Here is a 122,256-nt window from a genome sequence, read left to right as displayed (position 1 = left end):
GAAAATTGAATTTCATGTAACTTTCATGTGTTATGAATTTCTTTAATCATTTAAAACTGTAAAAACCCTTAGCTTGAAGGCCGTACAAAACAGGCAGCAGGTCACAGCTTGTGGACTCCTGCACTAGCTTCGTGAGGGAGGCCAGCCAGCACCCAACACAGAACCTAACAAAAGAGACAATGCTCAGTAAATGATTATTGAAGGAGTGGAATGGAGATTACCACCTAAATTCTGCAATGCCTCAGATGTAAAAACATGTAGAAAAACAAACACCCCACAAAGAACGTTTACAATGCAGCTCCCACCTTCTTCTTTCATTAACATACTTAATGTTTTAAAACATTTACATTTGTTCTCATTTATTTTCTAACAGCTTTGGCACTTTTATAGAGCAAAATGGATTTCCCCAGTGAAACCCTGCTTTATAAATCCCTGCATGCACAAGGAGTTCCCATGTGGGTCAGTGGTTAAGGAACCTGGCTGGGACTCGTGAGGACTCAGGTTCGATCCCTGGCCTCGATCAGTGGGTTAAGGATCTGGTGTTGCTTTGAGCTGTGGTATAGGTTGCAGATGTGGCTTGGATCCTGCGTTGCTGTGGCTGTGGCGTAGGCCAGCAGCTACAGCTCCAATTCAATCCTTAGCCTGGGAACTTCCATATGCCACAGGTGTGGCCCCAAAAAGACATAATAATAATAATAATAATGGTTTAATTTGTGATTATTTCCTGGGAATCAGGCCCAAGGTCAGACCTCACACAGAGAGGGACCTGGGGGAGTTGACAACAAATACTAATAAGCTCATTAATGTGACATTTTATCTTCACATGCAGGCATTCACATGATTTTGGTTTTCTTTTTGCTCATTTTCTACATCACTTACATGAACACACACACCCTCCAATGGCTCCCACGCACACAGAATGAAAGCTAAGTTTTCCCACATGATGTTGACGGCCCATGGTCCAGCTCTACCTAATTCTCTGGTATCTTCCTATCTACAGCATCAATGCTAAATTACCTTACAACTAGCTTTGGCTTCTTTCCTCATTTGTCAATGGGGATGATAGGTGTTTATTTAAATTACAGGGCTGTCAAAGTACCAAATGTGGTTATGTGCACACACTCTGGAAACAAAAATACGGCAGCAAACACAATGTTAGCTGTGACATTTAGTCACAGAGGTGTTGTAACTATTTTAATTTTTCTATACCTGGCCTTTCCTTCTGAACTAGAAGCTTCTGGAGGGTACATGCTATGCCTTACTCATCTGTCATCAACTCCACAGCTCAGTTCCTCGTCTATAGTGGTGACAGGGGATGCTTCCTTACTGTACTGAAGAAACTGAACAGAATGTTTACAAATAACAAACAAGTGAGGACATTAAAAATCTTAGATTAGGAGGATAGGAATGGAACTCATAATTATTCTCACTTTTCTCTATTTGTAATGTTTTTTTATTCTTGAATCTTCAAAAATTAGCTAAATTCTAGTAAGAAGCTGAATGTTAATAGAAAGTTTTGGAGTTCCCGTCCTGGCTCAGTGGTTAACGAATCTGACTAGGAACCATGATGTTGTGGGTTCAATCCCTGGCCTTGCTCAGTGGGTTGGGGATCCAGCTTGCTGTGAGCTGTGGTGTTGGTCGCAGATGCAGCTCAGATCCCGCGTTGCTATGGCTGTGGTGTAGTCCGGCGGCAACAGCTCCGATTAGACCCCTAGCCTGGGAACCTCCATATGCCACAGGTGCAGCCCTAAAAAAGACAAAAAAAAATTTTTTTTACGAGGAGTGACACACACAGATAAAGTTCACTATAAATTTTAATCCATGATATAAAATATTATCAAAAGACACAATTGAACACCTTGCATTAGAAAATAAAATGATCAAATTCAATTTTGTTAATTCTTCTATGGCACAAAGAGATTTCCCTCAGATTCAACTCAATAATTTTGTTTTGTTTCCTTTCTGAAAACTACATCATAGTAGTAAACCATGAAGACGACAAGTAAAGCTTGTTAAAATGATTGTCATAGGTGTACTGCTTACTAATTCAAAGAACAATGAATTTGTTTTATTAATAAATTCCCTTATGTAGAATGAAATGCAATACTCCATGCTTATCATGAAATAGTTGTTTCTTCTTCCAGTATACTCAGGAAACTAATACTTAGTACATGAAAAAACTTTCATTTTAATCACATCAACATAGTTACTTCTTAGGTTCTGATGTTATCAACGTAGAAAAAGTACATTTTCTTGAGGCATCAGCAAATTACAAGCACTGATGTGAAATATGGCAAATTCAGTGGCTGTTGGCATTGATTTAGGGATTTTGAGACATTTAGGTGAATAAAAACTATAACCAAATTAAAAAAAAAATGGTTATGTCCTCTTTTCAGAAGAGTGACGGGCTCTTAAGGTTTCTTGATATTCTGCAAGATAGCAAGAACATCTAAGCGTTCTTCAAATGTTTTAAAAAGGTTGAAAATTATAGTTATGTTGATAATTTTGGATTGTAGCCTCAATGAATGAAATTTCAAAACTATTTAAATGACTGATAAAAAGCTGTAAAATTTGGCTAGGAATTATAAACTTTCTAAAGATAATTTTTAGGATATATACCTTCAGACAAAAGTGTAAAATTCATTTTTACATCTTTCTTGATAATACCTGGCAGTTCATGCCTTGCTTTCCAAAGTATTCACAGAGACAAATATGTGAACAATGAAAACAGAAGTTTTCATGTTCAAAAGATGGGGTTTCTTCCCTTTTTCAAATTCATCAGGCTCTCATGTGCCAAAAATGTTGAAAACTGCACACATTCAAACACAGTCTCATCCCAGAGGAACACATATTCCTAAACTTTAATATCTTTGAAGACAGAGGAGATGGGAAATATAAATGTTTCCTCCTTGCCATGTGAGTAACTACTTCTGTAAATGTGTGTGTGCCAAGTTTGCTTTATGAAATTATCAGGATAAAATAAGGGATTAGATTTTCACCTTCTATTATACTAGCTGGCAAAATGAGACCAGATGTAGGTAGAATACTACCAAGCGATTACACAGTGATTGGTAAACTGGCCTAAAATAATTAGGCTTTTTATTTATAATTCCCTTTTAAAAGCTGTCATTTGACAATAGCTTCAATTTATAACAGCAGATAAAAAAACGAGGTGCCATGCTGTATTAATTAAAATATTCCAAGATAAAAGTACAAAAACATGAAAATAACTTCAGTGCTCTAGACATTTAGAAAGTTACAATTATTAAAACTCTTGAGAACAGGTACATCTCAAAACAGTATTTTACAAACTTTGGAAAAAAATAGGCAGATTCAAATAACTTGAAGTATGATTTACAGATTTCATGTAGCCTGAGTTTTTTCCCCCCTGCAATCCTGCTTTGCTTTAAAGTTTACCAGTAATTGCTTCTTTATGCTGAAATAAAACTCTGTTTGTTCATTAATTTCCTGTATATCCCATCTGGTTTTGAGAGCAGCTCTTCATGTTTCCCACATTCAGTGATTCTTCCCTGGTCAAGAACAGCTACCATATTTGCATTCTTGATGGTGGACAGACGATGGGCGATAATCAACACTGTTCTTCCCTCCATCAGTCGATCCAGAGCTTGCTGTACAAGGTACTCATTTTCAGCATCCAGTGCACTGAAACCGTAAAACCCACAGGAAAGCAAAGATGTCAGTGCCATGCATGCTGTTCACACGTGTACTTCCTGGTGCATGTACAGTAGTAATCACAAGTAACAGCGATTTTTCACTGTGATCAAAACTACAACTTCTTGGGTCAACTATGTATATTTTGTATTATAAAGCTTCTATATAAAAAAGAAGCTTTGGACCCTTGATCTCCATAGAACGACTGCCATATAAGTAAAAAACCATTTTGCACAGTTGCCGACTAGAATCATCAGGGATTAACTATAAATGTCTGAATTGGAACCAGAATCCTCTCTATTCATGATTCATTCAGCCTGTTCACTGCCTCACCACTGTCATCATCAATTCAGACTCCATCACTTTAAAGAGTAAGCCCTTCTCAGCTGTATTGCTTGAAGTAACAGAATAATAGGTTTGAGGTAAAGGAAGGATTGGGTTTAATACAAATACACATAAGGATATCCTCACCTGGTTGCTTCATCTAGCAGAAGAATTTTGGGATTCTGAAGAAGGAAAAACATTCAAAAGAAAAGAAAAACAATTTTGTTAGAAAAACACAAAGTCGCAGTAATAAAAATAAAGTACTGATACATAATACAACATGGATGGCCCTTAAAAATATTGTGCTGAATGAAAGGAGCCAGACACAAAATGCCAACTAGTGAGTCCACTGATAATGAGATGTCCACAACAGTCCCCTCTGTCCACGGGGAAGGTAGATGCGTGGTTACCTGGGCCTGGGGTCAATGATCGAGCAACTGGATACTCTCTACGGTGCAATTTTATCCTGCTGGTGAATCAACTAACTGTGAAGTGGGATCTAAAGTCTCGTAAGATGGAGTCTAGACTCTTGTGGTCCTGCTTATAGTTTAGTTAAAAGTAGTACACACAGAACAGGAGTTCCCGTCGTGGTGCAGTGGTTAAGGAATCCGACTAGGAACCATGAGGTTGCGGCTTCGGTCCCTGCCCTTGCTCAGTGGGTTGACGATCCGGCGTTGCCGTGAGCTGTGGTGTAGGTTGCAGACCCGGCTCGGATCCCGTGTTGCTGTGGCTCTGGCGTAGGCCGGTGGCTACAGCTCCGATTCAACCCCTAGCCTGGGAAACTCCATATGCCGAGGGAGCGGCCCAATAAATAGCAACAACAACAATAACAACAACAACAAAAAAGACAAAAAAAAAAGTAGTACACACAGAACAGAAAAAATAAAAGTAAGCCAATGTATCCAACACACTGATTTCTAGAAATCTGTGCCTAGAAATCTGTCCACAAGAAATGGAAACATACCCACACAAAAACCTACACACTATTCACTCAGAGTATTGCTATTCACAACAGCCCCAAACCAGAAACAACTCAAACCAAAAAAGTCATCCACTGGTAAACAAATTGTGGTCTATCCACACAAAAGAGGAAAGTACGGATACTTCCTACAACACGGAGGAACCTCACGACTATGCTACTAAGATGATAGATGCAGAAGAACACATCTTGTCAGATTCCATTTATCTGAAATGTCCAGAAAGCCAACTCCAGACAACAGAAAGCAGATGAGTGGCGGGCTGGGAATGGGGAAAGGTTGTAAATGGAGATCAAGGTGATAGGCATGCTCTGAAACTGGATTGTACGATGGTTGTGCAACTCTGTAAATATACTAAAAGTCACTAAAAAGTAGTTTAAAACTGGTGGATTTTATGATATGTAAATTATGCTTCAATAAAGCTGCTTAGGAGTTCCCGTCGTGGCTCAGCGGTTAACAAACCCGACTAGGAACCATGAGGTTGTGGGTTCGATCCCTGGCCTCAGTGGGTTAAGGATCTGGCATTGCCGTGAGCTGTGGTGTAGGCCAGCGGCTATAGCTCCAATTCAACCCGTAGCCTGGGAACCTCCATATGCTATGGGTGCGGCCCTAGAAAATACAAAAAAAAAAAAAAAAGCTGCTTAAATTATCACTTCTATGTCGGAGGAGAATAGTTTTATAATAAAGGGGAAGCTTATCATTTCCTAAACAATACAATGTCTATGGCTTTCAGTTTCTCCCTTTCCTCTTAGGCATCTTCCTTAAGTATTTCAAGTTCGTACTATTCAGTTCAGTAACTGCTTTTAGCTTATACAAGTAAGCTTACTTGTATTGTTCTGATATTTTTATATAATCACTGTTTCACCAGCTAGACTGACTGCTTCTTTTCTTTTTCATCTTTTTTTTTTTTTTTTTTTTCTTTTTAGGGCTGCACCTGCGGCATTTGGAGGTTCCCACTAGGGGCTGAATCAGAGCTGCAGCTGCTGGCCTATGCCACAGCTACGACACCACCATATCTGAGCTGCATCCCTGTGGCAACAAAGGATCCTTAACCCACTGACAGGACCAGGGATCGAACCCACATCCTCATGGATGCTAGTCGGGTTCTTAACCTGCAGAGCCAGAACAGGAACTCCTACAGTGACTTCTGCTTCCTTTTTTTTATTATTATTACTCAATTAATTTTATTACATTTATAGTTGTACAATGGTCATCACAACCCAATTTTATAGCATTTCTATCCCAAACCCCCAGCGCACCCCTGCACCCCCAACCAGTCTCTTTACTGATTTGACTGCTTCTTGATCAAAGACCCATGTGTTAAATTTTCCTCCCTCTGATAACCCTAGCACAGTACAGGGCTGCCAATACCCAAGAAATACTTGTCAAGTTTAGACAACAGGTACTCAGTGAAACTTACAATCCAACAGAACTGTCAGCTGTATCCCTGCCTGCCCTCCAAAAAAAAAAAAAAAAAAGGGAAAGAGTACAAACAGCAGGTCTCATTAAAAACAAGCCAAAAGCCCAGCCAAGTGGCTTCAAGCTTACCTTAAGCAGAGCACGGGCAATTGCAATTCGCTGTTTCTGCCCACCTGACAAAGATAATATATATTTTTTAATTGAAAACCTTAACAGAAATTCTTGGTAATAAGCTTTCCTAAGCCATGTAGCAATCTGAAGGTAGCTTCTCTCAGTTAATCATAGTTGAGATAGACAGAGAACAGAAGCCTGTGTTTTAAATACGTTCTTTCCTCATCAATCTCGAGATTAATAGTAACAATACTTATTATAGTTTTCATTGAGGAATTCCTATGTTCCAGGCATTTCCTAAATGCATTTCACGTATTACGTCAATCTCAAAAACAAGCCTATGAAGTAGATCCCATAATGATTCCCATTTTACAGGTGAAAAACTGAGGCACAGATAATCTGGGCAAGGCCTTGCAGCTGGTCAGCAGCAGAGCCAAGGTCTGAACTACACAGTGGGCTGCGGCTGTGCTTTTAACCACATGCGTACTGTCTCCCTAACAGCGTATCTTATGTGGCAGAAAATAGGACACTCAAAAGACAGTTTCAGAGCAGTACTGAAATGGACAGCAGCGGAAGCCATCAGGGAGCTGGGATGTGTGATTCTGCTGCTCTGCCTCAGATGCTACTCGATGCTTCCATCCTCATGTTAGTCTCTTTTCCTTTCCTGCCCCCACGAACAGATGGCATGGGCAGTAGTTGCTGTGTGTGTATATAAAACTGGGGGCAATGAGTAGAGTAAGCCACTCGAATCCCCCCTTTCTAAAACTTAAATTCTACTAAACAAGGGAAAAAACTGGGGAGGGGTGCAAATGCGAGGATGCAGGAGGACAAGTGATAATTCCCTTCCCCACTTCTGTCCACATCACCCTCCTCTCCTCCAGGTTACACTGGTAAGTCTCAGGGAACAGCAACCAGAACTCATTCCTCCCAACCCATTTAATGTTAGAATACTCAATCCCATTTTTGGTGAAGAAAACGTTCCCTTTGATTGATTTTGTTGACTAAACATACTTATTGTAGCAGTTGATGGATATTACCTTATTTCATCTAAAAGAAGTTAGTCATTTAAACTGAAGTGTGTGGTGCTGCTCAAAGCTGCCCTCAAACAGGCAGCCCCATCAGGACCCAGACAGGGAAGCCTTTTCCTCCTGAACCTCTTTGACGGGTGAGGGTCTGAGCACTCGGGGTGGCTGGGTAGAGCAGTGGGCAGCGGGCCCGGCCAGCTCAGAAAACCCTCAGGGGTGCCCACGAGCACATGGGGGTCACTGTGAGATGTCTGCTCTTCCTCCCAGGGAGGAGGTGATGTGTCATAGAGCTGGCAGCTCCCAACCCAGCTCCTGGCCTGGTCATTTCAGCACTGGCAGCTCAAACTGGTGCCCTGCCTGATGCAAGAGCAGTTCTATTTGCGGACCTTCCTCATCTATGAGAAACATTTTCCAGCTACTGCTATAGTTTAAACAAATCATACACAATCAACTCAAAGCTCTTTTGTGTCAAGCTGTCTGTGGCCTGAGTTGAACCAAGAACTTGAGAGCTGGAAGGGCTACAGCTACTGTCCAACCTGGCAGCCTTCCCACTGACATGGAGACATCAGTCTCTGCTCACACACTGCTAGGGACAGAAAGCACATCGTGAAAGGAAGCACATTTTAGCATCAGCAATTCAAAAATCTGTTTCACCACAAATTTACTTCTCTATCCACTGGTCCCACTTCAGCACTCAAAGGCAACTTTCCCTCCTGGAAATATGGCCCTGGAACACAATCTGACTGTGGAGAGAGCTTCGACCCCACAGGCATCAGTGATGGTACGGCTCCCTGATCCCTGTTCATCCAAGACAGGGCGCTTCTACCTGTGCCAGGCCTGGCCCGCCTGTGCACCTCCTCAAGCTAAGAATGGGTTTAGTTTTAAGAGGGTTGTTAAAAGAGGACTATGTGGTAGAGACCACATGTGGCCCATAAAAACTGAAACCTCTCTGGACCTTTACAGAGCAGCCTGTCACTCTAGGGCTGCATATACATAACCTCTGGGGTAGGGAGTAAAAAACTGCTCCTGGTTCAGTCTCCGCCTCCCTGGAAAAACTACCTGTCATACGGTGTCTGTCTCATTTCCTACAATAACACATATTTTCTCAGATGAGAAAAGGTTGCAGTGGCTGAATTCTACTCAGTGGGACATCCAGGGGGAATCTGGAAACGCCTTTGGGGTAGAAAGGAAACTGGGGCGCTGTCTACATACGAGAGAGAATCTAGAAATGAAAAAGGTTAATATCACAAACTCTAAGCACAGATGCTAAATTAGAAAATGATACTGTGATATGAAATGACTGTTTGGTCTTTTGGAACAGATAATTTTTGCTACAAAGTGGTAACAAAAAGGTACCTGAAAGGAGAACCCCTTTTTCTCCGACCACAGTGTTGAATCCTTGAGGGAAATTGTGGATGAAAGCAGCTGCGTTGGCTACACTAGCCACTTTCTCTACCTGCTCAGCCGTCACCAAGGAAGGGTCATCTGCACCATAAGCAATGTTCTCCGCAATTGAGCAAGAAAACAAAATTGGTTCCTACAAATTGGAAATAAAACATAATTTACCGCAAATTTCAAAACAGATTTCAAACGTCTAGAAAATATAGCACAGTACTCATATCTAAGAAATCGTTAAACTGCTCCCAAAGAACATACACTATTTTGTTGGTTCTATGACCTCATTCTCCATAAATTCACTCGGTTGGCAGTTAAACAATTCATGTGTTGCCACAAGCAGGAGACCCCACACTGCAGGAGCCTGCCTGGTGCCTGGCATACAGCAGGTGCTCCATAAATGCAAGCCCTCCTTCTTGAGGAAGACCCCCGGCCTGTCTACAATTTCCAGCTACCTGCTGCCAAGAACAATGGGAGAATCCATCCCTATTACAGAGCAGAGGGAACATGGCCTCGGACAGAATTACTCTGTGGGATGGTCCCTAAAAGCAAACAAACTTCCAGCTTCTTTTCTCCTACCCTAATAAGGATACTGCCGCCCTACCATTATCTTCCAATCACCGAGCCAAGCCCATCACTGCCCCATCTGCCCCTCAACTGGGGCGGTGGATCTGCAGGGAAGCTCATTGGGGAGTGGCTCAGAAGTGGGGGAAGGTCTCCCTTTGTCTGCTGTGCACAGCCTAGCAGTAAAAATATAAACAGCTGTGTCAAAATTCCCCTGCACCAAGTGGACTTCTGAAAACAGCCTCAGCAAAGAGACCATATATCACTTTGCTGTACAACAGAAATTATCACAACACTATAAATCAACTAGACTTCAATAAAACTTTAAAAAATGAAAAAGACCACATTACATTCATATTCTTGAAATCTCCAGCTTCTTGGCAAGGGGACCCTAGCTCTTGCCATCATCCTTGCTTGCTTATCCCTGAAACCCTTTATGTAAAACAGCAGACCAGTTAGTAATGAAAATGGGAACTGGGTGAGAGTCAGTAGAAGCTAAAAAGTTGTATCATTTTCTCCCCAGTCTTCTAGACTATCTGTATTACAAAGTAATGTCAGTTCTCAGCATGTGATAAAAGTCAATGTTTCAAGTGGTTAAAATGTTTCAAGTTTACTTCAGGAAACAGCACTATTTACAAACCTAAATGACCTGCCCTGTAAGATAGTTTAATATATCTGGAAAGCTTCCATTCCTCTCTTTTGAGAGGCTCAAGACCAAGAGAAAAGCAAATGACAAAAGCAACCTTAAAGAAAATGTAATAAAATGGAGCCCTCTCCTTCTACCTGACTCACTGTCCCAATCTTGGACCTCAGCCAGACTGGATTCAGCTGACGGATGTCCTGGCCATCGAGACTGATAGTTCCTTGTAGAGAGAGAAAGGGAGAGAATCACTGGGTGTCATGGGGCCAATGATGGATGTAAACACAGAAAAGATCTTGTGGGAAAATCCCAGACTCAGTTTTCTATAGATTAGAAGTATACTCAAAATCTCTAAACAGAATCTATTTCAAGAATTTCAGAGGAAAAAGGAACATTCTGGATGGTTCACGCCTACCATTCCCCTGCAGTGGTCAGACCACTAGCCCACCTGCTTCCCGTCCTGTGTAAACCCAGCTGGAGGAGAGTCTGTTACCTGCAACCTAGAATCTGACTGATGCTGTGGCAGAGCTTTTCATGGTCAGATGTAACTGAGACCTTCACTAAGAGAATTAATGCCACACCTTGAGGAAATTCAATAATGCTTTGTGATTATGATGAGAGGAATGAATGTAAGAAACCCCATTCCTTCTCAGTTAGTTAGGTGTATGCAGCTTTCTACTTACATAAAAACTGTGAAAACCTGAGCCTTTTTTTTTTTTTTGTCTTTTGTCTTTTTAGGGCTGCACCCACGGCATATGGAGGTTCCCAGGCTAGGGGTCAAATTAGAGACACAGCTGCTGGCTTATGCCACAGTCACAGCCAATTTGGGATTCGAGCCACATCTGTGACCTACACCACAGATCATGGCAATGCCGGATCCTTAACCCACTGAGCGAAGCCAGGGATCGAACCCAAGTTCTCGTGGATACTAGTTGGTTTCGTTAACCACTGAGCCACGACAGGAACTCAAGAGTTCCTGACTTAAAAAGTGTAAGTGACCCAATAAAACAAACAAACAAACAGAAAAGAAAAAAAATCATGGACTTGGAGAATAGACTTTGTGGTTGCCGAGGGGGAGGGAGTGGGATGGACTGGGAGCTTGGGGTTAATAGATGAAGACTATTGCCTTTGGAATGGATAAGCAATGAGAGCCTGCTGTGTCGCACTGAGAACTATGTCTAGCCACTTATGATGGAGGATGATAATGTGAGAAAAAAGAATTTATATATGTATGTGTAACTGGGTCACCATGCTGTACAGTAGAAGATTGACAGAACATTGTAAACCAGCTATAAGGGAAAAAAACAAAAATCATTTTTTAAAAAGTATAAGTGACCTATAGGCTACACAGGCATGAATTTAAGTGAAATTGCTTTTTCCTTGATTTATTCACTGTGATATAGAAACAGAGATAATATTTTGACTTGATTTGCATCCCCTTCACTGGGATTTTTCTAAACTCAGAATTTTATAGCAAGTAGAGGGTGAACCAAGGCAGTGATTCAGAGACAAATACTGTAGTAATACCCATTTTAACATGCTTGGAAATTCTGTAGATCAAGATCTGCAAGTCAAATAATTATCTGGCACATAACTGGCTCTCATCGTTTTAACCAAAAAGACCTTAAGACATACTCTTTAAATTCATGATTTTATTTTTACCAAAAGTTGTTTTCTTGCTGAGAAACATCACTATTTTCTTAATTCAAAAGTAAATCAATACATGTAGACTCTCTTCTCCAAGCTCTGATATAAAGAAGGATATCAAGGAGTTCCCTGGTGGCACATTGGGTTAAGGATCCAGTGTTGTCACTGCAGCGTCCTGGGTCGCTGCTGTGGTGCAGGTTTGATCCCTGGCCCGGGAATTGCTGCATGCCTCAGGCATGGCCAAAAAAAAGAAAAAAAGAAAAACAAAGAGAAAAAAGAGAGAAAGATATCAACTTTGTAACTATGTGTGGTGGTAGATACTAACGAGACACACTGGTCATTTTGCAACATATACATGTATTGAGTCATTATGTTGTACACCTGAAATTAGTATGTTACATGTCAATTATCTCAATTTTAAAAAGATAGAGGTAAAATAATGTTTTCTTTGCTTTAAAAGATACCATTGTCCGGTTAAAAATAAAATAAAAAGGAAAATGAGAAAATCGGTAAGAAAATCTTTACTACTTCGTACAGCTACAATGGAGTGGTGGCACAAGTACGAATCACTGCCAAGCTCCCCATGTGTACTAGAGTCGCAGGCAGAAGGGGTCAGAGGGCTGCCTGGGAGCCCAGGAGCCGACCTGGGAGCTCCTGCTCTGTGCTGCTGCTATGGGCCAGGGTGCCCAGCAACACCCAAGGCATCAGGAGATACCAGCACAGGGTGAAGGTGTGTGTGGGGAAGGGGGTGGAATGCAGGGACTCACTGGACTTGAAGGGGTCAGACAACACATATACAACGGGCCTGCCAGGCCTTCTGCACCAGCTGTCATAGCCCAAAAAGTGAAACATCTGCCTAAGGGATTTCCTTCTTGGGAACAAACCCTCTGGCGTTCAGAACGCTCACACCACAAGGTCCTGCCAGAATCCAGTCCTTTCTCAGGCTCAGGAATCCTCCCATCCTACACTGTGGTGAACACTTACCAGAAATGGGGTCATACAACCTCAGCAGGAGGGAAATCACTGTTGATTTGCCAGAACCACTTGGGCCAACTAGCGCCGTGACTGATCCTGAAGGGATTGAAAGGCTGAAGTCCTGGAATATGGGCACCTCTGGGCGAGCTGGGTAGGCGAAATGCACGTTCTTGAACTCCAAAGCACCCTGGAAGCTTTTCTCATTTAAAACAATCCCGTCTGAAACACAAGATGGAACACTAATTATTCAGCACACTACGCTCTCACACAGCTGAGCTTGGATGGCCTGTTGCCTGTACTCTCGCTGGGCAAGTCAGAGGAGGCCTCCGCCAGCTTCCCTGAGCCTGCTTTTACAGAGACAAGGTGCCATACACCTGCCATCTTGTTCGAGTCTCACAGCCTTCAGAGGCAAAGTTCGAGTCTCACAGCCTTCAGAGGCAAAGTCTCTGTCTTAATGACAGGACACTGAGGCTCAGAGACCCCACCCTACCTGCTTACAAGCCATGCACAGAGCTCTTGGCCTTGCAGCAGTCCGGGTTTAACCTGTGCCACTGCTTCTGTGTCCCTTAGGTCTACACTTCATCTTACTGACTCTAAATAGTCGTTTTGCAAGAATAATGGTGAGTAGGTGGGTGCTGCCCAACAATGAGAGGGATCAGAAGTCTGTTCTGTCCTGGCACCACTTTGCTGCTGACCTAGGAGAAGATGCTCAATCTCTCACAGCTGGGCTTATTTCTCCTAGCCTGTCACACTAGAGAATATTGGACACTCACTTCCTGACCCAGGGCTAACCAACAATGTCCCAGGAGTCAGTGAGTCGTTGGGAGGAGTGACTATTCACAGCCACTTTCCCCAAGCCTCGGCTAGTTGGCCCAGGCCACACAGCTCCCCAGGGGAGCTTCCAGGGGAGCAGCTGCAGAAGCAGTTTACTCCAGCCAGTTAACCAGCATCCTCCAGCCCACCCCTAAACCAAGGACTTGAGATGCTTTTATGTTTGATCCCTCTTCCCTTCCTCCTGCCACCCCCCACCCCCAAGTCAAAATCACTAAGGAAGACAAAGCTGGTGGACTGGCCTGGGACCTTTCTATTTGTACCCCTGAGCTGCACTCACTTCTGTCCTGCTGTTTGTAACAAATTACCTGCTGGGGGGTCAACAGTGGCTGCACACTGTGTGGTTAGTCCCCATAGCAGCTGTCTTCCCTCACCACCCGCCCCTCTGATGGCCCTTTCCCTGTCATGTGGAAAGGGCAACGTCCTGATCATGCTCATCCTTCACAGGTAGGGCAGGAAGCTGGTCTAACTGTCCAAAACCACATATGTTTAATCCCAAGGACAAAAAGCAAACCCCTTTGAGACTCACCATTGAAAGGAAGCTTAGGTTCTCTCTCAAGGAGCTCCCAGAGGCGTCCCCCAGCACCCAGTCCTTTCATCAGCTCTGAATAGAAAGAGCTCAGACCTGAGGATGAGAAGCAAAGCCACACTCATCTGTCACTGATACCAGGAAACGGCCCTCTGGGAATAGTAAAAATAACCTGCTTTTAATATAAAATCTCTTACTTTCAAAAAAGGATTTCAAGCAACTACCTGGGAATCCATCAGAATCCCCTCTGTCTCATACCCTTGTTTTCCTTTGGCTTCTCCTCCTCCAATTTCATTACTTCTAATAAGGATTTAATGTTGATCATATCAGGGAATTTATAAATACACAGTCATACTAATCAACCCCTGAATTAAAATCACAAGGTTACACAGAAAGTCTACCTAGTCAAAAAACAGCAATACAAATAACACTTACCCCATACTTATTAAAAGGAATATAAAGTACCCTAATAGTCATTTTAAAGACACAGCCACAAAATCAAACCCTCATAAAACCCTTTCAGACACTCAACAAGGCCAGAAATTGAAAAGAAATTTGGTAATAATATTTCAACAATCTCTTTTTTTCTTTTTTTTTGGCCACTCCATGGCATATTGAGTTCCCAGGCCAGGGATCAGATCTGAGCTGCAGTTGCAGCCTAAACTATAGCTTTGGCAATGCTGGATCCTTAATCCACTGTTAGGCTGGGGATCGAACCTGTATCCTAGCACTCCCAAGATGCTGCCAATACTGTTGCAGCACAGTGGGAACTCCCAATAATCTCCCTCTCTCTCCCCCTCTTTTTTTTTTTTTTTTTTTTTTTTTGCTTTTCAGGGCCACACCTGTGACACATGGAGGTTCCCAATCCAGGGGTCAAATGCAAGTTACAGCCCACTGGCCTCCACCACAGCCACAGCAACACAGGATCCAAGCCATGGCTGCAACCTTCATGGCAGCTTGTGGCAATACGGGATCCTTAACCCACTGAGTGAGATCAGGGATCAAACCTGAACCCTCACAGAGACTATATCAGGTTCTTAACCCACTGAGCCACAACAGGAACTCCTCAGTGATGTTTTTTTAAGTATAATATCAAAAGTACAATCCATGAAAAAAAATTGAGTTAGCATTCATTAAAATTAAAATTTTCAGGAATTTCCGTCGTGGCACAGTGGTTAACGAATCCAACTAGGAACCATGAGGTTGCGGGTTCGCTCCCTGGCTTTGCTCAGTGGGTTAAGGATCCGGCGTTCCCGTGAGCTGTGGTGTAGGTCGCAGTCCCAGCTCAGATCCCAAGTTGCTGTGGCTGTGTCGCAGGCCAGCGGCTATAGCTCTGGTTAGACCCCTAGCCTGGGAACCTCCATATGCTGCAAGAAGCGGCCCTAGAAAAGGCAAAAATACAAAAAAATAAATAAAATTAAAATTTTCTGCTCTGTGAAAGACATTGTCAAGATAATGGGAAGACAAGTCACAGCCTGGGAGAAAACATTTGCAAAAGACACATCTGACAAAGGACTAACATCTAAAACACCGTAGCTCCCCCTTATCCACATTCCAAAATCCTCAAGATAGTTCTGAATCCTACACATACTACAGCTGACCCTTGAGCAACACAGGGCCTAGGGGCACCAACCCCTGTATGTTTGAAATCCATGTGTAACTTTGTAGTATGCCCTCTGTATGTGTGTCTGTGGATTATGTAGTTCTATAGCATGTATTTATTGAAAATAATCCGTGTATAAGTGGACCTGCACAGTTAAAACTCATGTTGTTCAAGGATTAACCATTATTTTTATCCTACACATACATACCTAAGAGTTTAACTTATAAATTAAAGAGTGCTAATAATAATGAATAATAAAGCAGAATTATAAGAATATACTGTAATAAATTAGGTGAACATGGTCTCTCTCACAGAATCTTACTGTACAAAGTTAGTCTTTTCCATCCCAACTAAGCACTGAATCAGGCACTCTGGCCATAACTTCTGTGGTTTGAGGTGCAACAGCAAAACTAGCATAAATTTCTTCTTTCTTCTTCACAGTTTCACAGGTAGAAGACTTGTTCTTATTGTAGATTTTAGCAACCTGAGCATATATAATGTTTTTTCCTTCTTTATTAAAGAACTTTCACCCTTTCACTTAAAGGAAGCATTCTTATGGCTTCTCTTGGGCAGATCTGCATTATCAGCATCATGACTCTTGTGCTTTGGGGCCATTATTAAGAAAAATATGGGTCACGTGAACGCGAGGTCACATGCACACATGTCTGAGATACTGAGACAGTCAATCTGATAACCCAGACAGCTACTATGTAACAACAGGTGGGATATGCTTGGCAAAGGGATGATTCATGTCCCAGACAGGACAACATGGATTTCATCACATTACTCACAATGGTGTGCAATTTAAAACCTATGACTTGTTTATTTCTGGAACTTCCCATTTAATGTTTTTGGACTAGAGTCAACCAGGGTAACTAAACTGCAGAGAATGAAACTGTGGATAAGGGGAGATCACTGCATACAAAGAATTCTCAAAATTCAACAATAAGAAAACAAATAGACAACTAAAACATGGATAAACAGATGTCTTACCAAGGAAGATATACCAATAGCAAGTACATAAAAGGATGCCCCACCTCATGTCATCAGTGAAAAGCAAAATACAACAAAGAGATACCACCAGAAACCTATTAGAACAACAACAATCCAAAATTACGATGACACGAAATGCTGACGAGGACGCAGAATGCCGGGAACTCTCAGCCATTGCTGGTAGGAATGGAAAATGTATGGCCACTTTGGAAGAATGGCAGTACAATACTAAACATACTCTTACACACAACCTAGCAATTGTGCTCCTTTGTCTTTACTCAAAGGAGTTGAAAACTTAAGTCCACATGAAAACTGCATATGAATGTTTATAACAGCTTTATTTATAACTGCTGAAACTTGGAAGCAAAAAGATGTTCCACAAAGGGCTAAACTGTGGCCCATCTAGACTATGGACTATTACTCAACATTAAAAAGAAATGACCTATCAGGAGCTCCCGTTGTTGCTGAACGGGACAAACCCAACTAGTACTGATAAGGAGATGGGTTTGATCTCTGGCCTTGCTCAGCGGGTTAAGGATCTGGCATTGCCATGAGCTGTGGTGTAGGTCCCAGATGCGGCTCGGATCCTGCATTGCCATGGCTGTGGCATAGGCCGGCAGCTGCAGCTTCAATTTGACACCGAACTTGAGAACTTCCATACACCTCAGGTGTAGCCCTAAAAAACAAAAAAAGGAAATAAAAGAAATGAGCTACCAAGACATGAAAAGAGACAGAGTAAACTCCAATGCATATTACCAAGTGAAAAAAGCTAATGTGAAAAGGCTACATGCTATGTGATTTCAACAATACGATATCTGAAAAAGGCAAAGCCACGGAGACAGTAAAAAGATCAGAAGCTGTCAGGGGTTGGGGGAGGGAGGGATGAACAGGAAGAGCACAGAGGATTCTTAGGGCAGTGAGACTGCTCTGTATGATACCACAATGGTGGATACATGTCATTATACCTTTGTCCAAACTCACAGAACATACAACACTTACAGTAATGTAACGTAAACGCTGGACCATGGGTGACGGACGACGTGTCAGGGTAGGTTCATCGATTATAACAAATGTACCATTCTGGCGGGGGATGCTGATAATGAGGGAGGCTGTACTTGAGTAGGGGCAAAGGGAACTCTCTGCACTTTCTGGTCAAATTTGTAAACCTAAAAGTGCTCTTTAAAAGTCTATTAATAGAAAGGAAGGAAGGAAAAAAAAGAAGAGAAAGAGCCACAATAAAGTAGTTTCACAATGAAGAGTTCAAACTCTGGGAGTTCCCGTTGTGGTGCAGAGGAAACGAACCCGACTAGGAACCATGAGGTTGCGGGTTCGATCCCTGGCCTTACTCAGTGGGTTAAGGATCTGGTGTTGCCATGAGCTGTGGTGTAGGTCGCAGACACGACTTGGTTCTGGTATTGCTGTGGTTCTGGCGTAGGCCGGCAGCTACAGCTCCAACTGGACCCCTAGCCTGGGAACCTCCATGTGCCGTAGGTGTGGCCCCTCCAAAAAAAGAAAGAGTTTAGACTCTGGAAAACAGCAACAAAAACAAAATGGCCCTGGATAAACAGAATGTGGTCTAGTCACACAATGGAGTATTATTCAACCATAAAAGGGATTGAAGTATATGCTACAATGTGGGTGAACTTTGAAAACATACTAAGTCAAAGCAGCCAAACACACAAGGCCACAAAATATATAATTCCACTTATATAAAATACCTGGAATAAGTAAATACACAGAGATAGAAAGCACACTGCGGTTGCTAGAGGCTGGGGAGGGAGGGGTATGGAGATAGACTGCTTAACGAGTATGGGGCTTTCTTTGAGGTGGAACTAAACAGACTGTGAATGTACTAAATACCACTGAGTTGTAAGTTTAAAAATGATTAATTTTATGTCTGTGAATTTCACCTTAATAAACAACTACGAAAAAAAGACACTGGGGTTCAACAGGAAGATGTAAGAGCATTCTCTGGTATAAAATAAACAAGAATGTTTTTCTTCAAATAGCATTTCTGACCCTCTCTCAATAGAGAACAGATGCAAAATTTATTGTGTGGGGGGTTTCAGCAGAACCTGTTCTAAGCAGAAACCAACATAAAATAATTCTTACTTTATTTAATTAGATTTCTTGCTTGCAGACTCATTACAGAATTACTCCAAACAGCTTCACAAAAACTTAAAATCCAAGTCAACTTGTTGAATTAAATTCCCACAGCCTTAGGTAGCTGCCTAGATTGTAAAGCCGTGGAACCGCTCTATCCACTTCTACCTCCCTGTCACTGGGGGGCAGGCACCTACAGGAGGGTGGAGCAGGCTGTGGATGGAATACTGAGCACAGACAAAGCCTAAGCTGCACCTCTGTGACTGTGTGTGTGTAACTGACTCCCAGAGACTGGAACTGTTTCCAACCTATTTCTGTGCAAGACACAGCTGCAAACTCAGTCAGGAGAAAGGGTAGGGGCAGTAGAGCACCCAAACCAGAAGTAGCTTCCGTGAGGCCAAGCAGTTTGGACAAATGGAGGAATTAGTGAGAGACTGAGAAAGATGGAGTCAAATGTGGCAGAAAACACAAGACCAGAGAGGCCAGGAGAAAAGCTGACAATGGTCAAGTGTGGAATGTGTCCAGAAAGGCCACAGAGAGGGACAGTGGCAGCAGGCACATGCTCTCTGAGGTGGGACAGAAGGCTGCAGGAACACAGCCACGTGGGTGTGGGACCCTCGAACCCAAAAGGCTCCAACCAGGGACAAAGAGAAGACAGTGCACAGGCATAGCCCTATCCCCCAAGCTTCCCAACCACTCAGTCCCCAGAAACCCCTCAACCAGGCTTTTCTTCAAGACCAGCCAGAAGAACTGAAATGCTACTGCTAGGGGTGTCTGGAAACCTCAGCTTGGAAGATGCCCTCACTTGCCTCAGACGTCTGAGGAAGAGCCTCCACCTTTGACCAAAAGAAACCCTGACACCCTGAAAATAAAAATTTCAGGCTGAGGTGCACCGTGGGATCCATCCCGGAGCTCCTTTAACCAGACCTCTGGGTGTTTACTTAACCTTTCCAACTGGGGTTTCAAAGAGATGGAGGAAAACAAAAAGGAGGAAATAGTTTGCCCCCTGCTGGCTGGGGCCACAGGAAAGTTACATAAAGAAAAGCTCACGCAGACTTCACACAGCTTTGCCTCTATGGATCTTGCTTCCCTTCACTCAGGAGTGGACAATAAAAGCTGAGCTCTGAGAGATTCTTGATAAAAGCAAGCAGCTGTGTTTCATGTACTTTATGATTTATACTTTTTGACTGTTCACTACTTCTGAACGTGGCTGACTTTGTACAAACAGAATTTTACTCCCCAGTGATCTGCCAATCATGGAATCATCACTCCCACGGGTGGGTTTCTGTACACACCTGTTCAGAACCATTCTTCCTCCTGCCACACTCATCCTAAGATGAAAGGGAACAAGCTGCGCTAACCTGAGGCCTGGAAAATAGTTCCAGTGGGACTTTGAGCACTGATTGCCACAGCAGGCCTGCAAAGACCCAATAATCCCCAACCCAGGACAGATCACACTCACATCTCTATTCTTTCTTTCAAAGTCAAGTTGGAGTAACATTCTACGAAATGTTTTTGCAGTTGAAGTTATCGATGAGAGGTGGAGTCATAGGAAACTTAAGTTTTTGACTTAAAAACTATAACCTGATTTTTGGAGTTCCCATCGTGGCGTAGTGGTTAACGAATCTGACTAGGAACCATGAGGTTGCAGGTTCGGTCCCTGCCCTTGCTCAGTGGGTTAACGATCTGGCGTTGCCGTGAGCTGTGGTGTAAGTTGCAGACGCGGCTCAGATCCTGCGTTGCTGTGGCTCTGGCGTAGGCTGGTGGCTGCGGCTCCGACTGGACCCCTAGCCTGGGAACCTCCATATGCCGCGGGAGTGGCCCAAGAAATAGCAAAAAAAAAAAACAAAAAAAAACTATAACCTGATTTTTAATTTGTAATTCCCCAAGCCTATTTAAATTATATACCTCCAATGCTTAATCCAACCCAGAAAGCATACATTAGGAAGGAAGAGAGTTCACCCACTGTCATGTGGGCACTGCCCATCAGCAGGCCGCCTTTGTACAGGACAGAAAGCACAATCAGGTTCCCAGAGAGCCCGGTCTGTCAAGGGAAGAAAACACAGAAGTCAGGTGGGAACCAAAGACTCCATATGCAAAAAGCATTCACATGGCTTATTATTCCTTTTACCCATTTAACCATCACAGATTTTCTAAGACATTAAGTTTTAATCTGAATTTTAAAATATTTTTGAAATATCACAACACTGAAAGAAATAATCTCATCAACATGGAAACCTGGAAGCTAAATCACTGGTCAGACTCCCATTTTATCTAATCTACTCAATTTACGAAGGAAAAACATGTTAAGGATTCCCTCCCCAACTGGAGGACTGCGATGGATGGGCTGAATGCACTGACAAACTGGAGCCCTGCAGCATGCTCATCTGCCCTGACCTCTGCTAGGGGCACGCTCTCTGAAGCGCTGCCTCCTCTGGGCTTCCTTCTCCGGTAAGTCACAGCCATTTCTAAATCACCTCTTTCCAGCCTAAACATAGTATGAATGTGCAATCATGGTGATTTTCTAGTTCCATGTCCTAAGTTCATTGTGATGGACATGATCAATTTTCTCACACTTCCTTCTTGAAATACAAAGAAGTTACTTTGGTTAATCCTCAATGGGTCTCAAACTGCCTACAAGAGAATGACCTGGAGCTAAAGCACAGACTGCTGGCCGCACCCCAAGAGTCTCCGGCTCACAGGGTCAGAGTAGAGCTGAGACTCTGCACGTCTCACCGGTTCCCTGGTGAGTCTGACACGACTGGTCTGCACCACATTCTAAGAATCAGTGCCTGATCCCATGCTGTTTTGGTCTCACCACCTTTTCTTTAATTACATTCACTTTTTTTCCTCCTCCATCATAAAAATATTTTAAGGATGGTGATTCTTAGTCTTGAGGGAAAACAGAAGCATTTTCTATGCATGGCAAGAATCACAGAATAAAAGTCTCTCCCCATCTAACACCTACCCCTTTCCACTCTTTGTGAAGTGATCTACTTACTGCTCCAAAGAAGCCAGCCCGAGCAAATGCCTCTTTCTTTGCTAACTGCATCACATGGTCCACTTTGCTGGTATATTTCTCTATTTCAGTCATTTCTTTCCCAAAAGCTCTAACAGTTCTTATATTTCCAATACGTTCTTCAGCTAGCTGGGAGAATAATACATATATTTCAGAGGAGGCAAAATTAAAATATGGTTCTCATTTTCAAGATACTATCAAGAGAAAGCAGCTCATGAAACACAACAAAGTCAAAAATGGATTACAAAGAAAATAATATTGTTTGAGGGAACAAATATATATCTATACACACATCACATATACAGGTAGATAGAAAAATACATGGAAAGGTAGATAAATACAGAAATATATTTTTACACAGTGCAAAAGGTAAAAAGGATAGACTCTAAAATGATAATAACATTCATTCAGAGAGGTAGGATCGCCTATGTTATTTTTTCTCTGTATATTCTCATGTTCCATAAATATACCTTTTTTTTTTTTTTTTTTGCTTTTTATGGCCGTGCCTACAGCAAATGGAGGTTCCCAGGCTAAGGGGCCAATCAGAGCTATAGCTGCCAGCCTACGCTACAGCCATGGCAACACAGAATCCAAGCCACATCTGCAACCTACATCACAGCTCACAGCAATGCCAGATCCTTAACCCACTGAGCGAGGCCAGGGATCAAACCTGCAACCTCATGGTTCCTAGTCAGATTCGTTTCCGCTGCGCCACGACAGGAACTCCATCATATACATTTTTTTAACATAAAACTACAGCAGTTTTTTTTTAAAGACAATATTGGGAGTTCCCTGGTGGCTTGGTGAGTTCAGGATCTGGTGTTGTCACTGCTGTGGCTTGGGTCGCTGCCGTGATGCAGGTTTGATCCCTGGCTCGGGAACTTCCACATGCCATAGTTGTGGCCCTAAAAAAAAAAAAAAAAAAAAAGACAATATTGGCTAGCATTACAAAGCCACCTGTATCAACTAATAAAAGACAGAGATCATTTAGAAACTATTTTCAGAATAGGATTAGCTTTTTCGTCCTTTAAGAAGTTACAGTTAGAAGTTCATACAACAGACAGTCAAGTGGGATCTACACTGAGGCGTGGGTATTAATCTTGTCTAGAAGTCAGAGTAGTTTAGGTTTCTAGAATCTGGGGGCTAAAGTAAGGAAAAATAAGTATGTTTTTGAATTGTGTAAGCACATCCCTTAGGCCCTGCCTACCACTACCTTGCCTTTGAGTTCATTCTAGTGAACTAGGGAGGGGCCTTTACCTGAGTGGCTTGTGCCAGGGAATCCTGAGTGACTCTGGTCAGTTTCCGTAGATATCGTCCATAAACCACGGCAAGGAGGGATATTGGAGGCACCACACTCAAAACAAAAGTGGCCAGACTAGGTGAGACAAAAAACTGCCAAAAATAAAAGCCAAAAGGTATTGTGTTACACAGAGTGGCAAGATACCTTACTGCCTACTGCAAGCAAGAGTGTGTATGTGTTAAAACTGGCAGGCAGGCTTAAATGTGCTGTCTCAAAATCACCCATCCTGCCTTGGAGGAACTTTTCAGACATCATCACTCTTCACAAAGCCCTGAGAACATTCAGCGTGCACACTGGGTAACGTGGCAGGGAGCTGCTCAAGAGACGATGGAGGTATTGACCCTCCAGTTTTGTCCTGTTCCTGGCACAGTGCTATGTAAATCAGACCATGCTGTTCCACAGGGGAGGGGGGGCAGGTCAGGGGCAAAGGAGGCCCGTTCTGCTCCACACTGGCCAGACCACACCAGAAATCCCATCTTCTAGCCTGGATCAATGGCTTTGAGCAACCAGAGCAAAGTGTCACTGAAATTGACTCAGATGGCAGCAAGACCAAAACCCCTGCAGCATACGACAAAGAGCTGAAAGAAGACTCAGCAGGGGGTGTAACAAACAAGTAGAGAGTTAGAACTGTTTTTGTGGCTCAAAGGACTGAAATCGCAGTCAGATGAGTCTGGACACAACAAAAAGCAGAGTTTCCCAACAACTGGAATTGCTCAAAGAGGAACTAATACAGTGGGGTTTTCCCCATTGCAATTAGGTGATTATATTTTAAATGGTACTAGCATCTCTTCAACTAATGATTAAAATCTGCTAAATCTTATTTGCACATAAAACAGTATAATCAGTACAAGGCTCCCCTAAAATGCTGAGGAAAAGCCACAGACTGAAATATAAGGAATGGGCAGGTCAAACAACCATTCATTTATTTACTCATCCAACAACGGCCACTTAAGCCTGTGTGCAGCAAATACTGTTCTAGGCACCTGGGAGATAAGTGATCTGAGTGGAGTTTCCTCCAAGAGGAGAGAGGAGGGGGAGTCAGACAGGAAACAGGTAAAAGAGAGCCTTCAGCGTAATGTGGTCTTGGAAGAGTGAGTGCACCCAGGCCCCGAGGCAGCAATGAGCTTGGCGCTCCAGGCAGACCAGTAGCAGTCCAGCAGCCCTGGGATGACGGTGGCCGCCAGGACACACGCAGGGGCAGTATGGCAATCAGCAAGCCTGAACACACACAGCTCAGAAACCACCTGCACAGAGTGTCCTCTGTGGAGGGGCAAGAACACCGAGCGGTGCCCCCGGGCCCTGTGGACAGTCTCAGAACCAGTCCTTCCCTGTGCTCTGGTTCCACACTTAGAAGCAACCTCCTGAAGAACAATGCAGGGTGCTGTCACCAGAAAGGAGGGCTGGAATATCAGGGACACACGTCTTAATGTGTGGGAGGAAGACCCCACCACATCCACCACTGAACTGGCAGCATGGCACAGGCATCATTAGGTTCCTGGGAGTAGGCTTGCTCTGAGTCAGGTCCAGAGGACATGTGAGAAACAAAGAACACTTCTATTCCTCCAGAGCTAAAGACCAGGTCCCAGCGGATGGCCCTTCAGAAGGCCCTGTCATCAGTATTTGTGTACAACCCTCCCCTCAAATTCAGGTACTCCAGTGTGGCTGGATTTGGAGATGGAGCCTCAAAGGAAGTAATAAGGTCAAGTGAGGTTGTAAGGGTGGGGCCCTGATCTGATCAGATCAGTGTCCTTACAAGAAGAGACACCAGAAAGCCAGCTCTTTCCGCACAAGCATGGAGGAAAGGCCATGCAAGAGGGTGGCTGCATATAAGCAAGAGAAGAGCCTCGGGACGAACTGACTTTGTCAGCACCTTGATCCTGACTTTTAGGCTCCAGAATGGTGGTAAATAAACTTTTGTTGTCTGAGCACCCGCTGTGGTACTTTGTTATGCAGCCCATAGTGTCTACAACAGGCCCCTCTGGTGGTTAGCCATCAGACCTAAACAGGAACTCTCCTCCACTGCTACCCAAAGAGGTTCCCAGCTCCTCCCTAGCCTGGGCTTTAGTGCAGGAGGAGCCTTCTCCGGAGCTCAGCTCCTCTCTGGGCTGGGAGCAGTGTTCCGTTCTGTAAGTCAGACCTTACGAGCTCACTCTGGAACACGTCCTTCTGCTCTAGACTAAACGCTGTGTGTGTGGAACACAGGAGAAACCCCAAGCTCTTCTACTGTGAGAATGATTGGTTTCAGTCCTCGTTCTAAGGGTCTAGAAGTGCACTAAGATGATAGCCTCACAGGCCTATGCAGCCTTAAAATGAGGTTAGCCTGTTGGGGAGCTACATTTTAAATTTTGTTTAGTTTAATTAACTGAAATTTAAATTTAAAAATTGAATACTCCATTTCTATTCAGTTACTGGTAAATTTTTAAGTATGTCTGGGAAACATGGTATGTCAATCTACTTTTCCAACGGCAAATGTTATGAAATCTAATTAGATAAAGTATTTCCAATGAAAATTTAGCATACAGATTTAGATGTTCCATAAGTAAGCATAAAACACACATTGTAGGAGTTCCCGTCGTGGCACAGCAGAAACGAATCTGACTAGGAACCACGAGGTTGCAGGTTTGATCCCTGGCCTTACTCAGTGGGTTAAGGTTCCAGTGTTGCTGTGAGCTGTGGTGTAGGTCACAGACACAGCTCAGAACCGGTGTTGCTATGGCTGTAGCGTAGGCCAGCAGCTGTAATTCTGACTGGACCCCTGGCCTGGGAACCTCCCCATGCCACAGGTGCGACCCTAAAAAGCGAAAAAAAAAAAAAAAACCCACATTGTATTTTTAAATATGAAAAAATAAATCTCTTATTAATAATAATTTCACATTAATTACATGTAACATAATATTTTGTTTATATTGAGTAAACTATATTATCAAGCTTAATCTCACTTCACCTTTCTTTTTGCTTTGTAAAATGTGGCTACTAAAAAAATATAATTTGCACGTGTGGCCTGTGTCACATTTCTACTGGCCAGCAGCATAGGTCTGAAGAGAAACCTGGTGTGAAGAAGTAAGGCAGACAGACATGGCAATGTTCAAGCCAGCAGCTCAGGAAGGAACAAAGGCTGTGGGAATGGAAAGCACTCACCTCAAAGCAGTGCAGACCTACCCATGTGCGCAGGAGGGGACCTCACTCCTCCTTATGAGAGGAGGGGAGGAGAGGGTCTCGTCAAGACCGCAGTGGTAGGGGAGTTCCCTGGTGGTCTAGTGGTTAGAACTTGGCGCATTCATTGCTGTGGCCCCGTCTTGATCCTTGGTCCGGGGAATCTAAGATTCTATATCAAGCCAATATACACCATGGCAAAAAAAAAGATAGCAGTGGCAGCTTCCTGCCTTTTGGTGGGATATAACTGACATCGTTCCTATGACCCGCTGCCCAGCACCCAAGGGCTCCTTCCACCACCACACATTCTCAGAAAACTCAGGCTAAGAATCCACTCCAGAGAAGTGATAGGGCAGAAGACCACCAGGGAAGCAGCAACTCTGTGTCCCTGCAGCCTCTGTGACAGTGATGAGAACAGCTCACCTGGAGCTCATGGACACCTCATGGCGGTGCAGGCCAACCCTGGCCAGAGGGTACCCATGGAAGCCGGGCCAACATACCATCATGCCAATGCCAACGGAAGCCTGGGCCCCAGCCCTGAGCCCGTCCGAGAGGTTCTCAGTCACCGAGCGCCCCAGGAGTGCAGTGTCCAAGGAGAGGCGGTTGATCAACTCTCCTGTGCGAGTCTTGTCAAAGAAAGCAACCTCCTGCCTCAGAATGGAGGAAAAGAGTGACGCTCTCAACCTATTCACGATGCGCTGACCTGCAAAGCAGACAGGAATGGCATCAGCTTGGGAACGGCCACTAATGGGTGCCTGGGCCTAGGTCAGAGCCTCTCCTGAGGGCCGAAGCCTGCGGTGTATTTGTGCCCACACTTGTCTGAGTTCTATTAGCGACTCCAGACGAACTATTAGTGACTCCCTAAGGACTGAACACCTTCATCAACGTAATACGACCAAGAGATTTTTCTCAGCATTATTTACACACAAGTGGGAGCTCCCCTTGTGACTCAGGGGTAACGAACCCGACTAGCACCCATGAGGACGGGGGTTTGATCCCTCACCTTGCTCAGTGGGTTAAGGATCCAGCGTTGCAGTAAGCTGTGACGTAGGTCGCAGAAATGGCTCAGATCCTGTGTTGCCGCGGCTGTGGTACAGGCCAGCAGCTGTAGCTCTGATTTGACCCCTAGTCTGGGAAATTCCATATACTGCGGATATGGCCTTAAAAAAAGAAACAAGTTTTACTATATTAGCTTCTCAAAAGCTAATTTTGCTCCTCCTTGACAATCATTTCCCGGATTGAACTTTCGAATGGTAAGAACTGGTTAATTACCTAGAGAGTGTTTTATCAGTTAAACCTAGAATCAGGTGTCCTGCACTCTATGGCCATTGTGGTGGTCACTGCAGGCCTCAGAGAAACACTGAAAACTACCATCCAGCTCCTACTGAAGGGGAGAGGAGCACAGGGAGAGGAGCAGCTTCTGCAGCTCCCTCAAGAAGGCCCAGACCTCAAACCCCCAGAAAACACACAGGCTCTTTCCCTTTAAGGCATGTGCAGGAAGAGCTAAGAAGATATGATTTAACACAGTTCCCAGCCCCAGCACTGGGTCAGACCAACACAGTGCCCAGGCGGCACGGGAAGAGAGGAAGAGACCAGGGGCTAGAGGACAAGAAGCCCAAGGCCTGGGCTGCCAGGGAACACCCCCTGAGCATTCTCTAGGATGCCCCACACCCAGGCGGAGGGCGTCTCACCTGAAGTCTGCATGAGGTAGACACGAATGGCATTGGCAGCAGCACCACAGAAGAACACACCACTGAGTGCCAGGCAGAAGCGGGTCAGGCTGCAGCTGTAGTCTGCAGCCGGGTTTGTGTAAATGACATCGATTATCTTCCCCAGGAAGAAGGGGGCGGACATGGTGACGACGCTGGACACCGCTAGGAACCCAACTGCAGCTGGAAAACACAAGCAACTCTCGTTCATCAGTGTTTCAAGCAAGGGTGTTTCAAGGGTGTTGAGTCCCTTGTGCTTTTTTCGAGAACAAACTTTTCATAGTAAGCCGTGCTCTCAGATGCCGGAGCTTTGCCCTTTAGCTCCTGGACCTCTCACTGAAGGGAAGACCAAGATGGCTCTTGGGCCAAACTCTGGCAGGGGACTGACCCTACCCTAGGACCCAGATGAGACAACGTTGCTTTACCTTGGTCCACTCCTCTCTTCTTCACCAGGAATCACTCAGAACTCGCCCCCTCCCTGCCTCTCGATCTGGAGATTCAACTCAGACAGTATTTTCCCCATACTTATGCTACATATGGTTATTTCTTGGGATCTAACTACATCTTAGGTTGAAAACCAACCTATTCCAGCAAAGCTCTTGATTGCCTAATATTTCAAAACACTTTAAACTTTGGAAAGCAGTTATGTGCATCCATACATGTGTGATACATTCCTTAATATTATTGCTTTGGAAAATAAAGTACTAGAAGGTAGAACACAATTCTTCAAACATCTGAAAAAAGGATGAACAGGACAGAGTTTTATCAGAAAAGAAAATATTGAGAAAATCCAATTAAGAACAACACATGGAGTTTCCGTCATGGCACAGTGGTTAACGAATCCGACTAGGAACCATGAGGTTGCAGGTTCGATCCCTGCCCTTGCTCAGTGGGTTAACGATCCGGTGTTGCCGTGAGCTGTGGTGTAGGTTGCAGACGCGGCTCGGATCCTGCGTTGCTGTGGCTCTGGTGTAGGCCGGTGGCTATAGCTCCGATTGGACCCCTAGCCTGGGAACCTCCATATGCCGCAGGAGCGGCCCAAGAAATGGCAAAAAGACCAAAAAAAAAAAAAACCAACAATATATCACAGATAACTGCACTCATAAGAGGAATGCAAATTTACATCACAAAGATGGATCAACTTTCATCTATTGGACTGGCAAAGACTGAAGAGTTTGCAAACATTGTGCTGCTGAAACTATGGGAAAAGAAGCATTTAAACTGCTACAATTGAAATGGAGAACAATGTGACCTTATCAGTCAAAATGTAAATGCACACTCCCTTTCACCCACCAATTCTAAGATCTTAATTTACAGATACACTCCCATATGTGTATGAAAAAAATGTACACTCAAGGATGTTCATTACAGCATTGCTCATACCAGCAAAAGATGCAAAATATCCTAAACATTCATTAATGGATTATGGAGTTTTTATTTTATAAATATTATGCAGTTGTTAAAAAGACTGAGGCAACACTATAAGAACCAACATGAAGCAATCTACCAAGAGACACTTAGTTTTTTGTTTTTTGCTTTTTGAGGGCTGCACCTGCAGCATATGGAAGTTCCTAGGCTAGGAGTCGAATCAGAGCTGCAGCTGCCGGCCTACGCCACAGCCACAGCAACATGGGATCTAGGCCAAATCTACAACCTACACCACAGCTCATAGCAACACCGGATCCTTAACCCACTGAGCGAGGCCAGGGATCAAACCCAGATTCTCAAGGATACTAGTCAGGTTCATTTCTGCTGAGCCACAATGGGAATCCCAAGATACAATGTTAGTTTAAAAAAAAAAGCAAAACAAAAAAAGAATTCCAAGACACTAATGTTAACATTTGCAGGTTTGTTTTGTTTTTTGCTTTGGTTTTCAAGTTCGATATGTACAGAATATCTCCAAGAAGGTAACAAGATACAAGTAATAGAAGTTCCTTCTGAAGAGTGGCACCTCCTGAGTTTGGTCTTGTTAGAGCCCCAGCTAGAGCCATCAGTAGAGTCCATGTCGAGAATCCTAGGTGGACACAACATGGACTGAGACCCTGGAGATAGGTACTCCCAAACCCTCAAACAGTAGCTGCTTCTCTAGTTGTGTCTTGGCCTAATGCTAACACTTCTGTTAAGGATTTAGTTTATATAACCTTAATAAAAAGAGTAAAGAACAAATTCAGTGCCAACTGGTTATTCAATTAGTAAACAGAGCTCCAGGAGAAATGTGAGCCTATGAAGTCAGGAATGTTTCACACTAGTCTCCCCTCCTTGGGCCGCTCTGCCCCCGGCTTAGGATACAGATGCCCAACACGACCCTTGCTCCCTCCACACTCTCCTCTTGGCACCTCCCACCTCCTGGCACTCCAAACATTTCATTTGTTTACTCTATCTACCCATTAGGACAAAAGATTTTTGTCTGTCTTGCTCACTGTTAAATCCCCACTGGCTACAGGGACAAGCATATAGTAAAAGCTCAATAAATATTTGTTGGATAAATGAACAAATAAATAGAACTTTGGCAAAGGAGGCATAAAAGTGTATCGGCCAAAGCCTAACTAGAAATGTTAGGTCTGCCAGCCCAGGAAGTCCCTGTAGAAATGACCCCTTACACAGAGCCAGAAGCCCTGGCTTAAAACCCCATCATAACGATTTAACTGAATAATGTGAACTTGGCCAAGACCTGAGGTCGTCTCTCAAAATGCCGTGTTCCTGAAGATAGTGCCAAAAGGACTGAAAGCCCAAAGGCCTGGGAAAGCATGGAGCTTGGGGTCAGCCACAGTGAACTGGCATGCTCCAGAAACCAGGGTCCTGGTGAGCCAGAGATCAATCCTAAAAGCCTCTCTGTTTCATTTTTCATCAGTATCTACTTCCTCTAGTCTGTTGTATTGCTCTGGCAAATACTTCCAAAAGTGTCAAGTATGTGAAGTGATAGAAAAGTCCATCTCTCCCTCCCACCTCTGGTTTTTAAATTCAAAGTTATGATTCCAAAATAAGAATCTGTGTTTCATGAATGCACACTAGTTCTTACACAGTAATGTTAACAATTACCAAGAGGAAAGAATTTAGCTGAATCAAAATTCATCCCAGGATCTCCTTCTTTTTCTTTTTAGTTAAAAAACAAAAACAAAAACAAAAAACAGAGCTCCCACTATGGCTCACTGGGTTAAGAACCCTACTAGTATCCATGAGGATTCAGGTTCAGTGGCCTTGCTCAGTGGATTAAGGATCCAGCACTGCCACAAGTTGTGGCATAGGTTGAAGATGTGGCGCTCGGATCTAGCATTGCTGTGGCTGTGCTGTGGCTGTAGCTGCAGCTCTGATTGGACCCTTAGCCTGGGAACATCCATATGCCATGGGTGTGGCCCTAAAAAGACAAAAACAAACAAACAAAAAAGATTAACAGCTCATTTTATTGCCACTTGCCCTTTTCTTCTTATAAGCTGAATGTATAGAAAAGTAAAACAAAATTTTTTTCAGGTTTTGGTTAACTGGATTCCTGTTCATTAAGGTTTTACTATATAGCACTGTCTTTGATATTAATGAAAAACTTAGACCTGCACCACAACGGTCATTTCCAATTCCTCCCTAAAGCTGACAAGCCAAGGATACCAGTTTCTCCACCTCTTCTCCATGGTGAATCATTTTGCTTGCTCCCACTCTTGCCTGATGGGACACCAACAACTGTCTCTGTCTCTCAACAGATATCTTCAAGTATTTTTCTGTTACCCTTATTCTACTGAATCATGGCCCTCAAAGAATGGAAGAAATCTCCTTCAAAAGAAAGAGGATAGAAAATCTAAGATGCAGACTGTGGGTGGAGAGCTGTGGTTGGTAGACAGCTCGTGGAAGGACAGGTTTGGGTGGAGGGAGGAGGCTGTAAAGCCTGTCTTCCACCAGCTGGATATGGGACAGATCTTTGATGATTCCTCTGACCGCTGTATGAGGTGGGAACAGCTGTCTCCACTGTCACTCAAAGACTAAAGGTACCTCATTGACCACCCACCACTATCTGAAACATTTGATATGCACTGTCTCTTCCAACAACACGGTTATCCTCAATTTTCTTTCTTTCTTTTTTTTTTTAACCCAGAGAGGAATCTCAAGTACAGAGAGGTGAGGCAGCTTGCCCATGGTCACCCAGACCATAAACTCAGAACTATGTTCTGAGATAAAACCAGTCTTCCTCATCTTCCCACATTCCAAGCAGAGAAAATGGCCGGGCCTTGCCTGGGGGTTAGAGCAGATCAGGGAGCAGAGCAGAAAGCCCACAGGATAAAGCTGGAGCAGGGACCTCTGATACAGGGGATAAAGAACTAAGAAGTAAATAGAGGATTTCCTGTTGTGGCTCAGCAGTAACGAATCTGACTAGTATCCAGGAGGATGCGGGTATGATCCCTGGCCTTGCCCAGTGGGTTAAGGATCTGGTGTTGCCGTGAGCTGTGGTGTAGGTTGCAGACATGGTTTGGATCAAGCGTTGCTATGGCTGTGGCATAGGCGGGGAGCTGCAGCTCCAATTCAACCCCTAGCCTGGGAACTTCCATATGCCATGGGTGCAGACCTTAAAAACAAAAACAAAAACAAAGAAAAAAGAGAGAGAGAGAAAGAGAAGAGAATGGAGAGGTGCTAGGCTCTAGGTTCTAAAGCAGAATAGGGACTCAGGAGCAAGGCAGGCTCAAAAGGGCTTCAGGCTTGGGGGGTTTGGGATGGGGATGAGACAGTCAGACTTGCATTTTAAATGAACCACTCTGACTACCGAGTAAAAGGAAAGGATCAGCTCAAGTCACAGCAGAGGCAGGATGACAGAATACAATCTCCAGCTCTAGACAAGAGGGGAACTGGGCAAACTGGGGAGGGGCAGGGGAGATAATGAGGGTTACAAGAATTGCAGACACTTTTAAGAACTGGACTCTACAGGACCTGATGACTTCTGGATTTGGGGAACATGTGAAGAAGGTCAGTTCTGAAGTTGAGACTGATGGGGCCAGTATCATAGCTCTGCCATCTAGCTGTCTGACCTTGAGTGAGGCACTCAAACTTTTCTGTGCCTCAGTTTCTTCATCTGTAAAATGGCAATGAAAAGAACCCCCCCTCATGAAAGTGCTGTGAGGAAAAATTAAATACATACATGTAAAGCATCTGGCCCAGTGCCCAGTATCTAGTAAACAATAAGTATCTATTATCTGTATTACTGCTGTTATCACAAGGAGTCATGGATGACTTGTGTCTCTTGAGTTCACACAGCAGCTCCACTCTGAGGGACGGGATAGAGGAGAAAGGCAGCTGCAGAGAGAAAGGCACTGGTTTTTAGACATGCTGGGTTTTCAGGGGTCTACAGGGAACACAGGAGTGAGAATGTGGGCAGACTGGAGGCTGAGGGTAAGGAGCCTGGCATCTAAGCTGGACAGGGCAGGAGGTGATGAGGGCTGACAGACCAAAAGGAAGCAGAGTTAAGGAAACTTCTCAGGCTTGTACAGTAATCTGTAGAATAAAGACTGGCCAAAGCCAGAGTGGCCAAGTGCATTGCAGAGTTTGCATCTGTGCGGTAGTACCAACTCAGAGCTCCTGTCCAGCAGACACAGGACAGGAGCCACCCACGTCACTTAAAATCTCCTAGTTGCCACATTAAAAAGAGTAAAAAGAAACAGTGAAATTAATCCTGGTAATATTTTATTTAACCCAATATATCCAAAACATTAATCAATATGCAATGAATATTAAAAAAAAAACTAATGAAAATTCACTTTTTTTCCTACTGAGGTCCCTTCAAAATTTGGTGCCTATTTTACTCTTGAATCACCCCAACTAGTACATCTCACAGCACAGCTACAAAATGTTAACGTTTTCTCTGAAATATGATATTTCTGTAGCAAACACACATCTCTGGCTTGTTGGAGCACTCTCAATTTTGAAAGTCTCATTGTCCCATCAGTACTGTCCCTGTCAGAACTCCTGTCCCGACTTGGGCTTCAGAAAACAGCCATTCTAAACAAGACTCACCCTCTCCTTGCATACCGCTCCCACTGGCTTTATCACTCTATTCATTTTGGTCTATCTTCATAAAATACAACCACAAACTCAGCAAAAGCTCCTGGCAGGCATCAGGTTCCTAGAATCGTCCTAATCTCAAACCACACCAGCCCTTATCCGTGTTTAAGTAAGTCCCCAACTGAACACAGGGGTGGAGGGCTGAATGCACACCTTCCACATTTGACCAGGGACCTGCCCGGGAAGAGTGAGCAAGGCAAGGACCGCCAACATTCTAATCTCACAGCACCACAACTCGGCTACTCCTAACTCCTAACTTCACGCTCCCGATCCCTGCCTCTAATTCACTGGGACGGTCAGAGCTCTCAGCAGCTGCTTCTATCTGCCCGGAGCAGCAAGATGGCTCCAACCCATCACCTCTTATCCCGTCAGTCCACGGGGGCTCCTCAATGAGCTCCTCCATTCTTTAAGACTCCTGTGACCAAGGTGATAAGATGGAGAATTATCAGTAAAAAAAGACTGGACAGCTACTCCGTAGGCCACAGCTGTTGGAAGATATCTGCAAACTCCTACACAAAGTGAGACACAGGGAGGAGCGGCAAAGGGGAGGTTCGAGGACTCTGGCTCCTTTAGAAGAGAAATGGAAATAACTATTCCCAGCAGCTATCTATAAGCATTTCAAATGGGAGGCCTTGTTCTTAAAGTTTCTGATACAAATCACTTAAGATCAAAGGTTTACAGTCACAAAGTTCAGGTGGCATACTCAGCAAATTGCTGAGCACAGATGAAAATACTGTTATTCAAATGTATAGCTCAATTCTTGAAAAAGGATTTTTGTATTCATTTTTCTAAAAATTAACAAATTAACATTACAATTCCTTCAACCCAACTATTTTGGTCTCTTGATTTAAAAATACACACATACACTCTTGCTCTTTATTTCTAGCATTTCAAAAAGATGTGCCAACATCTGAGGCTGCTCTGACAGTAAGTTACAGGTTAACAATGACTCCCCCTTTCTCATCTTACCAAAGCCAACATCTGCAGTGGCTGCAATTTATTATCTATAATGACTTTTGATAAAACCATATGTCCTAATAAGGAGTTTTTGTCAGATTTCCTTATAACTTACCATATATATTCATCTGTGTTTTTTTTGTTTTGTTTTTTGTGTTTTGCTTTTTAGGGCCACAGGTGTGGCATATGGAAGTTCCCAGGCTAAGGATCAAGTCAGAGCTGCAGCTGCCAGCCTATGCCACAGCCACAGCAACGCTGGATCCTTAACCCACTGAGAGCGACCAGGGATCAAACACACATCCTTAAGGTTACTAGTCGGGTTTGTTCTCTCTGAGCCACAATAGGAACTCCACATTTATCTGTTTAAAAGGTGGAAGAAATTGGTATACCAACCCTACACTTTTTTCCTCAAATTATATACTCACAACTATTCAATGCAGCAGATCTAAACAGTTCCCCTTCTTAAGTAAAAGGAGGTACAGCTCCTGCCTTGTTCCAGGCTGTCTTCTCAGCATATTAGCCTGGCAGGGCATGCTGGAATGGGACAGGAACGAGCAGGAGCATACAGGGATGATGACCATGGGAGAGGCACAGTTGTGCTACTCGACATAGCAGAGGACCAGCAAAGTCTGAACCTAAAAAACCTCCGGGAGTTCCCTGGTGGCTCAGTGGGTTAAGGATCCAGCATTGTCACTGCTGTGGCTTGGATCCCTGCTGTGACACAGGTTTGATCCCTGCCACATTTTTTACACATGCCAAAAAAAAAAAAAACACCAAAAAAACGGAAACAAAAAGAAAGAAACTTCTTGACATCTAAAATTTCAGAAGTGAAACAAAACTGGATTTCCTTACACTTTCTGTGGTATTCGGAAGATCCCAGGCTAGGGGTCAAATCAGAGCTGTAATGCTCTGCTACAGCAACCCTGGATCCAAGCCACATCTGTGACCTACACAGCAGCTTACAGCAACACTGGATCCTTAACCCACTGAGCAAAGCCAGGGATTGAACCCACATCCTCACAGAGACAATGTTGGGTCCTTAACCTGCTTAGCCACAATGGGAACTCCTTGTTACAGTTTTAATTATGTACAAGAAGGATGGACACTCCCCAAAGTACTCAGGATTTCTAAATTCAGGTCTCAATCTGGGCCTGATCGTACCATCATTTATTCCTTCTTTTAAGGTACCCTGAGCCCTGCTGTGTCCCACATGTGCGAAAAACTAGACATAGAAAGATGAATCAGACACAGTCCCTTTCTCAAGCAGCTCAGTCCAGTGAAAACAACTAGTCTCAAATATTTCTTTTAAAAGAAGAAAAAAAATGCTATTCCCATCAAAATATGCACACAACTGAGTGATAATTCTCTTTATATATCAATGATACCAAGAATCCTCCTAAACTTTAATAATCGTAAAAGGCAAAATGTTCCCATTCTAACTGCCCTCCTCCATGGCACCAACCTGCCCTCAATCGCGAATCACTCTCTAGGACTATCCTTTCTAAGCAATGAATTTTTAGCAAAGAATGTGGGATTCTTCCCTGTTCCAAGTATTGCATCTGAAAAACGCACAGGCCCTCTTTCCAAGCCCTCATTACAGCTACAGTTTATCTCTAGTCATAAGATCTTTTCATTAATGAGTCTCCCCCACTAAGCTGCAGGCCCCACCAGGATGTTTCCATGTAACCCAAGGGCCCAGCACACAAGGAGGCTCAATAAATATTAAAGAAATGAAGATGTGGAGAAATCTCAAAGCCTTTTAGCTCTTACAAGGCCCTTGCATTTAAACATTTCTCCATTTATAGCTAAAAATGAGCAGCTATAGAAAAATCTTTTTATCTGGATTTTCTTTCTAAAAATATTCATTTTGAAAGGATTATGATCTAATTTCTCAAAGCTCCTGGAGTTTACAGATCACTGATCATGGCCAGTGCTGACTCTTCTGAAAAGAGCTTAAGTAACTTTCTGCCTACCCCTCAAGTAGGCAAAATTATGAGACAAATCTGAAAGACTCAGATTGTTCTGCCTCACACAGTAAAAACATTGTTGACTACTTAACAAACTTACCTAAAGTAAATAACATCTTGGTTTGTTTCTTAAGTGCAAGTTCATATGACAAAACAGGTTTATCTGGTGCTAGGATTAATTTTACAAAGCGGGTGGGGGCGGGGGGGAAGACCCAGGTCATTCTGTGAATGCTGGCAAAGTGAAAGCGGAACAGACCCAAACACTAGAATATTGAGATACGATCCCCTTGTATAACTCGTGTCAAGCTAAGAAAACAAACACCCGACAGTTCTGTGAACTGATGACCAACTGGCCGGAATGGCTTGACAACGCTACTGCGAGGCACGCTCTGCCCCACACGTCCCAGTAGAAATGCCCAGGTGAAAGGCCACCCCGTCCCTCTGCACCGTTTCGAGTGGCCCAGGGTCCCTCCGCCGCAGTGTTCCCCCTCTCCCGTGGCCCCAACACCTCGCCCTCGCGAGGCCGCGGGGTGACGGAGGCCGGAGGCGGGGCGGCCCTACCTGCCAGCCTCCGGCGCTCTGGGTGCGCCAGCCTCAGGAGCTTCTGGGCCTCCGAGCGCCCGGCAGCAGCGGGCTGCAGCGGCGGGTCGTGTCCGGGGGTTGCCGCGGCCGCGCGCAAGTCCGGCCGCCGCTTGGCCTCGCCCCCTGCCCGCGCGCCCACGGCTGGGCCGCTCGGGAACCCGGTGCGCAGAAGTCTTGAGGCGCTGGGCCCGGCGGACGCCCCCCAGTTGGAGGGGCCCGGGGGCCGCGCCCACAGCGCCAGGAGCCGCGAGAGGCCCGCTCCGCCCGCAGGGCCGCCGGCACCCCCGCCCGGGCAGCCGCCAGCCCAGCCGTGTGGACCTCGCGCGGTCCCGCCACCTGCCAGGAGCCCCGGCCCCACGCCCCAAGGTGGCGCCGACCCCAGGCGCGTCGGCGGCAGCCGGGCCCAGGGGACGCGGGAGGCCGGTCCCCGCCTCACGAGCAGCCGAAGCGGCCAGGCAGGGGGGCCGCGCATGGCGCCGCGTCTGACCCGCGCGCCTCAGACCGCCGCCTTGCCAGCGGCCGCGGCCGCCGCTCGCCGCCCGGGACCGGCGCGCCCGCCCCATCCCCGCCCCCAAGGAGGTGAGCCGAGCCCGGACCACCCCCGGGAGTCCCCGCCCGCCTCCGGCGCCCGCCCGCAGCGCCCCCAATCGGGCTGCCGAGCACGGTCACGCCTCCGGAGCGACCGCGGACCAGGCCGAGGACAGCACCGTGCGCCGCTGCGCCTGCGCACCACTGCGCGGGGAAGCCTTTTCGCGCTCTTCATCCCCTCCGGAAGAAGCTGAGGCTCCTTTCTCACGCCGACTCGCTCCGCGGAGCGCGCACACGCTGTCGCGTGAGGTTGGCACCCTGACGCGGCTGTCAGTGAGGGCCAGGACGGGGCGGTGTCCCCGGGTCCTGTGCTGGGCGTCACCGGACCGGACGCCCCCGCAGGTCGGCGCGGACTTGGAGGGCGTTGTGCAGGACAGAAATGCTGGAGTGGACGTGGCCGAGGCGCGCCGACTGCTCCCAGCAAGAAGACTCGTCAGAACTCAGTGCACGTGCACGGAAGGCGGGAGGAGAGGGTCTGAAGCCCACCGGGACATGGAGACTTAGCGGTGGGACCTCTGTACGCTGAGGCCTAGGTCTAATCTTAGAATCGTGCTTGAATGAGGTGGATAGCTTTATTTTAACTTAGTGTTTTTACAGGCTGAGACTCGAATGAGGCTGCTACTGAGAGACAATTGCCTCAGTTGCAATATTTATTGATTGGGGGGGCGAGTCACTGATCAGACATTTTAGTTCAAATTTTTAAAAAAAAATCAAAGTTAGGAGTTCCCATCGTGGCTCAGCGGAAATGAATCTGACTAGCATCCATGAGGATGCAGGTTGGATCCCTGGCCTCGCTTAGTGGGTTAAGGATTCTGCATTGCTGTGAGCTGTAGTGTAGGTCGCAGGTGCTGCTCGGATCTAAAGTTGCTGTGAATGTGGTGGAGGCCAGCAGCTACATCTCCAATTCAACCCCTAGCTTGGGAACCTCCATATGCTGTGGGTGTGGCCCTAAAAAAGATCCCCCAAAATTAAAATTAATGCCAAAAACCATGATGAACAATATAGCAAAAGTTTCAAAGGCAGTATCTGCCCCTGCACTTACTTGCAGGATCCTGCCTCTCTGTTCTCACCCTGATCGAGCCCTGAAAACCTATTTTAAAAATCAAGCATTTAGCAACGTTGTTTGCCAGTTTGGTTTTTAATTTTTTTTTTTCTTTTTACAGTCACTCCTGTGGCATATGGAAGTTCTCCAGCCAGGGGTGGAATCAGAGCTGTAGCTGTGACCTACACCACATCTTGCTGTAGTGCCTGATTTTTAGCTGTGTGAACCAGAGCAGGGATTGAGCCCACATTCTCAGAGACAACATCGGGTCCTTAACCCCCTGAGCCACAATGGGAACTCTGGTTTTTTAAAGTTTTTTCCATTAAAATATCACTTATCTTGATTACTGGGACTGTTTCGAGTTTCTGTAAATTTTGCCCCCAGGACAGTGCCTCACCTCACCCTACTTAGGCCCTGGTAGGTAAAGAATGTAGGTCTTTTGAGGGGAAGTACCAATAATGGAAAGAAGGTGTGGGATTAAATCACACCCTAAATGCCCCTGTGGAAAGGAAGCATACCATCCTCTAAGCCTCACCTTCTAAGACCCGAAGGGCAGCATGGAATTCCCCAAGGTTAACATAGGTCAGCCTTTCACTGGTGTCTGCATTCTGGAATGCAAAGTATGATGGAACTTTAACTTTCTGATTCATGAGTAGGCATGTGCTACTGGAAAGATTTTGTTAGGTGACTGACTTCTGGAAACAAGGGAGATACAGGAGTTCCCGCTGTGGCTCAGCAGTAATGAGCCTGACTAGTGTCCATGAGGACTCAGGTTTGATCCCTGGTCTCTCTCAGTGGGCTAAGGATCCCTCTTGCTGTGAGCTGTGGTGTGGGCTAGCAGCTGTGGCTCTGATTTGACCCCTAGCCTTGGAACTTTGTGTGCTGAAGATGTGGCCCTGAAAAGACAAATAAATAAAACGAGAGATACAGTACCTCATAATATCCCACATCATGTCAGCCTTCTCCCAGTTGGAGAGAAAGTGACAATTTTAACTCTAATCTTCCTTTTCTTTTTCTTACTTTCCAGAGAACTTGCTGCTATAAGGGCTGATAAAGGCAGGACTGGCCTTTGCTTTCTGCCTTCCCCAGAATGAAGTCCACCAGGCTTTTTCAGCCAGCGCTCTCCTCTCTGGGGCCTAGAGTCAAAGGAAGAATAGCTCGGTAGTGTAGCTGATTAAAAAAACCAAAACTCTGGAGTTCCTGCTGTGGCGTAGCAGGTTGAGGATCCAGCATTGCCACACCTGCGGCTCAAATTCAATCCCTGGCCCAGGAATTTCCATATGCCGTGAGTGTGACCATAACAAAACAAATGTTCTATGTTGCTTCCATTTCTGTAAATCAGATGATAATCTGAAAATAATCATCCCTGACAAAATTTTCATGCTTTTAAGTAAAAACCCACCCAGCTATCATATAACATACAAGGCAAGAATTTGTCTGTGTGTGGCCACAACTGTGGCATATGGAAATTCCTGAGCCAGGGATCAAATCTGAGCCGTGGCTTTGGCAATGCTGGATCCTTTAACCCACTGTACCAGTCTGGGAATCAAACCCAAGCCGCCCCAGCGACCCAAGCCACTGCAATCCGATTCTTAACCCACTGTGCCATGGTGAAAACTCCAAAAAATTATTTATTAGCATTGACTCTGAAGAAAACATCCATTGCTCTTTTTAAAAAATACAATGGGGGAAAAGTTACCAGGTGGTCTAGCAGTTAAGGATCTGGTGTTTTCACTGCTGTGGCTCTGGTTACAGCTCTGCCATGGGTTCAATCCCTGGCCTGAGAACTTCCTCATGCTTTGGGTGTGGCCAAAAAAAAAAAAAAATACAATGGAGGAATGAAGTAGGGAATAAATATTAGCTGAAGGATCATCCGAACTTATATAGTCATCACACCAAAAAAAAAAGAAAAAGCACGGCCTGCTCTAAATGTGTGTGTGTGTGTGTGTTAAATATAAAGGGAGAAGAAGGTCATAGTAATGCAAGGCAATTACATGTTTTTTCCCCATTTTAAAATAAGGATAATTTGGGAGTTCCCATCGTGGCACAGTGGTTAACGAATCCGACTAGGAACCATGAGGTTGCAGGTTCGGTCCCTGCCCTTGCTCAGTGGGTTAACGATCCAGCGTTGCCGTGAGCTGTGGTGTAGGTTGCAGACGCAGCTCGGATCCCGCGTTGCTGTGGCTCTGGCATAGGCTGGTGGCTACAGCTCCAATTTGAGCCCTAGCCTGGGAACCTCCATATGCCGCAGGAGCGGCCCAAGAAATAGCAAAAAGACAAAAATAAAATACAATAAAATAAGGATAATTTCTCACTGCCTTTTTAGAAACTAGGATAAAATGTGTTGCCACTGAAAAGGGCAAGAAATGCTCTTAAGTTATGTTTGGGAAAGAAGGAAACAAACCACTTAGATGTGACTGGATTGAGAGAACAGAATACCTCAGGAAAGCAAGGAAAGGCTGCACATTAATTCTGAGACAACAAGCAGAAGTTAAAATCCAGCCCACAGAGAGACACAGCACTCTTGGTGGAGGGGTGACTGAACCAAGTAGTAAAATCTGAACCTCAGTGAATAGACTCTCAATAGGTTAGGTGGCCAACAGGTGTCAAGTTCAAAAAGGACATCTTCTGATGGAAACTTGAGAGCAGTCGGGATTCCTTCATGAACAGATCCACCTGTGGGTTTGTGGCTCTCAAAGAGCGACCAGGTATACAGCAGGAGAGGCCCACGGAACACAGGAAGCAGACAACAGCTTCCCTGGCCTACAGTCTGAGGTGGGATAGGGCACTATCTGACTCTTCCTAGTACATTTCTTTTCTCTTAACTCGATCCTGCAGTTCATCCTATCCAGGGCAGGGTGGCAGGGAGACAGTTGAAGGTGGAGCATGCAGTTCAGTAAAGCACAAACCGTGAAAGAGGGAGGGTCCACGTAGGAGAGAAGTGCTTTGTAGGTTCCTCTGAACTCTGGAGCTAAGCTTTTGGTAACTCACCCTTCCTGTGTGCTTACAGGGAATGGTGAGCCTGTAACTCTGGCCCAGGCTTGCTGAATGCAGTGAATATAGGAGGTGTCAGCACATTTTACCTCCTCTCTGTAGAAGAGATTCCAGAAAAAGGTTGTTATGGGTTAAGTTGTGTCCTTCCAAAAAGGTGGGTTGAAATCCTAAACCCCGGGACTTCAGAGTGGGACATCACTGAGAAATCGAGTTGTAGAAGATCAAGTTCAGGTGAGGTCATATTGGCAGAGGATGAAGGTATTATGAGATGGCCACGTGAAGGCAGAGACAGGGAAAAATGCATGGTGACAAAAGCAGAGATGGCAGTCGTACAGCTGCAAGCCAGGGGATGCCAAAGATTGCCAGTACATCACCAGATGCTGCCAAGAGGCGAGGAAGGATTTTCCTACAAGGCTCAGGGAGAGCCTGACCTTCCTAAGCCTTATCTCAGACTCCCAGCCTCCAGAACCAGGAGACATAAATATCTTAATTTAACCCACCTAGTTGGTGGCATTTTATTAGGGTCACTCTAGGAAAGTAATCCAAAAGCCCGACATCAGTGTCTGGGGTAATACTGCAGGCTTGGTGTCTGTCCACTTATGCATGTTTGGCCAAAAAAGCAACTGAGCTGTTCAGACTTGTCTAAACCGTCAGTTTGCAAATCATATAGGCTGCAATCTTGGCTTTATTTTGTCAAAATTACATTCAGCAGGTGTCCAGATTTTAGGCTACACAAAGAGTCTTGCGTGGTCTAATGAAATGTAGCTCAAGATGTCCCACAAAAAACAACATAAATGAAGCTAGACAGTATAATTCTATTCTCTTTATAATGTTTAGGTACAGTATTTTCTCTTCTGTTAAGAGGCTGAGATTAGACCCAGACATACAGAAAAATTACCCAGGCCCTATCAGTTTTCTCCTGTTCTCCTGTTCACTTCATGTTTAAAGATGCAAGACTGACTGCAGGGTATGTAATAGCTAAATTTCTCAACCCAAAATATGCAGTCTCAACATCATCATTCTCATTCCAATCTGTGAATTTCTAACTATAAAATTAGGTGCAGACCTAATAGAAAAAAATATGCCAAGAAAATGAACAGGCACTTCACACAAAAGGAAATTCAAATGGCTCAAACATATTAAAAGGAGAAAAAAGAGATGTTCTAATTTGAGACATGAAAATTAAAATGAGGAGTTCCCGTTGTGGCCCAGTGGTTAACGAATCCGACTAGGAACCATGAGGTTGAGGGTTCGGTCCCTGCCCTTGCTCAGTGGGTTAACGATCCGGCGTTGCCATGAGCTGTGGTGTAGGTTGCAGACGCAGCTCGGATCCCGCGTTGCTGTGGCTCTGGCGTAGGCCGGTGGCTACAGCTCCGATTCAACCCCTAGCCTGGGAACCTCCATATGCCACGGGAGCGGCCCAAGAAATAGCAACAACAACAACAACAACAAAGACAAAAGACAAAAAAAAAAAAAGAAAATTAAAATGACCAGCAGATACCCTATTCCTTGACCAGTTTAGCTAAGATCAAATAATTCAACTAAATCATATTGATGAAGGTGAGGTGCAAAAATAGGCTATGCTGTGGTAAATTGCCACAGTAGTTCTGGAAACTTTTGTTATATCTATTAAATTTTACTTGCATATGTTCTTTGAGTCTGCAATATCACCCCTAGGATGGTAAAAACTTGACATCTTTCTAGAGCAGTTTCAAGTTTGCAGCAAAACTGAGTGGAAAGTACAGAGATTTCCATATACCCCCTGCCTCTACACAGGCATAGCCCTCCTACCACTCCCCCCACCCCACCCCACCCCCTGCCAGCGGTTCATTTGTTACAATGGATGGACCTACATTGTCATCATCACCCAAAGTGCAGAGTTTGCCTTAGCATCACTCTGGTGTTGGACATTTTATAGATTTTAACAAATGTATATTATAAGGACATGGATTTACCATCTAGTATCATAGTGCGTATTTTCACTACCCTAAAAATTTCTTGTGCTTTGCCTATTTAGCCCTCCCTCCCCCAACCTCCAGCAACTACTGATCTTTTTACTGTTTCCACAGTTTTGCCTCTTCCAGAATGTCATATAATACAGTTGGAATCATACAATATGTAGCCTTTCAGATCAGCTTCTTTCACTTATACATTTAAGTTTCCTCCATGTTTTTTCATGGCTTGATAATTCATTTCTTTTTATTTTTGACTGATATTCCATTGCCTGGATGTACCACAGTTCATTTATCCACTTATCTAGTGAAGAACATCTTGGTTGCTTCCATATTTTGGCAACTGTGAATAAAGCTGCTATAAACATCTGTGTGCATGTTTTTGTGTACACATAGTTTTCAACTCCTTTGGGTCAACACAAAGAAGCAAGATTAATGGAAAATATAGTAGGAGTATGTTTAGTTTTTTTGTTTTTTGTTTTTGTTTTGTTTTGTCTTGTTTTTTGTCTATTCTAGGGCTGCTTCCACGGCACATGGAGGTTCCCAGGCTAAGGGTTGAATCGGAGCTGTAGCTGCTGGCCTATGCCAGACCCACAGCAATGTGGGATCTGAGCCGTGTCTGCCACCCACAGCATAGCTCACAGCAACACCGGATCCTTAACCCACTGAGCAAGGGCAAGGATCGAACCTGCAACCTCATGGTTCCTAGTCAGATTCGTTAACCACTGAGCCATGGCAGGAACTCCGGAGTATGTTTAGTTTTATAAGAAACTGCCAAACTACCTTCCAAAGTGGCTGCACCATCTTTCCCTCCCACCAGCAGTGAATGAGAGTTCCTGTTGCTCCATGTCCTCATCAGCATTTGGTGTTGTCAGTGTTCTGGATGTTAGCCATTCTGATAGATGTGTCACTTACAGGAATTTAGGCCATATATATATATACTCCTACATGCGTGAAATGATAAATATATACAAGGATATTTATTGAAGTATTGTTTATAATAGCAAGACTGGAAATTACAGACCAGCATCAGGGCATTAGTTAAATAAATTGGGGTACATTCAGGCAGTGGAAGACCATACAGTCCAGAAAGAATGAGGCAACTCTACATGCACCAATTTAGAGCCATACCCTAAGATGTACAAGGGAAAAAGCAAGGTGCAGGACTGCATGTATAATATGGTATGTTTGTGTAAAAAGTAAAAAAGTGCACAACATGCTCTTAATTTATTTACCCAATATATTTGGAAGGATACATAAGGAAGAATATTTGCCTCTGGGGAAAAGGGAATGTGGTATAAGGGTAGGTATCCTTTTGTAACTTCCGGATTTTTCGCCATTATTCAAAAATCAATTAAATTATTGACTATAAATTAAGAAAATAAAGGTAACCTATGTATCAAGAAAAGGAAGAAGAGGGGAGTTCCCATCATGGCTCAGCGGTTAGTGAATCTGACTAGCATCCACGAGGACTGGGGTTTGATCCCTGTCCTCACTCAGTGTGTTAAGGATCCAGTGTTGCTGTGGGCTGTGGTGTAGGCTGGCAGCTGTAGCTCTGATTCAGCCCCTAACCTGGGGAACCTCCATATGCCTCAGGTGCGGCCCTAAAAGGCAAAAAGACAAAAAAAAAAAAAAGGAAGAAGAAAAATTTTAATATAGCAAAGGAAAATGTGGTAGGCAGATTCTTTCAAATTTTTAAAGAATAAATAAATCCCATTGTATATAAACTGATTCAAAGCATAGAAAGATAGACTTTTTTTTTTTTTTTTTGACTTGTCTTTTCTAGGGTCGCTTCCATGGCACATGGAGGTTTCCAGGCTAGGGGTCTAATGGGAGCTGTAGCCACCAGCTTATGCCACAGCCACAGCAACACGGGATCCGGGCCGCATCTGCAACCTACACCACAGCTCACAGCAACGCCGGATCCTTAACCCACTGAGCAAGGCCAGGGATCGAACCCACAACCTCATGGTTCCTAGTCAGATTTGTTAACCACTGAGCCACGATGGGAACTCCAAGATAGACTTCTTAGCTACAGTAGTCAAAACAGTATGGTACTGGGATTTCCTGTTGTGGCTCAGCAGGTTAAGGACCTGACATTTTCTCTGTGAGGATGTGGGTTCGTTCCCTGGCCTTGCTCGGTAAGTTAAGGATCCAGTGTTGCTGCAGCTGTGGTGCAGGTTGCAGATACAGCTGGGATTCAGTCCCTGGCCCAGGAACTTCTATATGCCTCAGGTGCAGCTGTAACAGAACAAAACAAAAAAAGACCAAGAACAGGAAAGGATGCCCCATTATCTACATTACTATTTAACAATGTACTAGCAGTACAGCCAATGGGAATTAGAAAAGAAAATTAGAAGCAAGAGAATTGGTTAAAAAAAAAAGTAAAATGTCTCTATTGCAGTTGATATGATGGTATCCTATGAAGTCTCAGAGAATCAATAAGGTTAATCAACAAAAAGTTTCATTAAGATAGCAAAATACGGACTTCCCGTCGTGGCGCAGTGGTTAATGAATCCGACCAGGAACCATGAGGTTTCGTGTTGGATCCCTGGCCTTGCTCAATGGGTTAAGGATCAGGCATTGCCATGAGCTATGGTGTAGGTTGCAGATGCAGGTCGGATCCCGAGTTGCTGTGGCTGTGGTATAGGCCGGCGGCTACAGCTCCGATTAGACCCGGCCTGGGAACCTCCATGTGCCACGGGAGCGGCCCAAGAAATGGCAAAAAGACCAAAAAAAAAGATAGCAAAATACAGTATCAGCCTACAGAAATTGAGAGCCTTCGGATATGAAATTGCCATTTAGATAGTATAACATAGAACATATATTTAGGAATAAACTTAAATATGCAAAATTTATATGAGGATACTTTAAAACACTTCTAAAACGCACAGAAATAAATTTTAAACAAATGGAAATACATCCAGTTTTCTTGGCTAGAATATTTCAGTGTCATCAATACATTAGTGCTATGTAAGTTAATTTATGAATTGAACACAACCTCAATAAGAATATCAATAATCTTTTCTAAGACCTAATCAATTTGATGCTAAAGTTCATAGGGAAAAATAAACACACAACTAGGAAACCAGGGCCAAAATATATGAAAAAGTATTGACCTTGCTAGTAATTAAGTGCTAATTAATGCCATGAGATACCAGCCTCCCTCTATTAAATTAACCAGTTACAGTAACAAATAAATGAACAAAAATATTTAAAGCAACAAAGACATACTGTATAGCACAGGGAACTGTATTTGATGTCTCGTAATAACCTGTAATGGAAAAGAACCTGAAAATACAACAAAGTGATACAGTTATATATAAAAATCAGGGGATTTTTTTGTCTTTTGCTTTGTTAGGGCTGCACCTGAAGCATATAAAAGTTCCCAGGCTAGGGCTCCAATCGTAGCTACAGCTGCTGGCCTATGCCACAGCAACTCGGAATCTGAGCCACATCTTCGACCTACACCACAGCTCACGGCAACACCGGGATACTTATAGTCGGTCGGTTAACCGCTGAGCCACAATGGGAACTACTAAAATTCAGTTATATGTATAACTGTATCACTTTATTGTACACTGGAACCCTAACACGTTATCTTAAATCAACTATAGTTAATTAAAAAAAAACAATGCAGCAAAATATTTAAAAGTGCAATACCCAGTATTGTGGAGAATATAAGAAAATAGCACATTCATACACCCATTGGTGGGATTCCTTTTTGTTTTTTGACCACACTCACAGCATGTGGAAGTTCCTGGGATCAAACCTGAGCCACAGCAGTGACAATGCCAGATACTTAACCCACTGAGTCACCAGGGAGCTCTATTTGTATGTGTGTGTGGAATTCTTAATTGTACAATCCTTCTAGAAGACTAATTGCTAATGTTTTTTAAACCTTGACACATATATTTCCTTTTAATGTCCCACTTCAGACTCAGTATGAGGAAAGTGTTAGGGAGATACATCAACCTGAATGGCCCACAGTTAAAGCTTGAGAAAATGAATTATGGTACCTCCCTACAGTGGGCTCTGTTGGGACCATTAAAAATCATGCAGAAGAATATTTAATGAAAAGAGAAAATATTCATGACATGTTGTTGAAGAAAGATGACATTGGGAGATCCATCCCATCCTGGCTCAGTGTTTGACGAGTCTGACTAGGGTTCATGGGGACGCAGGTTTGATCCCTTGGCCTCACTCATTTGGTTGGGGATCCGGCCAATGCAGCTCTAAAAAGACAAAAGACAAAAAAAAAGAGAAAGAAAAGAAAGATGACAATAGCATCTTTGGAATGATTCTGACTTTGCAAATGAAAACAATGGTTAAACACTACAGTTTCCTTCTAGGTGGTGTAGTTACCTATAATTCTAATATTTCTCTTTGTGCCTTCAATAAAAAGAACGCCCCCCCCACCTTTTTTTTTTTTTTGTCTTTTTAGGGCCACACGCACGGCATATGGAGGTTCCCAGGCTAGGGGTCTAATCGGAGCTGCAGCTTCCAGCCACAGCCCAGCCACAGCAACACCAGATCTGAGCTGAGTCTGCGACCTACACCACAGCTCACGGCAACACTGGATCCTTAACCCACTGAGCAAGGCCAGGGATTGAACCCGCAACCTCAACGTTCCTAGTCTGATTCGTTAACCACGGAGCCATGACAGGAACTCCAAAAGAACCCTCTTTTAATTAAAGAAGACAACCTCCCTAATCAAATATTTGACATTAGGAGGCATCTGCTGGTTGCATTTTCCTAAGCAGCAGTGTTTCACTCCACCCTCAGCGGTGCTTGGGGGGTGAGTGGAATATGCAAACTGGGGTGCTGTCTTTTTTGGACAGCTTAGAATTTTCCTTAGGCTTAATCAGTAAGGGTCATAATACCTATTTACAAACCAGGCACTTCCTTTGTTCTCCTGGCTATCAGCCTGCATTGGCAGCAGTTTCCAAATAGGTTCCTTGTATATGGTTCCAAAGGATGTTGGTGGACTTGATGAAATTGGGGAAAAAAGCAAGTAGTGTTTCAGCAGCTAAGTATGTTTTCGGAAGTAGCTGTTAAAGTTTAATTTTCAAAAAGCTACAAAGCATGACTATCTCATATAAATGTAAAATCAATATGTGTACAAGATTGATTAACTAAGTCATTAATGAGGGGACAAGCAGGATGGTAAATTTGGTCCAAGGAGCATTTGAGGAAGAAGAGTCCTTATGTTAATCAGGAAAGACTTTTTTTCCTTTCTTGGCCACCCCAAGACATGTGGTGTTCCATGGCATTTATGACCTACATGGCAGTTGTGGCAATGCTGAATCCTTTAACCCACTGGGCAGGGCCGGGATTGAACCTGCATACTGGCTATGCAGAGATGCCGCCTTCCTGCTATGCTACAGCAGGAACTCCAATAAAAACATTTTTTAATGTAGAATGAAATTACTCCATTAGTACAAATAGGCTAATTTCCCACAGAACAATAAATGATACTTGGGGAGTTATTTCTAAGACAAATATCATTTGCTGTGCTATTAGCTTTCTTCAAGTTAATCTCCTTTAAAGTTGTAAGATATCCTAATCAATACTAGGTAGCCAGTAGAGCAAAAGATTTTCTAGCAAGCTTTCTAGAAACTTTAATCTGGACACTGAAACCACACCTGGTAATCCTTTTTGTCTCTTTCCAAATTTTGCATAACTTTTCTTTCTTTTTTGGAGGTTCCCAGACTAGGGGTCGAATTGGAGCTACAGCTGCCAGTCTACGTCACAGCCACGGCCACGCCAGATCCAGGCCAAGTCTGAGACCTACACCACAGCTCACGGCAACACCCAATCCTTAACCCACTGATCGAGGCCAGGGATCAAACTCTTGACCTCACGGATGCTAGTCAGATTCATTTCAGCTCAGCCATGACAGGAACACCCATGGATAGCTTTACTTAATAAGCAGCTTCAGCCAAGGTTAAGCATGTCCCCTTCCCACTGGGTGTCTTCAGTTAACACCTTAATATGTGGATAACTTGGTATGTTAAACAAGCAGGATTTGTCGCACTCGAAACTCAATTTTATTTTTGTCCCCCCAGCCCTTATAATGTTTATTGAACAGAGATAGCCTTCCTTTATCCCTGAAATAAAAATCAGACAGGCACAATGATTTCCTACTTTTCTTAGGCAGCCCGCAGTTCTTTGGTACCCAAACTCCTTCCCTCCCCTGCTGGGTCAGGGCGGGAGAGTGGCTTGCTCACTATTTCCTGGTCTTGCTGTCTGCCTCTTCTTCTCTCCCAGTCTTCCTGCACCTGCATAATCCCCTCCCTCTGGGACCTCTGACGGGCCCCCCATGTAAGCTGAGCAGAAAGACCCCACCCCATTGGCCTGGAGAATGGTGGCTGGCAGGCCATACCCACTTCTGCCCTTTGGTTCTTGGACCCTTGCATCCTTTCTGTCAGAGATGCTGCCGTTAAGAGGGCTTGGTCTCAGTGCACGTGACCTGGAGGACGGCATCTCATCCTTGCAGAGGATTGTTTCCAGATGGACCCCTCAGCTGCGCCAGGGCCAAGGCCTTCTAGTACAGTATCATACATGCTTGGGGTGGGGCAGGATGCCCAAGAGGGTCTCCAGGTTGAATGCTAGGTGGATTGGGCACTTCAGAAGCCCCCACATGCAGTGCTGGCCGAGACTCTGTGAGAACCAAAGGCAATTCTGCCCGGAATCAGTGTGTATTCCTATAAGGACAAATTCTAGAACTTTCCAGGATACTATAAACTTGTCACTAAGTGGTTGGTTGGTTTTTTCAGAAAACAGTGCCACAGTAGGAGCTTGAGGATGTTTCAGTTGCTGGTGACCGGACATTCAGAGGCAGGGGAAGCTAGATCAGCCTTGGGGAGGGGGAGTCCTGCAATTGGGCCACCTGTCAGCCGGCCAGCTATTTTTGTGTCCATCTTCCCAGCTCTGGGGTGGCTGATGACAAAGGCTGGCTAACATGAGCAGGCTGAGTTGTTCTGTCTAGGCTTCCTGCTGGGCATGGCATGCCCACTCTGTGCCCATGCCCCAACATCCACCACGTAGGGTTCCTCCACCCTAGTCCTGTCCTTGGTCTTCCAGGTCCCATCCATGTCACTCACCACTGCCCATGACCCCATATATATTTCTATCTTGAGCTGCTTTTCCTTTCACACAATACACACAACCAGGTACATGGCCCATTGGGAAGATCTCCACTTTCCACTGTCTTTTAAGGTCATTCCTGAGTGTGCCTACAGTGTAGCTACCATCTATTTTTTTGCTTCAGCCAACCCCTCATAAAGTGAGTTTGGGCAGATTTTTTCCTGCTTCAACTGGTTGTATGAGACCCCCCCTCCCCTGCCCCCATGAAAACTAAGGGAGGGTAGGAGTGCAGCCTTGGTTGGTGGCAGGGAATCTGGCTATCTGCTCACACTGCTCATGTGTGCTGCCCTGTTCTGCTTGGGCTCAATTTGGATGTAACATCTTGCAGTGGAGGGTCTCTGGGCTCACTGGATCCTACGAGTTGATGAGTCTGATAGATGCTCACTGCCCAGGTCTTTTTCTTTCTTTCTTTCTTTCCTTTTTTTTTTTTTTTTTGTCTTTTTAGGTCCCACCTATGGCATATGGAGGTTCCCAGGCTAAGGGTGGAATCAGAGCTGTGTAGCCACAGCTACAGCAACGTCAGATCTGAGCCACATATGCAACCTACACCACAGCTCACGGTGATGCCGGATCCCCAACCCCCTGAGTGAGGCCAGGGCTAGAACCTGCGTCTTCATGGATACTAGTCAGATTCATTTCCACTGAGCCATGATGGGAGCTCCTGCCCAGGTCTTGATGGCAGTGCTGATGGAGGGCCACTTGGGGTCTATGGTCAGAACTTCAACGCCCTCCAGGGCCCTGTACCATAATCAGGAGCTATTTTTCAAGCAACAGGTAGGACGGGTTTGTTCTGGAGCCTGGGCCTACATGGTCCTCCTCGTCGAGCTGGCCATTAGAGCATCTTGGTTTCAGGTCCACTAGTTTTGGTCCTGTTAGATCGTGTGGCCCAAGCCGAATGCCTTTGCCTACAGCCTGGCCTGCTGAAGGGCTCTGTCCTGCTCCAGGACCCATTTGAAGTGGTGCCTTTTGTGTTACCTGGTGTAGGGACTAGAGGGGTTGTCCTAAAGGTAAAATGTGTCACCTTCAGGATCAAAAGAGTCTCTCTCTTTGTGGAGAACGATGCCTAGCATGAGCATCCCAACATGCCCCTGACCACCACACCTCTAGGCACCAGCCTGGTGGAGGATGAGCCTCTGAATCTTTGCCTGGATTATCTCCATGTCTTCCCAAGCCTCCAGCTTGCTGGCCACTGCTTGCTTACCCATGTGAACTGGAGATGGGCAATTGCCATCAGCCTCTACATGGACGGAATCATGAGCCAGTGCAGCTGCTGACCCTCAACGCCCCCAGAAAGAGCTCAGGGTGAAGATCAGGAGTGAGGCTCTGGGTAAACTGGCAGCACAGGACTTCAGGTATTTAGATATTTTCAGGAGAAGATTTTATGAGCCCAATCTTGGCATGTCCTCATATCAAGAAAAGCACTAAAATCCTTCATGGTGATGTCTGCTCCTCATGACTAGCAGTGACCTTCATGAGACCAGCAGCAACTTTCTATAAAATGTGTGCTTGGTTGCATGTCCCTCTTCCTTCACCACAATCATAAATATTCTGACGTTCCCCCTTGCCTTTTTGGAGTGGTTGCTCAGAACTCTCTGAATGCTGCCTCCCAGGCTCTGGTCCTCATTTTCCCCCAAATAAAACTGATCTCTCAACTTTTAGGTTGTGCATTTTTTTTTTAGTCAACACCAGCTGGACCAGCTTGATGTCAGCACTGTATGGAATTTACCTGGAAAGGTCGGCCACCTTCTCAAGGGTTGGGTCAGGCATGTAAAATGGTAGAAAAACATGACATATGTCACCAACATCAAATTACGTGGTCTTAAAGCAGTACAAGAATGATTAAGGAAAATATTTTGCCAACTTTCTGCTTTTGTCTGGGACCAAATCATCAGATCAGGTAACATATAACATGACAAAAATGAGCTAAGTTTTAGATGAAGTGTTGAAATTTGCCATTAAACTTGATTTTGAGCATTGTTTTAAATCAACTGTAAGAAAGAACTTAGTTTTTCCTTAATAGACTAGATCTAGGGCATTGATGTTCACAGGAATTTCTTGAATGCTTGGGCACATTTATCAAGAAAAAAACCGGAGTTCCCGTCGTGGCGCAGTGGTTAACAAATCCAAATAGGAACCATGAGGTTGTGGGTTCGATCCCTGCCCTTGCTCAGTGGGTTAAAGATCTGGCGTTGCCGTGAACTGTGGTGTAGGTCGCAGACGTGGCTCGGATCCTGTGTTGCTGCGGCTCTGGTGTAGGCCGGCGTTTACAGCTTCGATTAGACCCCTAGCCTGGGAACCTCCATGTGCCACGGGAGCGGCCCAAGAAATGGCAAAAGAAAAAAAGAAAAAAACCCAATTTACTGTGCAGGCTTAGCAAACGTTAGTATTCAACCTACCTGCAAACATTTCCAATACCTGAGTACCTCTAGTCATAAGGCTGACCTCTCTGTTAACTGACAAAATGGAGATATCAGTTGAAATCTGAAAGTGCAAAAATATTCCACCCTACATCAAACAGTCCTAATAAATTCTTCTAGATGTGGGCGCCACCTATGAATATTTAAAAGGCTTAGCTGACGTAGCACTGAGTGTAATACATCTCTTTACACTATCTTAAAATTCCTGGACACACTAAACATGATACCCTTTGCATGTGCAGGATTCTGCATCAGTAGACAGGGCTGCATCACTCCGGCTGACCTGTGGGAAGTATTGTAGGTATTTGTTTTTCATTAATAGGCTAGATCTACAGTATCACAGTTCATAGGAGTGTCTTGAGGTGCTGTACACACTTGCAAGGAACAGGTAGATCTGAAGAGAACACCACCAACATTCAACCTATAAGCAAATGTTTCAGTTTAATGATGTCTGAGTACCTGCTAGGACTTACGCTTCTCTCACACCTGAAAATTGGAGGGACCAGTTGGGTACCAGCAACATTTGGTTTATCACAGCATCTCTGGCATCCAGCAGTGTAAGTGGTGGCTTTTATTATGATCCTCTGTTCCCTTCTTTTATCAACTCCCTTCCTTTCCTCCCCAGCCCCAAATGTCGCAGATACAAAAAGAAGGATATTTCTCAAAAAGTCTCTTTGTATTTACCATAGCTTTGTTTTGGCTTAACACTGATTTTAACCTAAAAGCCAGTCAGTCCTGCTGCTACACTGTGGGACCCCGTAGAGAAGAAACGCCTTCCATCTCCTCAAGGGGTTCATCCCTCAGGGTTTCCCAAGAAGGTAAAAGGATGGAGGGAGAGAGGGAAGGTCTGGGACATTCTTTCCAAAGGGCATGTTCTACCCACTGGCTCTAAGAACTATGTAATCATAACATAAGCCCAAAAATAGAGAAAAGGAGAAGGGACATGAACTCCTGGCCAGCCTCCATTATTTCAGTGTCGCTCCCAGCGCAGTAGAGCTGATGAGACAGAGCGGGGATGTGCGGCGGCTGAAGGGAATCGCAGGGGTCCTGCAAAGGCGTGGCTTCGGATGGCGGCTGGGAGGGGCTCTGCACGCAGCAGAGGGAAGTTTCCGGCCTCCTCGCTGCAGCCAGCTGGCCCCCACCACCACGCCACCTCCACACACTTCGTGAGCGCCGCCCGCCACAGCTGGAAGGAAGCCCGGCTGGGTCCTGATTGTAGGGTCCCGGGGGTGGAGGGGGGTGGTGGTAGAGTTGCGTTCAGAGTCCACGCTCCGATGCTCTGCGCGCAGGTGGGTGGACCCCACCCCTCACACAGTCGTATGTTGGATGTTCATAAGCTTTGTCATGTTTGGGGACTTCTTAGCAAGGACTGAAAAGGCGGGAGGCTTCGAAACAAAGTGGGGACTGGCTAAGAGAACAAGATAGGAAATGAAGGGGGTTCTCCAAGGAGTGGGCTAAACTTTGGGACGGCAGATCCTCAACAGGACTGGAATCTAGGGAACTCATTCTTTTCTGAGGATTAAAAGGGTTAAAATTAAAGAGAAGTATTTATTTTCTTATTTTTGCTTTTTAGGGCCGCATGTGCGGCATATGGAAGTTCCCAGGCTAGGAATCAGATATGGGCCTATGCCACAGCCCCAGCAACCCCTGATCAGAGCTGCGTCTTCGACCTACATCACAGCTCCCGGCACTGCTGGATACCCGGTCCATCGATCGAGGCCAGGGATCAAACCTGTGTCCTCATGGATATTGTCAAACTCGTTTCTACTCTGCCACAACTGGAAACCTATGGTTCCTTATTTTTAAAGCCACTTGGAGTCATATTTCTGTCGCCAGTAGCAGAAAGCGCCCTAGTGAATACAACTCTGGAATCCACATGATGGGGCCCTGCCTGCCTATCCCTCTAGAGTCCTATCTGATGTCTTCACTTGGTTCTCTCATTAAGCACATTGTTACCGCTGAGCCGCGAGGGGAACTCCCTCCTCTAGTATTTTCATCACCGTAAATGGTGACCCTACCCACCACACTGCTCAGTGTTAGCAACCTGGGGGTCATCAGGGTTTCTTTCTTCTTTTCTCCCCATCCACCGGGGACAGAGTCTAGACAAATCCACCTCTGAGATACTCACGGGATAGTCCCCTTTTCTCCACATGCACTGTGGCTCCTCTGGTCCGTGTCATCCTCCTCTCCCCTCCGCACAACTGCAATGATCTTAACTGCCCTGCTCCCATGCCCTCAATCTATGTTCCTTACAGCTGCCGGGGATTTTTTTTTTTTTTTTTAATCTGTCACTATTGCATCTTCTATAGTGTAGCAGTTAAAAGAGTGGACCACGGAGTAGGACAGATGGGCTGGCTCTTGATTGCAACACAAGACATTACCTCGAAGCCTGTGCAAGCTCTGGATCCGGGCACTTAGCTGAATGCCTGTCTCAAGGTCGGTGAGGAGTAGGTTCATCTGAAGGCTTGGCCAATAGCCCAGCCTTCTGGCTGTTGGCAGAATTAGGTCCTCACCAGCCTTTGGTTGGAGATCACTCTGTAGGCCAGCTGTCTTCATGGCAGCTGGCTTTCACCCCTCAGCTGTATCCTGGTGTTTGGCAGCCTGGGCTCAGTAAATGTTGCTTAGTTATCCTGATGTCAAATTCTAGTTTTGCACATGGTGTCTATATGTGCTCCTGGTGCCAGTGATATTAAGGTGGGAAATGGGCTGCTTCCCTTCCCTGTTCTACATCCTCCATTGGCTTCCATCCCACTTGGGGTAAAAGCCAAACTCCTTATGGTGCCCAGAACCTGGCCAGTCAACCGTACTCAGTTATGCCGTGGTCCTTACACACGCTGCCTCAGCCCCGTGGGCTTCTCTGAGTGCACCCCTTCTCTTCTGAACTCTGCCTGGCTAACTCCTACTTACCCTCCAGGTCTCAGCTTAATTACTGCTTCTTCAGGGAGGCCTTCCTTGAATGCTTGACCTAGATTAGACCCCTGGGTCTGTTCTTCCATAGCATCCAATATAGCATTCACTACAGACTGAAATTATATCCACATATGTACAGTATTATTTGATTAATATATGCCTCCCTTTCTAAACCCAAAACTCCAGCCAAGGACTAAATCACTTATTATGCTCACCAGTGTCTGTGCACCGACTAGTACAAGCTCCCATCAGAACAGACACTCACATATTATATATATATGTGTGTATATATATATGTATATATATATATATATTTTTTTAGGAGTTTTGGTCAATCATGGGAGGGAGTTCTTCAGTGGGTAAAACTCACAAGGAAGATTTGCATTCCTTAAGCACCATAGTGAAGATTTTCTGTGACCACAAAGCAGTTTGAGTCATCTGGCTGCTCTGCAGGTGTCACTAACAATGCAGTTTTGTTGTGGGTTAGGTAGAGACATAAGGGACACTTTTCTACAACCTGCAACTGAAGGACAAGTTGAAGAACAGACTAATCTTTTAATCTATGTACTTAAATATCAACCTGGCAATATCAAATTAGAAGCCTACATACACATTTTTTTTATATATCACCAAAACACTTAATTTTTGTCTTTTTGTCTTTTCTAGGGCTGGGGCTGCACTCCCAGCACATGGAGGTTCCCAGGCTAGGGGTCCAACTGGAGCTGTAGCTGCCCCCCTATGCCAGAGCCACAGCAATGCTAGATCCGAGCTACATCTGTGATCTACACCATAGCTCATGGAAACGCCGGATCCTTAACCCACTGAGCAAGGCCAGGGATGGAACCTGCAACCTCATGGTTCCTAGTTGGATTCGTTAACCACTGAGCCACGACGGGAACTTCTATCCAAGACATTTTTTTTTTTTGTCTTTTTGCCTTTCTAGGGCTGCACCCTCGGCATGTGGAGGTTCCCAGGCTAGGGGTCTAATTGGAGCCATTGCCACCGGCCTACACCACAGCCACAGCAACGCAGGATCCGAGCTGCGTCTGCAATCTACACCACAGCTCACGGCAACGCCAGATCCCCAACCCACTGAGCAAGCCAAGGATTGAACCTGCAACCTCATGGTTTCTAGTTGGATTCATTAACCACTGCACCACGACGGGAACTCCTGCAAGACGTTTTTAATACAGGAACAAAACAAATGAAAAACTAGTACTCATGGATATCCTTAGAAGCTGGATCTTGAATATAAAAACTTTAAATTTTTCCTGTTTTGTCTCTATTCATTACTTTCCTTGATCCTAATTTTGTCTCTCTTTTGGCTAGTCTGTTGCTAAATTAGAGCCAGATTTTCTGAGCCTGTCAGCCTAAGAAATCTCAGCTATCCCCCCCCATCTTAAACACACTGCAAAGGCTTATTATCATTGTGCTTCAAAATAAAGGAATATTCTCTTAGCTATGTATTAAGGTTTTTCTTACTGCCAGTTCTTGACGCTGCTTGTTGCTGATGATGATTTAGCCAAGAGAAGCATGAGCCTTGTAACTATTGCCAGGAACATTGTTATCACTAACCTCAGGTCACCCTTTACCAGGTTCTACGGGAATGAAGGAAGACAATGGTTTGACACAAGTGCGGACCCTGGAGCCAAACTCCTCTGGCTCAAATCCTGGGTTTGTCAGATGCTAGCTCTAATTGATGACCCTTTGGCAAGTGACTTAGTCCATCAGTGCCTCGGATTCCTCATCTGTAAACTGGGGATAAAAATGGCACTTAACTCATAGGGTTGTTGTGGAGATAAAATCATCTTCATAAAGCTCTTAGAGTGGTTTCTGGCTGATAGTAAGCACTATATATATGCTTATTAAATAACCCATGTATATTCATATTTCCTTCTTGAAGAGTTCTTTAAAAAAGCTTTTCTATCTTCAGGGCTAGACCCTTGAGCTAGAACTTGAGAATACTGAATAGAGATGTTGTATATAACACACGAGACATGTGACCATTCCATATTGGGTATAGATAGATAGATGATACAGTTTTTTTCTGGGTAATTTAGGTATCTCACCTCAAAATGATAATATCTCTAGTCCTGTCTGCCCCACAAGATTGCTCTGAAGATAAAACAATGCCAGAAAGCAACCAGAGAGGGTAAGTAACCATGTTCTTACAAACCCTTGTGGACACAGACACACACACATACCCTCATATTTCTAAGATGCTGGGGGAATTGTGAAGGACATTCTACAAAGTTAAAATTACCCGACATTAAAATTAGCTTGGAGGTCCCGTTGTGGCTCAGTGGTTAACGAATCCGACTAGGAACCATGAGGTTGCGGGTTCGGTCCCTGGCCTTGCTCAGTGGGTTAAGGATCCGGTGTTGCCGTGAGCTGTGGTGTAGGTTGCAGATGCGACTCGGATCCCGAGTTGCTGTGGCTGTGGCCGGCGGCTACAGCTCCAATTTGACCCCTAGCCTGGGAACCTCCATATGCCACAGGAGCAGCCCAAGAAATAGCAAAAAAAAAAAAAAAAAAGAAATTAGCTCAGGAGTTCCCGTTGTGGCTCAGGGGAAATGAACCTGACTAGTAATCAAGAGGATGCAGGTTTAATCGCTGGCTTTGCTCAGTGGGTTAGGGATCCAGCGTTGCTGTGAACTGTGGTGTAGGCTAGCAGCAGAAGCTTTGATTTGCCTGGGAACCTCCATATGCTGTGGAGGTTCCTCCATACTCGGACCTAAAAAATAAAATAAAATTAGTTCAGGGGAGTTCCCGTTGTGGCGCAGTGGTTAACGAATCTGACTAGGAACCATGAGGTTGCGGCTTCGGTCCCTGCCCTCGCTCAGTGGGTTAACGATCCGGCGTTGCCGTGAGCTGTGGTGTAGGTTGCAGACACGGCTCGGATCCCTCGTTGCTGTGGCTCTGGCGTAGGCCAGTGGCTACAGCTCCGATTCGACCCCTAGCCTGGGAACCTCCATATGCCGAGGGAGCGGCCCAAGAAATAGCAACAACAACAACAACAACAAAGACCAAAAAAAAAATTAGTTCAGGGAGTTCCTGGAGTGGCTCAGCAGTTAACAAACCCAACTAACAACCATGAGTTCTCGGGCTCGATCCCTGGCCTTGCTCAGTGGGTTAAGGATCCAGCGTTGCTCAGCTGTGGTGTAGGTCGCAGATGCGGCTCAGATCCTGCATTGCTGTGGCTGTGGTGTAGGCCTGTGGCTACAGCTCTGATTCGACCCCTAGCCTGGGAACCTCCATATGCCGCGGGTGCAGCCTAGAAAAGAAAAAAAAAAAAAAAAAGTTCACAAAAGAAAAAGGCCAAATATGCAGATCATTAAAGAACATGAACTGAAATCACAAAGTATATATATGATCGCAAGTGTGAAGACTGATCTACCTAATGCATTTCCGTGTGTAATCAAAGAAATTCTGCACTGGATTAGGGCATGGGGTCTAACACCCAGTGGGGAGACGGACCTTGTTCCTGGACAGTGACAACCTGGGGGCAGGACTGCAGACTCAGGAGGGTGAAATAGGGAGAAAATTCCATTAAAAAAAAAAAAAAAAAAGAGCAAGTTCTTTTGTGGCTTCAGTGGATTAAGAACCCAATTAATATTCTTGAGGATATGGGTTTGATCCCTGGCCCCACTCAGTGGCTTAAGGATCTGGTGTTGCTATGGTTGTGTGTAGGCCTGCAGCTGCAGCTCTGATTCCACCCCTAGCCTGGGAGCCTTCTATATGCTGCAGGTGTGGACCTTAAGAGAAAAAAAAAAATCCCTGTATTAAAAAAACATCTCACAAAGCCTTTCCAAATCATCCTAAATCAGTGATATTTTCATTTCTGAGAATGATTCAGCCCAATTAAGGGTTTTCGCTGTTTCTAGCACTACATCATGCAACCTAACTTAAGCTCACTTATTACTTGAATTCTAGGCTTTACCAGCAGACCATGTGAACGGTGATACTGTCTGGCTAGGTTGCCAAAGATTCTATTTACAATGTCTCAAATATATGGACTTTTATGAAAAAGAAACATTTCCTGTTAATTGACATCTCAGACTCAAGTAAAAAAAAATTAGATTCTTATCTTCCTTTTTAATTTCCTGATACATCTTGGTGTCCTTGCCAGAAAATTGTTTTGTTTTTGTTTTTTTTCTTTTTTGGCTGCCCTGTGGCATATGGAATTCCAGGGCCAGGGATCAGATCTGAGCTGCAGTTGCAACCTATGCCACAGCTGTGGCAGATCTTTTAACCTGCTGTGCTGGGCCGGGATGGGACCTGTGTCCTGGTGCTGCAGCGACGCCACAGGACCTGTTGCACCACAGAAAATTAGGAGTCCTTTACCTGGAATGGTTCCATAAATGGTTTGAGTCAATGACTCCATTCTCATGCACCTTAGAGATTTTATAATAGGGTCTTTAAAGAAAACTGAAGTAGGAGCTCAGCAGATGACTCTAGATAGAAACACATGCTGTCTCTGGTCAGCACTGGCAATCTTGGAGGCATAGAAAGTATGAAATGCTGTTGAAAACCCATGTGACTGCCAAGCAGAATCATGAAGCAAACTGAACGGAACAGCAGGATGTAACTGTGCACCTCTGAGGAGGCTGGCCTCCACAGCACTGTTGTCTTGAAGAGGTGGCCGAGTGCCTCCCTGGGACGGCCACACACTCTCCTGCCCTCAGTTTAAAAGAGAGACCAACACCTTTTTTTTTTTTTTTTTTTGAAACTAAATACGTTTTAATAGAAAACAAAATACAAAATAACTCTTTTCAGAAAACAGAAATATTTAATCCTTTTCCCACAAATTATAAGCTGCTTTATCCTCAGAGCATAGTTTTATATGCGTGTGTTCATATTTAGCATTTGTTTCACAGAGTGTTCATTAAACTGCAATTGCAAAGCAGGAGGTGGGAGGGATGACCTCGGGAGAAAAAGACGCTGGAAGAGCCACACCTCTGAATCACTTGGAAATTCAACATTTTCTAATTCTATCTTTTGACTTATCACTTCAAATTATTTTCATTTCTTTACTACAATCTGTCCTTTCAGGGGAGAGAACTGTTAAAAGAAGTGCAGCCATGAAGACTTTCTTTCCCACCATCGCTGCAGGAGCCCAACTTTTCCAATCAAATCCACCCACCATTTCTGGAAACATGTCAGCTCAGTGATCAGTCTGTCACCCAGAAATGTTCCCTTTCTCCCAATACACTGTGTTATACCAAATTCTCTGAGTTCCCTGAACCTCAAAATTCCAAGTATCACAGCCAGTGCCAGGAGTAAAACCTGAAAGATGAGAGCAGAGAAGGGCCTCTCTGCCAGTGCTAGGTTTCCTCTTCTCAATAATAATAATAATTATAATTATAATAACAATAATAAAAATCCTGGTTCTCTATAACCACGGAAAAGGAAAGACATTTGCCAGGATGGCCCCGCCCCCTTTCCTAGACCCCCGCCCACGTTCCTACCCAGATAGAGTTCCCTCCGCCCAGTGACCCTGCAGCACTGCTGCTGGTGGCCGGGCAAACACCCTCGGACCAAGCACAGCCCCAGCAGGTGAGCGGCATCTTGGCTCCACAGACAGAAAATGAGCAGACACTGGTGGGGGGCAGGGGTGGTGGGGGTGGTGGTGGCAGTGGCACATGTGGACATAGGGTGATCTTCGTGATTCTTGACCCCATGCTCTCGATCACCACCCTTCCTCCCCCTGACCTCTGACACTTGGGGGCTGAGCGAAGGGTGTGTGGTGAGCTTGGGAAATCTGCAGGAGCAGGGAAGTGGGGAGCCTTTCACAGTCAGCCAGTGATTCCATCAGTCTGTTCTAAGATTCCGTCTGGAGCCCTAGCCTCGCCCCAGTCCGTTCCATCAGCTACAAAATCAATGTTCCTGATTTTCTTGTGTGATTCCGGTCACCAGCAGGAGGTTGCAGGCCATGAACTGCACGCTCAGCACGTTGCTCATCTGGCCGGTGTAGACGCCCACCAGCTCGCTGGAGGAGCCATCGGTGGGCGCGCTGCAGTGCGTGTTCCGGATGTCCCAGACACGCACTGAATTGTCCATGGACGCTGACGCGATCAAGCTGCTGTCAGGGCTAAAGGTGAGGCTGGTGATGTTGTCTGTGTGGCCTCGCAGCTCTTTGAAGAGGGTCCCAGATGCCAGGTCCCACAGCTTCAGCCGCTGGTCCTCGCCTGCCGACGCCAAGTACTTACCATTGGGGGAGAAGGCCAGAGAGAGCACGGGGCCGCGGTGGCCGGTGAAGAGCCTCACCGAGTTCCCCTGCTGTGCACTCCACAGCCGGACGGTCTTGTCAGTGGAGCCCGTGGCTAAGTAGTTTGAGTTGGGGTGGAACTTGACGCAGTCCACATCGGCCAGGTGCCCGGCGTAGATCCGCAGTGGGTACGTCCGATCGAAGGACCACAGCCTGGCTGTGCGGTCGTGGGAGCCGCTGGCGAAGTACAGGCTGTATGGGCTAATGTCCACATCCCACACCGGGTAGGCGTGGCCCTGGTACAGCACAGTGTTGGTGAAGCTGCCCAGGTCCCAGTATCGGATGGACATATCTTCAGAGCAGGAGAGCAACCCTGAGCTGTCCGCGAGGAACCGCGTGCTGTACACTGGTCCACAGTGTCCCCGCAGGACCTTCATCTCCGTGCCCACGTCATCGTCCTCATCATCCTGGGAACATGGGGGGATGAGCACATAAGAAAAGAATGTTTAATGTTTGCCATGGAAAACCTAACTCCAGAAACAAAAGGCTTGCTTGGGAAGTAGCACTGGCCCGGCAAAGACTCTGCCTTCAACGGGGACCCCAGAACTGATTCCTATCGGCATAACCAAGTAGCACATCTTGTATAACTTACAGGTTACTTTCCTTCAATTCATCTTGAAGCCAAGACTGATTTGATTTTTTATCAAATCAAAAGGTACAGAAATGCATCTGTTACTGCTGAGTACAGACTGTGGCCCTTACTCCTAGGTGGAGAACAGATTCCAAAAGCCGACCAAAAGGTAGCCTAGGGTAACTTCCACTGATTGTTCTGATACATGTCACTTGAAAGGATCTACTTTTGAATTTATGTTCTTAGATCCTCTACTCTATAGGCAGGTCTTGACCTGTCAGTCTCGGCTGCTGTGGAGGCCACACTGGTCCCTGTTTCTGGTCCATTAAGAAAAACTGACAAGTTTGTCACTCCTACAACTGGAGTCACTGATGAAGGCAGACATGGTTTCACTTCAAAAGCTGTACAGAACCACCGGGGATGTTTAGCCAAAAGTAAAACCTGGATATATCAGAATCAGTAGTAAGCAGAAAGGTGCAATTATCAATAAATTACACTCACACCCTATGACCAGGCAAAAACTGCTGGTGTCCCAAAAGATATAAAAGTTTTCAATCTGACTTTCTGGAGGGTCTCAAATCTTTTCCCAAAGTAACAAATGAGGCATGAATTCAGAATTGCTTAAACAGAGCCAAGTGACTCATGTGATTCTTGGAAATAAATTTCTACATGTGGGAACATAAAAGAGGATTCATGACACTGGGGGAAGTCCCCATCTCTTCCTCTCCCCACAAGTACACCATCTGTGTTCAAATCCATTTTCCCTTCCTTCTCTCACAGACAAGCTGCTCAAAACTACGGCTGTCTCCAACTTGGGATGCATAAATTGAGTTTTAATTAAACACTAGAAGAATAAGGAGTAAGATGAAGCTACTTGAACCAATTGGCTTTGTTGGCTAAGAAAGAACTATCTTTGTGAGCCTTTGTACAAGAAAAGGGAATCTTTTTAACTTCTATTTAGAACTATTAAATTCAAAATAGAATGAACACCTCCAATGTGTACATATTTGAGAATAGTTGAGAAAAAAGAAACATCGATGTCCATGAACATACAAAATGGCTATTCCAGACTCAACACTGAAAAATCTGAAGCATTTGGGAGCTTAAGGGTCTACTGAGCGTTACCAAGAATATCAGTAATTTTCCTTTCCAGAGAGGTTATGACAACACTTTCAAATTTCAAGAATGACTCACTGCTCTACCCCAGAGAGTTGATATAAGAGCTGTGGGGGCAGACCCCCCCACCCCCAGATGGATTACACAAAAGACTCTCTGAAAGTCAACAGCAGATTAAAGGTCACATTACTATCTCTGAGGCTTAAGTGGTCCACACTGGAGCAGGAAGTTACAGACGTGGGTCTTTCACCTTCTTGGTGGGGCTTCTGCAGCACTCAGGGTGGAGAGAGGAAGCTGCACCAGGAGTCAGGATGCACTTCTGAGGGGTGCCCACCACTGTCCTTAGCCTGAGGAAAAGTGCCTGGGTGACTCCATAAACCAAGAAATGGGGAAACCAGAGCGTTTCTGCTGGCTATCCCTATCAGCTGCTTGCCAGGACCACAGCTTAAAATAGCCTGGCTACATCTTCTTCTGTGGCTCAACCCAGTCCCACAAGGGCCTCAGCACAGCTGAGCTGAAAGACTGAACCAGCAGCAGATGTACACATGCCCAATCCCTCAGCCCCCCACCCCATGCTAAAAGGACAACACCCCAAAGTCCCTACAACTGTCTGAACACCCCACTGTAAAATCCTATTTGGGATGCATCCCACATGCAGCCCAAATAGGAATTTTAAAAAATCTGTAAAGGATATTCATGTAATAATAAACTCTATTATGTACATGATAAAATATGCATAAAATAGAAATTTTAAAAGAATAAGAGAAACAAGGACAAAGAGATTTGCAAACATGAGCCTCTATACTAGAGCCTGTGGGCCCTGCTTTACACCAGGGAGTGCCTGAATATCTGACTTGCTATGACGTCTGCTTCTGCACTACAATGTTCCAAGGGCTCCAGCTCCCTATGCAGTTTTTCCTAGATTAGGGGTACTGTGGGGTCTGAAATTTAGCCTTGGGCTGTTCCCCAATGAACTACCAATGAAACTGAAGGAAATTAAATATGGCTGGGCGTGGGAGTGAGACACTGCTAGCTGTCTGAGTGGTGACAGCAGCCTGGTTTAGGACAGAAACAGGCTAGTGTGAATGGACGAGTGCTGCAAATATAAAAGACACACTGAACTCTTGAGCTTTAGGACAAAAAGGGAGAATGCAACAGACTTCATTAGTACTTTAAAAAATATTGCTTACATGTTGAGATGATAATATTTTGGCCATACTGGACTGCATAAAATACTTTATTAAAATTAACTTTGACCATTTCTTTTTTTTTTCCCCTTCTTTTTGTCTTTTTCTAGGGCCGCATCTGAGGCATATGGAGGTTCCCAGGCTAGGGGTCCAATCAGAGCTGAAGCCACTGGCCTACACCAGAGCCACAGCAATGCCAGATCCAAGCGGAGTCAACAATCTACACCACAGCTCATGGATGCCAGATCCTTAACCCACTGAGCAAGGCCAGGGATCGAACCCGCAGCCTTATGGTTCCTAGTTGGATTTGTTAACCACTGAGCCATGACGGGAACTCAGACCATTTTTTTTTTACTTTTTTTTAGTGTCGGTACTAGACAATTTTAAATTACACATACATATACGGCTCACCTTACATTCCTTTTGGCCAGCACGGATCTAAACAACACTTTTATGCACATAGTATAGAACTGAATACTAGTGACGATCCTGACTGTACTTTTCATTTAGAGTACAGGATTAGGGGAAGAATGACCGATCATTATATGAACTGAATATAGGTGCTGTTCTGTTGTCCTATTCATTGCAACTGGACAGAAGGGCAAATCCTCCAGCTGGTACCTGAGGTTTGCCATGTTGCTCAAATATTAAAACACAGAGCTGCCAATCACAAGGGTGAAAGTCGGATCTAGGGGGTGGAGGCTGGGTGGGGTTTGCAGGCCCTCTCACTAGCCTGTGTGTCTCTGCCAGGAGGAGGCTTCCAGTACTGGAATGATAGAAGAAGCCTGGTTGTGCCTGAGAATGATTTCAGGGGCTAATCCAGATGATCCTCGAGTGGACACAACAGAGCTGCAGAGCTCTGTATTCATTGTATTCAGTGTAGTATTATACTCACATAGGTACTTATAGTTACTGTTTTTTATTTTTTTTAATGAGTTATAAATCACATACTATAAAATTCATTTTTTTTTGGCCACACCCCCAGCACATGGAGTTCCTGGGCCAGGAACTGAATCTTAGCCACAGTTGTGACCTACTCCACAGCTACAGCAATGCCAGATCTTTAACCCACTGTGCTGGGCCAGGGAATGAACATGCATCTCTGTGGTGACCAGAGTTGACACAGTCGGATCCTTAATCCACCACGCCACAGAGGGTACTCCTAAAATTCACTCTTCTTAAAGTGAATAATTCAATGGTTTTTAGTATATTCACAGAGTTGTGCAAGTATCAATAGTATCCAGTACAGAACATTTTCATCACCTCAAAAACAAACCCTGTACTATCAGCAATAACCCCCCATTCACCTGTGCCCAGCCCCTGGTGACCACTAGTCTACTTTCTGTCCCTGTGGCTGTGCCTGTTCTGAGTGTTTCCCATAAATGGAATCATAGGACATGTGGTTCTTTGTGACCAGCTTCTTCTATTTTGCACAATGTTTCCAAGGTTCACCCACATTACAGCATATGTTGTGTACCATGTAGCTTCACTCTTAATAGTGAATCATATTCCAATGTATAGATATATCACCTTTTTTATTCATTCATCAGCTGAAGGACACGTGGGATGTCTCCGCGTGCTACCTACTACAAATAATGCTGTGAACATCTGTGTACAAGTCTTTGCATGGATGTATGTATACAGTTCTCCTGGGTATAGACCTAGAAATGAATTGCTTGTCTGACCATTGTTTTAAACACCTAGTTAAATACCTTATCCACTAATTTATTGCTTCCCAAATATTAAAGCAGAGACAGCAAACTGGCTTTTTATTTTGGTTTACACAGTACTTCCTATTTCCCACTACCTCTCTGATCAAGGTGTTTCATCATTTACTTTTACCTGCTTGGCTTCTATAGGCATGTGAGTTTTTGACCTCTGAATTAATACTTTCAATTTTAATTGTGAAGTCTATATGGAAAAAGAAACTCCAAGTTCTCATTGAAGAAACATTAAAAACCAACCCTCAGAACTAATTTATAGCTTGCTTTCCCCTGAAATCCTCCTTGTCAGAAACCAAAAAGAAAACTTTCCCCAAATTGCTGTGACAAAATGAGTGGGGGTGAGGTTAAGTGGTGGTGGTAGTGGGTATAGAAATCCCAAACAGGAAACTCAACTTTTAAACTAAAGTTGAGGAAGGTCTCAATTTTAGTCTAAAATTGAAAAGTTGTTCTCAAGGAGGGCAGAGGCTAGAATTTATAGCACTAATACAAATAATGATAAATGAGCCAAAAAGACAGACAAAACCACCCCCCCTGACATCCTGTTTCCTTGAGGTGGATGGCACCTCCCACCAGCCACTCAGCTAAGACACAAATGCCCTCCTTGCTCCTTCCTCCCAGCAAGCCCCTCTGCCACCCGGGCACTGAGCTGCTGTCTGGCCCACCCACCGGGCTCCTTCTCCAGGCCTGCTACTCCCGCGCCAGTGCCCACTCCAGCCACACTGAACTTCTGTCAGTTCCAGAATTCAGTGTCCCTCCTCACCCCAGGGTCTTCAGATACATGCAGAATGTGAGCAGAACAAGGCACAGAGCTAGTTTTCACTTGCAGCCAGGCATACTCTTAACATTCTTTATTTTTGTCTAATGTTCTTTACATCTATCTTTACTATCTTTCTTTATCTTATTTTTTTGCTTTTTTCTTTTTAGGGCCATTCCTGTGGCATATGGAAGTTGCCCGGCTAGGGGTCAAATTGGAGCTGCAGCTGCCGGCCTAAACCACAGCCACAGCAATGCTAGACCTCAGCTGCATCTGCCACCTAAACCACAGCTCATGGCAATGCCATATCCTTAACCCACTGAACAGGGCCAGGGACTGACCCCATATCATCCTCATGGATTCTAGTCGGATTGTTACTGCTGAGCCACAACGGAACTTGATCTTATTTTTTAATGCCTAGACCAACCCCCAAACTCAGGGTTACCAAAGCTAATAAGGTTAGTAGGAATAATTTTTTTTTCACTTTTTTTTTGTCTTTTGTCTTTTTAGGTCCACACCTGTGGCATGTGGAGGTTGCCAGGCTAGGGGTCTAATTGGAGCTGTAGCCACCGGCCTACGCCAGATCCAAGCCGCATCTACGACCTACACCACAGCTCACAGCAACACCAGATCCTTTATCCACTGAGGGAGGCCAGGGAGCGAACTCGAAACCTCATGGTTCCTGGTCAGATTTGTCTCTGCTGTGCCACAATGGGAACTACTAAACTAGAAAATTGAAAGTAAATGAGGACAGTATCACTTAGTTGTATGTGAAGAACCCCTAAGAGGCTAGAACTGTTTGCGAGAAAAAGAGAAATTGGATAATTCAAGTACATACACAATGAATAATATTTTGGAGGGCACTAGAGAATTGCAGAAATCCAAGCTTGAGTACTGGAATTTAGACTCTACTCGTCATAACAAACTCTTCTTATTCTCTTAGTTGTAAGAAATAAAGACTCAACAGCCACACTACTAAAAAGTGGCTCAGAAAACCGGAATAGGTAAAGAGAGGCTTAATTTGTATCTCCAACATTTGTTTTTTTTTGTTTTTTTTTTTGTCTTTTTGCCATTTCTTGGGCTGCTCCCACGGCACATGGAGGTTCCCAGGCTAGGGGTCTAATCGGAGCTGTAGCCGCCGGCCTACGCCAGAGCCACAGCAACGCGGGATCCGGGATCCGGGATATGAGCCACCTCTGCAACCTATACCACAGCTCACAGCAACGCCGGATCCTTAACCCACTGAGCAAGGCCAGGGATCGAACCGCAACCTCATGGTTCCTAGTCGGATTCGTTAACCACTGCGCCACGACAGGAACTCCCTTTTTTTTTTTTTTTTTTTTGTCTTTTTAGGGCCACACCTGTGACATATGGAAGTTCCCCGGCTAGGGGCTGAATCAGAGCTATAGCTGCTGGCCTATGCCACAGCAATGCCAGATCTGAGCCATGTCTGAGACCTGCACCAGGCTCATGGCAATACCGGATCTCTAACCCACTGAGTGGGGCCAGGGATCAAACCTGCATCCTCCTGGATACTAGTCAAGATCTGTTTTTGCTGAGCCATGATGGGAACTCCCTGTATATCCAATATTCTTTATGTCTTTATAAGCAACTGGAAATTAACTCAAGCGATTTTTTTTTTGTTCACTCATTCATTTTCCACCTGGTGCAAGGAATTTTCCATCTAAAGTAACTTGAGCCCAAGCCATGTGATTTTCAGTGGTACTATGACAAAAACATCTAGCCCACAACTTTGGTGGTGTCACTCTCTGGGGAGGATAACTCTGGGAAGTGCAACTGCTGTCTCCTTTTGCCCAGGTTTCTTCTGAGGCAGTGACTGCCAATGATCTGAATCTAGGGTGCTGGGCCTGCCCTTTGCCCTGACTACCCTAATCAACGCAAACCAGATCATTACACTGACTGCTGGATGAAATGCCAACCATGCATCCTTTTCACAGTGGGGTATGGGGAACCCTGGGTGAAGCCAGAGGACGTGTGCCGCTCTCGAGAAGCTGAGAGCACCCAGGGTGGGTGGGAGTGGAGAGAAATCCATGTTCTTATTTACCTTTTCTTTCCTTTTTTTTTTTTTTAAGGGTTGCACCCACAGTATTTGGAGGTTCCCAGGCTAGGGATCAAATCAGAGCTGTAGCCGCCAGCCTATACCAGAGCCACAGCAACGCAGGATCCAAGCCAAGTCTGTGACCTACACCACAGTTCATGGCAACACCAGATCCTTAACCCACTGAGTGAGGCCAAGGATCGAACCTGCGTCCTCATAGATCCTGGTTGGGTTTGTTAACCACTGAGCCACGACAGGAACTCCCTCGTTTACTGTTGATGAGACGGTGAAATGGCAACATCACAATGTGCATGCACACATGCACACCCACATTTACATAGATCTCAATATTGGCTCAAGGTCTTTAATTAGACTTAGCAACATCATCCACATTTCAGACAGAAATAGTTTTTATCTCCATGAGGTAGGGCGAAGGTAGGAACTCACTGGCTATTTCACAAGGCATGAGTCTGGAGTTAGCCAAACAATGAGGGAAATAATGAAGCCCATTCTACACGAGCTCTGTCGCTTGTCCTAAGAATATTCTAAGGACACTAGGAAGGCAGGTGTAGGAAAGAAAACTGATATTCCTACCTCCTCCTCCAGGATATCACAAGCCAAGTGGATGCGGGACACATCTACCCGATGGGGCTCTGGCTTGAGCTTCTTGGAGCGCAAACTCCATAGCTTTATACAGGAGTTGTCAAAGCCAGCTGCCAGCAGCTTGCTCTCTGGGGAGATCTCCGCTGTGTTCAGAAGCTGCTCGGTGTTATAGAAGGCATAGAAGCAGATGGTGGTGAGGGAGGGCGGGCCATCCTTGACGCGCTTAATGCTCTCCTGCAGGACCTCCAGCGCGGCCTCATTCTGCAGGATGGGGGCCGGCATGTCGGTGGGCTCCAGGCCGCTGCCCTCGCCCCGGGAGGAGCCGCCACTGGCGTAGAGCTGGTAGTCTGTCCTCTTGGCGGGCTGCACGTCCAGATGGATGTGCCAGGTAAGGACCCGGCACAGGGCGGCGTTGTTGTCACTCTGGAGGTAGCGGAGAAGGTAGTTGTAGCTGTCCTCCTGGAGACGGACCACGTACTTGTTGTCCAGGAAGGCCCGCAGCCGGAAATTGGACAGGATGTCCTGGACGGTCTGCGTGGTCTGCAGCTGCTCGATGACGTCCTTCTGGCTGGCGTTCTGCAGAAACATCCCGTGGAAGCGGCTGTAGAAACTTTCCACTGTGCTCTTCGCACTGTTCTGGACCAGGTTGAGATGGAGGTAGACAAAGAGGGGATAGAGGAGAGGCATCACTTCGTGGCTGTGCTGGGAGTCAGAGTCTACAACGAAAAGAAGCGAGGGCTTTATAATTGATATCATCCTCTGGAGAGCCTGGCAGGTGACCCTCCTCACCAGGACCCTACTCTCTGAGGCTATGGATTGAAGTACAAGCCCAACACAGATTTCTGGAAACCCGAAGTCCAAGCCTGTGGACCAAGGAAGGAAGAGCATGAATGCTGCAGCCCAGCAAATGTGGCCTGAATCAGCCACAAGCCAGGAATCCAATGCCCAGAGGTTAAATTTGCCTGTTTTCACACCCATTCGGTAGCTCGTATCCAGGTCTTTAAGGTTAGTAATTCCCCCAACACATCAGTGTTGCTCAAACTGGGTACCTCAAACCTTGGAGAGACCTTAGATGTATTCTCGGAAGACCGAGAAACTTTTCAACTTAATAACATTAAAAAAAAAAAAATGAACACAAGTAAATCAGAATTATCTGGATGGCCTTTAGAAAGTAAGTACTGACACACAGCTTTGTGCTCTGTCTTGTGATTACTCTTTCCCCATCAGCTGCAGTGATGGGTTCATGAACAGATCCAGCTACCTGGGCTGGCATGTCCCAAGGCTAAGTGACACTGTTCATCCACAACTGTCCCATATCTGTCAGTGTACTCATTCTGATTTCACTGGTTAAAAAGTACAACTTCTCCTCTCCAGTGATAATTCACAAACAAAACATTTTCATGTCATTAAGACTAAATCATTTATTAACTTGAGAATTTAACACCATGAAACTACGTGACCAAGAATGCTCAAAAAAGTGTGCAGCTTTGTTACAAACTAAAGAGAAAAGCACAGGGCTGTATGTGATGCCTCCAAGAGTGGGTGGGTCTCGTCCAATCAGGTGAAGGTCTTAGTAAAACAAAGACTGACCTCCCTTGGAGAAGAGGAAATTCTGCCAGCAGACATCTCTGGACATGAACTATGGCTCTCCAGGTGCCAGGCTGTGGGACCACCCTCTGGCAGATGTTGACTTCCTGCCTCCACAGTCATGTGAACCAGTCAGTTCCTTAGATATCTCTCTCTGTATACATTCTACTGGTTCTGTTTCTCTGGAGAACCCTGACTAATCAGATTTTGGTATTTCTTTAAATTCTTTGGGGTGTGGCCAAATATACATATCTATATATGTGTAATCTGATTACAAAGTAGCATATTCTCTGAAAAGTGGGCTTTTCCTTCCTTCCATCTACCTGTCCATCTATCCACTGAATGTGTAAGGAATGCCTATTTGGTGCTACGCTGCTGGTGGTAAATAGAGAAAAATGGGTTTTTTCACGGAGTCTGCAGAAGCTGCTGTGAAAAGGACACTAAGTGACACTAAGCACTGAGCCCACTGGTCCTCATCCCCTTGCCCTTCTCTGCAGATTGCATGCTGTCCTTCGCTCTGAAACAGCAGAGCCTGGTCCGACCCATCATGTCCCTGCCCTGGGGGATCCTCTTCCTCCCCTCAGTCCTCAAAGCTTTAGAGAACCAACATGGTGTGTGCCTTCTCGAGCCAGGCACCTCATACCCATGCTGGATCTAGAGTCATAGCTGTCCCCTGGTTCAGATCCAGAGTGACTGACCCCATAGTCTTGTCTTCCCTCTTTGTGTGAGGAGAGCTCACAGAGCCGCTAGAGCCCAACTTCTGGAGAAGTATGTTTAGGGCACCACAGCCCTAGAAACGCATCGCCATCTTCCAGACTTTGGTCTGTACTTCCATGCAGCTGATGTAGCCCGTATCCCTCTTAGATCCTCCCACTGCTGGCTACAGGCAGGAGGCCATGGACAATGTAAAAAGCATCACCTGATTTATTTTCACCATGAAATCAAGACCCTGTGGTGGACAACTCAGGCTGGCCTCCCATCACCCCTCTCACAAACACCCTTATCAACTTATGCTTCACAGGCATTCACACTAAGGCTTGTCTCCCTCATACAGGATAAGGGTCACACTTCTAGGCTTGTGGTCACTTCTTTCCTCAGTTCTGCCTGTCTTTATCTTTAGTTGGAAAGCTAATTTGTTCACTGTTCCTGAAAAAAGAATCACCATCTCTGGCCTTGTTCTCCTGCCTTTACCTGCAGCCCGAACCCTCCCACTCCCCAGCAAGGCCTTCCCTGACTCCCCATCTACACCCTCTCCTGTCACTCCAAATGCAATTCCCATGGACACGGCATCCAGCAACTGACTCCATCCACACTGACCCCACGGAAACACTTTCCTATATTCACATTTCATTTAAAAACCGTTACTTTTAGGAGTTCCCGTCGTGGCACAGTGGAAACGAATCCGACTAGGAACCATGAGGTTGCGGGTTTGCTCCCTGGCTTCACTCAGTGGGTTAAGGATCCGGTGTTGCCGTGAGCTGTGGTGTAGGTCGCAGATTCAGCTTGGATCTGGTGTTGCTATGGCTCTGGTGTAGGCTAGCAGCTGTAGCTCCTATTAGACCCCTAGCCTGGGAATCTCCACATGCTGTGGGTGCGGCCCTAAAAAGACAAAAAAAAAAAACCCCCAAACAAAAAAAAACCCCAAAACTGTTACTTGTAGCCTTCCTCTTATGTTACGAGTAACTTCCAATTTAGACTAAGGACTACATGTTATATTTTATCTTGATGCTTAAGAAAGTTATTTATTTGATTTGGTTGACTGCTCTTCAGAGACCTGAAGAGTAGTGAAAAATGTTCCAGGAAAAGCAGTCTGTAAGGAAAAACGTATATATTCACCCCTTCAAAACAACCTGTGACCAATGGATTAGAGATTTAAATTATAGACAAAGTTAACAGACATCTTTCTCAGTTTTAAACCAAGATAAATTGTGGGGAATTCCCGTCGTGGCACAGTGGTCAACGAATCCGACTAGGAACCATGAGGTTGCGGGTTCCATCCCTGGCCTTGCTCAGTGGGTTAAGGATCCGGTGTTGCCGTGAGCTGTGGTGTAGGTTGCAGACGCGGCTCGGATCCCGTGTTGCTGTGGCTCTGGCGTAGGCCAGTGGCTACGGCTCCGATTAGACTCCTAGCCTGGGAACCTCCATATGCCTCGGGAGCCGCCCTAGAAAAGGCAAAAAGTCAAAAAAAAAAAAAAAGAAGAAATTGTGGAAGAAAAGGCTGATAGATTACAACTTAATGAAATGTAAAGTTCTGGGCAAAGGAAATCATGAGATGAAAATAAAAAAGGTACATATGTTAGGAAGAAAACAGTACATCAAATATAAGGGACTCACAGCTATTCTACATTATGAGCTCTGGCAAATATTTAAGAAAAACATCAGGAGCCCAAAGAGAAAATTTCTCCTTAGCCATGCCCACAATATGCAGAAGTTCCCGGGTCAGGGATCGAACTTATGCCACAGCAGCAACCCAAGCCACTGCAGTGACAACGCCAGGTTCTTAACCTGCTGTGCCATAAGAAAATTCCCCAAAGAGATAAAGTTGAACAGAAAACTTTGCACTGGGATAAATGTCATTAGTGATCAATTAAATGTATCAATTCTTCATTGCAAAAAGTCATCATGGCTCTACATAAAATTATTCTAATGAGCCTATTTTGCTATAGCTATACTTCAATGATTAAAACTATAAACAAAAATCTATGTAATGTTACTACAGTCATGTGAACGTCATTTATGATGGAAATAAGAGGTCACATCCACGACGAGAGCTGTTTCAGAGCCTAAGTATGTGGAGTGTGTGGCTCACTTCCAACACATCTACTGCCATTTCCAGCCTGTGTGCAGTCAGCTCTCGCAGAAATTCAGGCTGAATGAGTGAAGCTTCCTCATCACTAAATTGATGAGAGAAATTATAATCATAAATATTTTAAAAACCAAGTAAAACAACTTCCTAAAAACTGATTAAAAAAAAACCAAAAACAAAACCAATGCTGATTCTTGCTTACCTCTAAATGAATCATTTTTTTTTTCTTTTTTCGCTTTTTTAGGGCTGAACCTACAGCATATGGAGATTCCCAGGCTAGGGGTCAAATTGGAGCTGTAGCTGCCGGCCTATACCACAGCCACAGCAACGTAGGATCCAAGCCACACCTTCGACCTACACCACAGCTCATGGCTACACTGGATCCTTAACCCACTGAGCAAGGCCATGGATTGAACCTGTGTCCTCATGGATGTTAGTCAGATTCATTAACCACTGAGCCATGACGGGAACTCCAGAAATCCTTCTTATAAATCCAATTTTTCTTTATCTTTAGTGTACATGGAAAACAGCTGATCACTGTTCTGAGATATTTAACATTCATATGATACGAGGATCTTAATGGAATTTCTTTTTTCCAGTTTAAACACAGTAGACTTTTACTAAACTTTTAATTTTCATGACTTTTTTTTTGGTCTTTTTTCTCATTTTTTCTAGGACCGTGCTTGTGGCATTTGGAGGTTCCCAGGCGAGGGGTCTAATCGGAGCTGTAGCTGCCAGCCTACACCACAGCCACAGCAACACTGGATCCTTAACCCACTGAGCGAGGCCAGGGAGCGAACTGCAACCTCATGGTTCCTAGTCGTTAACCACTGTGCCACGAATATGGAGTGGGAACTCCATAATTTTCATGACTTTTTCATTTTTATAACAATTTAACAGACTTTTCTCTACTTATGAATCCCATCACTCAACAACTGTGAGACTGATAAGATAATCCTCCCTAGGGTTTTATTTTGTAACCTGTAACAGTTTGGTCATTTTGCCCAGCTACAGTTGCTGTGATCCTTAACCCACTGAGCGAAGCCAGGGATTGAACCTGCGTCTTCATGGATACTAGTCAGGTTCATTACTGCTGAGCCACGACAGGAACTCCTGGATCATTTACTTTAAAATACCAACCATTATGAAGGTCAGCTATAATTAGGACAATTCTAAATACACAAAATAAGGGTTTTTTTTATTTATATATTGAACACTTAACATGCATCTTTGCTATTAAACATAATTAACCTGAGGACTGTTCAAATACGGAAAGAAACAATATTTTAACTGTAATTTTTTTTATTAACCAATACATGCTAATTACTCTCCATCTTTTGAGGATAAAGTTTTATGTTTCTTATACCTCAAGATGTTTTGTATAAAGAAAGTACTCAACAAAAGACTTTAATAACCAGAATCAACACTGGTCTCTCCTATGGTAATGATCTCTCCAACATTAAAATTATAATTAGTCATCTTAGGACTAGACAAAACCACTTGGTTTTGCCTTTGAACAGCCTTCTTCACACTACGTATGAGGAACTAAAGGTCCCAGAGAAGCTAAATGACTCCATTTTTTAAAAAAGTGATTAATTTTAAAACTCACACAGTGAATTAGAAAAACTGATTAGAACTCATGTCTACTGTTATCTACTGACTGTGTTTCCATGGTTGTTACGCCATCCACAAACTGGTCTAAATTGCAACTTCTGATTCACAAGGATTACTGTCTTGCATTCTTGAAAGTAAGGATGAAAGACCATTTTGAGATGCACCACATCACCAGTAGTGACATCAATGTACATTTCAAAACGGCTGCATTTAGGGATGTTTCCCTATGCAGCAGAATGAGCTTCTTCTTATTTATTCAACACAAGTCACAATTGCTTGTCATGTGTCACAGGCCATGGACAAAACAGTGAGTAACATACCCAGAGCCCCAGCCCTTGCAAACTTGAATCCCCTGACTTAAGTCCCTCAGAAATTCCAATCCACCATACATCTGAATGCAAGGTCTGTGTTAAACTACCTTTGAACCCCTGCTACCTAACACCATAGCTGGAATAGGGCAGGTTCTCAGGGAAATGTGTATCACTCTTTCCTAAAAAGAAAAGGGTGCTTGTGCTGAGTACTCACCAGTAAGAAAATTCCGCAGCCTTCCAAACTGTACTTCATATTGCTGGGGCTCTGCCTGGCAAGGGGCTGCAGACACTATGTTGGCACAACCAGATTCTGATTGGACTAAGGAGGAAAAGATATAAAGATGAGGACGGGAGAGACAATCATTAGCCCAACATGTGGCAGGATGGATGGAAGGGGGTGCTGAGGGGGCTCCAGCAGCACCTGACATTTTGTAGAGTTTCAAAGGATATTAAGGCTTCAGGTTAAATACATACATCTATCTCCTCGCCTTCCTGATACCCAATGACATGGCAGCACAAGAAGGGAAGGTACAAAGCACAGGATACTAAGTTGGACCAGGGAGGACACACACACAAGCTCAGGAGACTCCATAACCTGAGATGGGTCTACTCTCAAAGGCTGTGCTGGGCACTTAGTGGGCCCCACCACCTGGAAATCCAGTGTCTTTCAGCTCTGAGAAATTTCCTTGAATCATTTTGTTGATTTCCTCCCATTTTCTCTTTCTGGGACTCAGTTTTGAGGCTACACCTTCTGAAATGATCCTTTCATCTTCTCTCCCATATTCAATTTTTTGACTTTCTGGGAGGCTTTCTCAACTTTTGACCCTTAAACTGACTTTTCAGTTTTACTGTCATGTGTTTATCTAAATGTTCTTTCTTTTCTTAAAATAGCATTCTCTTGTTTCAAGGCTATTAATGATGGTATTTTTGAAGTGTTCTTTTCTCTGTCATTTGGTTCTTCTTCTTCTTTCTTTTTTTTTTTGGCATCATCCGCAGCATGTGGAAATTCCTGGGGCAGTGATAGAACCAGCATCATAGCAGTGACTCACGCTGCTGCAGTGACAATGCTGGATCCTTAATCCATTACACCACCAGGGAACTCATCTGCTGTTTGCTTTTCACCACTTCTTTCCTTTTCCACTTTCATATTAAGCACAGTAGTTTCTCCAAGGGTCTGAGAGGCCCTAGCTATCTGGGAGTGAGGTACCACAGAGCAGATGAGAACTTGCTGTGTGCACCCAAGCAGACCCGGATGGCAATTTCCCAGTGTCAGTGTCTCTAGGTCTCTTCTGTTGGCAGGGCAGGCTCAACAGGCACAAGCCTTTTCATCCCCCCTGGACAACATGTGCCTGGTTGCCAGTGTTCTGAGTAGAGGCAGAAGGAATGCTGGAGTCTCAATGTTTAGTAACACATACTTCATCTCCATTCCTGAGTTTATGCTTTCTAAACAGGAGAAGCAAAATTCTATCCCCACTTTTGGCTCGGGGTAAGCAGAGAACTGGGGGAAGGGTGGCTGAGGATTGAGAGGAACCGTTCTCTCAATACTTGGGGTGAAGCACTGACAGGTGTTGGAGGGTGGGAGCAGCGGTGGTCATTAACATAGCAGGGCCGAGGGGCCACCATGTAAAATGTGAAGTGGGTACAGGTGCAAAGACAGTAAATGTTCCCCCTAGACCCCAGAGGCATCTAGAAGCAGGAGGAGAAGCTGGAGGCTGCACAGGTGAGGATGGGGCCTCCTTTGTGCTGCCTCGCCAGGAGGGGCCCTGTCCCGAGTCCCTCTCCTCATCATTCCCATGACCACTCTGCAGCGCAGGCTGACCTCACCTCTCCCCGGATCACACTATGCCTTCTGCCTAGTTCCCTGCTTCTAATCTGGGCCTTCCCTCAGCAACACAGACACAAGGGCCATCCTAAAACCCACATTTGATAACTTGGATACCCTTCAGCAACTTGCTTCCCAACGAGCTCCTAACGATTCTTTAGAAACTCAGTTCGTTCCTTCTACAATTTGCTGACCCCTGACTATATGTTGGGAACCATGAGACCTTCTGGGAAGCCCTTCTTGACCTGCCAGCCTAACTTAGTGGACGATCTTCTTTGTTCCTATAGGGCCTGAGCACTCCCCTTCCCAGAACTCACTGTGTCACCCCCTCCACAAGTGCTGGTTTACCTGCCTCATTTCCCGACCATGATGCTAAGCTCCTCAGGAGCTGGGATCAAATCTTAGCTCTTTCTGGAGCTTCTCAGCACCTGGCCGACAGCAGACGTCCAAGACTGTCTGCTGAATGAAGACATAATTATTCAGATTACTCAAAAGAAAGACACCTAGGACAAAATCTTATGATAATTACATTTCATGCTTCTCACATTTCTTGGTGGCTTTCCAAGAAAAACAGTGACTCTCCTAATCAGCCATTATAACCAAAAACACAAATTTTATAGTGCTTGCTCCTATTTTCTAACAACTACAGCACAGAATTACTGTCCGCAGGTTCTAATGAACACAGGGCATCAAGAGATTAAGAAAGATTATGAGGGCAAGTTGAGAAGGAATTCCTCTGGTCCTGCACATTGGCCAGCCTTCCAGAAACAGTAAGGTGTGCATGAATCTATTCCAAGTCCATCACCTGGCCCTGCTCTTGTTGAGGGCATAACCCCAGTAAGGTGTATATCAAACTGTCCCAAGTATATCATCTGACCCTGCTTTTGTCAAGGGTAACCCTAGTATGGTGTGCATGAATCTATTCCAAGTCCATCATCTGGCCCTGCTCTTGTTGAGGGCATAACCCCAGTAAGGTGTATATCAAACTGTCCCAAGTATATCATCTGACCCTGCTTTTGTCAAGGGTAACCCTAGTATGGTGTGTATGAGTCTATTCCAAGTGCATCACATGGTCCTGCTCTTGTTGAGAGTAACCCACAGGGTCTGAAGAAGAGGGAGACTGAGGGGGTGCGGCACTGAAGATGAGGAGGAAGATACCTGCTGGGTTCCACCAGGGCAGCGGGAGCCAGGAACCACTCCCCTAAGGACACCTGAGTCCTCACTGTCCATCCCTCTTTTCCTCCAGCGAAGACAATACACTCAGAGCAGGGAGGATAGGAAGAAAGATGAGGGAGGGTCTAGCATGGGCAGAACTGGACAAGCACTGCCACCTCAAACCCCACCCCTGACCACTTAAGACTTCCATCATCACCCTAAAAGCACTTCAGAAAAAAAATGTTCCAAATCTCCAGTACATGAATCAGTATAAGAAAATAATATCACATTAAAAGCCCGCATTCAGTAGTTCCCGTGGTGGCTCAGTGGTTAACTAGGAATCATGAGGTTGCGGATTCGATCCCTCACCTAGCTCAGTGGGTGAGGGACCCAGCATTGCTGTGAAGTGTGGTATAGGTCGTAGACGCAGCTTAGATCTGGCGTTGCTGTGGCTGTGGTGTAGGCTGGCGGCTACAGCTCTGATTAGACCCCTAGCCTGGGAACCTCCATATGCCGCAGGTGCGGCCCTGGAAAAGACAAAAACAAAAAAAAACAAAAAAAACCCCGCAAAACAAACACCTGCATTCACAAAACAGCTAAGTAATAGCTGTTTATTATTCCAGGATGGATTCAAGAAAATCGTCTAAAAAGGAATCCAAATCCAATTTCAAAACAAACAAAAGCAAAACAAGTTTTAAAGTCTCAGGAACACATGCCACATTTCCAATCACAGATCCCAAAGAACTCGTCCATCCTCAAGCCTGCCTTCTATGGGTGGGGCCACAGGGAGAGGGGAGGGGGTATGCAAGAGGGGGCCAGAGATCCAGGCCCACCTCTGGAAGGAAAACATCACACACAACATCAGTACAGCAAGAAGCACCCAGGGCTTGAGGGAGGCCACAGTAGGCGCCAGCTCTGAGCAGACCTAGATGGTGAGGGGCCATGTGTCCCTGGGGCGTGGTACCTGCAAGGTTGGCCGCCATTCTCCTCAGCACTCTGTGACAGTCGCAGGCCTTGCTTCAGCGGGCCGTCTGCATCCCCATACTGCCGGCGCTTGAGGTAGCAGGACACGGCCATCTGGATCTGCTCGGTACGCACCCGTTTCATGACCTGCAGGAGAACCACAGGGACCAGGGATGTCACTGCAGGTAGAAGCCACGTAGCTAGTCACCTGGCCAACTTTAGACTCAAAACTAAGAGCCTCAATAACCCACTATCTATTTTCCCACTGATGACACAGCCAACTTCAAATCATGGAAAAGGCATATCCTCAGTAATAAAACCTCACAGATCACCCCCAAACTCTTTAACACTGTGATTTCAATCCACCCCACATGACTCTTCATTAGAGAAGCCAACAGAGAGCAAGGGAGCCCGTGGAACCCCAGGCCTCCATATCCCTGGCTGTGCCCTGCTTGGAGACAGGTGCTAATGAGCAGTGAGCCACCCGGAAAAGCAGGCAGGAGGCGGCATGAACCAAAGACTAAGAAACCCAGAAACCGGTAAACAGATATTAGAAAGTGAGAAGTTAACGGGGAAGGGAAAGCTGTATTTTTTCTTAATAGCTAGGAAAAGCCTGCCAGCACTGACTCGAGGATTTAGCAATCATGTTGTTTACCTCTTTCACTCTTAAATAGTAATAGTTATGTGTTAGAAAATGTCTCATGAATTCTTAGAAAGAAGGATGTATGCTTGAAAAGGGTAAATAACTTCTGATAATTCAAGTTAATTTGAGGAATCCCCCTTCAAAAGGACTATCTTCCTGGACTGCTAAATTTATTATCAATAATGACAGGAAGCCCTGATATTGCCAAGGGCCTCAAATACTACTTTGCCTGGAATAAATACCAGTCATCCAGATGACCAATGACAGCTGGATGAATTTTCCAGGGTCACTTCTGCCATGTTAAGAATATCTTCTTCTTCAGGATCAAAATACTGTGTCCAGTTTGGGATGCAGGCAATGTTATCATACACATGCGACTGTCCCCACCAGGGTAACTTTTTCTAAATCAAGGGCATCTACTGGAGGAATCAGGCTCCCTGACTTCAGATTACAAGCTACAATCATCACAACAGTATGGTACTGGCACAAAAACAGAAATATAGATCAATGAACAGGATAGAAAGTCCACAAATAAACCCACGCAACTATGGTCAACAAATCTATGACAAAGTAGGCAAGAATATACAATAGTTAAAAGACAGTCTCTCCAATAAATGGTGCTGGGAAAACTGGACAGCTACATAGAAAAGAATGAAATTAGAACACACTCTAACACCATACACAAGCATAAACTCAAAATGGATTAAGGACCTAAATGTAAGACCAGACGCTATAAAACTCCTAGAGGAAAACATAGGCAGATAGCTCTTTGACATAAATCACAGTAGTATCTTTTTACATTCATCTCCTAGAGTAACAAAAATAAAAACAAAAATAAACAAATGGGACCAAATCAGACTTACAAGCTTTTTCACAGCAAAGGGAAACATAAACAAAATAAAAAGATAACCTACAGAATGAGAGAAAATATTTGCAAACGATGCTACTGACAAAGGGCCAACATCCAAAATACACCAACAGCTCATACAACTCAGTATCAGAAAACCAAACAATCCAATCAAAAAATGGCAGAAGACCTAAACTGACATTTCTCCAAAGACGACATACAGATGGCCAAAAAGCACATGAAAAGATAATCAACACTGCCAAATATTAGAGAAATGCAAATTAAAACTACAATGAGTCCCCATCGTGGCTCAGTGGTTAACGAATCCGACTAGGAACGATGAGGTTTCGGGTTCGATTCCTGGCCTTGCTCAGTGGGTTAAGTATCCCGAATTTCCATGAGCTATGGTGTGGGTTGCAAACGAGGCTTGGATTCCACGTTGCTGTGCCTCTGGTGTAGGCCGGCGGCTACAGCTCTGATGCAACCCCTAGCCTGGGAACTTCCATATGCCGCGGGAGCAGCCCAAGAAATGGCAAAAAGACAAAAACAAACAAACAAAAAACCAAAACTACAATGAGTTATCACCTCACATCAGTCAGAATGGCCATCAATAAAAGCCTACAAATAATAAATGCTGGAAAGAGTATGGAGAAAAGGGAACCTTCCTACACTGTTGGTGGGAATGTAAATTGGTGCAGTTACTATGGAGAACAGTAGGGAGGTTCCTTAAAAAACTAAAAATAGAGGTGCCATATGATCCAGCAATTCTACTCCTAGGCATATATCTGGACCAAACTGTAATTTAAAAAGATACATGCAACCCTATGTTCACAGAAGCACTATTCACAATTGCCAAGACATGGAAACAACCTAAATGTCCACCAACAGATGAATGGATAAAGAAGATGTAGTACATATATACAATGGAATACTACTTGACCATCAAAAAGAATGAAATAATGCCATTTGCAGCAACATGGATAGACCTAGAAATTATACTAAGTGAAGTCAGAGATATACAAATATAATGATATCACTTATGCATGGAATCTAAAAAAAAATGATACAGATGAACTTATTCATGAAACACACTCACAGACATAGAAAATAAACTTATGGTTACCAAAGAGGAAAGGAGCTGAGGGAGGGATAAATTAGGAGTTTGATACTAACATATATACACTACTATGTATAAAATAGATAACCAACAAGAACCTTCTGTACAGCACAGGGAACTACTCAGTATCTTGTAGTAAACTATAATGGGAAAAAAACCTGAAAAATACATATACATACCTGAATCACTTTGGTGTACACTTGAAACTAACACAACACTGTAAATTAACTCTACTTCAACTCAAAAATGGGAAAAAAGAAAGTTCCCATTATGGTTCAGCAGGTTACAAACTCTACTAGTATGCATGGAGGACTTGGATTTGATCCCTGGCCTTGCTCAGTGGTTAAGCTCAGTGGGTTAAGGATCCAGCATTGCTGTGAGCTGTGGTATATAGGTGGCAGACGCAGCTCGGATCCTGTTGTGGCTGTGGCTATGCCGGTAGCTGCAGCTCTGCATCAACCCCTAGCTTGGGAACTTCCATATGCTGCAGGTGTGGGCCTATGAAAGCAAAAAAAAAAAGGGGGGGGGGGTGAGAAACAGAACTGGAAGACATACCCATAATCTGTGCATAGTTCAGCACAAATGTTTCTGTCTCAGGAAATGAATGATGAAAAACAAACCAAAATCACAGAAAAATCAAGGGCTTCTTATTTTTGTGTGTGTGTGTAAGATCTGCTTTTGATAATTTATTTGGATGTGTTTAAGTTCTCAGTTTCAGTTATGTGTACTGGCCTTGTCCTTTGTAATTTCCTCCATTCATTTCTAAGTTTTAAATTCTACCCCTTCCAGAACCCTGTTACTTTTTTCTTTTAATACTAAAATATTTATCTGTATTAAGTTTTTATCCATTGCAATTTCTTTTTTTTTTTTTTTAAATCTTTTTCTGGGGCTGCATCTGCAGCATATGGAGGTTCCCAGCCTAGGGGTCTAATCAGAGCTGTACCCACCAGCCTATGCCAGAGGCACAGCAACACCAGATCTGAGCAGCGTCTGCGACCTATACCACAGCTCACAGCAACGATGGATCTTTAACCCACTGAGCAAGGCCAGGGAGCGAACCTGCAACCTCATGGTTCCTAGTCGGATTGGTTAACCACTGAACCAGGACAGGAACTCCCATTGCAATTTCTTTCAGTGTATAATGTGTGGTATATAAGCAAACAACTATTTTACCCAGATACTGTAGCAAACAAATTGTTTCAAAATCTTTTGCATATAATCCTTCCAAACTGGTATGTGGTAACTCTATGGAAATGCTATAAAATTGGGTTTATGATGATCGTTGTACAACAATAAACATAAAATTCATGTAGTAATTAAAAAAAAATTCTGGGAGTTCCCTTCATGGCTCAGCAGTTAATGAACCTGACTAGGATCCATGAGGATTCAGGTTTGATCCCTGGTAGGTTCCATCCCTGGCCTCACTCAGTCAGTTAAGGATTCAGTGTTGCCATGAGCTGTGGTATAGGTGGAAGACTCAGCTTGGATCCCACATTGCTATGGCTTGGCGTAGGCCAACAGCTGCAGTTCCAATTTGACCCCTAGCCTGGGAACTTCCATATGCACCAAGTATAGACCTAAAAAGCAAAAAAACAAAACAAAACAAAACAAAGAAAACCTGAAGATCTACTTTTTAAATTTTTTTTAAATTTTTCTTTTTATGCTTTTTAGGGCCACACCCCAGGCATATGGAGGTTCCCAGGCTAGGTGTTGAATTGGAGCTACAGCTGCTGGCCTACACCACAGCCACAGCAATGCAGGATCTGAGTCATGTCTGCAACCTACACCATAGCTCACAACAACACCAGATCCTTAACCCACTGAGGAAGGCCAGGGATCGAACCCGCAACTTCATGGTTCCTAGTCAGATTCTTTTCAGACGCACCACGTCGGGAACTCCTGAAGATCTACTTTTCAATTGCCTAGAAGTCATATAACAGAGCAAACGTAAAGGCTGGAGACACAGACACACACACAGACACACACACACACATGCAAAACACATATATTTATGTATAAACATAAAATGTTAGGACATCTTAAGTGTTATTTTAAGCCAGTTTATAGAATCTATGCATTATATCATCTATGCATTTCATTTCTGGATTACCAGAGACAGTATAAAATATTTGTTAAAAAGGAGAGGAACTAGGTCTGATATGGTTGAGATTCAGTGATACAATGAAATATATCAATAAACTTCCTAACACTGAACCATCTTTCGCTACGGAATTTGCCTCACTTGGTTATATGTTAGTCTTTCACCTTACCGACAATGTACACTATTTTTTCCTCTTCTGCACCTGAAGCATATGGAAGTTCCCAGGTCAGGGAGCTATACCATAGCCACAGCAACACCAGATCTGAGCCACATCTGCAACCTATGCCACAGCTCATGGCAATGTTGGATCCTTAACCCACTGAGCAAGGGCAGGGATTGAACCCACATCGTCACAGACACTAGTCAAGTTCATTTCTGCTGAGCCACAATGGGAACTCCCTATTTTTATTTTGTTTTAGGGCTGCACCTGCGGCCTGTGGAGGTTTCCAGGCCAGGGGTCTAATCGGAGCTACAGCTACCAGTCCACACCACAGCCACAGCAACACAGGATCCAAGCTGCATCTGTGACCTACACCACAGATCACAGCAATGCCAGGTCCTTAATCCAGTGATTAAGGCCAGGGATCGAACCTGCGTCCTCACAGATGCTGGTCATATTCGTTTCCACTGAGCCACGATGGGAACTCCAGGAAACTCCCTATTTTTAAATTAAGACTTCTTTTCTATTGCACATACAAAGGTTCTAATACTTTGGGATCAGGGTCACTCTCAAAGCGTTCACCTGTCCGTCAACGAAGACAGACAACTGTTTCTTTGCGGTTACCAACAAGCATTACCATGTCCGTTTGACTGTATTAGTGGTTCTCTATGGTTCTCTAACCTGGTTGCATGTTCCTGTGAGTGTGGGCATAAATAATTTCGGCCCAGAAGATTCTGATTCAATGTTATGTTTAGAGAAAAAAAATTAATGTACACAGAGACATTACCCGTTTGGACCAAAGTCTGAGCTATTCAAACCAAAGGGCTCCCAAAGGGTCCCCCACCCCCCACCTCTCTGACACCACTCAGTCCTACACAGCTTGCTAAAGATACTTTTAATCTAACTTCCAGAGTTCCTAGTCTCCAAACTCTCCCAAAGCAGCTCGATTTCTCGTATTTTAGCCGAGACCAAAACTTTCTGACAAGGACCTTCCCTGAGGGTGGGTGGTGAGCCAACTGCAGAGCCAAGGATCCCAAGGATAGGAACACTGGCATTAAGTCTCTTTTCAGCCACACTCAACTAAAACACCACAGACGTGAGATCCAACTGACTTTCCTGGACTTGATTCCAGTGCACACAGACTCCAAGTGAAACCGATAATAAATGAAAAGAGTTCTGCAGAGAAATCAGTCCCTCTTGTGACTGACTTCATAGTACTTACATCCACAAATGGACGCACGAATGAAAAAAAAAAAAATCTCCTGAAAACAGACCTATCTTTTGAAAGACTCAAACATGAGTCTAACACTGCAATTCCAAGTTATCTGCTTATCTTTTCCCTAATTATAAAATCTTTTAACTCTAAATACCTTTTGCTAAAAATTTCAGGATTTCCCTTTTCAATTGAAATAAAATATTTTAACTTTGAAGCTAAAAATGGATGATCACACACTTTTCCTGTTACCATATTAGTATTTTTGGCAATTATAATAAGCATTCTGACACAATATGTAACTGTTTCTCACACATTTAATAGTTGCTTACTCCTTAATACTTTAACAAAGTTGCTATATAATAAAATCAGGACAGATCCCCTTCCTTTCTCAAAGTAACAACTGTTCAGGGAAAACCACTGCTGCCTCTTAATAATCTTCCTGTGCCTTGATGTCCAAGTGTACATGGCTGGTAGAAGGCTGCCTGGAGAGACTCATGCTTAAAATCCATTCCCCTTCCACCTCTACCCTGGAGCCTGTTCACACTATCCTCCACATCACTGTTCCTTAGTTCCCCCAGGAGCACAGCTCCCTATGACAGGGCTTTTATCTTTGAAATGCACACTGAAAATCAAGTGAGTGTTGTCTGCTTCTGCCCGGAGTTTACTTTAGGCTCATGACTCCTCTGGATATTTATGAACTCAAAAAGCCACAAATAATTGATTCTTATTTCAATACTATTTTAAGGCTCAGAAAAATTATTATCTATACAAAACCTTGGAAGAGCATGGCACAATCCACAGAATAGCTACCTCCATTTCCCGTCTTTGACTTCATAAAGGAAAACTTCCACCCATGCTCCATTTGCAACCATTGTAGACAGAAGAAACAGGATGTTTTGCTCTCAGAATAAGGGGGAATATGTTTTCCTATGTTTATCCTCCTCCCTGAAATGGAATTCAAAAGAGCAAGTGAGGTTTCAGAGATGCTTTAATGACATTAAAAGCTTTGTGTGTGTCTCTCAGAGTGGAATGACCCCTTTTCTATTCTAGAGCAGTGGTGTCCATAGGACTTCCTGCAACGATGGGCGTGTCTTAGGCCTGCACTGCGGTGTGTGGTAGCCACCAGCCACAATGTGCTATTTAGCAATTAGAGTGTGGCTAGCGAAATAGGGGAACTGCATTTTTAATTTAAATTAAATTAAATTTAAGAAACCACACGTGGCCAATGATTACTGTATTAGACAACACAGTTTCAGAGCATGGTGTTACTCTGTGAAACTAAAGCATCAGCACTTTAGCTTAAAAATATTGATTCACAAGTTTTGCAAAATACTTCTGATTACTCAATTACTGAATCTCCAAAATTAATATTTTGTTACTAAGTAGAGAGATACCTTTTTATTATTATTGAACACTGTAAGGTTACTAAAATACAGATACATTTAAATACACCTTACCAGAAGAATGTTATTTGACTGCTAAGAAAAGATCTATGAATTGAAGTTTTCTATAGCATTTTCTAAAACTTATCAGTACACAATATTCTTTAAACCTTCTTAAACTTAAAAAATGAGAAGGGAAAAGGGAATTTGCTTCAGCAAACAGAGCACCAGTTAATTGTCATAAAACATTCAAATAAAAGGTAAGCTCAAACCTAAGACAATTTTACCTTTGCAATGAGAAAATTAAAAGGGAGTCCGGTGGGTTAGGGGATTTGGTGTTGCCCCAGCTGTAGTGTGGGTTGTAGCTGAGGCTCGGATTCAATCCCTGGAACTTCTATATACTGTGAATGTGGCCATAAAAAAATTTTTTTTTGGTTAACTTAAAACTTTTAAAGAATGTAGATCATTTAGTCAAATGTCTGCTTATAATATTTAACTTATTAATTTTAATATATGTATTGAACATATACAAGGCAACACATTAATTTATGAAATAATTTTAACTACTCACTTACATCTTCAACATTGTTTCTGTAGTCATTTAAGCCAGTCTGCATCATCAAATTCCATTTTCCAGATACATCACCTTTGCATCTACACAGCATCTATGATAGAGTTCTTCTTGAATCCACACATGAAGCTCTCACTGGAAATCTCAATGCAAGCCATCAACACCCATCCAGGGGGCAGAACTTCTTTTATTCATCACTTTCTATACTGATTGTATAAACAGCCCAGACTAGCACTGAATGAGATTGTTTCAGTCCAATATGTACTTCCCAAACAGCATCTCGTTGGAAAGTGTGATCACAGTGCCCGTAATAGGGGAGACTCAGACACGTAGGGACACCCTCTGTGCAGAGAAGTACTTTTACTTTTTTGTCTTTTTAGGGCCGTACCCAAAGCATATGAAGTTCCCAGGCTAGGGGTCAAATCGGAGCTGTAGCTGCCGGCCTATGCCACAGCCATGCCAGATCTGAGCCACATCTATGACCTACACCACAGCTCACAGCAAAGCCAGAACCTTAACCCACTGAGCGAGGCCAGGGATTGAACCTGCATCCTCATGGATACTAATTGGGTTCTTAACTGGCTTGCTAAGCCACAACAGGAATTCTCAGAGGGGTACTTTTAGAGGCAATCCTGCCTGGAATGATCTGCGGGTTTTCTCAGGCTTCTAGATCTGGAGTAAAATGCCTGTCTGCTAAGCAGTCATTTTCCTTTCAGAGTCACAGTCAGGCACAAAGCTTCGGACAGTGGCTGGGCCTTCCCTACTTCCAACCCCACACCACTACAAACACAATCTTTCCAAAAAGCTTCTTCCTTTCACCTGTGCTCGGCCTTAAAACTCCTCTAGTGTGGAGGATTAAAAAAAAAAAAAAAAAAACCCCAATCTCCACTGCATCTTCTAGAGATTACTCAGATCTGCCTTTGTTTGCAGAACAGGTGGGTACCACCCTGCTTTCTGGCTGTAGGGGCTTTGGTCAAGCTTCCTTAACTAGAGGGCTATATCCCACTCATGCTTCACAGCCTAGCCAGGCCATCTTCTCCTCCCCCGAGCTTCCCTGAGTGTGATTCCCTCCACCCACCAAAACCCAGGAACAAACCTCTATCAGAGTAATCACACTATTTATTTCCAACACCACCACTACTAATCTCTAATGCTTAATTATTACCAGTGGGCTTGAGATACTATTTTAAGTACTTTACAAAGATTATCTCATTTATGCTTCAAAGAAGCCTATGAGCTAGGGAATAGTCTTCAGATGAGAAAGCTGAGGCCCAAAGAAGTCAGACAAGGTGCCCAAGAGTCTGCAGTTCCAGGATGGGAACTCGGGCCACCTGGCGACAGGGTTTGAGCTCTTACCCTTCACAGTGTCCTGCTGCTCACAAGGTTCTACGTTAGGTCAGGCCTCTCTAGGGCTACAACAGTGAAAGCTTACCAATGCCTGTTGAGAGAGTGATAGAACAGTTACTAGCTGAGAAGCTGTCTGCCACATGGGGAGACTGGAAATGGCTTCTAGCACTGTCCACTGGGTAATTCTGGTTTAAGAGAGCACCCTCTAGGCTTCCTTCCAGTTAAAAGAAATCATGCAAACAAACAAAACCTTTCTCCAGAGATGTCCTTCAAAGCCTATGAAAGACAACTGCTTGCAAAAATAAAACCCCAAACCGTCGACTGACTAGTTAAGGGAGGCCTTAGTTTCACAGCGACAGAACCAAACACAAAACTCACACATTCAGAAGGAAGAAGCAACACAGCTATTCCAAAACACATTAATCTGATTTACTGTTGGTGACAACAAACAAAATGCCCACAGCAAGCTCTCCCCCGCTTTTGGTTTTCCAGTTTAACTGATTTTCGAGGCAGGAATGATTTATAATTTATAAAGGAAATAAAAAGTTAACATGCTTCACATTTAACACACACAAAAAAATAAGGCCTACGAGGAACCTAAAAGGTATTTTGCCAAAAAAGAAATTTTAATAGCTGATAACTATTATCTACAAAACACTATTTGTCAGGCACTTTCTCCTATATTATTCCTTTTCGGGTATCCTTTAAAAAAGGTCCACTTGCAATTTATCAGTCATTACTCCATTTTACAGAAGAGGAAAGGAAGGCTCGAAGAGGTTACAGATAGTTACACGGTTTCTACCTGAAGTCTATGTAATCCTCAAGCCCCACTCGCTACATTAAGAAGCTCCCAGTTTAAAGCTGTGGCCCAAACTTTTCCTACTCCCACTTTCAAACAGAGCTCCCGTGTCCTCCCCTACCCCACAACTCAGGTGTATCTACACTCGCATCACCTAAGAGCAAACTCCGCCCCACCGTTCCTCCCAATGAGGCACCTGGTTCTTCTTAACGGGAATTACCATTCCAAGATTTCAACCCGCAAGGTCAGTTTCCGCGATTCAAGACCAGCGGCGCACGGGCCGGGCAGGATTCTCTCCGGATCCCGGAGCCTTGCAGGCTGCGAGATCCGCACTGAAACGACACTTCCACCGCCGAAGGGAGGGCTACACGGAGCCTCCTGCGCTCCACTTCCGCTAAGGCTCCAGTGACACCGCGGTCTCCCACCGCGGCGGCCTCCCGACCCACGCCTCGCCGAAGGGCTCCGCGACGCCGCGGGGCGCACGCCTCACCTGGCTGTCAGGAGCGGGGCCACCTCCTGCGCGCCCTTGCAAGTGGGCATCCCCCGCGCCCCGTGCAAAGGTCGACCTCACGCCCGTCCACCCACAGTCACCATGTGCGAAGTTTAATCTCCAGTTCCGCCCCAAAACACTTCCCTTGCCTTCAATGAAGAAGGGACGGGGACGCGCGCCCGGCCATTCGCGCCGCCCGCCCCGCCCGCAGGACTCCGAGCGGGACCGCGGAGCCCAGCCGCCCCGCCCGCGCCCCGCCCCCACCTCCTAGGCCTCACGGCCCGCCCGCCGCGCCCTCGGCCCGCCGCCCCACTCACTGAACATCCTAGGCGGCCCCCGCTGCCCCCGCCGCCGCCGCCTCCGGGCTCTCCCCGTGTCCGCCTCCGTCCACTCCGCGGCAGGCTCGCGCCCCGCCGGCCGACTCAGCCGGGCTCCCGCGCCCCGCGCCCCGCCGCCCCCGCGGCGGCTCTGGGCGGCCGCCCCATGACTGACTGACGCGGAGCCGCCGCGGGCTGGGCCGCTCCGGCCTCCGACGCGCCACCGCCTCCGCCAATGGGCGCGGTGCCTCGGCGCTCGGCTGGCGATGCCTGGCGAGCGCGCCCCGCCTCCGCGCCGCTGGCGTCGGGCGGAAGGAACCCGCCGGCCCCACGTGGTGGGCCCGGGGTCGGTCCCGCAGCCCCCAAGGTAGCAGTCTTCCACTCCACGCGGTCCCCGGCCCAGGCTGGCGGCCAGGAGAGCTCATACCTGGGGACTGCTCGCCCTGCCCGCCGCCCGTCCCGGCGGAGTGTGCGTGAGCTTCTCACCTGGGGACGGCCTGCAGGTGAGCCCCAACCCAGGAGAGACCTGAGGAGAGCTCCCTACCTGGGGCCGGCGCTGAGGTGAGCACTCTCCTGGCCCGGCCCTCCGCCCCTCCTGCGGTCCTTATCCCGAGTCGGCCCCGAGGGGGCTGCTCACCTTGGGACGGCCCGCCCCCGGTCAGCCCGCTCTGGGCTCGCTTCCATCACTCCTGGCTCTGCTCTCTTGATTTTGGCTACTGGGCTCCCTTCTATTCCGTAGATTCAGTGCGGCCGCGCGTGAGTGCTGACGCGCGTGAGTGCTGACGCAGCCTTGCTGTCGGCATCGGGCTTTTCACACTCTCTTGCAAAGATCGCCGCGGGGCCTTGAGAGTGGAAGAGTGGGTAGACTCCGGGAGTGTCTGGGGTATTTTTGTAGCCAATTTTGCAAACAGTTTTTAAGTACTTTGTAGCTGTCTCAATGACACTGGATTTAGAATTTCAGTAAGTAGCTGTTGAGCGGATGTTGGACGTTTTGACTATAGGGTGACTGACAGCACTTGACTGTTCTGTTGTCTGCAGTAGAGTGAAAATTACTCTGCTGAATGTCTTTCATCTGATTTTTGCTTATTCCCTGTAAAGATACCTACTAAGAAATAGTTCTGAAGGTAGGTCTGTAGGACCTCAGACCTCTTAGATTTAAAACATTCAGTGATCCAGCAAATTCTTTTGGTTTGACAGTATTTAAAATAGAGTCATGGGGCTGCGATCTTTTTCTGGTATTTCCTTGGCCGTGTTTTGTTTTTATGATAATTTTATTTCAGTATTAAGTATCATGAAAAACTTTCTCTCCTAAGGAACTGACTTGCTTACTTTTATATAATGCAAATGATTTAACCTGATATATTTGCCCTTTTTGCTATGACTTAGAAACTCAAACTATAAATGCCTCAGTTCTATGGGATTATAGGTGGTTGGAGTGTTTGCATTCTTTTTTTATTCGTGATTTTGTTATATTGGTATTTTTTCATGTTAATTTTGTAGCTATATTTTGTAGAGTCTTTCAGAAGAGCTGTGGATCAAGTTATACTGGGAAGTTACTGTTGCAGCTGGAATAAATCTTTCTATTGGAACTAGGTTTATACTGTATTTATTTTGTACTTGAGGAAATATTACTATTTCCAAATACTGCCTCCTTGTCTCTTTAAACTGTTGAAAGGAGCTGGTCCTGATACATAGTATATTATGAAGCATTTGTGAAGAAATTTACTTTTTCCATCTAAAACCAAGTATGAATGAATCTTTTCAGAAATTCTGTGAACACTTTGGGTTTTGTCCCTTTGAATTTCTGCGAACTAACCTCTGAGGATGTGGTGTTGGAGCACAGCAGGAATACTTGTGTGTAATCCATCTTCTGTTTGCTTTCATCTGAATTTCTCCCAAGGTGATGGACTCAAGCATCTATCTGTAGACTTATGCCTGATAGCATTTTAATTTCATTAAAAGAAAAAAATTTTTTTAGGGGAATGCCCATTGTAGATCAGCAGAAATGAATCTGACTAGTATCCATGAGGATGCAGGTTTGATCCCTGGCCTCACTCAGTGGGTTAAGGATCTGGCATTGTGGTGAGCTGTGGTGTAGGTGGCAGATGCAGCTCAGATTCAGACTGGCTGTGACATAGGCCAGTGGCTACAGCTCTGATTCGACCCCTAGCCTTGGAACCTCCATATGCTGTGGGTACGGCCCTAAAAGACAAAAGACCAAAACAAAAAGAAGAAGGAAAAAAAGACAAAAAAAAAATTTTTTAAAGACTACGGGTTATGTAGACAATAAGATACATAATGTTCATTTTCTGATGCCTTTTAAGTTTGGACTTAATGTAATTTTTTTTTCCATTGCTTTAAATTGCAGGTAAAGTACAGCAATGGCTGCTGTTTATTCTGGCATTTCTCTTAAGCTTAAAAGCAAGACAACTTCCTGGGAAGATAAACTAAAACTAGCTCACTTTGCTTGGATTTCTCACCAGTGCGTTCTTCCAAATAAAGAACAAGTAAGTTTAATGTGAAAGTTACATTACTGTAACCTAAAGTGATGATCATTTATGTAAATTGCATATTGACATTTAAATAAAATTTTAAAAGATTTGAGAAAAGATTGGGGAAGGAAACATGGTTGGAAAGTTAAAAGTAGTGTCAGTGAGAGAAAGTAGGTAGTCAGGTATTTGATTAACAAAGTTCTTTTGCTACAAAACCTCAGTCAGCATTTCTTTTATGTTTGGAAACATCTCTTATGTTCTGAACTAGGTGTGTGTATCAGCGAACAAATAGGTTACAGAAGTCAGGTTCTGACTCTCCATTTGTTTGTAAATCCAAGGTGATGCTCTATAAGCAGTTACTCGTGGTGTTTTGTTAAACATCTTTAGAATTTGATGAATTGAAGGTTGGGAGGTAGAGAAGTTTTAGCATTTGTAAGTAGGCCTAGGGAAAAGAGATTAGAAACCTATAGATTAAAAAAAAGAAAGAAAAAGAAACAGATTATCAACCGAGAAAGACATCGCTCTTTGTTAACATTTCTCAAGCTTGACAGAAAAATATTGTTAATACAATGGAGACACGTTGATGAGCTCATGAAGTTGGGTTAACATACACTCATTTGCTAGTGTCTAAGACAGCACCAAATGTGTCACAGATTGATTGCATCCATTGAAATGATGAGGTACTACTGTCGAATCTAGTGGTTTCTAAAACCTGGCTGCACCTGAGTGTCATTTCAGCTGCTTGACAGTCACTTGGCAGTCGTGGCAGGCGATTTGGTCAAGGTCTCCACTATCCTTATCCTGAGAGAGGTTTTTTTTTTTTTTTTTAAGCATTTGTCTCTGTTCATGCTGTGATTGACAGTTCTGGTGTCATGATCTGAGGCCTCACTGGCATTCCTCCTGTGTATTAGTAAGGAAACACATCACAATAATGGAAACCTCTTTTTAGTACAGTGCTCAGTGAATGAATGATTTCACAGGAGACAGTCTCCATTTTCTGAAAGCCGTAAATGGATTCAGAGATGAAGCGGGTAACCCAGGCAGCCAGGACACAGACCGCAGTCTTCTGACTTCATCTTTGCTCTTGGGTGGGCTTTATTTTGCGGCCATTCTGAGTAATTTGTGTGTTTTTAACTTTCAAAATTCAATGTCATTTCAGAGATGCTAGTGAAACTGTTAGTTTCACTTGAAACTTTTTGTTGCCCCCAGATGAAGACAAAATTAGTTTTTAAAAAATTGATTCTCTAATAGTAAATATTTTAATATACCAAGACATTTATGTCTTGTAATATCACCAAAGATAAGTTTTATTGTATCTTGTTTTTTTTTTTTGCTTTTTAGGGCCACACCTGCGGCATATGGAGGTTCCCAAGCTGGGGGTCTAATTGGAGTTACAGAGGCCAGCCTTTGCCACAGACATAGCAATGCCATATCTGAGCCGAATCTGCAAACTACAGATCCTTAACCCACTGAGAGAGGCCAGGGTTGGAACCTGCAACCTCATGGTTCCTAGTAGGATTTGTTTCTGCTGGGCCATGATGGGAACTCCCCACCAAAGATAAGCGTTAAAGGAGTTTTTCCCTTGGCAACTGTATTTGGTTATGATTGGAATATCCTTATAAATGTCCAGTATATGTCTATCTTGGTAAAGAAGTTTATTTATTTTTATTTTTCAAAGTATATTTATTTATTTCTTAAGTATGCTTCTTCCAAATTCAGGTATTACTAGATTGGGCAAGACAGTCATTGGTTGCATTTTATAAGAAAAAACTTGAACTGAAGGAAGACATTGTTGAAAGGCTTTGGATCTATATAGATAACATTCTGCATAGCAGAAAATTACAGGATCTCCTCAAGAATGGAAAGACAGTTAACCTCCAGATTTCTCTCATCAAGGTAATTAACAGTTTTCCTGTCTTAAGCTGTATGTATTACACACACCTCTGTTGATTTCCTGTTAATGCTGAGGCTTCTTTGTCTTAGGGTTAATTATAGGAAGATGCAGAAAATATCAAGGTAAGGGAGGAGAAAAATATTATTAGAATTATAATATGGGAGTTCTCCTCGTGGCTCAGTGGTTAACGAATCTGACTAGGAACCATGAGGTTGAGAGTTCAGTCCCTGGCCTCGCTCAGTGAATTAAGGTTCTGGTATTGCCATGAGCGGTGATGTGGGTGGAAGACGTGGCTCAGATTGGAGTTGCTGTGGCTCTGGCATAGGCCAGTGGCTATACCTCCGATTAGACCCCTAGCCTGGGAACCTCCATATGCCTCAGGGGCGGCCCTAAAAAGACCAAAAAAGGAGTTCCCGTTGTGGCGCAGTGGTTAACGAATCCGACTAGGAACCATGAGGTTGCGGGTTCGGTCCCTGCCCCTGCTCAGTGGGTTAAGGATCCGGCGTTGCTGTGAGCTGTGGTGTAGGTTGCAGACGCGGCTCGGATCCCGCGTTGCTGTGGATCTGGCATAGGCCGGTGGCTACAGCTCTGATTCCATCCCTAGCTTGGGAACCTCCATATGCCAAGGGAGCGGCCCAAAGAAATAGGAAAAAGACAAAAAAAAAAAAACCAAAAGAAAAAAGAAAAAAAGAGTTGTAATATGCATAATACTGATAGAATGCATCTGTGTGTTCTACACTGTACAAAGTACTTTATATATTTATTCAAGAGAAACAGAACTTTTTCATAAACTGGTTGTTAATTACCTTTTTAATTGGAAAAGGTGGCCAGCAAATGATGCTACCTTATGATTCCCGCCCTCCCCCACACCTTTCTTTTGGACCAGAGGGAGATAAAAGTCTGAAATCTAGATGAGAACTTCCTCACAGGCTTTTGGTTGAGTGATTTTGATGTTTCAGATCAGAATAATGAACTTCATTGTCAATACTGAGTGTTTTGAAATACTGTGAGAGTAGCTGGTGACAATAAAAAATATTAGTAACAACCACTGAGTGTGGGCCAGTCTCAGAGCGGGAACTTGCTAGAAGTCCCACAGCTGGTAAGTGGCAGAGCAGGGATTTGAACCTCCACCTGTCTGATTACAAAACCTGTGCTCTTCCCTGGAGCCTCACCCACATGAGTGTGGGCAGGAGGAGGAAATCAGTAGAGACTGAACAGAGGAATGAAATAGTTGATGCTTGATAGTTTATATAAGCTTTAGTGGTTCTTGAAATTGTGTTCTAAATTGTGTCACTTTTTAACTTAATAGACCAGCAGCACCAAAATGGGTTATTCTGTATGGTCCTTTGGGAATGTGGGAAGAAAACCTTACAACTCTGTTTAAAAAGAAGTCACTTTAATTTTTATGTATGCTTTATAAATATATAAAATACTGGACCTGTAGTGCATTTGTACAGTTTATAACCTTATCGGGTATAAACGTGGAAAAGTTGTATAATCAGAAAAAATTGGAGATCACTATAGTAGTGTGCTGGCATTTAAGTATTTGACATTTTTGTTTCAGCTTTTCCAGAGCCAGCAGATACTTGAATGGAGATAAACACACCCATGTTATAGGGCTACTGATAACTTAGCAGCAAAGATAAATATGTTTTTTAGATGTTATAAGGCTGGGAGCAAATCACTTAGCCTACGAGTGAATTTTGGAATCTGCCTGGCCCTTGTAAGTTTTGGTGTTTGTGAATTTCAGAATTTTGGAAGCCATGACCTGTGGGTTTGCTATATTATAAGTAGTAACTGGCAGCAGCATTTGTTTTCTTCTTAAACGATATGGCTGATCATAAAAATGTATTTTTGAGGAGTTCCCGCTGTGGAACAGTGGGTTAAAAGTTCAACTGCAGGGAGTTCCTGTTGTAGTACAAGGGAAACAAATCCAGCTAATATGCATGAGGATGTGGGTTCGATCCCTGGCCTCGCTCAGTGGGTTAAAGATCTGGCTTTGCTGTTAGCTGTGGTGCAGGTCGCAGACGTGGCTCAGATCCCACGTTGCTGTGGCTGAGGAGTAGGCTTGTAGCTAGAGCTCTAATTTGACCCCTAGCCTGAGAACTTCCATATGCTGCGGGTGCAGCCGTAAAAGATACATGCATACACACACACAGACAGTTGGGGGCAAGGAACAAGGTCACTGATTCTGTTTTTTGTGTGCACGTGTGCGGGTGTGGAGTTGGTGATGGGTTTTCTCTCTTTCTTCACACTCAGATCCTCAATGAGAGAGCAGCTGAGTTCTCCCTTTCGGGATCCCAGAGAAACATCGGTGCTGTGCTGAGCTGCTGCCAGGGTATCCTCTCGACGCCTGCCCTTGCTGTCATCTACACGGCCAGACAGGAGCTGGTGGTTGACCTTCTGAGCCAGCTCTGCTGGTCAGCCTGTAGGCAGCCAGAAGCAGCCTTGATACCCCAGTTATTTGAGGTCATTCACCTGACCCTTGGACATTACCTCTCTATTCAGCAGCAGCAGGTCAACCCGAGACGCACGTTTGGGGAGGTGACTGGGCACCTGCTTCAGCCCTGCCTGGTCCTGAGACATTTGCTCTCAGGGGGCACATGGACACAGGCTGGCCAGGGCCAGCTGCGGCCGGCCCTAGCTCGGGACGTTAGGAATCAGATTGAGGCCATGCTTCGAGGTGGAGTTTTTCAGCCGGAGCTTCTCTCTTCCTACAAAGAGGAGCTCCTGGAGCAGCAGCAAAGTGACACAAAGATGGGGACCATGAAGAACCTTCTCGCGCCCATGGGCACTGTGACTGCTGGGCTGGTTGACCCTGGCTACTGTGAACCGGCCCTTCATGCTGCTGTTGTAGCCAGCTCGGTGGCCTTGCTGTATAAGCTCTTCATTGATGCTTACCTCAAGGAGGGGAACCAGCTGCTCTGCTTCAAGGCACTCCCTAGGCTGTTTGGTTGCTTAAGGGTTTCCCAGCTGCAGGAAAAGCAGATAAAAGTGCTGTCTGCTTCCGACTGGACCACAGAACTCCTGGTTCTGGAACAGCTGCTCAACTCAGTGGCCAGTAATAACATCTACAACATTGCAGCTGATAAGATCCGACATGGGGAGGCTCAGTTCCACTTTTACCGCCACTTGGCCGAGCTGCTGATAAACCATTCCCAAGCACCCGTGCCAGCCTGGTTCCGCTGCCTCAGAGTTCTGATGTCTCTGAATCATTTGATTCTGGAGCCAGACCTGGACGACCTGTTGGCTTCGGCATGGGTTGACGCAGAGGTCATAGAGTGTCGAACCAAGAAGGCCCAGGAAGTGCTGGTTCACACGCTTTTCCAGACATACGCCAGGCTCCGGCAGGCACCCCGGCTGTTCCAGGAGCTGCTGGGGGTGATGTGTCGCCCTGCAGCCGAGGCACTGAGGCAGCCCATGCTGGCTGTAGGCCCCTGCACCGCGCTCCGTGAGTGCCTCCTGGAGCTGCCTCCTGGTCAGGTCCTAGACACATGGGACCTCGTGCTGGAGAGGTTCCAGGCTCTGGTACTGCCTCACTTGAGAGGTGATGCTGATATGGCCTGGAAGTCCCTGTCACTGAGCTCACTGCTGCACTGTGTCATGGTCCACGCACGGGTCCTGGACAGCAGCGCACCCCTGCCCGTGGTTAGGCGGTTGCAGCGCACCATGGAGGGGATGCTGCAGGATCTTGTGAAGCCCTTGCTGGACCTTCTCCAGGAGCCCCGGTGCTCGGCGCCTGAGCTCTGGTGCCAGAAGGTCAGTGACTCCGCACTCCTGTTAGCCCATACCTGGGCCCAGGTGGACACTGTGCTGGGTTTAAGCTGCAGCCACTATCATGCCGCTGCAGAGCCCTCGAGCCTCCCTTCACTTCTCCCAGGCATGGAGAGCCAATGCTGGAAGAAGGTAGAAGAGTTTACTGTGCAGTTCAAGTCCCTGGGCAGGTATTGCTTCGAGCAGCTCCACCTGCAGAAAATGAAGAAGACATTAATGCAAATGAGCTTCCAGTCGGCTGAGGCCCTCCACGCCCTGAGGCAGGATGCTGCCTACATCCTGGACTCTGGGAGAGCGAGCCTAACCCTGGGGACAGCGGCTTCCTGGGACGGTCAGGTGGGGACTGTGAGTGCACTCACCTACCCGGTCGCGCATTGGCACTTGGTTGTGTCCAATCTCCCAATTTTAATATCCTATCTTTGTCCTGATGACGTGAGATACGTGGCCAGCATCCTGCTGAGAACTTTACCAGTGAGCAAAGCCCAGGAAGACTTGGCAGAGGAAGAGGCAGACCTCACACTCGGGAAAATATCCCAGGCTGTTCTTCACAGCCCCCTGTTCCCAGAGATGCAGTCCCTCCATTCTGCGTTCTTTCTGTGCCTCACTGCGCGCTGTAGTAGTGTCCTGCGTTCCAGTGCCCAGGGGAACCCGACTCTTCTCCGCCAGCAGCTTCCTTGGCTCTTTGAAGAGGACCACGTGGTGGTGGCTCCCTGGGAAGACAGATTCGCAAAAGTCATATCTGAAGGTGCAGAACTGAGAGGAGAAATTGCCCACAACTTACTGTCCTTGGTCAGGGGTGACCTCTGCATTCAGCTGGAGGGAGAACAGTTAGAGTGCCTCCTGGGGCTTTTGGAAGTTGTTTCTTCTCTGCAGCTAGACAGCCTCTCGCCTCCTGATCACGTGCATTGTTTTCTTCTGCTGCTGTCCACAGCCGTCACCACACTGGGCAGCTCCTGCCCCTCCTCCCTGGCCCTGAGGTTTTTGGTGACTTGCTACCAGCTTCTTGGTTACCTGCAGAGAGGGAAGAGTGCCCAGTCAGTGCTCAGGACCATGTATGTCAGTGATGTCTTTGAGGTCACGCTGACCTCTCTGTTCAGAGGCAGCAGGAGGCTTCTTGTGGACATGGATGATCCCTCTTGGTTGGAATTCCTGCAAGTGGTAGGGACATTCTTAGAACACTTACTGCAGATGCTTATCCAGCGGAAGCTCAGCCCAGGGCTCAATTTTGGGAAAATCATCGCATTCCTCTCAAGAGACGACCTGTGCACTGAAGCGACTTCAGGCAAACAGGGGGAAAGCCAGAATCCTCTGGGCCAGCAGCTCCTTCTCGTGTCTTTAACCAAGTTGTGCCAGGTGCTGGGGCTTTTAGTCAGGGAGCAGCGGCAGCATGACGAAGCCCTGGAGGCACTGCCCGAGCTGTTGCAGCAGGCCGTGCTCCAGACGGGGGCCGTGCTCCAGCTCTGTGTGGCCGGCAGGGCCCAGGGCTGGCGCCTCCCCTCCACCATCATTGCCTCGGTCAGTGCGCTCTTAGAAGCCGACGTGGCCCAGTGTTCCAGGTGCAGCGGGACAGAGGTCCCCCGAGTGACTGACAGAATGCTGCTCCCCAACAGTGCCCTCTACCAGACCGTTTACTCTCAGATCCTGTCGGAGTTGCCAGCCCTGGCAGGAGACACCATCTCTCTCCAGGCTGCTGTGCAGTTTTTAACTCTGTTCTCTTTGGCTCCAGAATTACATCCCAAGAAGGAATCTGTGTTTGCCTCCGTGTTTCATTCTGTGAGAAAAGTCCTTGCAGGTGAGATGCTTTCCCTGGAGCTAGTTCTTTGCTGTAGAGCTTTTGGAAGAGGTTAGCTGAGGGGGCAGCAAGGCGAGTCGCTGCCCCTCCTCTTCTGGAACTCATTGCACCTTTCACAGGGTCCCACACAGTGGGCCACAAGAACCCCCTCTGGGAGTTCATTTCCAGTGTCTGCCTTCTCTGGACGTGTAAGCAGTTCCTCTCGAGGTTGCTTCCCTGCTTTGTACACAAACAGCAGTCTTTGTACTTAGTTCTTCACTTATTTTGGAGGTGTTGTGGTTTATGATTTGGAACCATTCTTCTCTGTCCTGGCCCCAGAGGTCCACGTAGATAGTTTCATCCTATCTTAGGCTCTTCTGTATCAGATCTTCAGGGCTGTCAGTGGACTTAAGATCTAAAATCTGCCAACTTTTAAAAAATGCACGTGAGTTAGTTTATGGGGAGCCTCATAAAATTCCTAGAGGGCAGGACGTCATCCGCCAGGTCTCAGAGCTGTACCTACCGTGGGTGTCGATCGGATGGAGGCTCAGCCTGTGATGTCATCACAGTGTTTTAGCCGGATATCACCCTTTCAGGCAGGCTAATCAGGACCAATAACCTAGCCAGTGTCTTCATGCAGGAGAATTCACTACCTGCTGCCCCCTGGATCAGAGGTTAGCAGGCTGATTCCATCCTTAACTTGACCCTTCAGGGTAGCACTGTTTCCAGGTGGCCTGGATCTGTTTTCTTCTTGTTTGGTGGTTATCGAGGTGGAGCTTAGTTAGGATGACCCTCTAAGATGAGGCTGGGGAATCTGCCAGCCTGGTCTGACCCTCCCAGTGCACACTGACCTCTCTGTTCTCAGTGGGGAAGCTGTGACAGGTGAGGTGGAGCTGTGGGCATGCCCAGAGATGAAAGTGGTACTTGGGGCCTTGTAGGAAGTAAAGCCCCTGGGCCCAGGCCAATGCTGGGGTGCTGTGGCCTGAATGACACTCCGCTGCCTCCTTTGCTAATCTGCCTGGTTGTGGATTGACTGGAGGGATTTGGTCTCACGTGTTCTGTCTCTGTCGGTGACTTTTAGGGAACAGGGGCTAAAATTCCCCTTCTAGTAACACAAGTTAGCGCATTCTGAGAGGACATTCTGAGAAATGACGGCTGGTGGTCTAAAGCTCTGCCCTGTGGTTAGATGCGGTGTCCGCCTTTATCCCTGCAGCCCAGGTGACCTGAGGTGGCCTCTGAGTCCTAACTGTGTGTCCCTGGACTTGTGCTGCCCCTGATGTCAGGGGAAGGGCCGTGGTCAGGGTGGCGAGGCCAGCCACCACACCGCATCCTCAGACCCTGTGATGAGTGTCACAACCCTGAGCAGCTTGACCGGATCTAGAGAAGGACTCAGGATGTGAGAGGGCTGGGAGAAAGGCCAAGTGAGGAGTGGCCCGGGGCTTTGGGCTGGAGGGAGGGAGGGCGAAGATGGAGACCACCTGTGTCCTCTGGTGGTTCAGGTGGGTCTCAGCTCAGAAGAAAGAGCAGTCGTAAGGGGTGTTTCCTGAGTGGAACAGGCTCTCTCAGTTCAGTTACCAAAACCCATCACCCACCTAATTGACCCAATGGACCTTCCCACAAACTACATGAGTCATGGGGTGAGGAAAGGGTGTGAACTGAACAGAACTGTGGACAGTGGGTTGTGTGGGTGCAGACGGCTGCGGCCTATGCCTGTGAACGTGGGTGATGGGTGGGCAGGTGGAGGTGGGGGCAGTGCTGGTGCTGAACCCTCTCTGATTTGCCAACCACAGGGGTGGTGCTGTTCTGCCCATTTCTCAGATGAGGGAATTGAGGCTCAGGTTGTGTGTCCAGGATTGGACAGCTTGTGGAGCACTTGGACCAAGACGTTGCCTCTCAAAGCCTTGGTCCCGCGGCCCCCCAGTGCTGTGCGTAGTAAGTGAAGACCAGGGTGGGAAAGTTGTGCTGGGGTCAGATTGGGAAGAGCCTCTGATGCCCTAACTGTGGGCTCTATTGTGAAGCCTTGGGACCCCAGGGACTTCAGAACTGTCCTACATTAAGTGGAAAACAACAGGGTGACTGCAACAGGCAATCCTCAGAGTTCTTTCCATCTCTTCAACGTCGCTGTCTGCAAGAGTTCACCCCATCCCTTGTTCCCCTACTGATTTTTATAAAAGAATATAAGCAAAGTACAAAAAGAGTATAAAGTGCCAGTCACCTGTGTCCCATGATGCAGGGCCAAGCCCTGCTAAGCCGTGATGTTATCATCATGATTATCCTCTCATGCTCTCCTCTGCGCTGGGCACAGGTGCGGGGGGCACGGCACAAGTATTGGTCCAGGGCACAGGTGCTGGGTTCGAGAGGGTGGTGTTGGGCAGTGAATGTGCCCTGTTTTTTCACCTGCACTGTGAGCATTTCCCCATCCTAAGATGCTGACCTTTAGTGGCTGTACAGCATTTCATCATATGGCTGCTCTGGTTTATTTCACCTCCTCCTCGTCTGTCACACCTTTCAGTTCTGTTTCTTTTCCATGCAGATCCTACAATTCCGGTTCAGGTAGTTGAGGATATTGAGCCTCATTTGGGAGCCTTGTTCACCCAGATGTTAGACGTTGGGACAACAGAGGACTTCAGGCTGGCACTGCAGCATATTCTCCAAGGACTTGACGTCAGTAACACCTGGAAAGCAGATCGGCAGGTGGGCTGCTCCTTTCTCCCTCAGGTGGTGGCACGTAGGTGATACTGGCTTCCATGGAACAATTGTTTGAGATACAGTGTCATTGCTGAAACCCATCAGATGGACAAAGTCAATCTGACAGAAACTGTAGGCACAGTGGGGTTTGGGAGGGAGAGGCAGCCTCAGTGCCCTGAGGCCCTGTTTTCCAAAGGGGACTTTTTCACATTATAACTGTGTGTTCTTATCACATGAAGTACTATGTGTTACATGTTCGTAATGTCGACACATAAAGTTCTGCAAATCCGTTGTGGGAGGTCTCTGGCATCATATTTTTTGAAAAATTTTACTTGGTTTGGTCACATAGCCCAGATCCATGTGAGAATCCCTTGGGAGTACAAGCTGCCTTTCTTAACCTTTGTCTGTTTGGAAGTTGCTATTGAAGCCCTGGGCTTACATTTAGCCTTGCATGTTTTGGGGAGCCTCTGCGTAGGGCTGAGGTGGCAGAGTTTGGTACTCTCAACAGCCCAAGCACTGGAGCAGCCTGATGCTGTTCCTGCTCACACAGGAGGGGAATGCCAGAGGGCTCCCTGTCTAGGGCCAGGGTTGCAGCTCAGGCCTTTTGGAGGCTTTGTGACTGGTCATAATCAGCACATGGAAACTGGGCTTTGGTTGGGTGGGAGTTGAGCTGGTCATGGGCGGTGGGGAGAACCCACATCTCCTATGTGAGCATGAGGCTGCCGTCCCACCCCTTCTGTCCCTGCGGCACGTGCCTGTTTCTGGGGGGTTTTCCTTGTGCGTGTCTGCTGCAGCTTTGAGGAGGCCTCTTGGATTCCCTTCAGCAAGCCAAGGGGGAAACAAATGGTAAACTTCTACTCAAACCAGTCAGGTGGAGGAGAGCCAGGGACGGGGTGGGACTAAGCTGAGGGGGGAGGTGGAGAGGATCTGGGTGGCTGTAGAGACAGAGAGGAGGGTGGAGCGTGCACAGCTCTGTGAGTGTGTGTCTGGCTGGGGATGGGGGGCAGCCAGCAGCCCTGGGCAGAGAGACATCCGTGGGGGTAGGAGAGGGGACAGAGCTCAGGGAGGGGGTGTGGTGTGGCTGGTCAGAGGGAGCCAGAGCAAAGAGCAGAAGCGGAATTTTGTGGTGAAGGGTCTCACGGGGTCAACAGGGAGCCAGGGAATGGTGCGAGGCCAGAGTGGATGGAGTGAGATGGCCGGCACAAGTCCCTGACGTTAGCTCCCTTCCCTTTTTTTTTTTTTTTTTTTGTCTTTTGTCACTTTAGGACCACATCCATGGCATGTGGAGGTTCCCAGCTAGGGATCAAATCAGAGCTGCAGTGAACCCGCATTCTCATGGGTACTACTTGGGTTCGTTAACCCCTGAGCCATGACAGGAACTCTGTCTGCCACTTTTTTTTTTCTTTTTAGGACCACACCCATGGCATATGGAGGTTCCCAGGCTAAAAGTCAAATTGGAGCTATAGTTGCTGGCCTACGCCACAGCCACAGCAACGCTAGAACCAAGCCACATCTGTGACCTTATACCACAGGCCACGGCTACGCCAGAACCTTAACCCACTGAACGAGGCCAGGGATCGAACCTGCAACCTCATGGTTCCTAGTCAGATTCATTTTCACTGCGCCAGGATGGGAACTCTCCCTTCCCATCTCATGGTTTAAAACCATCGCCTGCCATTGTGGCACCTGATTTATTGTTCACTTTGTGTGCGTTTCCTTTTGGCCCCTCCTTTCATCCCTACGCAGGTGTGGTACCTGCGTGGCCTCCACTTTGACACCGTTGGGCCCTGTGATGAGATCACTGTGCCCACTCCTGGCCTCTTCTATCTCACCGTCCTGTCACATTTACATCATGCCACCTCCATCACACTCAGGACCTGCCTAAGCCAGTCTCGTTCTTGCCCGGCCCTGCCCTATCTCAGCACAAGGCCCCACTTCCATCCCAAGGTAGACTTCCTGAGAGCTCTGACTCTTGCTGCTGCTGAGCAATTCCCTTTTCCCTTCAGGTTGTCCTGTCAGCTGTGACACTGATCAAGCTGCTCCTGAGCTGCACACTCAGTGGAGAGAAGGCCGGATTGTTCTGGCGAGCGTGCCCGCAGATGATCACCGCTCTGACTGTGAGTGTGCCCCTAGCCCTGTGTGCAAACCAGGGGCAGTGCTTCTGCTGCTATCACACCCTGCTTTTGTGCTCTGCCCTGGGGACAGCCGTAAGCACATGCTTTTCTGTGTGTCCTGGTAGCACTTTTGTCTATAAAATTTTGTGATCAGTTTGGCATGTTCATTTGTTTATAGGACTGTGTGTCTGTGTGTTTAAATTATGATTCAATGAGGGAAAAATGGCGTTAGAATAGGATAGTAATGTTGCAGATTAATTCTCATTAAGCCCCCTGGAAATGTTAAATTTTGGCACCTATTGACCTTACACAGTAGTCATGTAACCTTTTGTTTCCTTATGACAAAAGCCTAGTTCCAATTGGACTGACTTGATGTTTCTGCCCTCAGGAATCACTCTTCTTACACTTGGTTTGAAAGGGCAGTATCTGTTTTACCATCTTATCAGACATTATCTAGCTTGTTCTTCCTGAGAGAGTTAGCATGTTCCCAGGGTAAAAAGATCTAGGGAGTAGACCTAACAAGTTGGCTCCTCTATTTTGTTGCTTTGTTTTCCTGAGAATCTGCATTAGTGAACGAATCCCATTAGTACCATCGCTTGTGCTGGTGTGTGTGTGGTCTGTGTGGGTAGCGTGCATGGTAGGTCCACGTTGATATAAATGCCGGGCTAGAAACCGCTGTCAGCATGGCCAGGCTGCCCAGAAGGGGCCTGTGAGAGACAGGCCCCCAGAGGCCTCCCAGGGGTTCTGTTGGCAGGAGGTGGTGGCATGAGGGGGATGGTCACAGGTGGGCTTGCCCAGGTTACTTAGGTAAGTCTTCAGTACCCCTTGCCTTGAGTCTCTGTATTCTTTTAGAAAAATAACTGAACATCTTTACCTAGAACTGACTTTTATGAAATGTAACAAATGAAATTTAATTACAGACTTTTTTATATTGAAATATAGTTGATTCAATGTTAATTTAATTAATACAATGTTAACTTGTATATAGTAAAGTGATTCAGTTATACATATGTACATCCTTTTTCATATTCTTTTCCATTGTGGTTTATCACAAGATATTTAATATAGTTTCCTGTGCTATACAGTAGGACCTTATTGTTTATCCATCCTATACATTCTATACACAATAGTTTGCACCTACTGACCCCAAACTCCCAATCCTTCCCTCTCCCACCCCCACCTCCTTGGCAACCATAAGTCTGTTCTCCATGTCTGAGTCTGTTTCTAGCTTGTTCTTTGTTTCTGTTCTGTAGATAGGTTCTTTGTGTCATATTTTAGATTCTACATGTAAGTGATAGATATCCTGTAGTGTTTTTCTCTGACTTAATGTCACTTAGTATGAGAATCTCTAGTTGCATCTATGTTGCTGTGAATGGCATTATTTCCTTCTTTTTTATGACCGAGTAGTATTCCATTGTATACATGTACCACATCTGTTGATGGACATTGGGGTTGTTTCCAAGTCTTGGCTGTAGTGGATAGTGCTGCTATGAACATTCAGGTACAAGAAATTTGAGAACTAATGATCTCTTTGGGAAGATAGTATTATGTATGTCTTATGTGTTTTTTGTTCTGAGAAATCAGATGGATCAACTCTTTTATAAGAAATGATGTCTTTTTGCAGTAGGTGAATCCCACAAAAAGTGTGGACTGAGACGGCCAAAGTCTGGTTAGGTGCCCCTGCCAGGGATTGAACCTGGTCTCCTCATCTCTTCAAACTGCCCAGTGACAGTTCAGAGTCTGGACACTCTTACTCCTGTCACTTGGGGTTTGGGGCCCTTTTTCTGGACAGTTGCCTTCATTTTCTGTCTTTTGTTCCTTATCTTGCAGCTGCAGACCCGAGAGGCTTGTCAGGAGCAGCCTGCAGCCCTGGTGGTGGTCGGGCCTGTCTTAGATGTTCTGGCTGGGCTGCTGCGGCAGGGAGAGGGGGCCATTGGCAACCCACACCATGTCAGCCTGGCCTTCGGCATCCTTCTGACCGTGCCCTTGGACCACCTGAAGCCCCCCGAGTATGGGCGCATCTTCCCACGGGTGCACAATGTGCTCTTCTCGGTCCTGCAATGTCACCCGAAGGTGAGGAGGGGCAGGAAAATCCAGCCCTCAGGAGAGCAGGAGGATGGGAACAACAGGGATTTGCAAAGCAAAGTTCTTGCTTCCAGCAATTTCTTGGGCCACAGTGGTTTCACGAGGACAGAAATGTCTGACCTTCATGTCAGGCTGGGTGAATGTCTCTTTGTTGGATCTGACACTTTGAACACACCTGTGTGCTAGGTGTTCCTGGAAGCCCATTAGAAATTATTCTGTTTTTACAAATCGTATGTTTATTTATTTTAAATTTTTTGGTCTTTTTGTTTTTTTAGGGCCGCACCTGTGGCATGTGGAGGTTCCCAGGCTAGGGACGTAATTGGAGCTGTAGCCTCTGGCCTATGCCACAACCACAGCAATGGCAGATCCGAGCCGTGTCTGCGACCTACACCACAGCTCACAGCAATGCCGGATCTTTAATCCACTGAGCAAGGCCAGGAATTGAACCTGCCACCTCGTGGTTCCTAGTCGGATTCCGCTGCTCCATGACGGGAACTCCACTGTGCCATGACAGAAACTCTGCAAATCATATGTTTAAATGTCACTCCCTGTCTTAGACCTCCTCTTGGGTTTATGATTCAGTTGGATTCAATTGGGAGTGAGACGTCTGGAATTCCAGTTTTATAGCATGGGCTGCTTTTCAAATAAAACTGAGACTAGGAAGAAATGCCCTATAGAAAAGCCACCAGTTCGGCCAACATTCATTGAACATTCACTGTGTGTCTTATTTCAGCACAACAAGTCTGTGTAGTAGGTGATGATCCCATTTTATTGATGCTCAGAGCCGCCAGGTGATTTGAGCAGTGTCACCCAGCTGAATCTGATAATTAGCTCAAGGCTGTGGATTTCTTTGCCAGGCTTCATTTCATTGTGTCACTGCTAGACATGTGGTGCATGTGAACTTATAAATAGAGTAGATTCATGTATATGTGGGCATGTTCCAATTTTAATGCTCTGAGGTTGCAAACCTGCCAGTAGTGCAGTTTTTAAAACGTTTGTTCTCTGGTAAACTTAAACACTCATGACATTGGGCCTTGGGTGGCTTCCTCAGTTAACAGTTGCCTTCTGCCCTTCCTGTCTCATCATCGTCTTTATTATTAGATCTATGCTGATTCTTAGATTTTTATGTGACTGTACAATATAAATGCAGTAACCCATCAATTACAAACTGAAATTGCAGATCTTGCAAAAGATGCAGGATTTCATGCAGGTGATGAAAGTGACATTATAAAGCTGTGTGAATCTGCTGCAAAACCAGTAACGAGTGACCAGTTAGCAAAATTAGAATGTTTCATGGCAAGAGAGAATTGACAAGGATAACATCCTGGTGTTGCAATGAAGAGTGATGTGACTGTCACAGCAGCTCACACACATTGCCTGGAGGGCAGGGTGGGGAAGTAGGGCTCCAGTATTGGGTGGCATGCAGAGTAGGCAGGAGTTGATACAGGCCCCAGGCTAGAATCTGCTTAGGAAAATCCGAAGGGAGCAGCATGAGTGAGCCAAGCCAGAGTACCCAGAAGCAGCTGGCACTCTTCTCAGCTCTTTACATTTTATAAATTTAATTTAATCCTCCTGACAACCCATTATTTTCATTTTGCACAGGAAGTTTGAGGGGTCTGACCAGGATTGCATATGAAGCCAGGGTGTGACATCAGTCTGGCCTTGGGTTGTGGGCTTTTAATCAGTATTCTAATAGAGGGTTAAGAGGGGTCCTAGGAAATTTGATGAAGCTCTGGAATACTTTGGCAAAAGTGACTTCTTTCTGAACATGTTGCTAAAGTCAACACTTGGACACGAAGAGTGTGATGTTATGTTCTCCAAACTTTGGAAATTTTCTCAGCTCTCGATTGGTTTGTTCATCTCAGACTTAGAGCAGGGCTGCCTGGTGAAACTTCAGCGTGGTAGATGTGCTGTGTCTGCATATGGTCCAGCATGGGAACTGTTGGCCACACATGTCTTAACCACATGAAATGTGGTCTAGGAATCATATGACCAGGAACTGAATTTTAACTAATTAATTTGAATTTCATGAGCCCCACGCGGCTTGCGGCTGCTTTATTGGACTATGTGTTGCTTTAATTATGATCTCAGGATGGTTGAGTGTAAAAGATGCTTTTATAACTTTCGTGTTTTTCTCTTTTTTGTCTTTTTGTCCTTTTTAGGGCCGCACCCGCAGAACATGGAGGTTCCCAGGCTGGGGGTCCCACTGGAGCTGTAGCCACTGCTCTATGCTGGAGCCATAGCAATGCCAGATCTGTGCAGTGTCTGCAGTCTACACCGCAGCTCACAGCAACGCCGGATCCTTAACCCACTGAGCAAGGCCAGGGATCAAACCTGCAACCTCATGGTTCCTAGTCGGATTCGTTTCCGCTGTGCCATGACAGGAACTCCTGGATTTGCTTTATGCAATCTTTTCTTTGAATGCCAGTTTTAATTGACTACTCTGGCTCTTGTACCTTTTAATATTTATTTTTACCTATTTCCAGTAATAGTAACAGCTTAGAGTAAAAGACGCAGATTCAGCAAATTCTAAACTAGGATTGCCTCATTACATTCCTGAAGTTAATGCAACATGGAAGCGCTACCTAAACCATTAGAATGGAATGTTAAAGAGCTATGGAAGTAAGGTGAGCATTTCCCTAGAAAGTTGGGGCAAAAAGTTGTCACAACAAAAAAAGCAGAAATAAGTATGATCTCCTTTATTTATTTATTTATTTATGTCTTTTTGCCTTTTCTAGAGCTGCTCCGGCGGCATATGGAGATTCCTAAGCTAGGGGTTGAATTGGAGCTATAGCCACCAGCCTACGCCAGAGCCACAACAACGCCAGAGCCACAACAACTTGGGATCCGAGCCGAGTCTGCAACCTACACCACAGCTCACGGCAATGCTGGATCCTTAACCCACTGAGCAAGGCCGGGGATCGAACCCGCAACCTCATGGTTCCTAGTTGGATTCGTTAACCACTGAGCCACGACGGGAACTCCAAAATATGTATGATCTCCTTTAAAGTAGAACTTGAAATAAACAATTACCTACATATTTTTATATTCTTTTGTCTGTTATTACAGGTCATGCTGAAAGCCATCCCTTCTTTCTTGAACTGTTTTAACAGATTGGTGTTTTCAGTTATACATGAAGGCCGACAAAAAGACAAAGGTAATTCAGAGTAGCAGTATCAGATACATGATTTCAAACAGGTTCATTTTACAGGTGTCTCTGACCACATAGTTACTGAAGACAGAACCACCCAGTTGAGTTTAAGTAAGAGAAGTATTCAGAGCATCAAATGTATACTCAAAAAAGAATTTATTTTATTTTTTACTATATCCACAACAGTGAATGCATTTGCCATCTCCTAATTGAAACAGTTCTTTTCTGGAGGAAAAAAAAGTGTCTAGATTCAGGAAATATTTACTCTTCATCTACAGGGGATATAAAAGCATCTACAATCCCATTTTTGCCCTTAAGGAGTTCATAGTTCCGTGGGGAAATTGAAGAGGAGCGGACATTTGTAAAACTGGCCCATTTTATAAAAGGGTAGAATTCCTGCAGCTCACTGTTCCAGACTCATCTTGGCAAGGTTGTTTCTTGACCACTGAAGCAAACTGGCATATGGCAATTGCACAAATTACATGTACAGCTTGTTTTCCAGCCTTGAAGTTTGTTGATTCTTGCTAAATGTCTAATTTGGGGGAGATTCTCGTTATGTAAAAATTTGCAGAGTTCCTGCTGCGGCGCAGTGAATTAAGAATCCAAATGCAGTGGCATCGTTTATGGCTGTGGCTGGGATTTAATTCCTGGCCCAGGAACTTCCATATGCCATGGGTATTGCCATTTAAAAAAAAAAAACGAAAGGAAACAGTAATAACAAAAACATACCAAGTTCGTTGGTGCACGGTATATTTGTGATAGTTGCATCCGTTGAAAGTATGTAGTGAGTTTGATGGGTGAATACATGTGACAAAGCACCACCACAGTCAAAACACAGAGCATTTGCATCCTCCCCAAAAGTCCTCTTGGAGTCCCATTCCCCACCCTGGCCCCAGCCCTAGCCCCAGCCCCAGGCAGCCACTTAGTACTTTTTTCCACTGTGCGCTTGTTTGAATTTTCTAGCATTTTATTAAAAAAAGCAGTATGTTATGCACTGAACGAAAGCCAAGGAGGCTCCCCACCCGGGCTCTGCTGGGGAGTGTGTGCAACCCAGGTCGTGGGGACATTTCATACTGTTAGAAATCCTGGGAGGGAGTTTGTTCAGAAGGCCTGGATGATCCTGGCACTTTAGGGTGGGAAGAATGGGGAATTGGAAATAAATCTAGGAAGCCCGGAGGATATCTAATAATGCTAGCTGAGTCTTCTGTATCTACCTGACTAGAGAAGAAAAATCCTAGACAATCTCTGAAACTTAAGCAAAGACATAATTAGGTCATCTTATTTTTAGAATCATGTGATGTCAAAAGCCATTTTTTTAAATAATTTTTCTCCCCCCCCCCCTCCTTTTTAAGCTTTCATTGTAGAGAGCTATCCCACCCCTCCCACTCCCTTTTTTTGGGCACCCGGGGAAGGTGGCTTGATGTGGGATCTCAGTTCCCAGACCAGGGATCGAACCTGGGCCACAGCAATAAGAGCTCCAAATCCTAAACACCAGACCACCTGGGAGCTCCCCGTAACCTTTTAAAAGATTTTTTATTTACTTATATTTTTTTATTTATTTGTTTTTTTGCTTTTTAGGGCCGCACTCACAGCATATGGAGGTTCCCAGGCTGGGGGTCAAAACGGAGCTTCGGCTGCCGGCCTGCGTACGTCCCAGCCACAGCAGCGCCAGATCCGAGCCGCATTTTCGACCTGCACCACACAGGTCACAGCAACACCAGATCCTTAACCCACTGAGCAAGGCCGGGAATCGAGCCTGAAACTTCATGGTTCCTAGTCAGATTCTTTTCCGCTGTGCCACGACAGGGAACTCCCCCACAACCTTTTCAAATACAGTAGCAATTCTAGATTTCATCCTAAAAATCTTGGTTATTCTGGTTAGACTCTTTAAAAAAAAAAAATGGTCTCTTGAGTATTATAAGTATTCTTCCCTTTGTGATACAGATAAATATTTGGACATATTCTGTCTTCCAAATGAGCCAATTAAAAGTCTGGAAAAAATGGAAGGTGTGAATAATTGGGGGCTATATTGAAAGTATAAAATCAGAAGTGTTAAAATGAACAGATTTTGAACTGATGGGTGTGGAAACATGCTGCTCCTGTAGGAGGCCCGGATGACCTGCCAGTGGTCCTGGAGTGTGCCCGCCTGGTACAGAGGATGTACAGTCACGTGGCAGCGCGGGCCGAGGAGTTCAGGGTGTTCTCCCCCTTCATGGTGGCCCAGTATGTGACAGAGGTACAGAAGGTAAGCCTTTTCCTGCTCCGTGGCTTCTCCCTGGTGCGACAGATGACACTTGGGGCCCCGTGTCTTTCGCTTGCTGGCAGTGCCCTGCAGTGCCATCGTGAGGGCTGCCCAGAATGGGCCAGCAGCGCCTCTTGCTGCAGCACAAGCCTTGGGGCCTGTTCTGGGTGGTCTCCTGGATGATAAGGGAGAGGAAATGTCACTCAGGTCGGAAGCAGCTCTCATGGAGCCAGGTTCAGTGGAGACAGAAGGAGGATCTGGGGGTCTCCCAGCAGCAGGGGTTCACGGGTCTGTCGTGTGTGACTCAGCTGCTCCCAGACACTCAAAATAGAAGACATGGGAGGTGGGGAATCCCTGTAGATTTGTTCAACTATTTTAAGAACTCTGGCTCCACCTAGTCTGACTGTTGGGCTTGGCATTCTAGATAATTTCTTCTTCAACAGTGATCTCACCTTGGAGTGTCAGTGTGCTATTGTCACACTCCCACAGGGCCCCATGTGGCCACTATAGTAAGGTCATGACAAGACTTCTCGCCCTTCTCATTGGAATTGAGTGTAAGAGTCTTAAAGCCCTGCGTGTTCACGTGTCTGTCTACCTGTGCAGGTGTAGATGGACATTTATATCGTTGCTCCTGCTCTCAGTAGAGTAACCCCCCATAAATCTCCTAGGAACCGGGATGAACAGCTAGGAAGTGTGTTACCTTAGAGGCGTTGGTGTTTCTCAAGGGAGGGTGGTCTGAATAGCTTCTTCGGAAAGCCTGGCATGGCCCCAGCTTCCATCCAGACCCTGTTTCAGGGTGAATTTGTGATGATCGGGTCATTTCCACTCTGGGCCCTGCCCCCTTGGCCAATGGAGATGTCTGTCACATGGCAGGTGGTTGGCCAGATGGGGGTGGGTGTGCACACCTGGCCTACACTCGTCCTTGGATGTGGGCTCAGAGCTTTGTTTTTTTGAAGTTATTTAGCATTTTTATAGAATCTTGATAGGTCCCAAGTACTCAAACCATTGATGTGTTAAGCCTTTGCTAGAACTAGAGCTGGCATTATTTTCTCTTTCACTGAAGGACAGAATGAGACCCAGCAATGCCACTTAACTAAGGGCCAGGAGGGGAGGTCATAACTTGAACGCTGAAGTCACTAATTATTATTCTGAGATTTGAAAAAAATCTCTGGTTTCCCAGCCTAATTTATGCTCTTCGGTTATTTTTAAATTTTCATCTTGAGGGCCCAAGGCTGTTGTGTCCCAGAATCCAGTGGCAGAACAATCTGTGCTTTATCTTTTATTTGTTTTTAAAATCAGCATTGAAGAAAGTATTCCATATGCGTTTGAGGCTTCTAGTGAGAGAGTCATAAATCTTTCTGGACCAGGAAGACACTTTTAAGTTTAATTAAATGCTAGGTAGTAAGTAGAGCTCTCGTTCCCCTCGTGCTTCGGGGGCTGGCACTGTTGATGGCTGGGGCAGATGACGGTGGGGCCCGTGTCAGTCAGGAGAAGCAGCGAATCCCTACAGACCCTGTTCCTTCCATGTGGTGATGTGTTGTCTGAAGACATGGCAGGGGAGTTTTGATTACTTTTTACCTTCTCTTTTACCCAGAGGTTAGATCCACAGCGTCCCTCTGTGTCAGTGGCTTAGAGTAAATGATTTGTACAACTTGCCTGCCCGAGGTTCTTTTAAATTACTTAGAGGTGTTTTCATTCACTGGCCAGTGATCTTAGTGTTCTAGACATTGGCTTTATTCTCTTGTTTTCTAAGTAAGTCGTCTGTAACAGGAAGATGTGGAGTGGTTGTGTTGTCCTGATCTACTGGCCTTCCTGTCACCAGCGCTGTGCTCTGGCTGGGCCTTCACTATGGGCATGCAGGGGAAGGGCCTGTGATGTCAGGATTCTGGTCCACATCTCAGTTCTGCCTCTGGGGAAGTGACTTTGCTTCCTTTTGCCTTTGGAAGTGGGCTTATTTGTTTAGTGAGTGGTGGGTCACTGAATGAATAAACAGTTAGCTTAAAAAATCCTCACCCAGCTGCTGAGATGAAGGACTTCTTGTTTTCAGTTTTTCCGCTTTGTTTTTTTTTCTTTCCTTCCTATAATACCTCAGCACGGAATTGCAGACAAGCCATTCCACCTTTGGTCCTTGAGCATTCTTGCTAGAAGCTGTGTGGCATGAACTCTTAGGTCACCAGGACATTAATAAAGAATGGCCACATCCTAGGCCTGTCAGCCAGAACCTGCCTGCTGCTTTCTGGTGTCGGCTGCTGCAGTGTGCAGACTCTGCCCAGCCCAGGTTCAGCAGAAGCCTGGGCAACTCTGGCCACCCAAGAGGGCCTGCTCTCTGGGCCTTTTTGTTGGATACCAGACTGCATCTTTGCTCTAAAGGTTCCTGCGCAGTAGCCGGCATGGCCACGTTGCAGCTGGGCTGCCCACTACTCCTGATGTGCCCCTGATTTTCATTAACCCAGGTCTTCAGGGGAGGGTTGCATCGTCAGGCACAGGGACCACTCCAACCGTTCTGGGTCAGTTAGAGATTTGGGGCCCATTGTGTTGTTGTTGACAGAAATAAAAATATCTATGGGCGTTCCCGTCATGGCTCAGCAGTTAATGAACCTGACTAGTATCCATGCTGGTTTGATTCCCTGGCCTTGCTCAGTGGGTTAAGGATCCAGCATTGCCATGAGCTGTGATGTAGGTCGCAGACATGGCTCAGATCTGGCGTTGTTGTGGCTGTAGTGTAGGCCAGCAGCTGTAGCTCCAGTTCGACCCCTAGACTGGGAACTTCCATGTGCTTCAGGTTTGGTCCTGAAAAACAAACAAAAAACTATGAAGTGGTGGTTATAAATTGCATCTGATGCCAGGTTGTGTGATGGGTTCTGTCAAGGATCTTTGTGGAAGGATCAGAGCTGCTGCCCATCTGCCCTGCTTGGAGGAGGTGGCGCAGTCTCCGGATAAACATCACCGATATCCTCAGTCAGCGTAGCTTCCAGTGTGATGGTCTGTGTGGAAAAGTGACACAATGTTCAGGTGGCTCTTATTGTTAGATTTTTAAATTTAAAGATTCAAGTTTTTAAATGCTCCTGGTGGAGTTCCTGTCACGGCTCAGTGGTTGACGAATTCGACTAGGAACGATGAGGTTGTGGGTTTGATCCCTGGCCTTGCTCAGTGGGGTAAGGATCCGGCGTTGCCGTGAGCTGTGGTGTAGGTTGCAGACTCGGCTTGGATCCCGAGTTGCTGTGGCTCTGGCGTAGGCTGGTGGCTACAGCTCCTATTCAACCCCTAGCCTGGGAATCTCCATATGCCGCCGGAGCAGCTCTAGAAAAGGCAAAAAGACAAAAACAAAACAAAACAAAACAAACAAACAAAAATAAATGCCCCTGGTAAACGCAAGAGACATCACTTACTGAATAGCAAAGCTGCCCCCATCATTTTGTGATGTTCTACTGCAGGTTTTTGTTTCCTTGAGTTGGCCTCAATTTTCCCCAGATATAAACATATTTAAGTTACATGCAAAATGGTATTTTAAAAGGAATGTCTTTTCTCAAGTTAGCGGCAGAAGTTGGACTTCCCCGTCAGGTCCCCGAGGGCCTGGTCTCTGCCCTTCGCTCTCTGCCTGTCCCCAGGTCACCCTATATCCATCAGTGAAGGGTCTCCTGCAGGAGGGCATCTACCTCGTCTTGGACCTCTGCCTGGAGAGGGACATCCAGTTCCTGCGGGTCTCCCTGCAGCCCGGCGTGAGGGATGTCTTCAAGGAGCTGTATGGTGATTATGTGAAGTACCACAAAGCGAAACACGAAGGCGAGAAGAGATACACTGTTTAAGGCTGAACGTGGCGGTGCTACTCAGGTGCCTGGGAGTGGCTGAGGCCCAGGCTCTGAAAGTTGGAGAATGAAAGACTGCTGGTGGGAGTTCCTGCAGTGGTGCACTGGGATAATGATCAGCCTTGTCTCTGTGGAGGTGTTGGTTTGATTCCTGGCCCAGCGCAGTGGGTTAAGGATCTGGTGTTGCTGCAGCTGCACAGGTTGCAGCTCCAGCTTGGATTTGATCCCTGGCCCAGGAACTTCCAAATGCTATGGAGGCAACTAAAAAAAAAAAAAAAAAGAGTTCAGGTGCTTTAACTGATAGTGTTGAAATATGTGGACAATCCTTTTGGGTTTATATAATATATGTTGCATTGTACAGCTATGTTTTTCACTGAATATTTTTTAACATTTCTTTTATGTAATAAATATTGCAATAGAATCCTAAAAATCGCTCCTGGAATGAGGTGAATTCAATAAAAATTTCTGAGTCTATTTCAAATGTGGTTCTTGTCTTGGTCCAGTGGTTTGGGGTCCCTTCTCCCTACTAGGAGCTCATGACTTTGTAATTAAATGCAATTTCAATATCTTTGCTTTTTACATTCTTTTAAGAAGCCTGGGTGCATTCTTGAAATGCTGATTTTCTAGCTTCCCTCCCTGTGTGCTTCTGGCTGGGACTGGGGAAGCTGGGTCCTTGGGGCCATTGTGGCCAGGTGTCTGCTCAGGCAGGGATGGTGGCCCAGATGCTCAGTGGAAAAGTGCCGTGTCCTGCCTCCTGCTCATCCTGGAAGTACTTCGGAATTTTATTTTATTTTGGAGTTCCCGTTATGGCTCAGCAGTAACAAACCTGACTGCTATCCATGAGGTTGCAGGTTCGATCCCTGGCCTCACTCAGTGGTTTAAGTCCAGTGTTGCTGTGACCTATGGTGTAGGTTGCAGATGCAGCTCAGATCCTGAGTTGCTATGGCTGTGGCTGGCCGCTGTAGCTCCAATTCGACCCCTAGCCTGGGAACTTCCACATGCTGCAGGTGTGGCCCTAAAAAGCAAAAAATAAAAAAAATAAAATAAAATCACCCAAAACTGTCTGTGATAAATAGTGAGGTCCTACTGTCTGGCACAGGGAACTATATCCAGTCTCCTGGGATAGACCATGATGGAGAAGAATATTTTAAAAAATTTAAGCAATACTCTTTGTGTTTTGTGTGGCTTTTTTTTAATATTGGCTTATCAATGTATTTCATTATAATAACTTCAGAAAATAAAAATAAAAGGGAATAAATTTTAACTACTCCCAGTCTCAGCTGCTCAGATAGCCACTGTCCTCTCTGAGTAGGCGTTTCCATCCCCATCCCGTTGTACATGTGTGTGTGTGTGTACACATTTAAGTAAATGTATAGTTGTCAGATTGGATCATAAGTACAGTTTTTAGTTTGTTTTTTCTTCTGTGTAATATTTCAGTAACATCTTGGGGTCTACACAGATACTTGACCTAATGGCTGCAAAGGAGTCCGTTGAGTAGATACTGCTATTTATTTAAGCAATCTCCCATGGTTGGAGTTTCTATTGTGGCTCTGCAGATTACGAAGCTGATTAGTATCCATGAGGATGTGAGTTCGATCCCTGGCCTCGCCCAGTGGGTTATGGATCTGGTGTTGCTGTGAGCTGTTGGTTTAGGTCGCAGAGGAGGCACGGATCCCTTGTTGCTGTGGCTGTGGTGTAGGCTGGCAGCTGAAGCGCTGATTTGACCCCTAGCCCGGGAACTTCTATATGCCATAAGTGTAGCCCTAAAAAGCAAATAAATAAATAAATAAATAAATAACTTTCATATGGTGGACATCAGATTCTTTCCAAAGTTCCTTTCATAGATGGTGCTTGCAGCCAGCTCTTTCCTTCTGTCTTTATAATTATTTCTGTAAGATTGATTCCTATAAGTTTTATTATTTGTCCAAAAGTTCTCAGTTATTACAAACATAAATATGTTTATAATATTTATGTACTTAATGTTTATATAAATGTAAATAATGGTTTATATAAATATTATTGCCCTCCAGAAAGTGTACACATTTATTTTCCTTCTAGTGAAAATAGTATTGATTTGGTTTTATGCCTCCTTGATAGAGAAATATTACTTAGTTTTGAATTTCTCTAATTGCTAAGAGATTTTTCCTTTTTTCTTGTCTTTTTGCCATCTCTTGGGCCACTCCCTCGGCATATGGAGGTTGCCAGGTTAGGGGTTGAATCGGAGCTGTAGCCACCAGCCTACACCAGAGCCACAGCAACGCAGGATCTGAGCCATGTCTGCAACCTATACCACAGCTCACAGCAATGCTGGATCCTTAACCCACTGAGCAAGGCCAGGGATCGAACCCGCAACCTCATGGTTCCTAGTCAGATTTGTTAACCACTGAGCCACGATGGGAACTCCCAAGATTTTTCCATTTTTTATATTTGCTTTAAAATTTTTATTTTTTAGATTTTTACAGTCACACCCATGACATAGAAGTTTGCAGGCTAGGGGTTGAATCAGAGCTGCAGCTGCTGGCCTATGCTGCAGCAACATCAGATCCGAGCCACACCTGTGACCTACACTACAGATTATGGCAATGCTGGATCCACTGAATGAGGCCAGGGATTGAACATATATCCTCATGGAGACTATGTCAGGTTCTTAACCTACTGAGCCACAGTGGGAACTCCTTATATTTACCCCCCCACACACACCTTTTTTTTTTTGGCTACGCCTGGAACATGCAAACGTTCCCGTCTAGGACTCGAACCTGAGCCACAACTGTGATAATGCTGGACCATTAACTGCTAGGCCACCAGGGAACTCTTATATTTACCATTTTTAAATTTCTTACATAAATTATACAATTATGTTTCTTATGTGGTATTAGCCTCTTAATTGGGATATTTGCATTTTTTCTTACTCATTATCTCTGGAATTTATGTTGGACTTCTCCTGATACCCCTTTTTTTGTCAGTTAAAATATAGGCTTAAATTATTTGAAAGATCATCCCTAAGCAAAAGGCTTAAAAAAAAAAAAAACCCTAATTTTCAAGTTCATGAAGTTGGATCAGACAGTATAAAATGGCTTTTTTGGCTACCTAAAGGAAATTGCCCATGTTTCATGACTGAGATTTGGTTATATTTCTTGTGTTGGCTGACTCAATCTGGGAGATAATTCTGCTTTGCTAACTGTTTTATCCCTTTCCTTCCCTCTGTCTAGACATTTTGTGTGTAGAGCTTCCTCAACTCTGGTAACCAGAAACGCATTCGAGTGGTCTGCTGTCTTTTGCTTAATGCTCTGCTTTGACCAAATTCATTCCCTGCAGCATCCTCTGAGAGAGGTTGATGACATTATTTCCTTTTCACACCTGGAGATGTGTGCTAGAGCCAGAGTGGGCCTTTCAAGGACACAGGCTGTAAACAAAGCCGGCATTAAACTTTGTCCTTGGCTTTACCGTCTTGGTCAAATGCCTGCATGGGAGGTGGGGGAGTGGGGGTGGTCGCTGGTCTCAGAGGCCCTCACAGATTTGCCTGTCTCTGCTGGTTCAGGAAGACTGAAAGTGAGAGTGCTTGGAGTCCCCGTCCTGGGGAGCTTGCTTGAGGTAGGGACCTGGGCAGTTCCTCAAGCGTCCTCAGGGTGGCACTGCGGGGCCACAGCTCCAGGCTCCTGGAGATTGCTCAGGAGGAGCCTGTAGCCTGGGAGGGAAGGGACAAAGGACTAGGAGGCCTGGGTCCCTGCGCCTGCAAGGTGAGACATGTGTCCTCATTTCCACGGTTGTCTCAATTTGAACTTTACACCTTCCCCAGGGAGAATGGTTTCCACTTTATTTTGGAGGTTAAGTGGGAAGAGGAAAGTTTTCTTAGTAGTAACTATGGGGACTAGGCTGTGTTCTGTTTTATTTTATTAGAGTAGACCTCACAGGCAGAGAGGGGTGAGGGGTGGCCCTGGCCACTGTCCACCTGGCAGGGGGGTGCCTTCAGGGGTGACTACAAGGGGCTGGGCCTGAGCCAGACCTCCTCTGACTTGCGTGGCCCCAGCTTTCCGCACTGGAGGCCTGTGTGAGTCTCGTGCCTCTGACAAGTGGGCATCACCCTCCTCTGTCTGGGCTGGTGCTGGTCCTTGTGGAGTTCGCTTCC

The 122,256-nt window shown here is 45.4% G+C and overlaps 3 protein-coding genes across 5 annotated transcripts; 1 reads left to right on the top strand and 2 right to left on the bottom strand.

Moving 5' to 3' along the window:
- Positions 1-1,796: 1,796 nt before the first annotated feature.
- ABCB10 (ATP binding cassette subfamily B member 10) lies at positions 1,797-38,032 on the bottom strand. Its single transcript, XM_047760175.1, has 13 exons — positions 37,511-38,032; positions 27,972-28,172; positions 26,781-26,983; positions 23,085-23,219; positions 21,810-21,956; positions 20,717-20,852; positions 14,110-14,205; positions 12,759-12,968; positions 10,271-10,350; positions 8,885-9,065; positions 6,522-6,565; positions 4,144-4,178; positions 1,797-3,663 (listed from the first exon to the last, which is right to left on the bottom strand). Exons 1-13 carry the CDS (start codon positions 38,001-38,003, stop codon positions 3,432-3,434), a joined length of 2,193 nt encoding a protein of 730 aa, XP_047616131.1. The 5' UTR covers positions 38,004-38,032; the 3' UTR covers positions 1,797-3,431.
- Positions 38,033-61,350: 23,318 nt separating this feature from the next.
- Positions 61,351-92,015, bottom strand: TAF5L (TATA-box binding protein associated factor 5 like). The gene is given in 6 exon segments (XM_047762737.1): positions 61,351-63,258; positions 70,857-71,581; positions 77,398-77,502; positions 81,125-81,143; positions 81,145-81,270; positions 91,797-92,015. Coding segments are annotated over 5 exon segments (1,770 nt in total). The 5' UTR covers positions 81,268-81,270; positions 91,797-92,015; the 3' UTR covers positions 61,351-62,460.
- Positions 92,016-92,409: 394 nt separating this feature from the next.
- On the top strand, positions 92,410-118,604 carry URB2 (URB2 ribosome biogenesis homolog). Of its 3 annotated transcripts, none has more exons than XM_047762735.1 (10): positions 92,410-92,616; positions 94,482-94,620; positions 96,325-96,501; positions 98,759-102,065; positions 104,578-104,738; positions 106,739-106,849; positions 108,677-108,919; positions 112,001-112,088; positions 114,188-114,327; positions 117,933-118,604. In XM_047762735.1, exons 2-10 carry the CDS (start codon positions 94,495-94,497, stop codon positions 118,128-118,130), a joined length of 4,551 nt encoding a protein of 1,516 aa, XP_047618691.1. In that variant the 5' UTR covers positions 92,410-92,616; positions 94,482-94,494; the 3' UTR covers positions 118,131-118,604. The 3 variants fall into 3 exon arrangements, with proteins under 3 accessions (XP_047618691.1, XP_047618690.1, XP_047618692.1); XM_047762734.1 differs by having other exon boundaries at positions 92,410-92,674; XM_047762736.1 differs by lacking the exon at positions 112,001-112,088 and having other exon boundaries at positions 92,410-92,674; positions 117,933-118,065.
- The last annotated feature ends 3,652 nt before the right edge of the window (positions 118,605-122,256 follow it).

This window comes from Phacochoerus africanus, chromosome 15 (assembly GCF_016906955.1).
Source record: "Phacochoerus africanus isolate WHEZ1 chromosome 15, ROS_Pafr_v1, whole genome shotgun sequence".
Taxonomy (NCBI): Eukaryota; Metazoa; Chordata; class Mammalia; order Artiodactyla; family Suidae; genus Phacochoerus; species Phacochoerus africanus.
Note: the sequence above shows the minus strand (reverse complement) of the source record. Positions and strands in the feature narration are given on the sequence as shown.

Coding starts and splice junctions, on each gene's coding strand:
- ABCB10 (XM_047760175.1), bottom strand. CDS start 38,003: ATGCGCGGCCCCCCTGCCTGGCCGCTTCGGCTGCTCGTGAGGCGGGGA. Junction 12,969..14,109: donor ACCTAAGCTTCCTTTCAATG/GTGAGTCTCAAA, acceptor CTTGTGTTTCAG/ACGGGATTGTTTTAAATGAG. Junction 10,351..12,758: donor GTTGTATGACCCCATTTCTG/GTAAGTGTTCAC, acceptor TCTCTCTACAAG/GAACTATCAGTCTCGATGGC.
- URB2 (XM_047762735.1), top strand. CDS start 94,495: ATGGCTGCTGTTTATTCTGGCATTTCTCTTAAGCTTAAAAGCAAGACA. Junction 94,621..96,324: donor TTCTTCCAAATAAAGAACAA/GTAAGTTTAATG, acceptor TTCCAAATTCAG/GTATTACTAGATTGGGCAAG. Junction 106,850..108,676: donor AGATGATCACCGCTCTGACT/GTGAGTGTGCCC, acceptor CTTATCTTGCAG/CTGCAGACCCGAGAGGCTTG.